This window comes from Rhinolophus ferrumequinum, chromosome 22 (assembly GCF_004115265.2).
Source record: "Rhinolophus ferrumequinum isolate MPI-CBG mRhiFer1 chromosome 22, mRhiFer1_v1.p, whole genome shotgun sequence".
In the NCBI taxonomy this organism is placed as follows: Eukaryota; Metazoa; Chordata; class Mammalia; order Chiroptera; family Rhinolophidae; genus Rhinolophus; species Rhinolophus ferrumequinum.
This window is the reverse complement of record NC_046305.1, coordinates 53,189,503-53,307,308: the sequence shown is the minus strand read 5'-3', so window position 1 is coordinate 53,307,308 and position 117,806 is coordinate 53,189,503. Positions and strand designations below refer to the sequence as shown.

General features: G+C 51.7%; 1 protein-coding gene across 2 annotated transcripts; it reads left to right on the top strand.

The window, feature by feature from the left end:
* Positions 1–11,984: 11,984 nt before the first annotated feature.
* On the top strand, positions 11,985–108,299 carry KCNN3 (potassium calcium-activated channel subfamily N member 3). Of its 2 annotated transcripts, XM_033092622.1 has the most exons (10): positions 11,985–12,021; positions 14,214–14,309; positions 51,765–52,183; positions 82,926–83,067; positions 89,773–89,883; positions 98,314–98,441; positions 99,126–99,195; positions 103,074–103,319; positions 103,565–103,668; positions 108,022–108,299. In XM_033092622.1, the coding sequence occupies exons 2-9, from the start codon at positions 14,220–14,222 to the stop codon at positions 103,595–103,597; spliced, it is 1,239 nt and encodes a 412-aa protein (XP_032948513.1). In that variant the 5' UTR covers positions 11,985–12,021; positions 14,214–14,219; the 3' UTR covers positions 103,598–103,668; positions 108,022–108,299. The 2 variants fall into 2 exon arrangements, with proteins under 2 accessions (XP_032948513.1, XP_032948512.1); XM_033092621.1 differs by having other exon boundaries at positions 11,988–12,021; positions 103,074–103,668; positions 108,095–108,299.
* Positions 108,300–117,806: the final 9,507 nt, after the last annotated feature.

Below are 117,806 nucleotides of genomic sequence, written 5' to 3'. Positions count from 1 at the left end.
CTCTTTCTTCTTTCTTTCTTTCTTTCTTTCTTTCTTTCTTTCTTCTGTCGTTCTGGCTCTTTCTCTCTTTCTCTCTTCCTCTCTTCCTCTCTTTCCTATCTTCCTCTCTTCCTCTCTTTCTTTCTCTCTTTCCCGCTCTTTCTTTCTTTCTTTCTTTCTTTCTTTCTTTCTTTCTTTCTTTCTTTCTTTCTTTCTTTCTTTCTTCCTTCCTTCCTTCCTTCCTTCCTTCCTTCCTTCCTTCCTTCCTTCCTTCCTTCTTTCATTCATCCATCAAGTGTTTATTGAGTACCTACTACTATGTGCCAGACCCTGTGTGAGGTAATGGGGACAGAGAGAAACAGGATGAGACCCAGAGTCTGGGGTGACCACCCAGGGAGCCCAGGGACTCCGGGATCTGGGGGCATCCGTACAGTGCGTTTCATTCAGACCTAGACCCTTTAGCTGACGATCTTAACCCCTGTTCCCAGAAAATGGGGAAATAGAAATAGTGCAAGAGGGAAGAAATATGGGTGAGGCGTGTGAGACGAGGGTGGAAGAAAGAAACAGTGATGGAAGACAGGCAGCAGCACACTTTCCCACGAGCGGCACTCCAGATAGCCCCCCAGCGCTGCTCTGTGGCTCAGAGCCAGTCAGAAAGACCCCATGGGGGGAGAGGACCACGTTCCCCCTCAGCTCTGTCCTGGCAAGCTGGGTCACAGGTGGGTCACTCCCTCCCCGTGCCTCAATTTCCCTATTTGTAAATGAGGCTTTGGACTGGGGGACCTCAGAGATCTACTTTCAACTAACATTCTGTGACCAGTGCAGGGCACAGCTGATACGGGGCAGGAGCCCAAATAAAAGCAGAAGACTCGGTTCCCATGGCGTCTCCCACCTCAACACCGCGTCACCCAGGTGGGGCCTGGGGGAGTCCCACCATCTCCTTGTTAGCAAGAGATGCCTTCTGCGGCTCTCCCAGCTGAAGGCGGGAGAAGGAAGGTTCTGGGTCTCCACGTTTGTACATTTTCCTGGTGTGGACACACTGTCTTTGGGGTTTCTTTCCTTCCTTTTCCTTTCTGTCAGTAAGGCCACTTGAAATGCTAAAGGTACAGGACTGCCAGCATGCAAACCTGCATCACGGATGCACTGGACTGCACTGGCAGGCCTGCCGCCAGTCCCCTCGGAGACTGTCGCTTGTGCCTGGCCTCACGGCTGTGTTAGACCATTGGAGCCTGAGGGCTGCATCCCAAAGGGCTCCCATGCAGGTCACACTCATCCCTCTGTAAAGAAGACAATGTTTTGACTGCCCAATATTAGAAGAGTTGGGGGTTGCTAGCTAGCTGTGTGACCTTGGGTAATTGCTTAACTCCTCTGATCCTCCATTTTCCCATTTGCCATGTGGGAGTGGCTCCCCCTGTCTCCCAGGGATCGAATAGGAAACTGCCCAAGAAAATGCTTCGTCAGCAGGAAAGTCCAAAACTGACATCCAGGACACAGTGATTCAGTAGCAGATATATTCTGATGTTCAGCCCTCTCTGTGGTTATGGCGTCCTCTGTGCTGAGAAATTCAAGCCACAGAGGGTTAAGGCAGGCTACGCACATGACTGAAATTGTCTGTAATTGATGGATAGACTTTAAAGGAGTGAAGTATAATTGCAGTGAATCCAGGCACTGTTACTGCCCTGCTAAAAACAGTGTCCACTCAACTGCTTTGATCTGGCAAAGTGATGCCTGCCCATGAACCTGGATCTGCTGCCCCGAGCCCCACACCTCCCGCTCTACCAGGTGGGTGTAAAAGCTGGGAGACAGGGCGCCGAAGGGCAGGGAGGGCACCCCAATTCTTCAGAGCTCATGGCAGCCAATGCCACCTACATAGGGTGATCATATGATCCGTTGTCTAAGCTGGGACGCTTTCAAGAGTATTACATGAATAATTACCATTCAAATTCGTAATTACGCCAGACAACAGGCATCCCGGGACTCCCCCAGGCAAACCAGGGTATACGGTCACCCTACGCAGAGACTGCTTTAAGCTCAATGGGAACACTTGAGTGGTAGCGTGTTTCCATGGTCATTATCTGGTCTTCCAATAATTCTGGAAGGAAGGAAGGAAGGATTTGTACTCTCATCTAATGGATGTTACAGATGGTGATGGAGCCAGACCCGTCCAGCCATGGTCTTTGGCCTGGCTTTCCTGGTGGCTGACCCCATGCAGGCAGAGGACAGCTGGCCAGGATCGGGGAGCTCTGTGTCTGGGACCACAGATGGAGCTCAGAGGGAGAGAACCAGTAGCTCCAGCTTCAGTAGAGAGGCAGCAGAAGGACCACGTCCAGAGAGCCACAGGGCGCGGGTCTCTGCAGGGCCTCTGCACGCGTGTCCTCCAGTCCTGGGCTTGGAATCAGAACACCCCTGCACGGACGAGCTATGTGATCTCAGCACATTGTGTAATCACTCCGTGCCTCAGTTTCCGCATTTGTCCAGCGGGGTCAGTAATCGCTTGTTGCAAGGACTAAGTGAGGCCCTACATGAAAATGGGTAGGCTCAGGGTTTGCCATGCCCCAGGTCCTCAGTACACCCTTGCAGAGTTTGAATCTGGAAAGAATTCCTAGAAGCAACATCCTTTTGGGGACCGTGGGGGCCCTACTGCCGTGAAACAGCTCGAACTTGAACCAGTTAGGGTGGAAGAGCTCCTGCCTTGAGACTGGGGCTGCCTCAGGTTCTTGGAGGAAGGAAGTGGATGAAATAAATAGCTGGAGAAGTTAAGAGGTTCCCGACACCCCTAGGCTATGAGAGGCAGGGCCCCACCCGAGGCACCTTCAGGCCCGGTGACCCCTGTGAAGCTCTCTGCACAGGCGGGCAACCCACGTGGGCTTGCCCTTGGCTTTCTGGGCTCTGGGATGAGCTGGCCTGGACATGGGCAGGAGACATGGCTCGCATGGGGCCCCTTTGCTGGAACCGATGTCACCTCAAAGCAAAGGATGGGCGGATTGGCAATAGTTTGGTGCCAGTGAGCGAGTGAGGGAGAGAGAGACTTACCACAGGCCCCGTGTGGCCTATTAATAGCCGTGTTTGGGCTCCAGCGCTCTGTCAACACTGTCCATCACAGCCAAACAATTGAACAGCCCTTGCCAAGTGGCCAGGAGTTAACTCAGGCTGTGCCGAGGATCTGGGGGAAAAAAAAAAATTTGGTATTTCCATTTCTCATGCAGCACCGAAATGCCATTTGTTCCATGCCAACTGGTTATTTTTTCCAGACCATTTCCCTTTGTTTATGTGTGAGCTTTTATATTTTTAAGCAAAAAGAAAATGGACAACCTGGAGTAGGTAGTTATTATTTCTGATTTGCCCTTGAACGAGCCATATAAGAAATGTTCGTTCCCCAAGGCTGAATTGAGTGCTTGCAAAGGGCGGGGGCGCCATGACACAGGGCCCTGCCCCTTTCAGGAGCGTCCGGGCTGACGGACAGGCAGATTGGGGACATGGGGAAAACACTGGCCCAGCTGTCGGACCACGTAGGGCAATGTTAGGCCCTTCTGTTCCTGGTGTGCGGCCTTGGTTAGACAGAGCCCCTCTCCGGCCCTCGGTTTCCTTGCCTGTAGAGTGGGGTGTTGGACTCGTGGCCCAGAAGCCCCTGCCAGCGAAGCCTGTGGTCGGATGGAACACGCGTGGTCTCACGTTTATTGCCCAGAGCGTGGGTGTGGAAGTGGAAGGAAGGGGATGCTGTCCCCAGACGCTGCTCCAGGAAGCCTGGAAAGGGGGTGGGGAACAGACAGGCCTGTTCCTTCCCTGGGAGGCTCCAGCACGGCCTTCACAGGTGTCTGTGGGGTCACCCAGGCAGTTCTTTTTCTCACCGTATGGGACCGAGAATTTTCACTTGACCCCATACTGCCAGGCTCGGGAGGAGATGGAGACGGGTTTGCCTCCAGGAAGATAGGCTGGGAGTGAGTGGGAAGCGAGGTGCACTCTGGAATTCTCTGGTGAGGTTGGAAGGTGCCGGTGAGGCCACAGTGCTGCTTCTGCCACAGCAGCGGCCACTGGTGCAGACGGAGGCAGGGGATAGAGGAAGAAAAGAAGGGGAGGCGAGTGGAGAGGCTGATGAGGCTGAGAGGTGAAGGTGGAGGGAAGTCTCTAGGCCTCACTTTGTCTTGAAAACCGACACATGCTTCCCTGTGGCTATCAGGTGACACAAATCAGCACTCTCATTTCAAGTTACGTCCACCCGGAGGTGAATTTACCCAGTTCACTGCAGACGGTTGACCACGGCTCCTGCAGAGAAGCGGGCTGTCTCTGCTGTGCATCATGGGGCAGGATGGGCAGAGAAAGTCCCAGGACTGGCCTGGTTCAGTTCTAGGTGGAAACCCAGTGAGCACACATGGCTTTCTGCAGAGCAAAGTGATCTCCAACCGTTTTATGGGCCTGGGGACCAGATAGGTTTGAATAAGAGACAATAAAACGACTTCAAAGCAATCCAGCCAGAAAGCACAGTTACTTGTTTCCAACATTCTAGAACATGTAAGAGAATGTGTGCAAGCTGGAGGAAATGTGAGGACCATGGTCTTGGCGAGGGGAGCAGCGGGTATTTTCAAGGAGAACCCCTGGTGGCATGGCAAGCGGAACTGCCTCCCTGCAGGGGTAAGCGGGTGTCTGTCACTCAGGACCCCTGGTTGCCGGGATGGATCCTGGGGCTAGAATAGGAGACCTTCATCTGTGCTCTCCCGAGATGCAGGAGTGGGCCGGGACCTTCGGGCGTGAGATGCATCATGACGGGTGTGCATTCATCAAAGCCGAAGGCCAGAGGGCGTTTCGACACCACAAGAGTAATGTAGTTGCAGACTGGCCAAGAACACTCATTCCACAAGCAGAGACGGATGACAGGTGATCAGGAGCAGAGTGTTTATGGGACGAGGAACTAGAGTGGCTAGGTGAGGAGCGTGGAGGTGACTTCCAGGGTAGGGAGCCAGGCTTTTGGAGGACAGATAAATTCATGGTTGCTATATTTTCATAGACAGGGAAGATGGAGTGGATGGAGCTGCCGACCCCTGAGCATAGGCTTGGGAGCCCCAATATCCCTGCTCAAAGCTTTGCTTCCACACAGGCTGCTGTATGTTAGGGGTTGAGCCGGCCTCACTGGGCCTCAGTGTCCTCATGTAGAATGAGGGGCGGGGGGCTAGCTGATCTCCACGGGTGCCTCCAGGCCTGGCATTCTGTATGTGTATGGGTGTTTGTCTCGGGGACGTTGGCATAGGCACTGCAGAGGAAAGCTTCACAGAGGCATTTGTTTGTTTAGCTTTCCTGGAGGCCACGCACCTGAGAAAGCTGAAGCCAGATCTTTGAAAAAGTCAGAGCCGTCCACAGTAGAGATGGGCTGCCTTGAGAGGAAGTGAGTTCCCTGTTCCTGGAGGTAATCAAGCAGAGACGGGATGACACCATGCCAGGAATGTTACAGAGGAGCGTCATGGGCCATTTAACTAGCTGGTTCTTAAGTTTCCTTTTAACTCCAAGATTGTGGGGCTCCACTGTTTATATGTATGACTGACTGCCTGTTCAACGGCGTCTCCTCAAGGCTCTGATCGCAGCCCCAGCCTTCTGGGCTTCTTTCTTGGGCCCCTAGAGCAGCAAGTCTCATCCCTGGCCTGCATGTAAGAATCACTGAAATATTTTTTAAAATGTCAGTGCCCAGGCCTCACCTGTGCAGATTCTGATTTAATTGTCCTGGGCTGGGGCCAAGGTCCCTGAGTTCTAGAATGCCCTGGGCCGTTGGTGCCTGGCAGGCTTCCATCCCACCTTCATACTGCCTGAGCGGGTGGAGAGATACAACCCCTTCTGGTTTCGTTCTGCCCAGGGATAGAGCTCAAAAGCTTGAGGCTGTGTTTACCTTTACACCTTCATTCACCCAACAAACACTGAGTGCTTACTTTGGGTCCAGAAGCGTCTTTCAGGTGGGCCAGCGTTTGGCTACCTTAGGAGCGGAAAGCACCAAACCGCCTTTAGAGCTACGCTGTCATGTTTACATCTGTGTCCTACGCTTAGCACAGTGCCTGGCACGTGGCAAGCAGGTAATAAAAATTTTGATTGAACCACATGGGATCTTTGCCAGCGTTGTAAGTGGGGTAGGAAAATAAATTATCAGCAAGCATGCAGCAGAGAATTCATGATATGCCAGTTCCCCTCTGCTCAGACCTTGTAAAGGAAACCAGCTCCTTAGTTGGAATTATGTTGGTGGCCTCAGGGGGGACCTGTCTGACTTGGTATTTTGGTAGCTCGGGCTCCCAGATGACCGTTTCTTCCTTGAGGCGTCACACGGCGGGAGAGCCAAGGGCTGGGGACAGTCATTTCCTCTTAATTGGCGTCCTGGTCATCCCACTGGCTTCACTGAGCACTAGCGGGCCACCCTCTGCTCGGACCGAATGCCCATGTTACTAACCGCGTGCTGCCCCCAGCCATCAGGTTCCGTCTCATCTGGGAGTGACGGAGTGGAGGGCCACAAGTGCCCCAGGCCAACTTGACTTGATGAGTTTTATCTTGAGACCGCTGGCTTCCTTCCCCCCACAAGCGTTTCCCGCCTGCTCCCCGCATCAGGCCTGGGCTGGGCTGCACTTGCAGGGACGACGCAGATCCCCAGCCCTGACCTAAGGCTGCTGCTCACGGTCTGTCATGCCGGGGACCGAGGTTTAATGGTGACACGACTGGGGCCTCATCAGGGAGCAGGCTGGGCCTGGAAGGGTGCTGTCCCCGTGACGGACACCCCAGGTGTCACGAGATCCACCGGGTGGAGAAAGCGCAGACCTTTGGGTCCCACTTGCCTAGGTTTGAGTCTGGCCTCCGCGTCTTCCTCGCTCGGGGTTGGCGGGTAAGTGCTGAAGCTTCCGGGGCTTCTGTTGGGGTTGCTCTGAGACTCGAAGACAATGACAACAACATACATGAACCGTTCGTTGTTCTTTTTGTCATGTCCCCTTTGTTTCCATGTATTTGGAACTTTAGGGTAGAGGTGCCTACCGGCTTGACACATCTCACAGTTTTGCTCCCTTCATTCAATATTCAGCTAATATTTGTTGACCTACTATGTGCCAGACAATGTCCTAGGCATAGGGATGGAGAGGTGGACCATGAAATGGAAAACTCCTGCCCATCCTGGCGGGTGTGAGACAGCGAATAACATTAGTGAATAATTGGGCTTACGTGGTGATAAGTGCTCTGGTCACCTCAGCGGAGACCAGTGGTTGACGGGGTAACACCAGGCGGGTTCTGCTCAGGAAGGTGGGGGGCCCAGGCCAGCCTAGTGGGGTTCTTGGTGTCGAGGTTACCCTGTGTAGCATCTAGGCAGGAACAGAGCTTAGAAGGTGGGTCCGGCTGACCCAGGGACGGAGGAGGGGGCTGTGAGAAGCCACGTTCCCATGGGTACCGGTCAGACCCTCCCCATTTTGGTCCTGGTCAGCTGGCTCAGAAGGTCCGTGCCCGCCTCTGGGACATAGCAGAGAGTGTGTCTGGTTTCACCTTGGCTCTCCTGGCACTGGGGATATGCCTCCCGCCTTCCCCAGCCCTGGGTGGGGGCAGGGGTGGGGTGGGGGGAGGTATGAGCCAGAGCAGAAACTCCCTGTAAGGTGACTCAGATGCAGAAAAGGCAGCAGGGATGTTCAGCCCTGTCTCCAGCCCCTGGGACCTGGTAAAGACATGCCCAGGATATAGGGTCAAGTTCAGGTTCAGCTGCCTCTCTAGGGTCACCTCCTCTGGTCGTGCCCTGGTCATTCAGGACACATTGGCATGTCTTCTCCCATTCCAGCTGTCCCAGCCTGCAGCTCCTCCAGGCCCTGTTCACCCGCCCCTTCATCTGCCTGGTGGGATTCAGGCTCAGTAGGCCAGGGGTGGGGTGGGGAAATCCCTGGCATTTTGCAAGTACCCAGCACAGGACGTGGGCACCGTAAGTGTTCAGTAAATATTTATAGTGTGAATGGCTGAGTGACTGGACGTTTGGCTCCCTGCAGACCGCCAAAAGTGTCTTCTTTCTGAAATGCTGGGGTGCAGCCCTAAAATGCTGGTATTGGAAGTCCTCCCGATTGAGTTCACCTGCACTGATCTCTGTGCAGCAAGAAAAAGGGTGTTTGGCTACAAGACATTGTGAATTTTTCTTTGTGTAAAAAAAAAAAAGACTTTTTTTATAGGCATTATTTCACTTCATCCTCCAACACCTGAGAGTAAGATGAGAGAAAGTCCTCTTAGACCTGGTTTGCAGAGAAGGCAATAGAGGCCCAGAAAGGTTAAGTGACAGGTCCAGTGTCACACAGCCAGTGAGCAGCAAAGATGTGACTTGAATTCTGGTGTTTTGATTTTAAATCCCATGTTACTGAGAAAGAGACAGTGGTAATCTTTGTCGGCCACTGTGTTGTGTTTGAGGAAAAGATGGCACGACTAAGTTTCGCTGCTGACCATTTCACACTCACAATTTCATCATGTACAGAAATGCTTGGGAAAAGAAGAAGGAAGGAAGGAAGGAGAGAAGGGAGGGAGGGAGGGAGGGAGGGAGGGAGGGAGGAAGAAAGGAAAGATTTGGAGTGTCCCTGTGATCTGTGTGTGTCATGGCCAAGGTGTGCCATCGGCCATTAGACTTAGCTGAACTTCAGAGACTTTTTGGTCCAAGAGTTGCATTTCACTGGTGGGACTGAGGCTTAGAAGAGTGAAGTGACTTATCCAAAGCCAGGTATTTTCCACGGAGGAGGTGGAGATCCCCTGGGCCCTCTGAGGCTAAGCCCAGGGCCCAGCTCCTGAGTCATTTTGGTTATAAAGTGACCCGGGTTCTTGGAACTTTCCCTGTCTCAGGCCTGTTGGAGATCCAGGTGCCCTCTGAGGTCCCCAGGGCCCACCGTCCCATTCCCTTGTGACAATTTTGCCTGTTTCTCCTGCTTTCAAGTTGAACAGTCCAAGGATACAGGGGAGTCTGAGTGATTCCCCTCTGGCTACGGGTGACCAAAATAGCGTTCTGGTGGCTGACTTCCAGGAGCAGCCAGGCTGGGCAGTCACTCTGAGGATGCCGGGAAGAGCCATGACTATACTGAAATCAGGCAGCTCAACGGGAAGATAGAGCTGAGCTCAGAGATGAGCATGAGGGCGGAGGATGCAGAGTGGAAGAGTGACTGTGAGAGAGGGGCAGCGTGAGCGCAGAGAGGGGAAGAAACAGGGGCATGGTGCTGATGTGAAAGCCCCGGGCTGGGGAGAGAAGCCGTGTCTCCTCCGAGAACAGTAACAAGGATTGTGGTCTTCCCTGCCCGTGGATGACGGACTGGTTTTAATTTGCATAGCATTAATTAGCAAAAGTATCTAATTAGGACAACCATTACAGAGTCACAGTGTTAAGCTGATGCTGAATATCAATCAATTTTGGAGCCTCTCCATGAAATTGAAAGAAAAGCTGACCTTATTAAACAGAAAAGTTTTCTAAATCAATTATTTCCCAAATTGAATACCCAAAATATAGATCTTAATTCAGTAAATACAGACTTTAGATGGTAACCCCCTCTGGGGGTTCCAGGCAGTGACAAAAATCATGAATGGACCACATACCGTGTTTCCCCGAAAATAAGACCTAGCCGGACCATCAGCTCTAATGCGTCTTCTGGAACAAAAATTAATATAAGACCCAGCCTTAATATAATATAAGACCCAGTCTAATATAATATAATATAAGACCGGGTCTTATATTAATTTTTGTTCCAAAAGACGCATTAGAGCTGGTGGTCCGGCTAGGTCTTATTTTCGGAGAGACACGGTATGTGTACACACACACTTTGGGGGTATCAGCTTGGTTGGGGAAGGCACCTGCACGTCCTCATCTTGGTTAAGCTGATGCTCGTATTTCACTTCTGTTCAGTGCCCCTCCAGGGCTCTGCCTGCAAGTATAGGTTTCTGTTCTTTTCAGATTTTTCCAAACAATAAAACATGTTTAGAACTTCAAAGTCTCTGGGAAGATCTACTCATTACAATTCTGGCCCGTGTTGGGAAGCCGCAAGGCAGGCCAGGAGAGCAATTTACACGGCTGGCTCAGAAGCCGGGGAACACGCTTCATAACAGTGTGCACAGCCTCGGGGGAGGAAAGACAGAAGCAGTGCAGAAACCAGAAGCTGGCGGGGTACGGTGGGGCAGGTGCAGCAGGCAGGGGGTGTCGGCGCAAGGGCAGCACAGAACCTGGAGGCAGACAGATACGGAGTAAATCCTGGCGTTTTCAGTCCTGCTTTGTCATTTGTTGGCACATCCTTGGACAAGTTAGGTAACTGCTGGGAGCCTGTTTCCTCTGTAAAAGTGGGTTGGTGATGCCACCTTGTATGGTAAGCCCTACAGGAGTGCTTTATTAAAGATATTTTCATCAATGAGAAATCACAGCTCTGTGAAGGGCTGGCTCATGGCCTGGAGCAGAACGGGGGCCACGTGACGGGGGCATCTTGCAGGAATGCAGTCCACGCGCTGACCCTGCGGCACCCCCGGTGGCTAGTCAGCCTCCACTGGGGAGACAGGAACCCACGGGGATGCCAAGTTTATTTGAAGGAGCACCTGGCATATACTATATAAAATATGGCTAGTTGTGTGACCTTGGAAAAGTCCCTTCATCTCTCCGACCCTCAGTTTCTTTTTCAGTAAAATGGAGACACTATAACCTCGTCTGTAGGGCGAGGATGTGAGGTAAATTGTGTAGGAGGCCTAGTCTGGGGCCTGGCACATAGTCAGTACTCAGTAATGTGAGGTGAAATGAAAGTACTGTTACTAAGTAGTTTCAGGAAGCCCTTATGAAGCATCTGTTGTTCTCAGAGCATCAGAGTGATACAGGATCGATGTAGCATTGCTGGATTCTCAGCCTCCCTGGCAGAAGCAGACAACTCGGGCTGTGAGTGGAGTACCCTGCCACTTTATAACACGGTACTATATTTTATAGTCTGTTTTTTACACCAAAAAAGTTAAAAAAAATAAATGGAAATACACATGTATAGTTTTGGGGTCTGGGTTTTGCACTCGATATGATATCATGAACCTCCCCTCACTCAGTCCTCCGTCACTGGCTGTTCTTAAATTTACTGAGCCTCCCTCGTACTTGCGGGCATGAAGGAATACATGACTTAAAAATCGCTCTCATCTGATGGGGTATCCTTCCTAAGCATTTGTGTGTATTAGGAGTATTACTCTGTTGTTGAAAAGTTCAGAGTTGCAGAGAAGGGTTGACCAGTTGGCCACAGGACTCCCTCCCAGCCCTCTGAGTCCTTCTCAGCCCTCGGATGGGAACGAGAGGGGGCAGAGCAGGTATGGCAGCTTCCCAAGACGTGGTGTATGGCACCTAATTAGCCAACCTTGAGTCGCTGTCATCACCCAAGAACCATATCGATTTCAAGCTTCATTGGAACTCAGGCAGCAAAGAAAAGACGATAATGCAACATTTTACCAAATAGAAAACATTTCTACTTGTTGACATGTTTTCCGGCTTTTGAAAACGATTGATGGTTTATTGACATGTGCTAGAGGATGCAAGGAAACGTGTAAAGTAGTGAGCTGACCCAGTGCCCAGCTCCTCTCCCCCTGGGGCTGGAGCTGGCCAAGGAGTTGGCACCAGCCAAAGCCACAGGTGGGAGTTTCCGCTTATGTAAAATGATGGAAATAGACTTGGATAATGATTTCAGCTAATTTCTGCCAAAAGGAATAAATTAGAGGTTGAAATGTGCAGCCGGTCCCAAACCCTTCCCTGGGGAGGCCTGATGCTTCCCAGATGCCTTGAGACCCCTTTGAAAAGAAAGTTCTGGTCATTTCTGGCTCGAAAACATTGTGAGCTGTCCCCAGTTGGTTCCTGTAGGGTTTGTCTTATCCTAAAACAGTCTGCGTGGCCCTGAACTCACTGCCTCTCTTCAGCCCCAACCAGGTCGATGGTTTGGGTCACGTTTTAGGCATCAAGTAGTGTTTGTGAGGACCGGAACCTTCTTACGGGCTGGAGCTCTGATCTGTTTTCCTTTGTGCCCACAGCTGGAGCAGCCAGTACCAGTCCCCGCTTAGGCACCCCCACACGTGTGTGCTGAGGTAATGATCGCAGGCTGTCCCTCGTTAAACTGTGGACCACGGCAGAGGCTAAAGGAACGTGACTCAGGGTCAGGCCATCGTCCGGGCAGCGCATAAGGGAGACCTTGGCCCACAGCTGGACGACCCCACACAGGGTTCTAGGAAGTCAGAGTCTGTGTCTAAACCGCAGAGGGAGCTTTTGGTGGGCAGGGGCCCTCTGTAAATATTCGACAGCCTCTAATACACTGTTGGACTTCTAGTAGGTGCTCAAGGAGGGAGAGACGGTTGAAATTTGTCATGAGTGCATGAATGCATGAATGAGCCACTTCCTTACTTCTCTCTTGGATCCCCAGTGCCAGCTCATGCCTGGCACAAAGTGGGCCCCAGTCACTATATCAGATAAACGAACGGTAGGTCGACAGATGCCTGGGAGAACTGTTTTCATTCCATCTCAGTCTACAGAGGCTGGATGGGAGCATCGTGGCATCTGGAAGTGCCAGGTTCAAGTCCAAGCCTTGATCTTCCTCTAGCGGTCGCCACATTGGACCGCACTGCAGACCTCAGCGCCACGTTACTCCGCCTCTGAGAGCTTTCTTGACAGGGAAGTCTCCCTCCTTGTCCACCCATTCACTCTGAGTTTCATCAGGCGATTCACCATATCCTACCTTTGAAGTACCTTCCCTTATTGTCTCAAGCTGTCATTTGGGTCTGTTTAAATGGGCACGTCTCACGTTTCTACTCTGTTTCCCATTAGAGAGTGAGCCCGAGGGCTTGTGGGCCGTGCTCTAGGCTGGGAGTCGGAGGCCTGGGCTTTGAACCCTGGCACAGGCCGTTTACCCCTCGGAGCCTCTGCCCGTGGTATCCACAAAGCTGGGACAAAGGCCAGGGGCTGTCATGGGGATGGATGAGAAGCAGTATGTGAAAGCACCTTGTAAACCGTAAGGTGCTTTCCAGAAACCCGGCACTGTTTTGATCCCAGCTCCGCGCATAGGGGCCGTTTCTCATGAGGCATCCACCTCTCAGGATGCCCAGGCCTCCTGCCGCTCACCTGCTACCTCTGCTCGGGGCTGGGTTGCTGTCTTCCTTTGGGATTGAGAACCATCTCTATTTCCTGGCTTTCAAATGCCCACAAGGGCACCGAGTCCCAACCCCAGACGCCCTGAATTTGTAGAGGCAGCGAAGTAAATGACAGTCGTAGCTAACCCTTACATGGCCAGGTGCTGGCCTAGATACTTTACATACACACACCTTTATTTCCCACAGCAGCCCCGTGAGGCAGGTACTCGTGTTATCCCCATGTGACACAGGAGGCAGCTGAGCGCCGAGAGGTGGCGTGAGCAGCCTGAGGTCACGTAGCTAGTAAGTGGCTGTGTCAGGGTTTGGACCAGGTGAGCTGGCCCCGGAGCCCGGGCTCCTAGCCACGTGGGTTCTCCAAGCTTCCTGGGGGCTGGACGACTGCAGTGAAGGCCAAGTAGCCCGTCCTCAGCAGGAGGGACCCCCGGGGGCTCCATCCCAGGACTTCCCTGGGTCAGCCTCCTTCCCTCCCTAGTAGCTCCTCTGCCACCCTTGCTCCCCTCCCTGCCCTTGGCCTAAAACAGGCGATGAGAGCAGCTGCCAGGACATTCTAATTCATTCCTGAAAGAATTCTGCTTGGTCAGAGATGGAAGGGACCTTGGGAATCCTCTGGTTCAGGTTTGTTAAGAGCAAAGAGAGGCCCAGGTTGGCACAGGATTGATGCCCAAACCATTTAATAGCGGTACACACAAGAATTATGTTCACATGACTTATGGGCAGGGAGGCAAAAATTCTAAACAACACATCAGCAAACTGAATCTAGCCGCGCAGAACAAACATAATACATCATGCCCCGACAGAGTTCATCCCAGGAATGCGAAAATGATTTAACCCTAGAAACAGAGGCTGGGGTGGAGGGCTGCAGTGGAGACCAGGGAGCCCACCCCTCATCCCTCGTGCTCAGCAGGAGGGACCCCCGGGGCCTTCTCCTGCCCGGGACCCCCTTTGCTCCAGTGCAGACTCCTTCTCGCTCCAGGAGCTCCTCTGGCCCAGAGCCCAGCCCAAAGCGCTTTCCTTTGTACCCTAGCTGCTCCCAGGAGGGGCTGGTGACAGTCCCTCCTTTGCCCCCATGCCTCCCCCTGTTCATGGCCCCAGAGGAAAACGAGATGCCTAATTGTCTCTCTCTGTTTCTCCTGCAGGAGTCCATGTTTTCGCTGGCCCTGAAATGCCTTATCAGCCTGTCCACCATCATCCTCCTGGGTCTGATCATTGCCTATCACACACGTGAAGTCCAGGTAGGTGCCCTGGCCCTGCCCCTCATGCGGGGGCTGTTCCTTTCACCCCCACCACCCACCCCCAAGCAGCTGTATGGGTGATTTCATAAGACGGTGTCCAAGATCATGGCTGTTCTCTCGGTTTGGGCCGTCACGCGAGAGGGAACTGTGGGGCTGCCCTGTGGTGTTAGAACAACTGCGACGTCACCTTCATCAGGGGTCCACATGCAAACGCGGCTCCACGATTTGGATGGCAGCCTGTGTTCCACCTGTTACTGTGAGAGCCCCTCCGAGTCGCTTTGACTTTTCTGTCTCTTGCTGGATCCTTTCTGAACTGGCGTCATGGAACCACCCCTCTCCCCCAGGGACGCAGACCTGACTCGTGTCACACACACAAGAATCTACTGGTGGCTCCTGCCGGGCTGGGCAGAGTCATCTTCTAGGTAGAGTAGAAGTTGGCTGTGGTCAGAAGCCTCTGTTTCCTGATGCCCAGGAGTGACTTGGCACCCAGAGAAATATTGGCTGGGCCCCGGGGTGCACTTCCAGTTGGCCGACGTCGGGAAGATGGTTTCACCTGGGTTGGGAAGGGCAGGCAGGAGGGAGCAGGTCTGCGGCGTCGTCTTGCGACATTGAGTCTTCCGATCACCCTCCCTTCAGGCTGGCCTGCTCCACTGGGGACCTGGGTATCCAGGTGTTTTTCCTCACACACAGAATCTGGATATAATCCCGGTACTTTGGCTGGAGGAACACAGAGAGAGCCACGTCTGGCCCGTGGCGAGAGATTGACAAAGGCCAGAACTCAGAACGGCTGGGGCCGGGCCTCCGCCGTGACCTCTTCTCATGGTGTGTCTTTGGTCAGCCCGTGACCTTTCCAGGCTGGAACGTGGAGGGTTTTGCTCCACCTCGGACGGGTTGTTGTGATGATGGAGAGTACGAGAGAGCACGCGGTAAGCTGTCCTCAGCGTTGTCGGGGTGCAGACAGATGTGGGGGTGAGTGCCCACTCCTAGAGGCAGGGTCTGCTTTCCTGTTGAATGTCGGGGCCATGGCTGGCCTGGACACAGAGGCCTTGGCTCCAGGCCACCTTTGCAGGGCTGCGCCGTCTGTCGCCGACCAGGGGACACTGATCCATGAGGCTGGGGCTCTGTAGTCTCTGGTCATCACAGGTGCACAGCGGTTCTGCTCTTCGGGCTGAGTCCCAGGTGCTACCAAGCTGCTTGTTGGAATTGGTACTGGACAAATCATGTGGCCTTTGGGCTGCACCATTGTGCAGTCAGCTCCAGAAAGGAACCAGGCGTGCAGGCCGGAGGGAACGCGGCAGGAGTCAGTCTGGGCCCCAGTCTAGGTCCCGCACCGAAAACCAGCCATGGGGCCAGGGAGTCCGTCAGCCTCTCTCAGCCCCCATGTCCTTAACTGGAGGGAGTCTTTGTTATTATATGTCACCTGACCTGTGTAGAAGGTGTCACCCAGGCCAAAGAAAAAGGCAGAATCACAGAGCTCAGCTACTATGCGGGCTTGTCTGGGGGAACACGAGCGGTTCCCAGCCATACCCCCACTACGGTCCCTCTAAGCCTGGCTGCTCCCTCATTCCACTCCAGGCATTGGGATTAGAAGAGCCAGGCGCGCCTCCCTCTGATTCTCCTGGGGTCCTCGTTCCCGGCTCAGGGCCTGCAGCCTTGGTTGTCAGACCTGATCGGGCCCCGCTGTGGTCGTGACCTTAGTTCTAGGCTGGTGGCATGGCCATGTGGCTGACAGGCCAGCACTTAGCTGGGCACCCTTTGTCCCATCTCAGCTCACAGCTCACTCTGCTTTGCCCTAATCATGGGCAGCAGAGGACGCTATTTCGTTCACTTACCTTGGCCTGGCACTCACAGTTTGGAGAAACAAAGTGACATCTGACATCAGTGGTATGGAATCCTGGCTCACACACTTCAGCCTCGATGACCTTGGGCCACTAAGAACTTCTCTGCACCTCAGTTTCCCCATCTGAAGCATGGGAGTCATATCACCCACTTTGCTGAACTCTTCGGATTGGTAACAGTAGAGAACAGTAGAGTGGGCGTTCACGAAATGGAAACTTCTGTCCCTTTTCTGCCCCAGCTGGGCCTTGTTCATGTACGACCTGGGCCCGCCATCATGACTGCGTGGTACCAGCAGGCGGCAGGGCTTCCTCCCCACACCGGCCCGGACCCGCCTGCACCCTTAGCTCCATTGCCTAGCCCCCTAGAATACTTGACTTGCTGTCTCTTGGGTTGTCACCAGGACCTGGCTCCCTCTGCCTCTTACTTTTACCGTAAAGTTCTTTCTGCACACAGATGGACCTTCTCCTGCCAGAGGGACATGGCAGTGGTTTGGGCCCAGATAGTCAGCCTGGCTCCTGCGAGGTCCGCTTGTAGCACCTCGGCTGGCCATACTGTAGTTTTCTGTTCCACGTCTTTCTCCCCTACTCCAGGGACAGTGATGTCACCAATCTTTGCATTTCCAGAGACCCACAGTGTCCAACAAAGAGCTGGTGTTTGCAGTGCATGTTTTGAATGAAAGGGTGCTGGATTCAAGATCCCTGGTTTCCAAAACGTTTTAGACCATCCCTTAGCTCTGTGGTCTTGGGCCTCAGTTTCCTCATCTGTTAACTGGGGATCCTGAGACCCCCCAGTTCTGTAATTCTCTGAGGTCTGGTGTGGGGACTGGCTTCCTGAGAGGAAGGAGTACTGCCAGGACTTATCCAGAGGGAGCAGAAGGGGATCGAGTGCCCCGGGCGGGAAGTCCCCTGGCTCAGAGCCTGGGGACAGGGGTGGGCGGTGCAGACATACCCACATCTGGGCGCCTGGTGGGGAGCCTTGGTATCCTTGGTGAAGCTGCAGCAGCAGGACGTTGTAAGACAGTGCCTGGCACGTAGCAGGTGCTCCACTAATGTTTGTTGAATTAAACCAGGGACACCGCTGTGAGCCTAGGATACGGCATAGTTCAGTGGCCGATGTCACATGTTCCGTGTGAGGATGGGAACTTTAGAGATCATTTCAGTGTGTGCTTCTCAGCCGTATTTGACGTAAAGGCATCAGTCAGATCAAAGGCACGGGTACCCACTCTTGTTTGTAAGGATGGATCCCCTCAAGATCTGGGGTTGGTCTCCAGAGATTTCTAGTCTGCTTCAACCTGGAGAGAAACACGATGGTGACGGGACATCACGAGGCCTTCAACCTCATGAACTCGAAACGCAGGGGCCGTGGGAGGAGAGACTTCTAATTTACTCAGTATGTAAAAGTGGAGGTCTCAGCTGACAGGGAAGTTACTTCAAATTATAGGGTATCAATTATACTCAAGAGACAGCTCACGTTACAAAAAGGCTCACCCGCTGTGTCATGATGTCCCCTGGTCAGAGCGCCCTTCCGGGTGACGGGGACTCAGGCGCCTGGAACGCAGGCGTGTCACCGGCCCAGAGGCTGCCGGGTCCCACTGCTAAGTGAGGTCGTGGTATCTTCCATCGGGGAACGGGCAGGACGGTTCATGCTGAGTCCCGCTGTGTCCTCACCCTCCCTTCTCCCTGTAGAAGAAAGTAGGTTCAGGTCACATCCTGAACTTACCTGTAAGTACTTTATGTCCGGCATTAGGAATCCAGAAGTGATTCCGACCCGACCCCTGCCTTTGGAAGCTGTGACCCGTGTGACGCAGGCCAGTAGGCGCCTTAATACGAGGCGGGTAGGAAACGCCACGTTGCCACAGAGGACCAGGCACATTTCACAGGCTTTAACGGACACTTGTGTTCACTGGGCACAGGAAGCTTGTGTGTTTGGGCTGAAACTGGCCTGGAGCATTTTAGAGGCGTGGAGAGAGAAGGGAAGGAAGGTGCATCTGTCCTCCGGGGAGATGGCAGCCGCCGAACCTCAGTGGGGCTGGGTCTCCATCCTTGCAGGCCCTCGAAAGACATCTCCTCAGGGTGTCCCTGGCTGGTGGGCTGATGGATTAAAATTGCCTTCACTGGGCTCAGAGAAGGACCAATGGCCGAGGCCGTCCTTCTGTGCGGAATGGATTGGGAACCCCTGAGATCCTCAGGCCTCCCGACAGACGGCCCTCTCAGCCTGCTTGGTCTGAGGATATCAGCTCCTGAACCCCGGTGTGCTGTGCAGAGAGGAGGAGGCAGCTCCAAGCACCCAGGGTGGCTCCCGTGTGGAGCGCGACGGGAAATTCCAGGTGGTGTCTCCTCTGCCAAGCTCACATGCACCTCCTGCTCCACTCTCGAGAAGTTCTCCCTGGACAGATCGCAGCACATAGGAGCCTGGGAACGGGGAGTGTGTTCCCAGGGGGCCACTGTGCATTAGCTGGGGACACCCCCTGCCCTCCTGCCAGCCCTCCCACACCTGGTGGGGCTGGAAGGAAAGGCGAGAAGGTGAGCAACAGCTCAGCCTTCGTCACCGCCTGCATAGTCCGAACTCTGTGCGTCCCTTGTCAGCTTCCCTTCCCCAGACGGAGAGGCTGCTGCCACGCTAGCCGCTACCTCAGTGATGAGGGAGGCACCGCCTCTTGTCTCGGGCTTTGTATATTTTGGAGAGTTCTCACCTGTATTATCAGACCTCTGGGCTGCCTGATGTCACCTCTTGGACTTTCAGGTTTCAGCATAGGTATTTCCTCCCCCAGGCGTCTTTCCTGCCAACCCCACACCCTGGGCAAGACACTCCTTGTAGGTGGTAGGTCAGCGTCGGCTCTGGCCCCTGACACCGCAGGTCTCCTGTGGAACTGTAAACACTATCTTTTGCCCACGCCCGCTCCCTGGCTGCGTGTCCATGGCGATGGGGACTGACTGGCAGGGTGTCGCTGTCGTGTCCCAGAGCTGAGAGCGCCCAGTGCCTAGCAGGTATTCAACACATGTCAACCAATGAATGGACGACAAAGCCGGGGGGCATTTGGGGCAGATTTATTCTCCTCTCATCTGCGGAGAGAAAACGGGGTCTCTATGAGGCTGAAAGCCCAGTCTGAGAAGCCCTGGTTTCTGGCCTGTGCTTTTCATCATAAGGGTCGAGGGTCTCAGAGGGCGACCCCTGCAAGCTGGCCACGCCCACTGTGGTCCTGCCTGCCACCCGCTCGTCCCCTCTTGTTGGTGGCCTCAGTCCCAGCACCTCTTCACTAGTGGACCTGCTACTGGCCATGGATTGCTATGGTTACCACGCCAGCCCTGGCAGTCTGTGTGTGACATTTTGGTTTTATTTGCTAAATATTTAAACACGTGGGTTTAACCCTTTCTGCCTCACCGAGGGCCATCCTTCTCCGCTGCCCCTGCATGTAGGTTTGAAGGCCTTGCTGCTGTTTCCTTGTCCTCGAGTCTCACGGCCCAGAGTGGTAGGGCCTGCGGGTCAGGTGTCACAGCAGGGCTTTCTCAGCTGCCTGTATTGACTTTCTGTTTTGTCACTTGGAAATGTCACCCTGTGTCATGCTTCTTAACAGGGCGTGTGCAGGGTCTGTTAACAGGTGTGAAAATTGCCACCCCCGGCATGTGAAGACTTGTCCCAGCCGGGAGGGGCAGCCCCAGAACTCTGAGGCAGCCCGCTGGGGCTTTCTTGACTTGCAGGCAAAAGCCTCTTGCCAAGTCCTCCAGAAGCTTCTTTAGATCCGTGCATCCAGGATGTTAGGGGAGTCCTCTGCCCTTGAGCCCTGGCAGGGGGATAGAGGGCAAACGGGGTTCAGAGGTATGGGTTTGTGAATGGAAAGGTGGTGTCACCTCACCTCCATGTTCCTCCCCTGTTGGCTCAGGAGAGGGGGCCCTGGGCAGCTGAATCCAGCCATGGGTGTGTTGCTGTGGAAAGCACACCCTGTCCTCACCCTGGATCCTGTGGAGTGAGGTGGCCGGCTCTCCTCTCAAGCTTCCGCTGTAATGCAGGGACATGAGAGATCCCCGTCCAAGGTGGGCAGCTACGTGAAGGAAAGGGTTCTGAGGAAAAGCAGCCCGGTGCCGTCCTACTGGCAGGGTTTCTGCCCAGTAGGCCTCTGCCACCTTTTCCTGGTACAAAGGGCCTGTGGCCTGTCCGTTCGGGATCCCAATCACTGGGTGAGCTTGGACCCGCTACTTCTCTCTCAACCTCGGTTTTGTCATCTGTAAAGTGGGCAGATTGGACCAGATGATCTCTGGGATTCCATGTCTGAAGGCTGCTCAGTGACAAGGAGAGAAAAACGGAGGTTGAGTAGCTGTGAATGGTTTTGCTAACAATGCCCAACAGAGTTTGTATTCAGGAAGCTCCCGCGGGGGACTGTCCACGCAACCTGTCCCTTCTCCTAAGGGAAAAGGCTGTCCCCTTAATATAGCCTTGAACTTGAAGTAGTAAACAATCATAAAGAGAGCTCTTGGGCTCCAACCTCTTCAAGTGTAAAGGTGACTCCTCTTACGTCTCTTACCAATATAAACTGGTCAGACATCGTAAAGCTTTTAGGATAAATACAGTCAGTGGCCAGTTCCCGTCCTCAGTGCTGGGTTCCCACCTTCTTCCACGAATGCAAACTCCCACTGCTCCAAAGTCACTGGGGAATGACTGTCAACTTAACAGAACGTTCTGTCTCCCTGAGGGTGACAGTATAGACCTTCCATGACTTTTTCAGCGTGAATTACTCCTATTATATTTTGTGTGGTTATTGTTTCTATTTTTAAACGGTGACCTGGTCCCCTACAGCAGTAGTTTTCAACCAGGGAAAGGCATCAGCTCTGCTGTGCCACGTCTGTGAACCCCACGTCTGTGGGGATGTGTTTTGAAAGCACTGCAGGGGGGGGTCTCCTGATGAAGAAACAGCCGCTCCCCTGTGAGCTCAGTGAGGGTGCAGGGCCACCTCTTCTCTTAGCCATCTCGGTGGTCGTTCCTGCTGTGCCAGTCGGTAAAAGGTGTTGTACATAGTAGGAGCTCAGTGGTTCTAAATCTGGGCTGAAGACAATGGACACTCGGAGGATTTGGGAAATTGGGAGGCGCCGTAGATGTGTTAGTATATGGAGTCTTTTTTACAATGACCATTACATCGTACCGCCAAGAAAATTCTGATAATTCTGGTCTCCTGTTTAAAGGAATCTGGTACAATGACATTTTCCTCTTTTTAAGAGAAAAGATAGCAAAAATCCCTGCTCAGATTCTCCAAAGCCCAATCATTGGAAAAGATGTGAACGGGGCTTCGTTTATCTTTGAATTAAGTAACTGAATACAGTTCAGACAAAGTTCAGCCATTTCCTTCATCACTAATACAGACCTGTCCGGCCGTGGGAAGGGTTGTGGTCAGTAGACCGAGGCCCGAGTTGTGACGCTGTCATTAAAAAAAATTTCTTGAATTGTGGTAAAATCTACATAACACGATGTTTGCTGTTTGAACCCCTTTTTAAGTGCACAGTTCAGTGGCCGTGAACACGCCCACGCTGTTGTTCAGCCATCACCACCGTCCAGCTCTAGAACTGGCTTTGTCATTTTGTGGCTCATGGGGGTGGGTGTCCGAGGCCCATGGTGGACTCTCCTCACCCACTCACCTCCTACCAGCACCCGCCAGGGCTCAGCCTCTGAACCTGCCCTTCACCCTGTCCTCACGCTCTCACGTCACAGGCCCGGGTTCTGATTCCAAGTTTAGATTTGGAAAAGGGCTTGTAACCCACAAATGATAATGACGGTGGCCTCCGTGTGTCGCTGTCTTTGAATCCTCACGACAGTCCTGCCAGGTGGATTCTGTGATGTGTCCAAGGTTGTGGGACCGGCGAGAGGCAGGGCGGGACTCAGGCCAGGCTTGACTGTCGTCTCCAAGCCTGTCAGGCTGCCCTGCCTCGGGGAGAGCCCCGTCCCCCAACTGTGCCCTTCCCGGAGTGTCCACAGTGCCTGAGCACACCTGGGAGCTGGGCTGACCACTGGGACTCCCCTCCAGAACAGGGTGAGGAGAGCGACCATGTCGGAGGGAGGGCTGACCACCACCCACAGGCTGTTGGGCCAACCCTGCAGCAGCACCTGCGCCCCGCCCCCAGCCACACCTCCAGAGGGGACCCCCAGCCTCTGCTCTGCCCTCTGGTGGCTCCTCTGCCTATTAGAAGCCCTTCCTTATCCTGGTTTCCCTGCTGTCCTCCCCTTGGGTCCCAGGCCCGCCCCAAGGATGGGGTCCAGCATTGCAGGGAGTTGGGGGCTGTCATCTCAGGGTGGGATTCTGGCCATCAGTGCTGGGACTCGCCCCTGCTGGGCTCCTAGAAGCCCTGGCTGCCTGGGGGGTTCCTCTGAGGGGCTGGCTCCTGCTTCCTGGGCCACACACTGCTCTCCTGGAGCTACAGGGTCCCTGCCAGTCCCCTGGCCCTCAGGACCACACCTGACTACCCGCATGCCAACGCTGTCTGAGCCCTGGGCTGCAGGTGGCCTGGGCGTGCCAGGCTTCGGCAGCCACCAGTCTCCCCACGCTTATTACCTCCTCCTTCTGCCTGTCCCTGTGGTAACAGGGACACCCAGTCCCCCCTCCCCAGGTTGGACACAGGACTTCCCAAGGTCTTCTCTTCAGATGAAGCACCCCAACTTCCCTGGCACAGTTGTTACAGGACCACTGTCTCCGTCCTGCCCCCACTGCTCTGCCCAGGGGTGCCAGCCTGTCAGTATTGGGCCGCCTACCTGCTTTTTCACTTCATTGCTGCTCCCCAAAGACAGCCATGCCTTTTGACTTGCATAGCAGCCCATTCGTTCCCACTGAATGGAATGTTTCTAAAACCCTCTATTCTTCCCAGAGCTGCTAAGCCACAGGCTCCCCGCCCCCTGCCCCCCATGCCTGCTTGTACAGTTGGCTTTTGGGGGCAAGAGCTACACCTTTCGCTGGTCTCTGTTAGTTTCTCCACATTCATTTTAGCCCTTTGTACCAGGGCTTGTAGCATCTCAGCCAACAGGCGTGTTTGGGCCTCCCGGCTTCCGGTTCTTTCATACTCCGTGAGCCTGACTGCTGGTTTCACCAAACCATTGACACATATGTGGACCCAGAAATGGAATCTGGGGAACTCAGCTTCCTTGTGTTGGATTAAAAATGGGAGGAATGGAGAAAATGAAGTTCAAGGATTTGCACATTTTTCTGTTCTAAGTGTTTTGTGGCCTCCCCGCAGGCTGTGGTTCTTGCTTCCTCCTCCCAGGCCGCCCCGCACTGAGCCCTGCTGGGCCGTCACCCAGTGTCTACTGAGCTGCCCTCGGGGGCAGGGCCGGGCAGGGTGGGCCCGTTTCTGCTGCTCACGGTCTTTGAGATGAAAGCATGAGGTGGGCACTGGCCACCTGGCAGGACTAGGTTGTCACAATGTTGCCCCAACAAGCTGTTTATAGAGTGTTGTGCATGGTCACATATCCCTGTGGCTCCAGCATGGCCAAAGCCACGCTCAGCCGCAGCTGCTGGCCTTGGCCGTGACTGCTGACCTGGGGCTCCCCTGGCCACGGCCACAAACCAGAGATCAGTGACCAGCCACGGTGGAGCCATGGGCCAGGTGCAGAGCAGCTGGAGCCTGTGAACTCAGTACCACAGGCAGGTACACCACGGACCCTGCTGCTGGTGTCGGCGACCATAGACCCTGCCTCTCGCTGACCTCACTTCCCTCATTTGTGCAAACTGGGCAGGGAGCTGAATGCTCGCCAAGGCTCCTCCTGGCACCCCCGGTGCCTCTTGCTAGAATGTACTAGAAACCTTATTGATTTGAGCGCAAAAAGAAATGACCACCCCTGGGTGTGCGTGTGTGGAATGGGAGGTGAGGGGGTGGGTAGGGCAATATTTGTCTTCCTGCTGCTGTTAGAAATAGCAACGGCTGTCCACCTCCCCTGAGGACTGGACAAAAGCTGATTAATTCACTCTGCACAGAGCTATTGAAGGTTTTTTCTGAGCCGAGCACCACGAGGACAGGACGGCAATGTCCCTGCCCTAACCGGGCTTGTGATCTAACGGGGAGATAAACACTCAGACTCCCGCTGAGGCTGCCAAGAGCCGAGAGCTGGCTGCCCAGCGAGGGTGCGCCGGGCACAGCCAGGACGCCCCCCCATGGGAATGATGCCCCTGCCTGGACTGGCTGAAGGTGCAGGTGGGGCGCAGGTGCTTTAGGGGGAGGGACCCGCTCGAAGAGGTTTGGAGAGCAGGAAAGCTCAGAGCTTCTGGGGGTGGGAGGGAATGATGGTGAGATGGAGCCAGAGCCTGGTGAGGCGGGGCAGGAGAGATCAGGGGTCCATGTGGGTCCACGGTGGGAGTAGCCCCTAACTGTCGGTTGGGAGGGGCTTAGGGAAGTCAGGGAACCGATCCCCAAGTTGTGTTAGCAAAGCATTTTTACGTAGGACTGACAAAACATCACTAGTCAGTAGTAAGACAAGGGGTGGGCCGGGTGGGGAGACTGGGGGAGGCCGCCCCCCCCCCCAGTTGGGGCACTTCTGCTGACTCTAAATAAAGCACAGGATTGGGCTGGAGGAAACGTGGGGAAAAGCTCCTTCTTTGGGGAATCTTTAGGAATAAAGATGACAGCCACCTGTACACGCTTATTCAAGAGTAGGAGGCAGGGAAACACCCCTCTGGACCCCAGAATCTGAGGTTCTGTGACCTCGCGGACGGGACTCGAGCTGCCACGATCAAGGCTTTTAAGGAGCCGAATTTGTTTTGCTCTGTTGGATCTTCTGAGATGTTTAGCAGGAGCTGCCCTGAGACTTTAAAAGAACCTCGGGATTTTATCATTTTGCCCTTATTGTTCCCAAGCACAGCCTCCAGCAAAGCAGTCCAGAGTCTGCGACCCCCCTCAGGGAGTTTGGTCTTTGCCTGCAGCCATCTGCAGGTTTGGGGAGGGGGCCTGGCCCACATGGTCACCCTCCCAGAGTGCTGGCTGGATGGGCTCCTGTCTTGAGATTTGGCTGTTGCCTGCAGGAGCATGACGTCACCCAAGACTCGGGGCTTCTCAGTTGGTAGTGGGCCGGGCAGGTGCAAACGCAGCCAGTGGAGACGCAGGAGATAAGCTTCCTGTGGCTTGTCAAGGAATAGGTGACGTGCTCAGGAACTGACGACCTTGGCTTCTAGCAGGAGAACTTTCCAGCCGCCGCTCTGAGACAGTTTTTCCCCTTCTCCGTTTCTTTTTTGGTCCTTTATCAGCATCATCTAAACCTTCCTCGTTCCACCTGGCTCTCCTTTCTCCCTCCAATCTTTCCTGTCTTTCATATCTAAACCTATGGTGTCTGTCACTGAGAGCTGGCTTCGTGTGTGTGTGTGTGTGTGTGTGTGTGTGTCTTTCAAGCTGAATTGACAGGGCTGAGTTTTACAGATGATACTGCCTGGCTCTGGACAAAAGAAGGACGAGGACAGTGAGGGACAGGATCTCTTGTAGCAGAGAACATTCTGATCTGGGTGAGCCTGCAGGATAAATTTAGTTCCCAGGGCTGGTACAATATTCTAATTTGGTGGGAATCCTTGGGAGCCCACAGTGGGGAGTGGACGCATTCTCCCTCACCTGCCTGGGCCAGTTCAGGGGCCACAGGAAACCCAAGGCTTATGACCATTAGGCAGAAGTGCAATTTCGGCCACCCTGACCCGACGCAAGATTTATTCATTTGGCTCCAACTTTCCTTCAAGTCCCTTTCTAGTTGTTTGGAGTTCTTGAAGCTGCTGTATCTTTTATGGCTGGCATGTCAAGGTGAGTGGGCTGTGCTATCTGTGTCCTCATGTTCCTAGGATTAAATCAATAATGATTGAAATATTAATGGGGCCTTTCTGAGAAGAAAATGAAATCTGGTACAGAGGGGAGCATTTTAGATTCAGAATCAAGAGTCTGAATCCAGGTCCGCTGCTAACAGGTGTCTCGGGCCAATCACTGACCGTCCTGAGTCTGTTTGCCCCTCTGTGGAATGGGATCCTAGTGGATGCTGCAAGCGTCAGTTATAAGGGCAGGGTGCCAAGGCCCACGAGAGCCGGCACAGCAGGGGTTTGATGAATATTCGATTTAGGACCCTCCTTTGCCAAGCCGACCACCACTACAAACCCCGTTCTCACCCACTGGTTTGGCAACTATTGGCATACTGGACCCCTGGCGCCCCGTTCCGTGAAGTTTCTGAGGCCCTTGCTGATGGTTCCCACGGTCCTTTCTTAGCTGGTGGTCAGGAACTCCCTGGGGGGCCTCGCTTCCCACCCTTCTCCCCTCCCCTCCCACCCGCAGCCCCATTTCCTGTTGTTTCTCACAGAGTCAGGAAGCAGAAACACTGGTGCGTGCGGTGTGAATGGGCACAGACTCTGGGAGCCTCTTGCCCTGTCCAGGAAACACTGGCTGGTTCCCACCAGCTCAGGCCCCATCATGAGCTTACAGCTGACGCACGGGGCATGGGAGCGCTCAGCCACCTCAGGGGCTGGGGACGAGCAGCCCCGTGGCAGGTGCACGGATGCGTGGACCGCAGGAGGAGGCAGCACCCTGACGGGATGCTGACGGCACAACTGATAACAGCAGTAAGGCTTCCAGAGCACTAAGAACAGTGCTACGTGTTTTACACAGTCTCCCTCATTGACGAGGCACGCTGTCCCTGATTTATTCCCATCCACTCTGTGTTACTTTCCTATTGCTGCTGTAGCAAATGACCACACACCGAGTGGCCGAAAAACAACACACGTTTGTTATCGTTCAATCCTGGAGGTCTGAAGTCCAAAATTAGTCTCACTAAGCTAAAATCGAGGTGTCCATGGCAGGGCTGTGGTCCCTTCAGGAGGCTGTAGGGCAGGGCCCCTACCTTTGCCTTTTCCAGCTTCTAGAAGCTGTTCGCCCTTCCATCTTTGAAACCGGCAGCAGCGGTCACGTCCCTCTGACACAGGCTCTTTCTGCCTCCATCTTCCACATTTAAAATCCCTTGTGATTACATTGTGCCCCCCCCATAACCTAGGTTAATCTCCCTGTGTTAAAGTCATCTGGTTAGACACCCCAAATCCATCGGCACCCTTAATTCCTCCTTGCCGTGTAGGGTAAAATGTTCGTGGGGCAATTTATTCTGTATTCCACAGTGCCCTATTTACAGATGAGGAAACTGAGGCTTGAATATTAGATAATATGCCCAGAACCGTGCAGCTGGCAATGTCAAGGATGGGATTTGAAACAGAGCCGCCTGATCTAAGAACTACCACCTCTGGAATGGGTGCCCTAGAACCCCAGAGGAAACACATTCCCCCAGAATGGCCCCAAACAGCGGACCACAGCAGGGGAAGGGGAGATGGGAGAGGCTCGCCCAGTTTGGATCCCCAGGCACCATGTGAGTCTGCAATGAAAGAACAGCCTTTTGTGGTGACGGACGCGCATGGTTCTCCAACGTGGCTGCACCTCGGGGTCGCCCAGGGAGCCCTAACAGAATACTGGTGCCCGAGTCCCACCCCCAGCGACAGGTGTAATTGCTCTCCGAAGGCACGGAGGACAGGGCTTTTTCCAAGCCCCCCAGTGATTCTAGGGCGTAATAAAGTGGAATCATTGTTCTGAGATAATCACCGAGCCCAGCCACGCCCCTAGCCACGCCCCCTCTATTATGCGCACAGTCTCACGTGACCCAGCCCAGGACCACCCCCCACCCCACTTTGCACTTGGGCCCCTTGTTTCTTCCTGGAAGCCTTGCCCGTCCTGCAGGCTTGCTGTGTGCAGAGCCGCGTCCAGTGTGCACACAGAGGACCCGCCCCTTGGGCATCAGGGCGGGTGGCCCTTCTGGGTCTGTCACGCTGCTCTTGCATGGCTGTCTGCAGAACTGAATTTTATTAATTTTCCCCTTGTACATGTTATATCTCTATAAAGGGTCTCTCCTAGAAAACGTGATGAACTGTTTTCTTCTGGAGTTCTCATCAGTTCAACTTGAGAGACAGCATGTGGAGGGGACTGGAGACCAGCCTCTCCAGCCAACCTGCCTGGGTTCAAATCCCAGCCCTGCCAGTTCCCGACTGAGCTTGGGGCAAGTTATTCTATCTGTTCCGCAGTTTCCTCATCTATAAAATAGGGATAAGACTAGTTCTCACCTAGGGTTGGTGTGGGAATTCATGGTTTCATCCACGTAAACGGGATTTGAACAGTGGCACAAAGTAAGAGTATGTCAATATTGCTAGTATTACTCCTTCTAATCCCTAACCTAGCCCTGGAGGATTCAATTAAATTTGACAAACACTCGTTGCCTACTCAGTCCGAGGACAGGAAAGAGTGAGGTGTGTTCCCTGCCCTCAACTCAAGGTCTGGGGGGAAGGGGTTAGACGGGGTCAGCTAGTGATAACAGGGTTAAGCATTTGGACCAAATTGCTCTAAATATAGGGACATCCGTGAGGTGAAATTCAGTGGGACCATGGCTGTGAAGGTGTATTGAAATCTAAGCACTAATAAAATCTTAATGGGTTTTGTCGCTACCATCCAGCCTTCCCGCGAACCGAATAGCATTTGCTAGTGGAATCCCATTCCTGCCGCAAACACCCCTGACAGGGAAAAAGCCTGCCCCTGAAGGAGGGCTGGCTCCCTGCGAGGAAGGGCTCACCGTCCCCTCCGGGCACATTCCAGAGCAGCGGGAGTCCACTGGGGATTGTAATGAAGGAGGACAAGTCATGCAGATGAAGAGACGATGGCAGCAAGGAAAAAGGAAAATGGAGTTGCTTAGACAGCCTTGAGGTGGGTGAAGGTCCAGGGAGCCATCAAACCGCCAAGGAGAGGGCTGGAAAATGTCCTGCTGGGCACGTTCCGTGTGAATTTGGCCATGGGGGTCAGTAGGAAAGGAGTGGGGTGAACGCTTGGTGTGTGCTCTGGCAGATGTCCTCCCATCACCTGCAGCCCAACGGTCAGGGTCCCCACCCCTGTCACTTGGCTCTCTGCCCCCTTGCTCAATGTTGGCCTCCGTTGGGGGCAGCTGTGGTATACCTGCCAGCTGTGGGAACAGCTGTGCACTGCCACCGGGGCATGTGACTCCTTTCCGGACCCCATGTGGTTGACCACACAGAAAAACAGGACTCCACACTCCTCGGGTTCCACCTGTGAAATATACACTCGGAGGACAAAACCCCTCACGCCTGCCTCCTGCCTGCAGACAGGGAGTGCCTCATGGGCTTGTAGGTTTCCTTGTTTTGAAGGAAGCCACGTGTCTCAGGGCAGACAGCTGGCGATGAGTGTGTTTACAAGGGCATACCGGGAGCCCGTCATGGCACCGCTGTTGTCAAAGGGACAGGCATCACTTCTGACCTGCAGCTCAGAGGGGTCCACTGTCAAGAGTCACTGCTGAGACCTCACCAGTGTCTGAGCCGCCTGCTCCAAGCTGCTGACCTTGCAGCTATGGCCCTGATGTGATTGTGGCAAAATGTTTGCCCTCCCCTGGGGCCTGCTCAGATGCCCTAGTAATCCATCTATGTGCCTTGCTGGTGATCACAAATGTTCCTTCTTGTTCCCGGGCCACCGCGTCTCTAGGAATCTGCACAGAGTAGGGGACCCTCAGGCTCGCTGCTGGGTAGGGCCCCAGGGGATTTCTGAGCCATTCCACAGGCCTGACCAGAGCCCAGTGCATACAGCTGGAGCAGAGGCCATGCGACAGAGAGAGCTCCGGCCCCAACAAAAGGCACGTCCCTGGCCTCCAGGTGAGAGAGGGCAGAGCAGTGATTGTCACGCAAAGGGCCCTCGCAGACAGGCAGGCTGGAGAATGAGGCCGAGGAGGAACCTCCAAGTGGCAGCCACGGGAAGCGTGCAGGGGGTTTGGGGTCCTTCGTCCCCCTCACATTATGGGCCCTGTGCACACCGGTGAGCAGGCAGGTCCTCAGGCACATCCATTGGGGTTTCCTGGGGGTGAGTCCAATGCTCTGCCTGGAGGGTTTCAATAGATGGGTCCCTTTTCTTTTTTTTTTTGTAATACTCTACATACTATGTGTAGCTTCATCTTCATCTGCAGCTGGTAGGCTTCCTAAAATGATTTGAGTAGGTCGCCTTCTCTTCATGCATTCTCACCCTTCGGTGACTTCCGGATAACGTGGAACCCCTGAGCCTGGACTTCCAGGCCCCACTGTGTGGCTGGGTTCCCTGCCGGCCGGCTGTCCTGTGGTCACTGAACACCGACGAGACCTTACCCGGCCCCCTCCCTGCATTCGTGTACACTCTCCTCCTTCCTCGCTGGAGAGCAAGCTCCTGGGTGCAGGGCAGTGACGTGCTTCTCTGCCATGTGGTGACCACGGCACCTGTTTGTAATGACAGGCTCAGGAAGTACACACGGAGGTTGTGTCCTTCTCTTGAGAGTCAGGTGGGTCTGGTACAGATTAGATATCGAAACGGGCTGGTTGCTTGAACCTCTCGGCCTCAGTTTCCTCATCTGCAAAGCAGAATCAGATTCGTGCCTTCCTTAAGAGTTTGCTGTGACCATGTAATGAAATAATGCCCCGGAAGCCCCTGGCAGAGTGATGGTACAGGCTGTGAGTTCAATATGGTAGCGGCTATTAGTTTGGTTGCTATTTTTATTTCATCCCACCCAGTGCCTGGCGCACAGTAGGTGCTCATAATTGCAGGACTGTCAAACAAGTGAAGAGCTTTGAGATATGTTCTTATTCTCACGGATGTGGCCCCTTCCTCTTTGGGGGCCCATGTGCCCACCCCTTCCACGCAGCCACCACGGGCATTGTCAGGGTACCGGGGCGCTGAGGTGTCACATGGTGCCCTGGAGGTCGTGTGTCTCACACTTGGATCACACATCCCCTTCAGGTGTCTTCAAGCTCTTCTCGGGAGCCTTTTCTGGGTCCTATGGCCGTAGGTTGCAGATGCCAGCTGTCACCTTGCCTGTCCCTTATTACGTTAGCAGGCAGGTGTGCTTAAAAATAAGTGGCAAAAGTTACAGTTGTTTGAAGTGTAAGACATGTAACTGCCAGAAAGAGATTTTGTTCTTACCGTATAAAAGATAAGAACCAAATATCTAGTTAAGGGACTTTTTCTGGGCAGCCCTTGTTTCAGGGGTGGGAGCAAGTAGCCTTTGTCCTTGGGTGCGTGGGCTCTGGGGAGGGAATGCCTGGGCTTCGCGGCTGGCGCTTTCTCACTGATCTATTTCAATCGAGGGAATGGGTTCTGCAGAAACTGTAGAGAGATTTTTTTTCCCCCTAATGACTGTGGATAGAAAAGAATAAAAAGTGACTCTTGGGGTATCTTGAAGCCTTAACTGTCACCACATACTGACGCTTCATTTCAGAATGTAAAGGGCCTTCTCCTGTTTTGCCGAGATAAATGGCTCACGTTCGTGAGGGAGAGTGAGCAAGAAACAGGGCTTTCTGTGTCAAATTGAAGGGCTTCCCCTGTGGGGGGTGAGGGTCTTCCCCCGTCTCTCTTCTCCTGGTCACCCCTAGAATCCCAGGGAAAGGAGGCTGGAGGCCGGGTTCCACTGGCCAGCGTGGGCCTCAGACAGAGCGGTAGATAGTCTTAACTTGTTTCCCCCTAACGGGCACCTCCTGGTAAAGGCTGGAGTCTAGGGATGGAATTCCCCGACTGGCTGGCATTGCTCTGGTGCCCAGGTAGGAGGTGCCAGTGTTGGTCTGCACAGGCTGGGAGGTGTCTGCTTTCCCTGTGGGTCCTGCCCAGTTAACACAGGCCAGACCCCCGAGCCAACCCTGGCTCCGTGTCCTGTGTTAGAGCAGCAGCTGTGTGAGGACAGAGGGAGGTACCAACATCAACACAACAAATGCCCACCATGACTGAGTGGGTGGATAAATGGAGAGACAGTTACAGCATCTTCTCCAGCAGGGGTAGGCGATTACTCATGATTCCAGGTATGGCTGTGATCTGTCATGGCTGGGTCGGGAGACGGCGGGGACGGGGCCCTCCACTTAGGCCAGAGTGAGCTGCTTCTAGGGTCCATTCTGTAAGGACACAGCCAGCAGAACCATCTGAAACAGCCCAAGGACAATGACAACTTTGGGGCCACAATAGAAAGTCAAACTCCCCGACATTTGTCCAGGACGCTGCAGTGCCACAGCTGTTTCCCATGTGGGAGTCACATGACTAGACTGCTAGGAGCCTCTGAGGCAGACAGTTCAGGGGACGTGCCCAGGATGGTCCCGACAGCCAGGCAGGGTGGCTGCCTCCGATCTGGGGTGCAGAGCCCCAGGTACCCCAGCACTCAAAGCTGTTCAGGTCCAGCTACAGAAGTAAACTCAGTGCCCTTTCCTGCGTCCTGCGTTCTGCTGCCTGATCCCTCGAGGCGGGAGGCTACAGGCTGACACGGTAGCTCCAGGCCGTGCCCGCTCACTGTCAGCCGCAAGTCTCCCCGTCCGCAGGGCACCTGTGTGTCCCCAGGAAGGCAGCAAGGGCTCTCCTTGCCTTGGGAACTACCCTTTTAGCTGCCACCCGTTAGGGCATTTACGGCTGAGCTCCGACAAAACCCTCTGCAGGGAGGGGGCACGACCCTGGGCACCTTCACTTCTGGCTCCCAAAGCAGGTCACCCTGCCCGCGTTTTGGCTGCACTGGATGGATTGCAGGGACAGTCTACGCAGGTGCCCTGACCGAGGCATGGCAAACGCCTGGCACCACTGTGCAGTCACCTAGTGAGTGACAGTGACCTTGAGCCTTGGACCTCATCCCAGGGAGTGACCTACCTGGCCCGTGTGGTGTCACTGCTGGCTGAGTTGGAGTTGAGAACACTCCTTTTCATCGTGGTTCGGACGTGGCGTCTGAACTGTGTTGGTATAAGTCGTTAGGTACGGTTCGCTTTTGTGTGCGTGTGTAGGGTAAACATGATAGTCCTGTGACACAGACACGACGATGTAGTGTCCCGTGAGTACGTGTGTCCCCAGTGGTCTCAGCAGCCCGCCCGGGGTCGGGTGAGGTGGCAGAACGGGACGCGTGGAGTTAGGAGACCCGGGTTTGAATTGTGGCTCCACCGCTTGCCAGCTGCGCGACCTCGGGGAAATCACTTTGCCGCTCGAAGCGCCAGGCTCTCCATGTGCAGGGTGGGCACGGCATCAGGGCCCCCCCACACACACATGGAGCTGGGGGGGGATAAACCCAGAGTGCTTTGAAGTGCTTGGCGCTGTGCCTACCTCACCCTTAGGAAACGCCTACACATGTTGGCGCTTTTCACCGCTCTTATCGCCTGGCTAGTGTGAACAGTGCTTCCTGTAGAGGCTGCCCCTGAGTTAGCAGTGTTTTCTTGCCATAAATTACACTCAGGGTGTATCCTGATTAAGTCAAAGATGAGAGGCCTGGGGTCTAAACGCCACCAAGTTCTTCGGTGTGGGAGACGAGTCAGAGGCTCCTCGTTATTTCCTGCTTTGTCACTTGCGGCTCCTCCCGTGGGTCTTACTCACACGGCTTCCTGCTGTGGGAATGGGCGTGAGTATCGCGCAGGCCGTGTGAGGGCCAGGCAGGCTAGTGTGTGGATGGGGATGGGACCTGTCCCCCACCCTCCCGGTGTTTTCAAACCAGGTCTGAGGCTGAGAGGTGAGTCCCGGTACATCTGCCAGGCCTCGTGCCTGGCTGCAAAGACGGGGAGCGGAGCAGGGAGGCTTGCGGGGCTGCTGGCTGTTCCTGGGGCCACCTCTTCCAGGCATTGCACGCAGGCCTCCCCGGTTCATTTTGTTGGTGGTTATGGAGCTGCGCACGGCACACATAAGGTCTGGTGGGGGGCCTGGCCTTTCCTGTGGGCCCGCCGTTCAGAGCCCCTGTGACAATCAGAGACAGTTAGAGCCAGGGGATGCTGGAGAAGCCTCAGCGATCATCTTCACACCATCGTCCTCATCGGGCTGATGGGGAAACTGAGGCCTGTGGCGGGAGAGACTCACCCAAGTCCACACAGCAAGTTACAAAGACTGGCTTCAGGCCAGAGGTGGGCTCCATGCCTCGAGCCCTTGCAGGTGTCAGGTCGTGCTGCCCACCACCCCTGAGGTATCTACCACGTGCGGGTGCTGTGTTCTTCATTTAGTACATTTGCCCCCAGTTTAAGGGGTGCGTACCCTGTTCCAGGCGCTGGGGAGACCAATGAACAAGACAGGTACGATCCCTGCCCTCATGGAGATTCCAGTCCAGTGGGCAGGACCAGGGACAATCCCAAGTAAAGAATCAGACAGGTCAGTGGAAATGCAGACGAGGACCGTGAATCAAACGGGGCCGTAATGGAGAATGGTGGCGGGGGGGCAGGGGATTAACCAGGGTTGGGATTCCAAGGAAGACCTCTTCGAGATGATGATTTTGAAGCTGTGAGATGTATGTCTATACCATGAGCTCCTTTCCGTGTGTACTACCATGTTACAATCTCAGGAAAGTGAGGCTCAGGGGGGTTCATTAACTGGCCCAAGGTCACACAGGTGGTCCGCTGAAGAGAGGGAATTGGAACCCTACTCTGCCTGACTCCAAAGTCCAAGTTCTTTCCCCCATCTTTGATTGTCTTCAGGAATCGGGATAACTCTGCCCCAGCGATTCTGGAAATACGGCGACTATGAATCTCAGCATGAAACGACCTCATGGCCAGGCTCTTCCTGCCTCCCGTTCTAGGGGAAGGAATGAGGTGGCTTATCGGGTGGCCTTTCCCCCTCCTGTCCTGGGACTGGCCTCATTAGGAGTGAGACAACACGTCCCAGGGCCAGCGTTTTTACGGAACAATTGATCCCAGGCTCCTTCTGAAGCCAGGCAGAGCACCGCCTGTTCCCACACGCACGCCTGGCTGACATGCTGGAGTCCCCGCTCCCAAATGCCTTTTCATGTCCCGGTTTAGTGATTGTTTCAATTCCACCAGCTCCATTTGAAAACCCTTTCATTTATCACAAAAGCAAACCACACAATCAGAACAGCCTGTCCTATGGGTGCTGCTTCATCTCCTGCCCCATGATTGACAAGTGCTCAGGAGCCCCTTGCACGCCTGTGTGACTGTTTGCCGTGCACAGACCCGTGGGGCCATCGTGCTGGGCTGGGGGTGGTGCTTGGTGCTCCCCCACCCGCCCACCGCTCCCTGGGCTCCTGGCCTCAGACACTTCTAAACCCACTGTTTTATGGGCACAATCAATTCCTGGATCATGGCTGTCTCCCAAACCACAAGTTTGTAGCCAGTTTACTGTTTTTGCAGCCAGATGAATTATAGCCTGGGCAGTCTGTGCACCGAAATTATTCGTGCAATTAAAAATTATACCTAAACACCCATGTATGCATGAAACCATACGTGTATATGTATGGTTGGGTGTCCGGCACTGGGCCACGCCCAATGGGGAGCGCGGAGCTGGGGGGGCTGTCGGCTCCGCCCTCAACCTGGTCTCCCACGGGTGGGAGATGACACTGTGGACTGTAATTCAAAGAAGACAGACCAATAACGAAGCGCTGTGGAGACCAGGAAGGGCTGGGAGGCTGGGCTTTCCAGGAATTTACGAGTTCTTTCTCCCTTCTTGCCGAGCGTCTATCTTCTAAGATAAGACACCATTGACTGCAGCATCGCCGTCGTCACTCATCCCCCCACTCTGGGTCTCGTGTGGACAGTTAGGGCAGCCTCTCTCTCGTACCCCTGCCTCCTCGCCCTCCCGCCACCCCCTCCCCACCTAGGTTGCTGCTGAGGAGTCTAACAGACGCACACATCTGACCTCGTCTTTGTGTGAAAACCGTCAGCAGCTCCTCACTCTCCTTAGCATACAGTCGAGAGGCCTCAGCGTGGCACCCAGGGCCTTGGGCAGCTGGTCCTGCCTGCTCTGCTCGGTGCCATGTCTGTGCCATTTCCTCCGTGGACACTGTGCTGGTCCCCCTGGAGTTCCCGTGCCCCCCTGTTCGGCATCTCTGGGCCTTTGCACCTGCTACCCCTCCTGCTGAGCACCCTTCTCTTTGCCTGTTTGGAGAACACCGACTCACCTCGCCAGCCCGAGCTGGCCCACGCTGGGAGGATGTTTGGCAAAGGAGTGAATTATATACAAGTTCTGCTGTCGTTTCAGAGGTGAACTTGGGAGGTCCCAGAAGTGAGCCTTCTCTTCATGTTGTGGCCAGTAGGCGGTCCCTACCACTGTCACTGAAGAGGTGGCTCTGTAGAGGTGGCTCTGTGGCCCTTACATGCCCTCGCATGTTTACAAAATGCTTTCTTGCAGGTGGCCAGCCGACTAAGGCAGACAGATTCTTTCCTCAGAAGCTAGTCAGAGAAGGGTCGTGGCTTCCCAGATTACAAAAGGGGACCTAATGCCAGAACTTCAGGTTTTGTTTAACCAATAGCTGCACAAGTGTCCCGAGATCACAAAGCCTGGAACGTGGGTACTGGGGGCCCCTGGTCCCCTAGCATGTTAGGATGTCATTCTCTGACAAGGTTTCATTCGCAGCACTGCAGAGAATGTTCTGTGAAAAATTGTGAATGGCCTAACGTGATGCCTGCCTCAGTAATTGAAGTAGAGGCTACTTGTGGAACCACCCAGCTGTGGGAACTCCAGCCGTGACCACAGACTGTGAAGAGTTGGCCTCCCTCATTACACAGAGCACAGGCCCTTGGAGAGTGGGCAGGAAAGAGCTCTCTAGGAGGCCATTGAACAAGCTCCCCTGGGTCTCCAGAGCAGGGCTGGCCGACACCTAGCAGGCATGCCACCGGGACCCCGCGAGGCACCCAGAGCAGACATGACCGATCGATCCCAGCATTCTTTCTGGATGAGCTCCCATGTCTTTCCAGAATCCCCACAGAACACTCTGGGCAAACACGCCCGAGCACGTAGAGCGGATACGAGAGGAGAGCCTGTTGTCCCTCCCTGCGTAGCACTGGCTCCTGCTGCGCCTGGATGCCTGGTGTCCAGTGTCCACGTACTGCTGCTCCTGCCACTGTCTGGCTCCACACGGACCACGCTCCTGTTCCTTGTGGGCCAGTGTAGTGGAAGAACTTACTGATTTAAAGGGAAACCAGAAAGGCACTAGTGAGCATGACAACCGACTACCCTCCACAGCCCAAGCTTTTCTCAGAGGGCCCCTGACCCTCCCTCTAAAAACTGGGTTTGCAGGAAACGCCTGATGGAGTCATCTCTCCTCATGGCATGAGTTCCCTTAAGGTACGCTCGTTTTTCCACTCATCAAGTGTTTATTGAGTACCTGGTGTTCGGGACAGGCTCTGGGGAGACCATGGCGATAGAAGCAGATGCCCGTGGTCTCTGCCCTAGAGTAGCCTGCAGTCTCATAACAGGTCAGACCTTAGTCAGATGAGCGCACACAGAGCTGCAAAGTTGTGACGATAATAAGGAGCCAGGGAACTCAGGATAGACCCGGTCAGTGGGAGGGTGGTAACTTGGCACAGAGTGAAGGGAAGAGGATTCTAAGCCGAAGGAACAGCGTTGTACAAAGGCCGCATGTCAGGAAGGAGAAGGTGGCCAGTGCGGCTGAAGTGGAGAGAGCGAGGGGACGTGACACGCAAAAGGAGGTCGCGGAGAAGGAGGGCGGGCTCCCTCGGGGCCCTGAGGAGATGGATGACTTGTCTTCCTTCTGCACGGCTGGTAACCACGGGTCTGTGTCTTCAGCACCTGGGACAGTTACCGCACATGTCTGAAGAATGGACATGTCACATCAGTGGGGAAAGAAGGGACCCACGGACGTTAGGATGGGGCACGATGGAATGACGGGCACCTTCTGGAGTATTTGCAAACCCTGGCAGAGACGCCACCCCCGCCCCCAGTGCTGACCCTGGGGACCTGGTGGTGGCCTGGACCTTAACCTTAGGTCTTCAGCTTTCCTTGTCTGGTTGTCAGCGCTGCTTTCAACAGGCGGGGAACAGCCCCCTGCGTCTTGAATACGGTACGAGATTTGATATTGATTTGTTGTTTTCTTTCTTTATTAAAAGTATTATTAATGGTTTATTGAGAATGTAAACTTTGCATTAATGGTGATCATTTATGTTGCTTGTATAATACCTTTTAGATGGGGTCTGTCAATTTCCAAGCCTGGCGGCTTTGTCTGCAGGCTGCATTGGGGCCTGCCACCCTCACTGGGTGCTCTCTTCTTCTCATGACCCCACTCGCTTTGCTCTAAGGTGCAGGGGTGGAAATCCAGGTGTGGACTTTTCCACGTCAGCCTCTCTGCCAAGGAGCAGACATTTCTGTGTGGCCCCTTCCCTCCTCCTTCCCCCCCCCCCCCGGAAGCAGGGAGGGTGCCTCTCCCGGCCCTGGGCCTTTCCTGGGGGTAGAAAGAGCCTGGCAGTTTCCAGCTACTCAACACACCGTTTTATTTGCAACTCTACGACTTTCATTCACTGGTTTGCATGTCTGACACCTCACTTGGCACATAATTTATTACAGCTTTTAAATAGCCCTTTCTTTCTGGATTTGACTGTCTGTACCCATTTGGAATGGGGAGAGAGGCTTCTAGGTGTTGGTGGTGAGAATGTCCTTGAGTGTAATGGTTTTGGGTTAGGGACTTCCTGTTCTTAGCTCAGGTCCAAAGCCAGTACCCAGGGACGTCCCCTGCATCTGTCTGGGGGTGAAGGAGGGGGGTGGCAACACACAAGACGTCGCTGAGACCTGGGCGAAGGAGAGAATGTGTAGAGAAACTTCCTTTTAGTTCTCCCCAAATGTCAAACTTCTACCTGGATCACAGGCACGGGGAGGTAATTCATCCAAACAGGCTGGAAAGGGGTCCGGAATCCGTAGCCTTTCTCTCCCGGATGGATAGTTCCGGATTCCATTTTGAAAACACTTCTCTGGGGGAATTTCTCCAACATCTCTCCCTCTCTCTCTGTCTCCCTCCTTCTTTCCCTCCCTCTCTTCCCCTCTCTACCTCCCTCTCTCACCCTCTCCCTCCCTCCTTCTCTCTCTTTCTGCCTGTCTCTCTGTCCCCCCACCCCACAACGTCTGACAGGCTCTGTAACCAGAATCCCCGTTAGTATAGATAACGTCTCTGAGGGACCCATTAAACTGGAATAAAGGATGGGTATAACAAAACATTCACATTCCCTTTCCTTTTCAAGAGAACGAAGGCTTGTGGATATTTCCTAAAGAAATTCATCAGTTTGTTACCACCATTCTGGGACGATAATTGGGGAACACAGTTGCAGAAATCCCCGTATGCTGCATGGGGAGGGCAAGTCCCATGTTCCCTGGGGACCACTCTGGTTCCTGTTGTTACCCTATATTTATAGATGGGACTCCACTAAGAACGCACCTCCTTCTGTTGTTGGTTGAAAGGCTGTTTCATATAATCCTGATTAAAGGAAGAGGACTGGTGTGTTGTAGGAGTGTGACAAAAACAGGGGAGGAGAGACTACCCCCCCCCCAAGGTGGTGCATGAGTCACCTGACCCTCTGCAAAGGGACATCCCTTGCTGCCTTTCAAGAGTCCTTTTAAGAATGGGTGACAGCTAGTCATTCTTTACTGCAGTGGCACCTGCATTTATTCTCATCCTGCCCGTCTCACTCCACTCTCAATTATTGTTTTGGTTTAGAATGAAGCTCGGGATAGTTGTTTCATCGCCAGCATGTAGGGCTTCCAGAAATGCCAGCCCTCGGCTGGGGGCGGCAGGAGAATGGCATTTAGCCTATTTGTGGGTCCCAGGCAGACATCTGTTGAGCCCCTACTATGTACTGTTACAGGAAGGGATGAGACGCGATCCCTGCCCTGCAAGAACTCTGAGTTTAAAGCAAGGGTTCTTTTTAAAACTTGCGGTAAAATGCACATAACATAAAATTTACCACCTTAACCGTTGTAAGGGTACAGTTAGTTCAGTGGTGATAGGTACACGCGCTCCAGAACTCTTTTCATCTTGCAAAACTGAAACTCTGTACCAATTAAACAACACCTCCCGCCCCCTCCCCCACCATTCCATTTTCTGTCTTTGAACTTGTCTACTCTAGGCCGTCGCACAAGTGGAATCACACAGTATCGGTCCTTTTGTGACTGGCTTACTTCATTAGCATAATGTCCTCAGGATTCATCCGTTTCGTAGCATGTGTCGCAATTGCCTTCTTTTTAAAGGCTGAATAATATTCCATTGTGTGTATAGACCACATTTTGTTTATCTACTCATCTAGCGGAGGACACGGGTTGCTTCCGCATTTTGGCTGTTGGGAACCACGCTGCTGTGAGTGTGGGGGTGCAAATGACCTCTTCGGAGCCCTGCTTTCAAGAGCAAGTGTTTGTAACCTGGGGACCCGTGAACGCCCAGAAACTCGCTATAAGAGCATCTCGTTCCAGGGGCACCAAAACCAGGGCTTTCATGAGGTTTCAGTGGGGTTAAGGCTCCAGGAGGGTTTGGTCCAGAGCGTAACAAAAGCAGCACCTTCTTTGGGGGCCCTGAGGCCCGGCCTGTCCTGTGTCCTCTCCAGCAGCTGACGCAGAGGTACGGGAGCAAGTCACCCACGTCTGTCCCACCTGGGCTGCTCATGTGATGTCCTGGAGCCTTAGTGTTCTAATCTGTAAGATAAGGAAAATGACAGTGTCCTCCCAGAATTGTTGGGAAAACTAAACTAACACAGCACAGTGGTTACAAGGATGGTGTGATAGGGTGACAATGGTCCCCCAAAATACCCAGGTCCTAATGCCTGGAATCGGTGACTATTACCTTAGCTGGCAAAAGGGGCTTTGCGGATGTGGTCAAATTCAGGATCTTGAGACAGGGCGATAATCCCGGGTTTCCGAGTGTCCTTATAAAGGTGAGGCAAAGGGAGGTTTGACTGCAGACGAGGAAGCAGGAGATGCAGCAAATGAAAGGCGAGCTTGGAGTGAAGGGAGGAAGGGCTCTCTGGGCAAGGTGAGCAGGTGACCTCCAGAAGCTGGAAAAGAGAGGGAAACAAATTCCGCCTTAGAACTTCCAAAAGGAGTCACCTTCGCTTTGGTCCAGCAGGACTGATTGCAGACTTCTGGCCTCCAAAACTGGAAGGGAATAAATCTGTATTGTGTTAAGTCACAACCGTTGTGCTCATTTGTTACAGCAGCAGTAGGAAACTGATACACATGGACTCTGGAGCCAGACTGCCGGGGTTTGAGCCAGGCTTTACCACTTAACCAGCTGAGTGACCTTGGGGCAAGTCAGTCAACCTCGTCGTGCCTCAGTTTCTTCATCTTTAAATGGGGAAAGTAATAGGGCCCACCACACAGGTTTGTTATGAGGAGTAAGAGAGTTAGTATTTGTGAAGCAGTGAGAACAGTGCTTGGAATCTAGTAAGTACTGTGTATACTTGTTAAATAAAACGCCCATGAAGCATGTGGGTGTGCCTGGCTGGCAGGAGGCTGCTGGATGGCCCCGGCTGCTTTGGTAGGCTCTGCAGAGCTTGGTGACAAGGCAGGGAATAGCTGGTGCCTTTCGGGAAGACTATCAGCAGCTCAGTTCAAATAAAGCACAGATGCCTGAGGACGACCTTCAGTATCTGTTGCAGTGAGTGGCCCATGCAGTGAGTGGCCCATACTCTGCTCTTCTTTGAAACGTTAATAGCTGTTATTCCAGACCAAGAGTCATGGTCAGATAAGTTTGAGGAACTACATTTCAACGCTGACTGGTTTTCTTTGCTTTAGGAAGTCCCAGCACTTTTATTTTATTTTTTATTGGGGAATATTTGGGAACAGTGTGTTTCTCCAGGGCCCATTGACTCCAAGACGTTGTCCTTCAATCTAGTTGTGGAGGGCGCAGCTCAGCTCCAAGTCCAGTCGCTGTTTTCAATCTTTAGTTGCAGGGGGCGCAGCCCACCATCCCATGTGGGAATTGAACTGGCAACCTTGTTGTTGAGAGCTCCCGCTCTAACCACCTGCGCCACCTGGCCGCCCCTAGTCCCAGCACTTTTAATATGCACATGTGCCTAATGGATCTCCCAGAGATATTTCCCAGACATTGGCCCCGGACCCCCTTTTCAGGGTGAATCCTGGAGGACTAGTATTCCCCAGAACCCACTTCAGAGCGTATCTGGGAGACCGGGGCTGCCACAGAAGGGGGTGAAGTAAGGACAGGCGGCCTGAGAGGGAGTGTCAGGGTCCTGTGTGTCTGACCCAGAACAGTCGAGAAAATATAGCTGCTGCTGCTGCGGCAGAATATACGCACCCCAGACGGAAAGGATTATAGATATCCTCACCTGTGATAGCTTCAGGCCTGAGCCAGCCGCAGATGGAGGCTCCCAAACCCCCAGCCCGCAGCTCCTGGCACACCCCCGCCCTTCTCTGCCCTGGCTCATCATGTCCCCTGAGGCCTCTAGTGGACTCTTCAGCCCTCAGGCCCAGAGTCCATCCCGCCCTCCCCCAGCTGCCCCTTGGCCCCCATCAGGCTTAAGGCTACATCTACAAGCAGCTGTGGTCTGCCTGTTACAGGACAGATGGGGGAAGAGGCACGGTGGGTCCTGGAAACAGGCTCAAATAGGGGATTTGGGGTCCTGGATATTCAAAGGATGGATTACAGGTGGGGGTGGCCAGGGCCCCATGGCACTGTGGGTTCCTGGCTCCACGGGGAGAAGTGTGGCCAGAGGAGGGACACGCGTCCGGCGCCCCAGGTGTTTGTGTACCAGGTGTGAGCACCGACGCCACAGTGTCCCAGGACCCTGAATTGCAAATACTAATTAATCACCCTCCCTCTGCCCACCCCCCCAAACCCCCCCGCACCCGGCAGTCACCTCCATAGCCTGGTCCTTATTTACTTCTGTTGACTTCTCAGCTCCTAGTCAGGCAGGAACTTGCATCCTAATCTCCGGTGTCACCCACGGAACCTGGCGCCACACCTGGCACACTGTGGCCCAGTCCCCAGGGAGCCGTCACCTTGGTGATTTTGGCCACCATGCCCCCTCCCTGCCCCCTCCCCTCCTGAATGGAGAGAACAGTGAGAGTGATTTTCATCATCGCTTGAGAGGGGGGCCACCTCCTCCCACAGAGAGCCCCAACCTCTGCCCGCAGTGGGTGAGCGGGGCAGGCTGCTGACTAATGCAGCTTTCAGTGCCTGGCTGCGACGGAAATGTACACGAGACGTGGGCCTCGAAATAGGTGCCTTTGTTCGGTTTTTGTGCATTCGCACTAGATGTCACAGGGTGGTCTAGTCAGAAGAGCTGTGGAACAGGTAATGACATTGGCCTTGGGTGGGGGGAGCCTTGTGAGAGGCACCCAGCTATTAACTCCTTCCAGCTGGGCTTTGTTCACAAAATCCTGGGGGTGGGTGGGCTTCTGAGGGATTTGAAGCTCTGCACAGGAAATTACCGCGTGGGAGAGGACGGGATGTCATTGTCCTTCCAAGAATGGCCACGCTCCAAACATCCCCATTAGGCTCAACTAGTGGCTTTCTCCAGGAACGTTCTTTTTTAAAAAGTTACTTCATTGGGTTTTCAAAATGACAAAAGCAACATGGGCTTGTGTTAACACAGAGGTGTGTTCTAATTATTCACAGGAAAAATGAGTCAATTGTTTCCCCGATTCCTCCCGCCCACCTCCCCAGAGGTCCGGGCATTACCCATTTGGGGATCAACCAGAAGGTGTTACCACCTGTGTGTGTCCATGTGAAAAGTACACCAACGTGTATATAGTACATATATGGGGATTTTCATTTTTAGGTGTCGGTGTTTGCTTTTTTAAAAAAGAGGAATCTCTCTATCCCCATTAGGCTGCAATTTTCTCTTTTTACTTAATATATCCCATGAACATTTTCTAAGTCAACACAAATAGACCCCCTCCATTAAAAAAATAACCCAAAACAGCTAATAATGTCGCACGTGAGTGCCATCATTTATTCAACTCTTTCTCTACTGCTGTGTATTCAGGTTGCTTCCAGGTTAGTGTGTTCTGTTTTGTTTTATTATTAGCAGTTCTAATAGCAGTTCTCATTAGCAGTTTGCTCCTAAATATTCTTTGGTTTCTATCTTATGCGTATGCTGCAGAAGACTATTTTGCCTTGGGGAGAATTATAGAGATGGCAAACAATTACAGTGGTTTGCTTTGCAGTCATACTGGTTTTGTCATCTGAAGCTGTCACATTTTCAGACTATTTGCTACCATTTACACATTCATCTGGGCAGTTTGTGTTTCCTGAGCAGGTGGGAGGCACGGTGGTGGCAACAGTGTAGGGAAGACAGGCTGTCCCCAAGGAGCCCTGTGGCAGCGTGGGCACTGGGCACGGGGCACCCACAAGCAGGTGGACAGGCCTGCCTCAGTGGGGAGCGCATGCATGAGGCTTCACAGAGGAGAGCGTGGGCTCTGGGTTCAGGTCCTGTCGCCACCACTCACTTGCTGTGAGGTCTTGGGGAAGGTGACTCATCCGTACACCGGGGAAATCGCAGTACTTTCTCATGGGGCTGCTGTGAGGATTAAAAGGGTTAAGGTAGAGAAAGACACTTCGGACCAAGCCAGATGGGCTGCAGTTGCTGTCTGCAGGGCCCCCTCCACCCCGATAGGAAACGCCCCCGCCCCAGGGGGTGACATTTCAGCTGGTCCTTGAGGACTCGCTGAAAGGCATTTTATTCATTTTGAGGAAAGCAATCACTCCCCACCGACCACTAACACCCGGTCCTGACCTGGTTCTTCAGCACCCCAGGTTGTTGAAAGATCCAGGAACCTCTTTAGTTTTAGTTGCCAAAACACCCTTGGAGCCAGGGTTCCAGAACCCCTCCCCAGTGGCAAACTGGCTTGAGTTACAAGGGGGTGGGGTCCGGCAGCCCCTATTAGCCAGCAAACATTCAGCAGGAGCTTTCATGTGTCAAAATGAAATGGAAATTTACCAGAAACTTCCTGTTGAGAAAAACAAGTCTTCTCCCCCCAGACTTAGCAGGTGTTCAGAAACTTTCTGACTCCCGGTCTGCCAAGGCGCATAAAGACCCAGAAACAGCTGCTGGGCTGGCCTGAGGTGGGCAAACACTGGGATGGATCGTGGCTCGCACAGCCTGGGACCAGGGCACAGTGGTCAAGATTGTGGACTTGGGAACATGTCTGCCCTGGCTTTAGAGCTTCGGTCTGCCACTTATTAACTGTGTAACCTCTAGCAAATTACTTAATCTCTCTGAGCCTCAGTTTCTCTGTCTGTATAAAGGGAATAATAACACCTTTCTCTGAGCCCTGTTTAGGATTAAATGAGACAATGCCTATAACGCACGCAGTACGGGGCCTGTGAGGCTGCAATTGCCGGGTCTGATGGAGAGGTCACCTGCTCCCTCCCCTCTTCCCCTGAAATTGGGGCCAGCAAGCCAGACCTTCTGGCCGTCCTTCCACAGCTGCTATTTGAGGATTGGCTGTGGGGTACAGGGACTGGGGACTCCCCGAGGAGGACATCTAACCCTGCCTGGGGTTGGGAAGAGGCCAGCTAAGACGTGTGGAAAGTAGAGACACTGGATCTGGAGCTTCAAGAACGAGAAGGAGCTCCCGGGTGAGAAGCTGAGAAGAGAGAGCAGCTTGTATAAACTCTGACCGACAAGTCCAGGGACCATGTGTAACCTGGTTTGGCTGGAATGGCATGCCGGGTTGGCAGGGGACTGGCTGGGGCCATACAGGGAAGGGCCCTTTTGCCAAGTACAATTAGGAGGTTGGACTTGATTCTGAACTCTCTGGGGAGCCCCCGAAAGGCTCTGAGAAGGGAAGTAACACGGTTTCTTTTGCATGTTAGAACACTCGCCTTGCCAGCTGGGTGGATGGTGCGTGGGGCGGGCCCCAGCATGAGACCTGGGGGTGGCCACCGTAACCCAAGTGTTGGATGGAGTGTGACCTTGCCCTACTGCTTCAAGTAGAATTGGGCGCGAACTCCCACCCCACACAAGGAGGGGACCCCGCGTCTCTCCCCAGGTCTCCGGGGGTTCTCGGGACCTTCTCAGGACCTTCCATTTCTCTCTCTGCAGCTGCTGTCATGCCACCTCCTGCTTCTGCTGAATTCTCCAGGCCCATCTGCACATGCTGACTCCTGGGTGCCTGGCTCACCTCCCTGTCCCTTTATCCCCATGGGACCGTGATTAAGGAGGCCTTTGGCTTAGCTGACTTTTCTGTGGGTTGGCACCAAGGGGACGGGGTGATGTCGCTGGTGGCACAGCAAACATCATGACATTGAACTTTGCATAGTCTTGTTTGTGAAAGACTGTTCTGCTGCGGCTGAGTGGGCCCTCCCCTCCCCCGTCTTGGGACCGGCCCAGGTGCCCCTCAGCCACTTCCCCTGTCCTCCTGATCCCTCAGCCTGCAGCCCCCACCTCCAATGTCCCCGTTCGTTTCTAGGGCAGATAAATGAAGCCCTGTGTTGGTGTCCCCTGAATCCACCCCAACCGTGCCCAACAGGAAGTGTCTTCATTAGCAAACACGCTGCGGTGTCTAGGTGGCTTCCAAGCAAAGATGGTCTCTTCCCCAGTGGGGCTCTACCCTGCAGGGACTGAGGAGGACGGGACAGATGAACTTGGATATTTTGTCAGTGGGAATGAAAGCAGCTGCCTTCGTTCCACAAACAGAGCCCCGTCTGGATGGCTAATCACAACGCGGGTTTCCCAGGCTGGCGCAGACCCAGCCTAGTTTCATTGTATATTGATTCTGTGGTCGGGGAAGGCTCTTCTGAGAAATGAACATCTTAAAGAGTGAGCTTCAGTTTTCTTCAGAATAAAACCAAGTAAAGCCCAAACTGGCTAGTCCCCAGCGTGGAGGGTTCTGCCTGGCAGGCTGGCAGGGAAGGGCGTGGACCTGGAAGCACACAGCAGGCTGCAGGGCCGTGGGCAATTGACTTCACCTCTCTGAGTTTCAGTTTCTTCATCTGGAAAATGGACGTCATAGTTCGTCCTGACAGGAAGGCTGTGAATTGCAATGAGACAGTATGTGCAGAGTTGCCTGGCTAGGCCTGTAGTTGGGTTGGGGGGTAACTTTGACACATGAGGACACTACTATAGGCTGCATTGTGTCCCCCTGAATTCATATGTTAAAGCGTTAACCCCCCAATGTGACATATTTGGAGAAAGGGTCTTCAAGAGGTAATTAAGATTAAATGATGTCACAAGAATGGCCTTGTGAGAAGAGAGAGAGAGGGGAGAGAGGTCCTTCTCTCCCCTCTCTCTCTGTCTCTCTCCCTCCTCTCTCTGCCATATGAGGACACAGTGAGAAGGAGTCCAGCCAGGAAGAGGGCCCTCCCCAGAACCCCACCAGACTGGCCCCCAGATCTGTCCAGCCTCCAGAACTGTGGGAAAATAAGGGTCAGTTGTTTCAGCCACTCAGCCGTGGCACGTTGTTCCGGCGGCCTGAGCTGACTCACGCAGTCATGTACGTAACCTGTGAGCGTGTGTATTCAGAAAGTGGCCTGAGCCTGTGGCCTCCCTGCTCCTCGGTGGCTCCTTCCAAAGCCTCTCAGGCCCCAGCAAACAGGACCTCATGCGGCACCACCCTCACTTATCCCCCACATGGGCCTTCCTCCTTTCATCTCGCACTCTCCATGCCACCTTGGGCCTTGGCTCGTGCTGTCCCCTCCGCCTGTAATGTGGACCTTTGCAGGGCTTACCATCTACGCAAAGGCCCGCTCCTCAGAGGGCCCTGCCTGCCGGAGACAGTGCAGCCTCTACCCAGACGGCTCTCGTTTCCTTTGCCCTTTCTTAGTCTCTTCCTAGCAGGCAGGCATCCCTCACTGAAATGAAATGGTTTGCCCATTTAGTATCTGTTTTTCTCCACTAGAATTGAAGTTCCATGAGGACAGAGGCTTTGTCTGTTTGTTCTTGCTATATTCCTAGAGCTTAGCATGGTGACTGTTACATAATAGGGACTCAACTCATACTGAATGAATGAATGAGCCAGCTGATCTGGGGAAAGCTCCATGCCTGCGCATCCAGCATCTCTTGAACTTGACCCAAGCACCTTGATTTCCAGCACTGCTCCTTGTATCCATCCATCCAGCTAGAGGCTAGCTGGTTCAGCCAGTGGTTTTCCAACTAAAGAGTTCCACGGAGGGGTACGGGGCCCCCACAGAGAGCTAGGCTGGGGAAGGTGGTAAAGGAGTCGGCCTTTGAATGCTCTCTCTCCCCTTTCAACTAGAACAGCTCTGAGTGTATCTGTTTCCATACTGGGCTTATATGAAAAAAAATCTCATGAGATGAAATGGCTCCACAGATGGGAGAGAATGGAAAACCACACATTGGATCCAACCCTTCCTGTTACAGAAGAGGAGTCTGAGGACCAGAGACGGAAAGGGACAGAGGGTCTGTGGCAGAATGCTGTACCCCAGGGGTGCCTCGGTCAGGGATCAAAGAATTTTTTGTTGTGTTAGAGAAAAAGACTTACTTCCTCAAATGCCATAGCTTGGCTTTCTTTCTCTAAGAACTGGGGACAGCAGGGGATTTTGGTCACCCCTGGTCTCTGGCTATCCCAGACAAGCTTCAGACTCAGAAGTCCCTGTGGGTTCCCAAGCACTCTGCAGCACATGACAGGTGAGCTCTGCCAGGGGCAGCGCTCAGGAGAACCCAGGCTGAAGGGCCACCGGGAGCCATGACACACGGCCAACTGCCATTTGGCTCAGTCTGGCACAGCAGCTGGAGACCGGGAGGATTTCTTCTCAGAAAGACCCCGAGCTGGCTAGCATGGACCCCAGCCTCTGAGAACCTCTGTGGTAGAATCAGACTTTTCTGACAGCCCACGTGCCTGCTGGCCTCTTTCAGAGGTACCTTTCTTCTACCTGTGCTTTCCCCCCTACTCCTTTCTCCCTTTCTTCAGCTGGTTCCATGGTGCATTTGCTGACTGGAAATTTTATGTTAACCATTACTGCAAACCCAGGAGTTCATTTTACCGCTGGCAATCAGCTCTTGTCCTCGGGGAAACCTAATTAGGTATTACAGGACTTTTGATGTCATTTCCATGGAAACCCCCATCGTAATGGTGCGCATGCAGAATATATGCTCTAGGGAGTTTGAAAAAAAAAAAGTACATATATATGTCATTACTGGATTTTAAGAAAATCTTCCATTTTTTCCCTCTTGCTTTTTTTCTGCATATATATTTTTAAATGATGGAATTTTTCCCTGGAGTTTTTCTCCCACAGAGAGAGAACAATAGAGAACAGAAAAGCCCTTTTCCATTTTCTCGACTGTAATTTAAAAAAAAAAAAATTCAGAGTTGCACACGAATGAAAGTTTTTCAGATCGGTCAGAATGTCTAAGCAGGATCTCCCCTAATAGCTGAGAACATTTTAATGAAAGACGTTGCTTAAATAAAGAAACTGAAGGGCCTCCAGGCTTTCAAAATAGAATGGGGAAAGCTGGTGAGTCCAATGAATCAACTCCAAACTTATTTACCCTGAAAGGGGAAGAAAGAGAAAAAAAAGGCAGGTTTCCTGTGTACCTCGCGTGGGTCTGGTGATCAGCACCCTGTCAGGCTGACAGTGGAGGCTCTGGGATGCTGTCTCCCTGCCAAGACAGCCCACCCTGGGCCCTGCAGCCAACACACGGGGGGCTCCAGGAATGCCACTTGAACCGACCTGTTTGGAGGTGACCAGATGGCCCTTCAGAGTCACCCCATGGGGAGCTGTGAGAAACTCTCAGAGGGAAGTGTGCAGACCTGGTCTGGCTGAGGTGGGTGTGCAGGTGGAAGGGCCTAGCAGACTTTACAGAGAGAGAGAGAGAGAGAAAGCAAGAGAGAGAGAGAGAGAGACTCGTATGCACCCATGTGCCACAGTGAAAATTCCAGGGTTTCTGGAGAATCCATAAGTAACCAGAATTATTTTCTTCGATACTTCTGATTGGGCATTCAGGATGGAGTGCCCACGCTGACCTCTTTGCCAGCTGCCAGCCAATCACTTTGCCGCAGGGGCCCTCTCAGCAGAGGCTATCAATCCGCCACCTGGAATGTCTGTCTGCCACTTATCGGCCCCCATCCCACCCGAACCCCCCTCCGCAGCTTACGAATGTCTCCCAGGCCAACGTCTTAGTAATCCCTCCCATTTGTAGAGAAGTTAGTAAAGCACATCCCCCTTATTATCTGTAATACTGGGTGCTACTGCTAATCCTGTGAGTGGGCAGGCTCAAGGCTCATAGTGCCATGAGAGAGCTGTGGGAACAGGCTCCGAGAAGCGGCGTCACCGCCTGAGATCACGCAGCCGATACCTGGATGTGTGAGACCTCAGTCTAGCTCTCCAGCCTCTAACCACATTGTGTGTTGCCATCTTCCCCCCTGCCCCCCGCCCCAACGCTCCACACCAGGAACCTGAAACAGAAGCAGGGCACCGGAGAGGTGGTGGCGACCCTGCCAGGGGACCAGCACCTGCCCTTCAGGTTGGGCAGAGCGATGACACACCCTCCTCCCCTTTAACTTGGATGGCACAAAATCTCGTCCCCCATCAGGCAAATCAAAGGGCTCTGGGTCTCGTTGCTTCAATTCCTGCCCAGAGTGACCCAATTACTGTCGTCACCTGATGCAATTCTTTGTTACAGGGGTGGATGGTTTCCATTTTGTATCTGAAGAGTTTGGCCAGTCATGTCACAGTGGCTTGGCCTGTCGGCGGCAGTCAGGAGCGGAAGGAAACCTTGGAGTAGCCATTAGGTCTTTCTGTATCCCCGGATGGCGGATACCTGTGTCTGGAAACGCCCCGGCTCAGCTGTGCTGGGGAGGGAGAGAGGGGGAGTAGGCTGGGTGCTGTGCTGGGTACCTGCCCTGTCCAGAGCTCACACCTTCTTAATTAGAGACGCCTGGGTTCAGGGCGGCTCCTCAGCCGGTTGTTCCCGTAATACCTTCTAGTTCCCCTCCATGATTTTCATCACCGGGCCGTGCTCAGAGTTGTTCTGTTCAACCCCGAGTCCTCCCGGGGAGACCGGCTTGCGAGCAAAGCCTGGGGCTTCCCCTTATGTGAACCCCAGCATGACTCTGGGCTGTGCACACAGCAGGTGCTCCGTAAGTGCTTGTTTCAGCGCCTTTGCCCATCCTCCTGGCATGGCAGCGGGAATCTCAGCTACATGGAAGGTTAGGGCTGGAAGGGGCTTAGACGTTGCTGAGTCCAGCCCTCATTTTACAGAAAGACTGACCCCATCCATTAATAATGCTAAAAATAATCGTAGTTAATACTTACAGAGCGTTTCCTGAGTCCCAGGCAGGATTCTGTGCACGCTGTATAACACATCATATGGTAGTTTCACAGCGGCCGCTAGGCAGCGGGTTTGTCCTTGTCCCAGATGAGCAAACTGAGGCACAGAGAGGTTTGGTGACTTACCCAAGGTCACAGAGCAGTCAGAGTTGGGATCAGGATGCAGACCCAGGCCGCCCCTCTCCAGGGCCCACACCACTGACACCCGGAGAGCACAGCGCAGCCAGCAAACACCTGTGGGTCCCTTCTCTGAAAGGGGGAGGAGTCTGTGCCAGCCCGAGTGCCTCCCTCACACAGGAAACAACTTTTACATCTCCACCGCCCCCCACCCGGGAGGGCTTGCTCGGCTCAGGCCCAGGCAGGAGCCCAGGGACCTGGTTTTCATAAAAATGAGCTGTCTTTCCCCTTCTTCACGAAACAGCCAGTGTGGGGACACCCTCGAGCAGGAAGGGACCTGGGGAAGCAGTTTACAGAAACGGAGGCGCGCAGAGCGAGTGTCTCAGCGGCGGGGTGTCCCCGCTCCCCAGCCGGGGCGCTCAGCGCACAGGCGAGGCCTCCCCAGAGGGCCCGGGCCCCGACCCGCCGTGGGTTCCGCCGTCCGTCCGTCCGTCCGTCCGTCCGTCCCGGCCGCTCTAACCGGCTCTCTGCTCCCGCCAGCTGTTCGTGATCGACAACGGCGCGGACGACTGGCGGATAGCCATGACCTACGAGCGCATTCTGTACATCAGCCTGGAGATGCTCGTGTGCGCCATCCACCCCATCCCCGGCGAGTACAAGTTCTTCTGGACCGCGCGCCTGGCCTTCTCCTACACGCCGTCGCGGGCGGAGGCGGACGTGGACATCATCCTGTCCATCCCCATGTTCCTGCGTCTGTACCTGATCGCCCGCGTGATGCTGCTGCACAGCAAGCTGTTCACCGACGCCTCGTCGCGCAGCATCGGCGCCCTCAACAAGATCAACTTCAACACGCGCTTCGTCATGAAGACGCTCATGACCATCTGCCCCGGCACCGTGCTGCTCGTGTTCAGCATCTCGCTGTGGATCATAGCGGCCTGGACCGTCCGCGTCTGCGAAAGGTATTTCCGCGGGTCCCTCGCCTTCCCAGCACAGAGCCCTGCGTGGTGTGGGGGCGTGGGGTGGGGGGGAGCAGGGAGCCCGCGTGTGGGTGCCGCCGGAGGAGACCACCTCACAGGAGACACCGGGAAAGGGGGAGGGCCGATGGCCGGGGGCTGGATGTGACCTGTAACGTGGGGACGTCGGAACCGAGGTGCGCTGGGAAGAACCGCATGTGTATCCTTCCTCATTTTCTGTGCCCTCTGTGTTAACCGATAGGTCAACGCACTTGCACTCTAGTTACATTGTTCACCCTGTCTGGGGTATAACCACGCTGCAGTTTCTGTGGTATCTCTTCCTCTCTAGCATTTTAAAGGCTCTGAGAAGTCCTGCAGTAATGAAACTGGTTTGCTTTTGTTTGGCCCAGATGTTCTCACCAGTATCCTCCCACAAGCCCTTTCCAGTGTATAACAGAACACTCCCGAAGCCTGGCTACTCCAAGTGTGGGCCACAGGCCCACAGCTGCAGTATCCCTGGGAACTCCTCAGCATGCAGGATCTCAGGCCCCACCCCAGAACTACTGAACAGAATTTGCATTTTAACAAGTTCACCAGATGATGTGTATGCACCTTAAAGCTTGAGAAGCATTGAGCTGATGGAACATACTTTGGGAAACGTGGTTTGAGGAGGCTGGTGGCTGGACAGTGACTCAGAGAAACAGCTGGTGGGAGAGAAAGGCAATATGGCCTCACAGAGATCTGGGGCTCTAACACATAATGCCAGCCCCTCAGACTGCCTTCGCCAAGGCTCAAGGGCAGGGTTTGTCACCACTCCTTCCACTGCACCCTCACGCGGCCCTTGGTGACTCCTCTCCCTTTCAGGCTGACCCTGGATATTCATTTTAATCTGATTTCACAGGTGGTGCCTGAACACCTAGCTTAAAAACCTGGATTCTGTGCCTAGGTAGCTGTGAGGTCTTGGGCAAGTCACTTAACCTCTCTGGGCTCAGTGTCCTCATCTTAGAATGAGGGTCTCCTGAGCTAGAGGGAAGATATGTTCACTTGAGAGGTTATTACGTTGGGAGGCCTGGTCAAACATCCCGTGTAATGTACATGGATCCTGGCAGCCACCCTTAATTCATTAGCGCTTACAACCGTATTGCCAGGTCTCCCATGCACCAGTGTCCCAGCAGAGAGAAAACGAGCAGAAGTCTGGAGGAGAGTTAGCCTAAAAACATCGCATGTGGGTAGTTGAGCCAGATTTCCCACCTATTTTGAGATGTTCTGTTTGCAGACATTCCTTTTAGATATTTGGCCGGCAGACACACAGTCATACTAAGGGGGTGCAGGACGAGGGCCCCCAAGCCTGGCACGGTCAGTCTCGGCAAGCCAGTGCTGTGTCACGAGACACTGGTGACGTGCAAAGCCCCAGGGACACATGGTATCCCCCCTATCCAGGAGCCCGCCATCGTCTGCTCTGTGGAAGACCACACTTCACGATGCTTTGTGGACCTTCTCTGGTAAGCAGACGCTCTTTCTGCAGTGGAGAAAGCATGTGCTTGGGGTCCAACCCCATAGAACTCTTGGCTAAGCCACAGTGGGCCTAAGTGCTCTCATCTAGAAGCTGTGGCTGATAATACCTGCTTGACAGAATTTGTTGTTACGGCTAAGCAAGATTGTTATGTGAACTGCACACTCAATCCACTGAGAGTGAAAATTCGTAATAATTACGGAGATCCATTGCTAACACGGGGGAATTGTGTGGCTGTCTTCTGATTATATTAGGAACAAACCCGTTCCTACCACAGGTAGACTAGGCTCTTCCTGTTTTCCTTGGTAAGTGATGGAAGCCGAGTCTTCCAACAACAGTAGTTGAATTTGCACAGCCCTGTGAGGTGTTGGAAAGCTTCCTCCTCCTCACACACACCTTGTTTGGCATGTACGGTCACCTCATTTTTCAGACAGGCAAGTGGGCTGAACAGGGGACAGCGTACCTGAAAGTGAGAGTCATTGTTTATTGAAAGTGTCACAGGTACAGGTGACTATTTTTTACAGGAAAATAAGAGTGCTTCAGAGCGCGTAGTTTGCAAATGCCCCGTTTGGCATCAAATGACCCTGCTGAGGCGGCCGAGCCGAGGCTGGGTCACCCGGGTCCCCAGCAGACCCCAGGCATCTGACATGACAGGCAAGCCCCAGCTGAAGTCCAGGGCAAAGGCCCAGAGAAACAAGCGAATGGCAAGTCCTCTAAAAGCCCCCCCCCTTCTCTCATAGAAAGGCCCTTTGGCCAAAGGCTTGTGCTTACATCTGACGTTGAAGCCACGGTGGGTGTCCTCACTGCTCCTGTTCTCGGGAGCTCACCGGTGCCAGTTTATGTGAAATGCTTCCTCTGCTTTCTGTGTTTGCCCTTGTAATCGACCTATGACAGGTACTGTGACTGTCCCCATTTTAGAGTCGAGGAAATGGATGTAAAGACACCAGCCCGAGGTCACAGAGCTAGTCAATGTGAAGCCGAAACTTGAACTTGGGTTCTGACTCTGAACGTCATGTCTGTCTTGCTGCTCCGGGCTGAGTCCTGCACTTGCAGGGAACCCGTGGCCTCGACGCTCTCGGTGACTTTTCCCATCTGAGTGTTTCAAAGCCACTGAGACTGACACTTAAATCCCAGCCTTGCTGTTTTGTCTGCCTCCCGCGTCTGTGCTCTTCATCACTTTATCACACTGTCTTCAGGGCTGACTTCACGTTAGATTTAAACAGATCCGAAGGTAGTGGCAGCTGTGGTGTGCCGCCCAGGTGCCCGCTCTAGGCCCGGGCTCTCATTCCCTCAGCCAGGCTTGTCCGCTGTGGCCGAGTGCCTCTCCCAGAGCTGCTCTGGCTGAAGGGAGCTGCCTCAGTCAAGGTCAGGCCCCGCCCAGGGCCAGCAAGCAGCCAGCGACTTGTCCGTGCAGGAGTTTGAACCCCGGTCCCTTCACCTCCAGGGCCACCAGGGCTCCCGGGCTCCCTGGGGAGTCACCAGAGGCCCCTGTCGTGTCTGCATGGCACTTTATCTTCTCCCTCTGCCCAGTCCTGCCTCCCTCCATCCCCACTGGGAGTGATCCTGACAGCAGCCCCAACAAACCTCCTGCACCCCAATCTCAGTCTCAGAGACTCTTTCCGAGGAATCTGACCTATGAACTATGACAACGTGTATGAGTAAGTATGTTTCTTCTTAGTCAGGCAACGCACTTCTCTTAAAAGATCAAGCAATTTCTTTTAGAATCAAGCTTAAATGGCCATTGTCCTGTCCCAGTGTCACATAATAAGCAAGATTGGCCGAAACCTTGAGACAAGAATTAATCAACCAGAGGCTGGACAGAAACTGGGAGGGGGGCTGCTTTGGGGGGGTCGAAGCATCGGGCTGGGCTGGCAGGATGACGTGGGCACAATGGCCTTGGTCTCTGTGATCTGATAATGGTCCTGTCACCCTAGCTAGCAGAGGGACTAAAAGACTTGCCCAAGGTCACGTCGCAGCGCTGTGATGGGTTCCAGAAAAACTCCTGCTAGCTTGTTGCCATTCTAGGTGGCTTCCATCAGCCTGGACTTATCTCTAGTTGTACGCACGCTCTTCTGAGGTTGCTATGGAAATCCCGCTTCAGCAAGACGCATTTTGAAAGACATTTCTCATATCTTGGGCTGGCTTTTATGTGACAAGAAGGGTTTTTCACATTTGCTCCTTCCAAGGAGGGAGGGGGCACTCGTAGTGACCCAGAGCGGCGTGCTGTGGGGAGGGCAGCAGCCGGCCTCCCAGAGGCAGCGCCGACAGCAGGCGTCTTTTCCTTGGACCCCCCCCCCCCCCCGAGGCACTGTATCATGGGTCCCGTGGCCTGACAGCTGTGGCATTTGGCATTCTCTGGGATTCTTGCTGGCCGCTAGCCCACCTCCCACAGACCACCCAGAACCCATCTGAGGAACCTCCTCGTTAAACACTGCCACACGCCGGGCAGACTTGCTGGTGAAGGGACCATCGCCAGCTTTGGTCCTCAGGGCAGTCGGCTGGGGAGGCGGGCTTTCCTGGCACGCCCTGCACAAAGGTCTGCCAGCTCACACGTGTGTGTTTGTCTCCCTGGGAGAAGCAGTGGGCTTCCCGTAGCATGGATGGAGTGGGCTGAGTCAGGTTTGGTAAGTGACCTTCCAGCCTCTCCGATGGACTCCCTTTGGAGTCTTCCGTCCTGAGGCTCCATGTTGTACATGGGCTGCCTCAGTATCTCAGGCCCCCAGCTTGCCAACAGGTCCCTGGGGACGATGTTAGGGACGTACATCTTTTTCTGCATATTCGTATTATAATGAGAAATCTGCTTCTGGAGACCTGGCCCCTGGGACTGGAGAAAAACCATCAGTGGTCCCTACCTTCTCTCATTCAAACAGAGCCACCCCCCATTGCAAGGGAAACAAAAAGAGGCTTCCTTCCTCCACTCTCTCCCGCCTCGGGCATAGACACCCAGCTTTGCACCAGCCAGAAGCTGGGAGCAGGAACCTCTCTCCCATCCCCATCTCCACAAACCCCTCTCACCTTTGCCAGGGCCTGCAACTCCAAGGAAGCAGGAGGGGGACCGTCTACAGGGTGCAGCCCACCGCATGGCGGGACGCGAGTCCCCAGTCAGAGTGCTCGTGTGCAGGGCTGAGCTGAGTAGGCCCTGGGAACCGTGGACCGAGGGCTGGTTTCTCACGGCCCCTGGGGTGGGGAGCATAACCTCCAATGTGGACCCCCAGGGATGATGGGAAGAAATGATCAGAAAAACTTCTAGTCATAGTTATTTTAATCTAAAAAAATTAAGCTTTGCTAATATTTAATATGCAGGTAGACAGTAAAACGTGGGTGCAATTTGTGATAAATATATATATATATATATATATATATATATATATATATATATATATATATATATTATATAGAGAGAGGGAGGGAGAGAGAGAGAGAGATTGAGAAAGGGAAGGATGTGCACTCAAAAATTTTTTACTAGTTGGAGTCCGTGATTCTAAAGATTTGTAAACCGCTGGTTTGGAGTGTCAGAGGAGTAGTTGGTGCGGAAAGTATTCTGCCACAGCAGCTGAAGCCTGGTAGAGCCGGGCGCCCTGCCCTCTAGTTGGAGAAAGGAGAAGTCGGCACCCCAGGGGGCAGAGGAGGCCTAAGGCAATCGTGCCTCCCCAGACGAGGTGTGCACTGGTCACTCCGTATTGAAAGATGAATTCACGACGGGGTAGGGAACAGTGAGGAAAGGAGAGAGGGCAGGGGATCCTGTAGGAGACCTTTGAAACAAATCTGCACAGCATCCAGAAAGAGGAAGATAATCCTGAAGATGCTGGAGAATGTTGAATTACGAGGAACAAAAAGCAACCTTAGAAGATTCTTAGGCATCCCTAACAGGGAGGGTATAAAATGTGACAGAGAAGAGTGGGCCCATGTGAAATGAAACCGTATCTGGCGTCGAGTGCCAGGATTGTTTTAGCAAAAAGAAAATCCGCACTGGGGGCTCTGAATTTTTGAAAGTCTGGAACGTGGAGGACAAACTTCCAAGTGCTCTCAAACTGCAGAAGACAAGAACAAAGAGAGGAGAGAAGATGGGGAATGGGGCAGGCTAGAGGCTCTAGAGTCAAGGCTAAATCCGAGAGCAAGGGCCGGCCCGGTGGCTCAGGAGGTTGGTGCGCCATGCTCCTAAGGCTGAGATCTCGGGTTCAAAAAAAAAAAAAAAAAAAAAAAAAAAAAAAAATCAGAGTTGTTTTGGAGGAAGAAACCAGAATAATTTAGATAAATGTATAATCAAGGACCTGCACCAAAAGAAACTTTTCCAGGATTAGCCGGCTGGAAAGGTGGTGGGAGGTTAAGATTAGGCTGATCAAAAAGGCTTTCTGTTTCCGTTAGACGGGAGGTGAGATAATTTTTTTTTTTCTGGAAAATTTACTGAATCATAAGGGTAAGGAATCCTGGAAGCATACAGGCAATGCGGGGCAGTCTTTTCCTCAGGAACTGTAAATCCCATGGCACTTAGGGCGTTACTGTTGTTCACACGAGGAAACAAGAGGAACAAAAGCCATTCCTGGAGTTTTGTGGGCTCAGAAGGTAAACGCCCTATGCTTTGGGGGCACTTGCCTACCGGTTGGCCAAGGGATGAATCATAATTAAGATCTTGGTAATGGAACATTGTGAGAGAAAGACTGGTGGACAGCACTGACACCAGGTGACATGCAATCCAGGTGACATTTAAGCATGGTTGCAAAACCAAGTTCTAATGTCAAAAAAAAAAAAAAAGAGAGAGATTTTAGAAAGAGTAGCTGTGTGAAATAAAAACAATAATTCCACAATATTTAGAGGGTTGCAAACCCTCAGATTAGAAGGGTCAGAGACGAAGGCTAGAAAGGAATAGTAAAAGCATGTTACATTCATCATCTTAGGTAGAAGAGAATTTCAAAAGCCTAATCACTTGATTTTAATAATTAGAGAAATACAGTTTAAATCATTATTTTCAACTTAAAGATAACCACAGATAGAATTTTGAAAGTATAACAATAGTACCAACCAGGTATCATTTCCCTTGATCCGTACCACAGCTCTGGGAGGTATTATCTCCGTTCCACATGTGAGAACAGAGGCACAGAGAGGTTAAGCAATGTGCCTGGGGTCACAGAGCCAGGGAGAGGCTGAGGTAAGGCCCCAACACCCTGCCTGAGAGCCTTGTTTTTTCCTACCCTGAGGATGTGTGCTTTCCACATTCCCGGATGAGACACACAAACAACATCAGAGACAGAAAAACAAAGGAAGCAAGAAGGAAGAATTTAAAAACACAAAGCATGAAACAAGATGAGCAAAAACCAGGCTTAAAATTTATAACAATCGACATAATTGAGTTTAGCTTCCCTTTGAGAAGACAACGCCTCTTATCTAGATAGGATTTAAAAAGTAAAATTTAATTTCATGCTATTTACAGAGGAGGTACCTGAAATGGAAGGACCTAGAAAAATAAATGAGTAACAAAGATTTCTTAGGTATGTGCAAACCAAAGGGTAACTGAGTAGAAGTCACCATTTTTAAACCAAGTTTCATTCAAAGCAAAAATCATTAAATGGTCCAAAGAAACCATTTAATATAGATAAAAAGACTAAACTCAGTAAAACTGAAATTTTATGCAAAAGTAAATAAATAAGGAGGTTGAGAATCTGAATAAATACTGAATTTTGTAGCCAAACAAATAATACATTTTTTTAAGCATTCATGGAACATTTACAAAAGTCCATCAACTTCTTGGCTACATGTTTCAAAACATCAGAAAGAATTTTCAGGTATATTCTCTAATTACAAGGTCATAAATCTTCAACTGAAAGGAAACTTTTGGGGGGGACTTTTAAATCAGTCTCTTCAATTACAACTTGGTCAGAAGAGAATTATTCGAGCAACTATTTGAAAGGTTATAACGCCAACTCTATCTATCAAACTCAGGGTGTGACCAAAGTTGTACTCAGATGAAAAGAATCCTTCAAGTTTTTCATTTTTTAAAAAAATGAAGCATGAAAGTAAATTGAATTCATTGAAAGAACAAAACAAACTTCAGATGAAGTTTATAACAAAGACAGACAGGAATTAATGAATTTAAGAAAAACCCAGAAGAACAGAGTTTATAAATCTAAAAGATACCAATGTCTAAGAAATCTAATCGAGAAAAAGAGTTAGGAAACACAAACAAAATTAGAAATTTTAAGGGGAGAATAACTACTGGTTCTGAGGATGTTTTAATAAATGAGCTCAATTTTTTTTTTTAAAGCGAAGACCATTGAGGGGAACTTTTTCTACTAGATATTAAAATGTATTATAAAACTAAAGTCCTTGTGACACTACTGAAAAATCAGTGATGACAGATCGATGAAACCTAATGGAAAATTCCGAAATAAACCCTAGTATGTAAGAACCCAATATATAAGAAAGAAAACCAATTAAGAAGCAATAGATTACTCAGTAAATGTTAAAGGGGAGATTGGATATTTGGATGAAAAATCAAATTAGAACTCCATCTCTAACCAGCCACTAAAAGAAATTCCAAGCGGAGTTAGATGTAAAAGAAGAACCATGAACAAACTCTAGAAAACAAAGTGAATATTTAATCATTTCTGAGAAGGGAAAGAGCATAAAAATCTCAGCAGAGAAGAAACATGAAGGAAAAGACTGGTGTATTTGATAACATCCTGCATACAATTTTAGATTTCTGTCCTTCAAAAATATAGATTTATTTAGAAAGCAAATGTTATGCTAGGAAAAATATTTGTCATAAACATGACAGGAGGCGAATATCCCTATTTACAAAGCAGTCTTAGATACCAGTCAGAAAAACTCACCTTCTCAGTAAATAATAAGCTAAACATAAAAGATAATCAGGAAGAAATACAAAAAGCCAATAAAATGAAACAGATACATTCAGCCTCACTAATCAAGGAACTACAAATAAAAACTGCAAGGAGAATTACTTTTTCCCCTCTGGAATTGACAAAATTTTAAATAGATATAATTCAGTGCTTAACAAGTTGTTTTTGGTGGTGGTGGGGTGGGTGGGTTGTTTCTCTCCCCCTGATGGCAAGAAGGAAAACTAACACTACCTTTCTGGAAAACTGGAACAGTTATGGCCCGGGCACCTGTACAAGTTTGTAACTTTAAGCCCGTCATGCTCCTCCAAGGAAGCTATTCTAATGCCATAATCAATTTATGTCAAGATGCTTCAGCGTGATGCCACCTCTGATAGGGCAGAATCAGAAACCAAGTAACTGTCCTGGATTTAAACGGTGAAATAACTTATAGCACATCCATATGATGGCTAGTTAGGCAGCAGTTTAAAAAAAAATCAGCCTTTTGAAGACTCTATGGTAGGAAGACAGCCATGGTGTGATATTTGTAAAAGAAGCACACAAAATAGTATTACATAGGATGTTATCAATTTAAAATATATAGGTATTATAATATGCATAGAAAATGATTGGGAAATACTATAAATATTAAGTCGTTTACTCTGTGGAATGTCACGTGATATTTTCCATCACATCGTATTGTATTTTCTACAATGAGAATGCATGACTTACTATATAAGTGTTTGTTTTTTGATGGAAATAGGTAGCATTTGTTTTTTCTCCCGTCCCCAAACCCCTTTTCGTCTTCCACAGGAACTCAGGTTGGACATCAACAGGGCTTGGCGACTAAGGCTCAATGGCTCCGTTCTCACATACAATCCTCTCAGAAAAGAGCAATGGAAAGTTGCTTGCTGAGGGTTTCCCTTCCGACCTAACAGCCATTGACTTCAGTGGTTAGGGCGGCATCTTTTCTCCTGGCGGGTGTGGCACTTAGAGCCCTCTGTGGCCGCAGGACGTGTATGGGAGGACCAGTGTCCAGGCAGGTGGAGTTCTGCAGGTGATGGGTGACCCGAGGCACGGCTCCATTCGCTCTTCAGCACCGGCGGCTGTGGGCTGGCCTTGGGCGCCCACTGGGGAACGCGGGAGCGCGTGATCAGTGGGGAGAAACCTCGTATGGGCAGGTAGTTCCCAAACGGCCAAGGCCAAGTGGAGGCTGATGTGGGCGGGGCCGACAGAGGGTGGGGGCGGGGGAGCTCGAACTTGGGGGCCGGGTGGGCGGGGCCTCCGCGGCAAGGGCGGGCTGCAGAGGAGGAGCCTGCAGAGTTCAGGTTCAATCAGTGCAGCGCGAGCGCCCGCGGGCAGCCAGGAATGGCCTCAGGGCTGAGTGCTCCGCTCCAGGCCGTTTCTCATTCCGGTCTCTTGTAGCACTCTCATTCTCATTTCCTGTGCAGAGTTTACGTTGTTGTTTTTTTTCTCTCCCATTCCTACTCCTTCACTTTCTCTCTCTGTTATTTCTGATTCAACACACTTCTTTCCTCTTTCTCATTTGAGCTCTCCTGAGAAAGCTCATTTGAGCTTTCTAATTTTGTGCTCTCTGACGCTTCGGCCTGAAAACCGTTCATTTGTGATAAGTTTCTTCGTACCTTTATTTACATTAAATAGTAATATATTACTTGTACATTATGTTTTAATTAATGGATGACACCTCTTAGGAGAATCAAGAACTGGGGAAATGAGGGACATTTCCGTAAAATTGGCATTCCAAAGCACTAAGGTTGGGACAGTGTGGGTGCAAAGTGAGCTCCGTATTACAGTGAGAAAGCATTCCATTGCCACTTGAGTCAATCCCCAAATGACACCAGCCTGTATTACACTAAAGCCCGGGTTTCCCTCTGTTCTTTCTGCTGGGAAGTGACTGGTGCCGTCTTGCTGCTTCCAGGATCTTTGCTTTAGGTTGACCCAGCTAAGGGCCGGGTCCTAAATGCCAGGTTCTTTGTCCAGCTGGGAAGGGTTATCCAACCTTTCTCCACCTGGGAATCCAAGAGACAATGAAGCCCTACAAAAATGGGCCAGTGTGACCATCTTCCCATTCTGCCAAGGACGGTACACACAGCCAGTACCCTCCTGGATGTACTGGAGAGACGCTGCGTTATCTCTTACCTTGGTGCCCAAAAGCATCTGGGCTAAATCCTCCCGCCCCTCCCCCCCACCAGCTGAAAGGGCTGCACCACACTGCAAGGAGGCAGTGCCCCAAATCCTACTAGGGTGGGAGTCCTCGGAGGCAGCTATGGTGAGGAAAAGGGAGGGGGTGTGGAGGCCACGGCAGCCACATCTATTTGTGAGCTGACATTAGTCAAGACGGGAAATCCGTATTATGGCAACTTTGGGGTATTTCGTTTGCCCCTGGCGATTCCCGTATGCCCTGTGTCTCCAGCGCAGGCACCCACCAGCGAGGGAGTAAAATGCCTTTTTGAAAATTTTAGACATGTTTCAGCTGAGCCAACACATGCTGGCCAGTAGCGTCAGTGGGCCAGAGGCTGAAGTCCAGGATGGGCACAGCCTGAGCTCAGGGTCAGAGGACAGTTGGTTCCTGGTTCCATCAAGTACCTTGCACACTGTATGTGTACTTCACCCGACTAGAGTCACGCTACCTCTCTTGATCACCCCTTGGGATAGGGAACTCACCACTTTAAAAGACCATTCACTCCAGGTGCAGACAGCTCCAACTTAGAACTACCTTCTAGTGTTGGTTAAATTGAACTCTTATACTTGCTGTCTTGGATCCTAGCTCTGTTTTCTGTAGCCACACATGAGAAACTCAAGCAGCATAGGCTGGTGGTTAAACCGTCGCCATCTAGGCACACATGGGTGAGGGTCTTTGCTCACGCTCTTGCTAGCAGGTGACGTTGGGCAAGCTGGCCCCATGACATCCGGGAAATGGATAATTCACAAAAAGCCCTTAACACAGAGTAAAGTACTTACCACGTGGGGAGTGCCCAGTGCAGCGGACTGGCATTCCCTCTTCCCCTGAAGGCCCCTTACATATTTGAAAAGAGGTTTCATCGTCTCCAAAGAATGGTCTCGAATCCTTCAGCAAGGAGTCCTCACAGGACTCTGTTCCAATCAGACTCCTGCTCCCCCACCACCCTGGTTCTTATGCTTTAAAGTCTCTCAAAGTCATCTCTTCCTACTCCGTCACGGGTACAGACCCCCGTCACCTTACACAAGACTACAGAAGTCACTTCTCTGGCTTCAAATTGTACACCCCTAGATCCATTGTATTACCCCTAAAAGACTTCAGTATCTCCCTCTAGAAGATTAAGTCCATATTCCTTGCTTTAGTTTCCCAGTTCTCCTGCCGTTTGACCCCAGTGAACCCGTGATGAAACCAGTTTGGTTCCATTTTAGTAACATGAGCAATGGTTGTAATGTGGGGGAAGAAGAAACTTTCCTTGACCCTTCAGAGTTGGTCTCCCTTTCAGCCGGCCTCGTAATTAAATCTACATGAGACAGATTAACAAGAGAAGACCACGTTTAATTATGTACCTATGTGTGGGATCCCCACAATCATGAGAGGTGCAGATGGGAAGTTAAAATGAGGCATATATGACATTCTGAGCTAAGGATGGGTAAGGTGCTTTGGGGCTTCAGCGGGAGGAGGGTCATTCACAGGACGATAAGAAGGGCAGATGTTCAGTAATTAGAGGTTTGCCCTGCCCTATAGATAGGTCAGAAAAGTTATTTCTGGGGGTGGCCGGTTAGCTCAGCTGGTTAGAGCCAGTGCTCTACCCAGGTTGCCGGTTCGATCCCCACATGGGCCACTGTGAGCTGCGCCCTCCACAACGAGATTGAAACAACTACTTGACTTGGAGCTGATGGGTCCTGGAAAAACACACTTAAAATAAATACAAGTTAAAAAAAAATTATCTCTAGTGATAACTCTTATATGGACAAAGCCCTCATTTAAATTCTTTAAGGGGGATGTAAAGACCCCACAGGGTCTCAGTTGCTTTCACCTCAAAATAATTCACATGCCCAAGAGGCACGTCTTAGGGAGGCCTGTTCTGAATCCCCATAGTAATGACACATCTGATTTCTAAACGTAAGGTTTTGTTGCCTACAAAATTGAAAGCAGTGGCCCCTGAAGTCAGAAAACCCCAGCTCACAGCCTAGCTTAATTATGGACCAGCCTTGTGACCTTGGGCAAGTCACTTACCTTCTATTAAATAAGACAAGTGCCTATGACTGTAGTTGGTTCTTGACAAACGCTAGGTCCTTTCCTTTCCTGGACTTCATTGTTTTGATCTGTAGGTTGGAGATCTGAGCCTGTCTCACGTACGTCCTAGGTGGGTTATGAAGTTCGGACAAGGGAAGGCATGAAAAGCTGGGGAGACATAAATTACAAAACTATGTTCTTTGGCTTCTCCCAACCGCCCCAAGAAGTGAGCGGGCAGGATGGAGTCCCGAGTCCCCATTTGGTGGATTAGGACATAACGACTCAGCAAGGCTTGGGGATTTGCTCCGTCCCCTGGCTTGCAGGGTGGCGGAGGCCTGGGACCCCTGGATCCTGACTGCCTGCTGCAGGGTTCTCGGGCTGTTTGTCAAATTGGGGAGTTGTCTTATGTGATCAAAGGACAAAGAGTATACTGTGCAAAGAAAAATAAGCTTTTCTTTTAGTTTGGACTATGATGTCATTTTATAATCGGTTTGAGGGCATGCTATCTGGACAGAAATTGTGATTGACGCTGTAGAAAACCAGCAATTTTCAGTGAGAAGTCACTTTCTGTTAGTGGGTGCAGGTAGAAACAGCTCTTCATCCTTGAATGCCATGTCAGTTTTCGGGGGGGGGGTGGCCTGGGTTGGAGACTAGACATTCCCTGAGAAAGTATGTGTCAAAATTAATGAAGTAAACAGCTATCTTTTCCAACTTACAGCGTTAACTAAATGTGACTATAGTTACCTGGGCAGTAGCTTTATAATTATTTTGTCAAGTTTAACATATGAAATTGCTCCCACTTAGTTACCGGCGTTCTTAATTTGTTTTGTTCTTGTTTATAATTTAAACTCTGCATTTCGTTGAGGGAATAAGCGTGTCTTGAGGCTTTTCATTATTTCAGAAATTAGACTAGACTCTCCTGAGGGTTTCCAGACTGTCACTGCGGCCAAATTAGGCAAAGCCTGAGGGCTGGGGAGACCCTGAGCCAGGGTCTCAGAAGCCTGGGTAAGGATGCGCTCACGCCTGAGAAAGGAGAGAGCCGTCATTTAATAAGAGCGTTTCCGTGCTTCTTGCATACATCATCCCACTGAATCTTCTGGTAAGCTTCTGCAGTATTATCTCCATTTCACTGATGGGAAAACTGGGGCCAAAGGCAGTGGGTAACTCGCCCACCAATGTGTGAGGTTGCCGTGTAATTGCCTGTCCCCCAGCAGATAGTAGGTCTGTCAGAGGATGTCTTCTGGAGTGCCCAGACTTGTGGAGGTTAGTAATAATTTCTGAACAAGTAAAGAACACTAGGCTATAGGTCAGCGCTTTCCAGTCTGGGCGGCTTCTCCTCTGTGGCCCAGCATGCTGTGAAGTGGAGAGGGCGGGAGTAATTGTCCCAGTTTGGAAATGAGGGAATGGCACCTTGGAGAGGTAAACTGAGGCAGAGTCTCAATGCTAGCCCAGGGCTCCTGCCGGGAGGGGGAGGGTCCTCCACCTGCTGTCCCCGCACCCCCATCCAAGGTCCCCTTGGCAGCCGGGGAGTCATCCATCCTGAGTATTCTCGGGGCTGGCTCTGGCTCTCCCTGATTCACTCGGTGCTTGAAAATTCTAGAGCCCCAGGTCACTTAAGCTGTCAAGCCAATGAGTGACACGTATTTGGGTGAACAGATGACAATGGTGGTAATAGCCATCGTTGTTTCAGGAAAGGATTGTGTTTCCTGGAATGTCTGGGGAGAATTGTGCCACTGCTGGAGGGCGCTTCGTAAAATCCCTCATCAGATAACCGTAGAAGCCAACAGACACGTGTTTGGCTAAGGACACGTCATCAGCATTATCACGACTGTGGTGTTTCTCGTCACCCACTCCACTCTAATCATGACAGATTTGATCAAAAAATACAAAGAGGAGGCCTTCTGAGGACTTGACACCCGAGGACTTTTCTCCACATCCCCTCTCTGTCTATCTCCCTCATTCCAGTGAGTCAGTTTTTTCTCCCATCTGTTTGCTTTTTGGCACATTATGCAACTGTCTGGGCTCTTTCATTTTGCTTTCCAACGTTTTCCCTCCCGACACTTCTCCTTTGTTCGGGCAGCCTCCGCTCATCTGCTGGTTCCAGTCCTATGAAGTGTCAGAGGTGGGTTGTACTTTTCAGGCAGCATTTTGTTGCCTGGCAACATGTAACAAGTGTCTTCTGTGATGGCTGCTTCCTGTAAAACGGAGCCAGGGCTGGAGACGCTGGGATGCAGGAGCCTCCGGGGGGCCTCTCTGGGGCTGTGGGGAGGAGGAGGGAAGAAGAGAGACAGAAGGGCAGACAACTTGGCTTATACGGTGACTCTCAGAGTAGCCATTCTGACTCTTATAATGGCCGAGGCACCAGCTCACCTTCTCCTGTTCTGTTTCAGGAAACACAGGTAGAATTCTGTGATCAAAAGTCTTGGTTCGGGGCTCTTTAGTGTATTTAGCCAAATCCTCACATTTTTTAGATGAAGGAACCAAGGCGCCCAGAGAAGGGAAGTGACTTGTCCAGAGTCACACAGCAAGTTGGAGAGCATCTGAGCTCCCAGTTGAGGATCCTTCTCTTGGCGCCGACCATCCCGGGCTGGCATGACTGGTGCCTCGTAGGGTAGAAAGAGGCAGCTCAGCGGGGAGCACAGTGGACTTGGGAGGGCCCCGCATGCGCCTCTCTGGCCTCCATTTCCTCATCTGCAAAGAGGACGGTTTGCCGGTCTAGAGGTAGCCCAAGGCTCGGTGACTCCCAGGGACAAAGCTGACTCAACCTGCCCAGGTCTTTGCTGATCTCTCCGTCCCTCAGAAAGGCCCAGAAGTTGAGGGAGTCCAGGCTTCTGGGCTAATGCTTGTAGGAGAACCCCATTCTGCGGGCAGAGACCCTCAGCACAGCCTCTGTTGTAGTCCTGGCCACACCTGTCACCATTGGGGCGGTTTCGGGCAACCCTCCTGGGAGTCTGTGTTTTTCCAAACGTGGCCCCTCAAGGATGGGAGCCGCAGGGGCCCACTCCCCCACTTAACCAGCTCTCCGTCCTCTGTGGGCAACGGGAACGTGGCAGCTGCTCAGAGCTAGAAGGAGCCGAAAGTGCCTGTGGCCCAGGCCCCTCGTTTCTCAGCTGGGCAGGTGGGGGCCCAGAGCTCTGAGGGGTCAGCTGACGTTAAGGGGGTTTTACACCATTCCCTTCAGGCCCTGCAAAGGAGAAGAAACCTCCAGATGGGTCATCTCTTTGTCTTGCTCCTTCTTTTCCTCCAGCAGGAATCTCTCAGTTCAAGAGGCAGGAAAAGGGAGTATGACGCTGAGGGCACTGTCACTCCAGCTGCATCCTTTCCTTCTGCTCGGGGGCTGTGGAGGTGAGGGACTGGGGGTGCGGGGGCCACTTGGCTGAGCCCCGTACATGAGTCTTTCCTTCCAGCTCTGGACACGTAGAAGTCCCTCGGGTGAGAAAGCCCCTTGTGGGGAGAGCTGAGTGTGTGCTGGCTGCGTCCCTTCTTTTCTCCGCCTGGTACTGAGCTTCAGAATTAGCATTATTTCAGGTATATTCCAGTCTTTCCAGTTAATCATGTACACCCAGGTCTGGGTGGTTTGGCTGTGTGACAGGCGGGCCTGGACCAGCCCCTGAGACCCTGCCTGCCCCAGACTTTGTCACCCTTCCTGTGGCCAAAGCCCACCCCACAAATCCAAGGAAGTATGTGCCCTGGATGCCCAGGCCTATGGAAAGAGGTCAGAGGTCAGAGGCAAGGGCCCTCCAGTGCCGGCTGCGTGTGGTCAGGGAGCGTTCTGCAGCGTCCCCCAGGACCAGCCGTGTCTCCCAGATTAGGGTGGTTGCCTCTGCCAAGTCAGAATTCTTCCCACTCACTCTGTGTCCGGACTCCTCCCCAGCTCCCCCTCTCCCCAGCGGCAGGGCCGGCTGTCCAGCCAGAGCTCCACGTCCTGCCCTGGAAGCCCCACTGCCCTGGGAAGCAGTAACAAGGAAACCCCTTCCCAGGATATTTCTTCCAGCCTGTTTCTCTCTGTTCTTGGTCACGGGGCGTTCCCCACCTCCCTCCCACACTGACCCTGCCCAGGTGAGACTGCAGCTCTGTGCCAGCCTCAGCATTTGCCCTCCGGGGGAGCTGCCTGCCTCTAATTCTCTTTGGAAAGCACAACTGAGAGGAGAAAGACACCCCTTCTTTCCTTTGAGGCTCCAACCAGAGCCCCCGCCTCCGTGGCACTGCCCTCTAGGGGGCGCCATTCACATTGACATCCTGGTGAATGGCGCTCCTGGATTTGCACAGTGCACAACCTACGCTGCTGAACACGCTGCTGAACGGGGCAGCCCTGCTGTGGCTGAGTCCCCTGTGAGGCTGGCTCACTGCAATACAGGCCAAGATCAGATACCGGAGAAAGGGAGAAGCCCCAGCAGTCTCCCGCTCAGGCTTTGTGGGCCGCTGCTTCCCCAGCAGCATAATGTGGTTGAAGGTGGCGCTGCGGGATCAGCCAGACCCAAGGTCACGCACAGGCTCTCACATGCAGGAGATGTTTTATTTTGTGCCGGTTTCCTAATCTCGCTGAGCCTGAGTTCCCAACTCAAGAACATGGGCAATGACCTTACTGAGTCTTGTTTTGTGAGGATTAAATTAGACAGTGCACACCAGGTTTGGCCTGTGTGGCCTGTGGCTGACGCTTAACAAATAGGGCTAATGTCCAGTCCTGCCTGCCTCACAGAAATGGTCCCAGAAATAAAATGAGATGAGAAAGAGATCACCTCTGAAGTCTTTGAGGAAATATTTTGCAAGAATCCCAATCACTGTTGTTCTTGCCTTTGTCTGTATGTGAAAACCTAAGAGCTGTGAAACGACTTTGCTTCCGAATCACGCTCTGCGACTGACGGCAGATGTCAGACAAGGCTCGACCAGGAGAGAAAAGCTCACAGGTGGCAGACTGAGGCCTCAGGTGGGTGGAGCTGAATGAAAACCAAAGACAGCAGCCAGGAGCGAAAGCAGAGGGGTGTGAGATGGGACCAGGCGTAAACGTCACTCCCCTTGGAGCCCCCATGTGTATGTGTCCTTTGGCACTTCTGTTGAGCTTCTTCCAAGGGCCTGGCCACCTGGGCTGGCCCCGGCTGTGCAAAGGGAAGTCCCAGGAGCAAGGACACACTAGATGGATAGATCGCATGGTGGGAGGTGAGAGAGAGGAGCGTGGGGGTAACGGAGCTCTACAGAGGGCACTTGATCCAGGAAGGCTTTCTGGAGGAGGTGACTCTCTGGGCCTGAGGGTTCTCCAGGCAGAGGGTCGGAGGTGGGGGAAGCACGGGGTCGGGGAGAAAATAAGCAGTTGCTTGTCAGGGGCTCAGCTGCACTCAAGGTTAGCAAAGCAGGCAGGGGCCAGGCCTCTGTGAGCAGCTTAAGGAGTTTAGACTCAATCCTCTCTCAAAGCCAACAGTTCCCATTTATTTACTTGTTTCTTTTATTCTGGCGATGCAGGAGAGTTGGTACTCAGACACCCAACTGGGGCTGTGGGAGTGCCCAGGTTATCAGTCATTTCCATCAGGCTAGCCTTCCTTGCCACTGAGAAAACATCAGCATACAAGAGAGCGGCGTGATGTTATCATAGGGACAGACTTGAACGTGCGCGGACATGAAACACTAGATCACTCACAGATGTCCGTGCTTCCACGGCTGTTAGTCCTAGACAGAGGGTGTGTATATGGCAGGGTGTCTCCACCCTGAGGCTGACAGCACCCCTGCCCTCCCCCGACCCTAGGCCAGTGGGAGCTCTGATGGGTTGTGAGCAGGGGAAGGTCTTGTGTTTTGGGAAGATTTCCCTGGCTGCAGTGTGGGGAGGGGTCGGAGGGGAACAGCAGGATGACCACAAGACAGAGACCAGCTGGGGACCCTGCTGAGTGATGTACAAGGGGCAGGAGCTGCCTCCACTGGGGAGGTGTGGCTGGGATGGGGAGTCGGGCAGGTGTGAAAGAACTAGAGGAGCCGAAATGGACAGGCCTGCCTCACTGATTGTGGGTGATGGTGGAGGAAATTCGAGGACAATGCCCAGTGTCCTGGTCGTGCCCACAGATAGGAGGGGCGGGAGGAAGAGGGGCGGGTGTGGAGGGGAACTGAGCATTGGGGGGCGGGGGTGCAGGTAATGAGCAGGGTCTGGATAAGTTGAGCCTAGTTGACCTGCTGTCCCCCCAGAGCTGTTCCACATGGTCAGACGGATGCATGACAGGTATGGAAGAGGGGAGGTTGTGGCCGTTTTGGAGGTCTGGGCGGTGGCAGTGAAACTGCAAGGTCCTGTGATCACTAGAAAAGCAGGTGCTGTGGTGTGCGTCCCACGGGACAAGGAGGTGTGTCCCTACTCTATGCAGCTCTCCCACTTCACATCCCAGGACTCTACTCTGCTGGGAGCTGCCCAGGCAGGGACCTCGTGTGGTTTCATCTTATGCCATTGGTATCTGGGCACTGGTAGGTGCGAAATAAAAGCTTGCAGGTATGCAAAACCAACCTGCAGCAAAGACTGGTGTCTCCACAGGGACTGTCGAACCCTTCATGGGTTCCCGCTCTGGGTCTCACAGGACAGGGCGAAAAGAGGGTGAGCCAGTGAAAGGGAAACAAGAGGGAGAGATAAAGAGAGGCGAAGGTAGTGTCTCAAAGGAGGGAAAGAGAAAGAAGGATGAGAGAGAAGACAGAACAGAGAACCAATGGAAAGAAAAGTAGAGGAGGGGGCAGAGGGGAACTGAGGGCCCAGGGGTGCCGGTGACAGTGTCAGGGTGTTGGTCCCTTGGCTCCACCCATCGAAGCCATGTGCTGGTGACTTTGAGAAAGCACGTTTTTATTGGCCCTGCCTCTCCCCCTATGGTCCGCCGCTCCCACTGGTCTTCTTCTCCAGAGCGAGAACGTCCACCTAGAGGACCCCCACCCCAGCCCACCCCTGCTCGTCCTGAGTGGGGTAAATGTGCTCAGAGAAGGTCCCTGCTAAGTGCACCGTGCCCTCCTGGACACTCGTCTCAACTGTAACTTGGCCTTTTCTTGGGGGTTGTGTCGCTTGGTGTCGGCCTCCTTCACTGCACTGTGAGTTCCGGGAAGCCTGGCGCATAGTAGGAGTTCATGTGTAACCGAGGACTGAATAAATTCATCTGTTAAGCCCCAAATACATGCCAGGTGTTTCGCCTGGTCTTACATTTGTTATCAGGCCATCAGCACGATCCCGTGAGAGCTGTTTTACACGCTTCATTTTAGAGAAGGAAAGTCTGAGACGGAGAGAGGTAAGCGCCTGACCAAGGTCACGCCATAACGGTGACAGGGCAGGATCTGAACCCCCAGCCCCCTCCGCCACACCACTCCAAACACCGTGGAAGACACACTTCCCATGGGAACAGTGCTTCTTCGAAACATATTGTTTTTCTCCATTTTTGTGCATTTTATTAATCATTTCCAAATCAGGAAACATGGAAATATTTTTTAATAAGAAGAAAGAAAACATTGCAAATAGAGAAACTGACTCAGAAGGATTTGCCAGAGGAGCCATCTGGTTTTTAATTTAATAACCTTTCAAAGAGGCTGACAGCGTTCCCCTTTATGAAGGAAATGGACTGTGGGAAGAAAAGGCAGCTGGCTTCCCTCTCATGGCACACCCATGTGCAAAGTGGAGATGTTGAACAAAATATCGTAGCTGAACAAGAGAAGAGAAACACGCTGAGGAGAGCGTACTGGCACTCTTGTCTAGACTTCCCACCGAGCCTGTGGAGACACTGCCCCCAGATGTGTGACGCCAGCCAGATGTCCTGACTCTTCCACATTTGTCAATGCACACACGCCACCACCTCTGTGAGAAAAAGCCACACCAACCGTGTTGCCAGACAGAGAACCAGCCGTGTCTGACGGCACGTTGCAACCTGTTTGCTGCAGCTGTCATGTTTTGGTGGTGGTTTTCTCTCCCCTTTTAAAAATAACCGAGACCTTGCACCCATGCTGTTAGTCAGTGGGGCTGGAAATAAAAGACTAGATTTAGACGTGTCTTGGAAAGATCCAGGGCTGTAGCCTTGAATTACCTGGTGGAAGGAAACGTCCTTATTTTCCTAAATTCAAAGCCAGCTCTTAAAAAATAGGACACTAGCTATAGGAATGAAGCAGGCCAGGGGTGACTTCCTGTGTGCACACGTCATCACAGGCACGTGGTCCAGGACGCTTGCGGTCAGCCCTGGGCCTTCAAAGTCATCGATTTCACATTTTAAGGTGATACTTAGAAAGGAGATTGTTTTTAAGAAAAGAAGGAACTTTGTTTTTTTCCCCTTGCCTTGACGTGAATTCACCTGTGGCTGGAATGAGCAGTCATGGCTCTGAAGTCACCAGAAGCCATTTATTCCTCGGCTGACTTTGAACTTCAGTGGTGCTCTTTCATAGACCTCAAGCATTTCTGAAATCCTCCTAAACTAAGGCTGATAATACCCTTAACAAATGGCGATTTTTCTCCCTGAAGCTAGACTCACATGCCCTCCCATGCGGTGGACACTTGATAATTAGGAGTTGGTGGTTTTGGAGCCTGGACTAAGGTAGAGGTAGGGTGGGCGTCAAACCCAGGACTCCGTGACTATGTCCCAATTCACTAATACCCTCTCAGGCTCCCTGTTCAGCCTGGCACCACACACAGGGCCCTTGTCCTACTGGCAGTGTCCTACAGGCTGGTCCCTGCCAGGCACACAGATGCTGTCGCCACACCCCGCTGCATGCCCTACTCACAGCCACGGCGGTCGTGACGGTCAGAAAAATTGCGTGTTTCAGCTTCTTCATTCTCCGTGAGAAGTTTGTTAAGTCAGTCACTCTCTCGAGCTTCTCATCACTTTGTTACAAAGTCAGGTTAACTAACAGCCCCTATCCTGCTGACCTGGTCCCGCTGGCTCGTGATAAAGACAAGACGAGATCATTCATGCATGCATTCACCGAATGTTCATTGATCACTAGAGATGCAGCAGGAAACAAAGCAGGAAAAGTCCTTTCCTTCATGAAGCTTATATTCTAATGGGGGTTGGCAGTCGGTAAGCGCACAAATAAGCCATGTAGATATTATGTCAGGTAGTGATACACACGTGGAGAAAAGTGTCACAGGAAAGGAAGATGGGGCATAGTGCAGTTGGAAACCGTGGTCAGGGAACGCCTTCCTGAGAAGCTGACGTTTGAGCAAAGGCCTGAAATTACCTGGGGTGAGAGGCTTCCAGGTAGAAGGAACAGTAGGTACCCAGACTCTGGGACGGGAGTCCAGCTGGGCTGTGGACAGAGCTGTGTGACACCAGATGGCAGGACCTGAGCTGGTCAGGAGGTGGCGGCTCGTGGGAGATGGGGGCAGAGAGGCCCGGGGGGCGGGACGGGGTGTTCTTTAGGCCCTTGTAGCCCCATGAGGACTTTGGCTTTTGTTCTGAGGGATGCAGGAAGTTTTGAACAGAGAGGGCACGTGGTCTGTCTGACTTTTTGACAGGACTACTCTGGCTGCTATTACTGGGGTGGTGGGTGGGGTTGTACAGGCAGAAGCAGGGAGATCCCTAGGTGACTCTTGGGGTGTCCAGGTGAGAGGACAGGGCTTGGACCAGGGGGTAGCCGCAAAGGTGGTGGGGAGCGGTCACATCCTGGACATGTATTGAAGGTGGAGCACACAGGATTGGATAGAGAGAAGGGGTTCAAATCGCAAATCATACACATGGAAAGCTGCTGTGGCCAACCCAGAATGTGGGACAAAGTTGAGTAAAAGGAGAGCTGGCAGGACTTAGTTTTTCCCTACGTGGCAGTGTCTGCAGCCTGTCCTCCCTCCTTGTCCCGTGAGGCTGCCTTTGTCACTGGAAGGAAGGCCCAGGTGGGAGGCTCTTGGAGAAGCAGTCTCAGGCTTTTGTCTGTATCACACGTTCAAGGCTGACACAGCCCTTCTGCATTCACCCCCCTTACAGGGGCCACAGCTCAGTGAGATAGGCCAGGCCACATTATTACACCCTGCTTCCCTGGAGAGGAAACAGTCCCTGGGACAGGGAAGTGATTTGTTCAAGGTCACTAAGCCTCAAGGGCATGAAAAGCAGTCTTTCAGCTGCAGATCCTGCGCCCTTTCTGCTATGCCAAGGCTAGACTTATACATGTGCATTTTGGTAAGAGCACAACAGTGGCCATTTTTTTTAGTGTGACGGATATTTTAGAAATACCAACTTACTGACCCCTAATGATAGGTGAGTTGTTGCACATATTATCCCCTTTTACAGGTGGGAAAACTGAGGACAAGGTCATGCAGATACTAAGAGGCAAAACCTGGATTCAAACATAGGCAGTCTGGTCCTGGAGCCCGTGCATTCAGCCACGACGACAAACAGCCTGGTGGCGTCCTGCACAGGACTGTGTGCGGCAGCCAGTGGAGAGCACTCGTGCTGAGCAGCATGAGGGTCCAAGGCAAAGAGCTCACTGTAGCTGGGAAGCTTGGGCTCAGATTTGAGCTGGGTCTTGAAGGGTCCGTGAAAAGGGATCAGCAAGGACAGTGGGAGGCGTGACAGGGAAGCTGGGAGCATAGCCACACTAAAGAGGACGGTCAGAGCAGAAGGCAGCCAGGAGGAGAGCAAGCCGCTGAAGATGCCAAAGGAAGTTCTGAGGAGGGAGGCACCAACGGGGTCAAAGGCCACCAAGGGTCAAGTCAGGGGCCTGTTGTTGCGTGTTTCCTTGGAGACCTTAGCAAGCACACGTCCACAGCTCAGTGGGAACAGGGCTCTGACTGCATGAAGCTGGGGTGTGACTGGAAGGTGAAGACAAAGCGATCTGCTTGGCTGCAGTTCTGTGGAAGGCCTGGCTTGATTCCTGCAAATTCCCAACAGACACACCAGACCCAGGACAAATGGCGAGAGCCATCAAATCCCTAAGATTCATGGGGAAAGAGTTAGGTCACAGCTACTGTCAAGAAGCTGAGTCCTTATTAATGGCGAGAACTGACTCCAAGCCCAAGATATTTGGCAGCCACTTCAACGCAGTTTAAGTGCCGAGGAGAACAGCTGAAGTCACCTTCACAGGCTTCCCTGTGTTCCCGGAGCAAGCATCACTTTCCCAGAGGGGCAGGAAAAGCAACCAGCAGGCCGTATTTCTTCCACAGATATTTACTGAGCAACTATTACATGGCAGGCTCTGAGACAATACTTGAAACGGGCTGCAAAGAGGACGAGCATATAAGTCCAACATTAGACAACCAGGCCAAAGGAGCAGAATAGAGAAGCCAGAAGTAGCATCACTTCCACGTATAATCTATATGACAGAGGCAGCTTTGAGAGTCAGTGGGGAAAAGGATGGCCTACTCCTTCAGGGGGCCTAGCATAACTGGTTATCCATACGGAAAACGTGAAGTCATATCCCTACCTCACACCATACACAAAATCAGTCCCGGGTGAATTAAAGATGTAAGTGTGAAAGGCAACATTTAGAAACCCTGAAAATAAGTCTTATAGCTGCAGGTAGGGAAGGAGTCCTTAAAAAGCATGCAAGTCACTCATTACAAGCGAAAAGGATGATACACTAAAATTCAAATCTTTGATTCGTCAAAAATGCTTAAAGGAATTCTATAAAGAAAATACTAAATCTATAAAACACTATAAAGAAAATAAAAAGACCAGGCACAAACTGGAAGAAGGTGTCGGCAACACAGAACCTGACAAAGTTCTTCTCTTCTAGGATGTATAAAGAACTCTTAGAATCAATAAGGGAAAAAAGACAAAAACAAACCAATAGAAAAATGGGCAAAAATCAGAAGGATTCTTTACGGAAGAGGAACCATGAATGACTAAGAAATAGATAAAGGAATACTCAAGCTCTTATCATAGAAATGCAAAGTAAGAGCGTGAGATACCGATTCTACCCACTGATTTGGCAAAAAAGTGAAGTCGGATGATGGCACATGTTGATGAGGATATGAAGCCACAGGAACTTTTAGCCACTGCTGATGGAAGCCCAATGGTACCGCCACTTTGGAAAACAACACAGCATTTTCTAATGAGTTAAATATGTATCTACCCTACAAACCAGCAGAGCTGCTCTTGGGTGTCTGGTCTAGAGAGTCTCTTACACAGGAGCTATGATGAAGAATGTTTGTAGCAGTCTTGTTCAGTGGAGGGAAAACGTGGAAGCCACCCAGATGTCCAGTAAGTGAATGAAGCAGTAGGTGAATGAATACATACATTATGAGATATTCAAATGATAATACACAGTAGGGGACTGAAAATACGGGATAGCCGCCTGTGGAAGTTTATTGTATGAGTTATCCACTGCTGCATAACAAGTTGCCCCATGACTTAGTCGCTTAAAACAACAAACATTTACTATCTCGCCATTCGTATGGATCAGGAACTTAGGGGCGGCTTACATAGGTACCGCTGGCTGAAGGTTTAGGGGTACACACCTGTGTGGGAACACTACGTAGAAAAACAAGGTCACGATAAGCACGAAATTCAGGATGTTGATTATCTCAGGGGCAGGAACTGGGAGGGCTTTGGAGAGAACACACAAGTAGATTCAACGGCAGGGTTGGCTAGTGGGTTCAGGAATGCTTCTTTTATTTTCACGCTTTGTAACTTAATTTTACGTGGTGTGTACGTTGGGTTTCTTACTCTCAGGTTTGGTTTTCTGTTTGTGTTATGGACGTTATACACACATACACTCTCGAGTCGATTATTCTGTGGTATGTGGCTGCCCTCCACCAGTTCTTCTCATTTACGCTTTTCCAGAGGTAGCCACGTTGAACTCCTTTTGCCAGTTGATTTTAGTATTTACCTCCCCGTCTCTAAATAGCATGCTTGTATTACTGCTTTTGACTACTTGGGTTTTGGCATTATCTATTCCCTTCTGACTCCGGAAGACGAGGGGTTAGCTCCCTTTCTGCCCCTCGAACTCTTCCTGTCCCCCAACGTCCTTTCATAATTATATTATAATTTGGGTTAGATCAGTAATCAGTGTTTACATGACTCAGTCAGCACTGGTTTGACTCTATTCATAGTAGAGCCTTGTAGTAAAGAATAACTTTTCCTTTCCTGCAGAACTTTTTGTTTATCCTGGGTAATCATCACATTCGTTCATTTGCTTAGTTTTCTATGTATTTATCGTGAATTCATTTCCAGACTCAGGCTTTCTGTCGATTTTTTTCTTCTTGGAGCTACGTCTCCCCGAGCCTTCTGACTTGCTCTCGTCTGGACTGGAGCCCTCTGTGCCGCCTTCACCCTGGGCCTCTCTCCTCCAAGGGTCTCGTTTCCTCCAGCCCCAGGCTCCCTACTTTTGGGTTCACTCCTTTGTTTTCAGGACACCCACCCTCCTGTGGCTTCCTGGGGAAGGGTGCAGAGGAGGCAAATCTTCGAGAGCCTTGCACATCTGAAAATGTCTTCATTCCACTCTCGGACTGAACTCATGCTTTGGGTGGTTGAGAATTCTGGTTTGGAGATCATTTTTCTTCAGAATTTTGAAGCCTTTATTCCATGGCCCTCTAGCTTCCATAGCTTCCCGTGTTCCTGTGAAAAAGTCCAAAGTCACTCAGATTTCTGGTTCTTCATATTCGACACCTCTCTTTTTCTCTCTCTGGAAGATTCTAGAATCACTTCCTTCCCCTCGGCATTCTGAAAGTTCACAATAATTTGCCTTCCTGTGAATCTGTTTTCATCCATGGTGCTGGTGACAGTGGTCCTTGGTCTAGAAACTTGCATTCTTCCGTTCTGGGAAATATTTTTTAATGATTTTTTAAATAATTACTTATTTTTTTCTTCTTTATTCTCTGTCTCCTTCCCCCCCCAGTTCTCTCTTTCCAAAACTATTATTATTTGAATTGGCAGACCGATTTCCTGTTTCCGCTCCTATTTTCATTTCTCTCTCTGTCTTTTCCTGTCCCCTGGGAGCCTCTCTCAGTTTATCTCCCAGCTTCCAGGAAAGGTGTTTGGTCTAGCATGGCCATTCTTGCCTCCATGGGTCCAATATCTTGTTTTATCTCTCTTACGACGTTAATTGTAGGATTTTTTCCAAGAGTTCTTCTCTGTGCGTGGTCTGTATTTGTTTCAGAGACTGTTTCTTTGTGTAATTGACTGATTTGGTTTGTGTCTTTACTGTTAGAGACTGTCAACCGCCTGGGGATTCCTGGCCGTCTGCTTATTTTTAAAAGCAGTGGACAAAGCTGTGAGTCGTGAGGGATTTGAGAAGGGGGACCCCAAAGCAGCACGTGTGTTTAATCCACCACCTTTACCCAATCGTACAATCTTTCATATCGATCATTTATTTCATCATATTAAAAAGTGAAAATAAACGTAGTCCACACCTTAATAATAAATGAATAACTATAATAACCCCCCCAAAAAAACTATACCTTTTCCTCCTTAGCCCTTTAAGAAAAGAATGAAACTCTTTCCCCCTGAAAAAAATTCTCAATTGTAAAAAATAGCATGAAATTCGTATGTGAACTTGTGACAAGTGTAAACCACTCTAAAATTGCGAATAGGTTTGGAAAGCATTTCTCCCTCCTCCCCACTCCCACTGTCTGAGTCACCAGCCCACTCTCTCACTCATCACTTCCTGCTTGGCGAGTTGCAGGCATGTCTTATCTCCATGACGATGCTGCCAGTCCCGGGAGAGTGGGGCGTGTGTCCGATTCTTCGCGGCATCTTCCGTAGCCCCCGCCGGAGGAGAGATGGTTGAAGGTTGACAGACGACGGATGGACGGCCCCCTCCAGATGTGCTTCTCCTCTCCTCAGCACACATAGTTAGCACGAATAAGATTGTATATGGTGAAAGAAAAAGAAACCCAAGAGACCATAAAGGGAATTTAGAGAAAAGTAAAGCCGTCAATCAAACATCAGTTTCCAAAGAGGTTGCTGGCTGCTGTCAACCTAATTCCACTCTGAGCTCCAATCTCACGGCCTTGGCGCCCACGTAGGAATAGGACAGTCCGTGGTCCTGAGGACAGTTGAACAGCCAGGGATCACCGGCTTCAGCCTCAGGCTTTGCAAGAAAAGGAGGACTGTGGAGACCCACGTGCACGGCAAAACCAGTAATGTTCACGGAAGAGAGACTGCCAACTAAACACAGACACCCTGGTTCGGCATTCAAGGCTCTCCACGGCTCCTCCTTGGACATCTGCAAACTTTCCAGAAGTTCTCTGTGTCTAGGGCCTGCCCTCTTCAATCAGTTTTGCATGTAGCTGCTAGGGGGATCACTTCAGATACCAAGTGTCTCGTGTCCTTTCTTTGTCCAATCGCTCCCCATCGGTTCCTTTGATCCCTGTTATCAAATAGTTCTCCAGCCTGCGCTTCCGGGCGGCTGCATCGACCCCCTGCCCGCAGCCCGGTGTGTTTCTGCAGACTGTTTCTGGGACTGATAACCCTTCTCAACGACAGCGGTCACTGAGACATTCATTCTGGGCCGAGCACGGTGCTGATGTTGCTGGTGGATTATTTCCCTGAATCCTCCCATCAGCAGATAAGGGAACGGGGTCACAGAGAGGTGACGTCCCTTGGCTGCAGCCAAGGAGCCACGTAAGGAGGAGCTGGGGCTTGAAGCCAGGCGCGCCCAGCCCAAGGCGGCGGGCTCACCTCCTCCCTCCCCACCACCCCACCCTCACTGTCCTCAGACCCCACGCAAGACTTCTTCCGCGACGTGCACTCTGATACACTGATGCCCGCTCGGACGCCAGCTGGTGCTTACGTGTTGCTGGCTTGTGGCGTGGAGCCGTCTCGCTGTTTCACACGCTCCCAAGTCCATCCCTTCAGGGAGAGAGTTCTACCACACCTCGCACAGCCCTGAACGCCAGCCTCGGCCGAGAGTATGCTGGGAGCGGAGGGGACTGTGGTGGCCTGAGCGCCTGGCAGAGGCCTGGGCCACCCATCCAAGACCAACTCAGAGCTGGGGTGGGGCGGGTGCACTCCATCTTGGTGATCCGTGGTGGGCACCACCTGCCTACGTGGCCCCCATGTGGCTGTGACTGGATGAGCAGACATGGGCCCAACCCCAGGGGAACGAGGCAACTGGCGGGGTCAGCCAGCCAGGGTGCCCTTAGGGTGCCCACGGAGCATCGCTGGGGAGGGGCAAGCAGGTGGGAGGGCAGGGAGGCGTCCACCAGCGAGCTTCGGGGGGGCCATGTCTGCTCTTTAGAGGGCCCTGGAGTCCAAGCACGCATGCCCGGTGTGGACAACCATGGAAGGCTAATGCCACCCCCTCTGCTTGCTGGCGGTGCACTCAGGGTGGCGCTGGACAGCCCACCTGTGCTGCGCTTACTGGGATCGGCCGAGCCAGCCTCACATGGGGGATGACGGCCGCACACCTGCTTGTCACCTGGCTACCCCACCTCTGCGTTCCATCTTTTCAAACATCCTGCTCACCACCTGTCATCGTGCCCAGGAACCTGGAATCACTTCCGAGCCCTCTAGGGCCAAGTCCAAACCTCTCACTTGGGAATTCAAGACCTTCCAAAGCCGGGCCCCTGGTTTCCGGAGCCACCTCACTGCCAGTTGCTGGAGCCCAGGTGCTCTCCTTTCACTGAAACTTCGTCCTCCTCATCACCGGGGCACACGGCAGGCTGCCCCCCTCTCTGAGGCTGCGTGGAACAGCGAAAAGAGCACGGGCTTTGCTTTGGCTACTTCGTGTGTGTCCTCGGGCACGTCACTCGGTCTCTGTGCTTCCAGTTGCGTGCCTTGAAAATACTTGACAGGATGTTGTGAGAATTAGAGTGTTTGCACACAAAGGGCCAGCCACACGTAGGGTGTGCTGTGTGACTCCCCGTAGGACAGTAGGCATCAATAAATGGTGTCCATTATGTCGTGCCCTTGGGGTTTCCCCCCTCTCGGGCCGCCACCGCCTTTCTGACTAACAGTTTCTGCCTCCTTGCAGGCCCACCTCCAGATGCCCTTGCACCTGCAGCCTTCCCTGCACACCCGATGAGGGGAGGGGGAGGAAAAGCAACATTTTCTGATTACCCACTGGGCACCGACCCTGTGCGGTGGGGACAGCATGGGGGACCGTAGCTAACACTTTCTGGGGACCCCAGCGTGTCATGTGTGTTACATCATAAGCTCCTTGGTAACTCAGTGCTGTGCGCTGGGGTTCCTGCCTGGCTTTCTGTTCAATCCCCAGGATGGTGTGGTCTCCCTGGCCCCCCCCCCAAACGTGCCCATCCGGGGGCCTCCAAGAGGCCGACAGGGAGATTTGATCAAGGAGTGACGTCCCAGCAGGATAAAATGCAGAGTCCCTTGGGCGCCATTCAGGCTGACCCGGCGGAGAACATTCTGAGAGAGGGCACACCGTCACCTGCCCTGCCCCCGCCCCCCCGGGCAGCCACTCGGTCGGGCCCTGGGCTTTCCTAGGGAGTTCCCACGGCCTGCAGCACCCTTCCCCTCGGCTGCCTGGAAAACTTAAGCCTCTGACTAACCCTTCTATGTTCGGGACAAAGGTCACGTCCTTTCCCTCCTGTCCCCAAGGTGTCCCGTCCACCCACTTACTGACCTTTCTGCTAATGTCTGCATCCTGTGTCCTTTTCATCTTTGTAGTTCAGTACCAGGCACAGAGCCCGGCACACAGCAGGCCTTGGTGTTTGGGGGTGCAGGGACAGTGGAGAAGAATCGGGGGGAAAGGGGGCATCAGGCAGAGGGAGTGGTGGGCACACGTTTCCAGCTGGTTCCTCCCAGGGCGGGGCAGCCGCGAGACCTCACAGGTACCGACGTCCCCTCTGTGAAGAGCCGGCGCCCCTGGAAACAGCTCCGCGAGTTGGGCCACCACAGGTCCCCTCCAGATGCCAGGAGGTGCCAGTCTTGGGGTTCCATCAACCTTCAGGAAATTGCTAAATGTATTTGGTGATTTTATTTAATTTTGTTAACATTTTCCCTGTATAGGAGCTTCTGATTTCAGATTAATCACATCCACATGCATTTAGACTGTCTGCTTGAAAGGGAGAATCTAACTTTTACTACCACCTGATTTCACCCAAAGCTATTTTCCCCGCACGCAAAGGACGTCTGTAGTGTGGTACAAATCATGACACCGTGTTTTAGCTCTGGGACCAAACGTGTGGCCGGCCAGGCGGGCAGCGTGGTGGCACCTTCCGTCCCCTAAAGAGATCTGTGTCGCCGCCGCCGCTGGCTCCACCTCAGCAAACGGTCTCGTTTCTTTCCCCACCCAGGTTTGCCCACAGCCCTTGCCCTCGGAAATGACGGTTGCACCGACTAACTCGTGTCTTCCCCTTGGCAGGTACCATGACCAGCAGGACGTAACTAGTAACTTTCTGGGTGCCATGTGGCTGATCTCCATCACGTTCCTTTCCATTGGCTACGGGGACATGGTGCCCCACACATACTGCGGGAAAGGTGTCTGCCTCCTCACCGGCATCATGGTGAGTACCCGCCTCGGCCCGCTCCCCTCCCCCACCCCCCGGTTGCTGCAAGGAGCAGAGCCCTTTCTTGTGGACACAGAGGGGCCTTCCTGGCCAGGGCGTGGGGCCAGCTGCTAGGTCACAGGCCAGCGCACGTGTCTCTGCACCTAGAAAGGCAGGGGTGAGATCTGCCACGGCCTCTCACTGTTTAGTTCCCTTTGCCAGGAGAGCGTAGGTCCTGGTTCCTGGCAGTTGCTGATCTCTTCACAGCCCTCAGAAATGCGCTGGGCAAAGCTGGCCACCGTTCTGACCCGCCTCCCACCCACCACCACCCAACCTCTCAGTTTGCTCGTCCCCAGGGAGCGTCAGGGCTTGTAGTTAATTGTCCTTCCTGTCCCCTGGTCCCCACAGACCTTGGCAGCACGTCTGCTAAAGCTTAGCTGGAGCTCACAGAGGCAGGGACTAGGGAAAGAGCAGTGAACCGGCCCGGGAGACCTGTGCCCTGTCCTGGCTGGGACACTGGTTTGGCTCCATGGCCCTGGGCCAGCCCTGGACCTCCCTAGACTCTGGCGCCCACATCTGTGTGTTGGGGTGCTGGACCCCGAGTGCCAGGTCCTTCCCAGCTCTGGCATTAGCTGGACAGGGACTCCATCCCCGACTCTCCCCAGGTGCCCAGCAGCTGGGCTGCATGCTTTCAAGATGTCTTTCTCCCGCCCGTCACCCTGCCAGCCCACCCGCACACACTTGCCCATCACATGGCCATCGTGTATGAAAGGGACGGAGACCGGGAGCCAGAACCGGCATCTGAGTTCCCACCTCCGTCCTCACTGGGGGCCCTGGGCAGGGCACTTGGCCTGCTGGACCTCAGCATTGTCCACAATAAAGCAGGGACGGGAGGCCTGCCCTGCCCTCCTCCTGGTGGCGATGACAATGGATGGCAATACTTGATGTCACCATGCTTTGTCGGCATGAGGAGCTGTACACACCAGCAGGGCTGACCTCCCCCATTCCATCCCTGGCCAGGTGACGAGGCCTCTTGGCCTTGGGCTTTAGACCCAGGACAGGAAGCCTTTGCCCCCCCTTTCCTATAGCCCCAGAACACGGTTCGAAGGAGAAAGCACCCACCTCAGCCTGGGCATTGTTGGGTTGTGGTGAGGGTGTGAGGCTAGGCAGGGTGTTGGGGGCTTGTTCTGGGTCTCCATGGGTGATCACCACAGCCCTTCCCAGGGGAGCCCTCTCTGCACCCCGTCGTGCTTCCATGAAGTTCCTTCCTTTCATTTCTCCTCTCGGATTTCATTCATTCTCCCAGAGGAGAAAAGGCCCTCCTTCAGAAATAGGAAGGACTTTTTTCTGCAGTGGAAAGGGGGTTGACTCCTCACCAGGGGTGGGGGCTGCCCCACTCCCACCCCACTGCGGCCTGGTAGCCACCTGGGACTGATCTCGGTGACATGGCAGCCGGACTTGGGCCACTCAGAGCCGAGGAGGCCCTGGGGTCAGAGGCCTGGGCAGTGGCCCTGTGAACGGGAGGGGTCCAGGGCTGCCATGTCAGGACTGGGCACAGTTGTCTCCCCTACCCCACTAAAGTCCAGGGCAGGTGCACAGCAGCAGGCAGGTCCCAAACTGCAGTCAGTGACAAAAGGCTTAGCACCGGGGCTGGGATAAATCAGGGTGAGTGGAAGGTCTTGGCACAAACACCGCCCGTCGGTTAGTAGGAGTCCGTGTGGCACAGCTCCAGCTGTCACCAGGAAACCAGGGAACGAGTCTTTCTTCCAGAAGGGAATGAAATGCCACCCAGAGGCCAGAGCTTTACCGTCTTACAGCTGCTCCTGGCGCCCGGCTCCGTGCCTCAGCACCAGCGCTCACCAGGCCGGTACAGAGCAGGCGGCCAGTCGGTGATGGGCCTTGTGAGGACCCTCTGTTGTTTTTGTTTGAAATGCCAGCCAGTCTCCCTCTGGCGGGGAGCTGTTCCCCCTGCTAGAAGCGGCCCCATAGCCGCTTCATTTCCCTGGTCCCTTCTCTCTGGCATCCCCTGGCTTCTACTCTGACCAAGCTGAGGGGGGCAGGCAGGACCCCATGGTCCCCTCCCTGCCTTCTCCTTGGGGTGGGGACTTCAGCACCCTATTTTGCTCCTGGTCTATAGCAACCCCTTGGAAGGGAGTGTTTGTTCCTGGTGGAGAGAGGTGTGGTCCAAGTGGGAAGGACAAACGGGTGACGAGGACCGATACTGCCTCCCGTGTTAAAAATACAACACAGGCCCTCCGTCCACCTTCTCCTTTTGCAGGGTCCCGGTGGCACAAATTTGTCTCTCTCTCTAGGGACGGGAACAGGGAGGTTTCCTCCATTCATGTCAGTGTTTTTACCCAAATTAGAGTGAGTAGTGTCCCTCTGGGGTCAGCCACCGTGAGGGAACCCCCCGTGACATTTTTCTAACAAGTGTGACTTTTCCAGCTGAGTCACTCCTTTCATGGGTTTCCAGTCGCTGAGAATCCTTCCCTCCCCTCCCCCAGCCTCCCAGCTCTGTGTAGATCTCCGATTATTATTGCAAGCGCCTTAACTAAAGGTATGGCTTCCTGTTTGGTTACCATGGACACCATGTGGGCCAAGACAAGGCCTGCTTGGGAAGGGAAAGGAAAGATTTGTGTGTGCAGGCTGTAAATAGTCTTAATCATTGTTTTCTCTTGGCAATCCCAGTAACGGTGTAATTATCAACCATTAAGCAGGGTGTATAATTGTCTGAATAACTTGACATTGTTGGCACAGACCTGGTGTGTTGGAGAGATTTCACCCACGAAAGTAGATAAATCAAAGTCCAGCGTCTTTCCACAAAGAATTTCATGGTGACAGTTAACAATGCAGAGAGAAAGCTGTCAATATTTAGTATCCAGAATTGGAAATGACAACGAAACTCCCAGAGATGGAGGCTCTTTGGTTCTGCAGGGATCTGATCAATCTCTGGGGCCCCCAAGACATCTTGGTGGGAGCCCTGTTTCAATAGAGCCCTTTTTTCTAAAGCTGGACTGCCTCTGTGGACCCTTTGCGCGTTAGGGACAGAGAGACAAAAGCTTCCAGGATGTCTGCTGGGCACACTGAGCTTTCCCCCAAGGCTTCATGAGAGATGCTTCTTTGAACGCGAAAGGAAAGTGATGAGGAAGGAAAACCTACACAAACTGAGTCATTATGGGAGGAGGGGAAAAGTGGGCTCAGGAAGACATCTGCTTAATGTCACTTTCAGAAGATGAGCTTCTCCCTGAAACACCTTGGTTTCAAAGCAAAGGGATGTTATTGTCGTTGTGACATGGACGCCGCTGCTGCACATCTTCCAGGCGTCCGTCCTCCATTTGTCACTTTCATTTATGTTTTGTTTTATTTTATGCTCCTTGAGTTAAGAACACCTCATACTTTTCCCCTTGCGGTGCTTGTTTTTCCAGCCCCGAGGCTTTTCCAGCTGGAAAATGTTTCTTGGGAACAAGAAGTGGGAGGACTGGTGTGGAGAAGCCTGGGTCTCTGATTTGGGTCCAAATCTATAGAGGAGTTAGGCTTGTCCCCCCCCAGCCCCCCCCATGCCGGCCACTCCTGCTCTGCTCGCTGCTCGGCTCCTGCTCACCGTCTACCTTGGACAATATGACCTCATTAGAGGTGGAGCCCCACCCACCCCCGTGGAAATAGGGCTTGGACAGAGAAGGCCCAGCTATCCAGCTGGTGTCAACTGGGATTCCGGGCTTGGCACATCTGCAGGCAAACGCCTGAGTCATGGGTTATCTCCACGGTCTGAGCACGTGGAAGTCATCCAAGCAGCTGCTACCCTTTCCCGTCCCACTCTGTCCTCTCCTCACATGCCCCTCTGCCCACCAGGCATTTCTGGGATTCCACGCCAGGACACCATGCACTCTCACACCCCCAGTCGGCCACGTCCTTGGCAATTTGTGTCTTAAAACCAGCTCTCATCACTGCCACGTCCCACAAGTCTTCCCAGGCTGCCGACATGGGAACCCCAGCCTGATAGTCTGTAAGTAAAAAGGCTCATCATCCCAACAGGCACCTAGGTGATCATTATACGTGCAGGTGAACCCAACAGAAGGAGGGCGTTCCCTTAACACGTCCTTTATTTCCTCTAAAGAACCAGAGTTGACCATTAACTTTTGACTCAAGTCTTAGGCTCCTTGTCCTTCCCGTCTTTCTCTCTCACTCCCGTCAGCCCATCCTTTTTCCTTATGCCTCCGCTTCTTCCTTTTGTCTTTCCCTGTTCTGTCCCATGTCGTTTAGGACGGAGCACGACTTGTTCCCTTTCTCAGTCTCTACTCTAGCTCTGTCTCTCTCTGCATCCTTTCCCCTGCCCTTCCCTCCCCTGCTCTCCCCTTCCCTCCCCTCCCCTTGCCTTTCCTCCCCCCCTTCCCTCCCCCACTCCTCTCTTACACACATTCTGGAGAGGACCACAGTCTGATCTCAGCACCCTGCCCACTACTTTCTGAAGAGCGCTCATGTCTGACCCCATCTTTACAAGGTTGTTTCTTAATGGAAATGACCAAGTTAAGCTTTTTTACTGGCTACTTCCCTAATTACATCCAGAGGATGGATTCTTAGAGAAAAGAAGACTGAAGTTGAGAGTATCCACTGCACAGTATTCAAGTTAGAACTAGGGGTTAAGAACCCAGCACCTTCCAGAGAGATATCCACAAGGTGGGGTCTTGACATCTTGAAGTAGAAAGAAAGAAATGTATCTTAATCGTATAAGCTAGATGGCCCCTTGGTTAAGACATTCTAGCTTCGAATCAGAAGCCCCGTGTATTCAAGCGGCTAGAGTAGTGGCAAGACCATGGAGCACTCACTCCATCCTGACCCTGGAAATGCAGGATGGTGGATGAGAGATTGTTTCGAGGAAATGCCAAAAATGGCGTGGTGAGCCAGGCGACTTCCTCTTCAGACTCATTCTGTCCCCAGGCGTGAGTTAAGCCGAGTTTTGCCTGGACCCAGGAAGAGGAGGGAGAATGGAGCCTAGGGCAGCTTCTTTTAAGCTATTCTTTGCTTTTGGAGACCAGGCTAAATTGATTACAGCTACGGCCCATACAACGGCCCATACGTGTCCTTTGAAAATCGGGCACAGAGTCTCCCACAATGCACGGGTGCCAAGAAAACATCGCCGTCCCTGGAACAGGAGAGGAAAACGAGGTCAGAAAGGAAAGTTCACACAGACTCCGTTGTTTTTGAGTGTGTGTTTGTTGTGCTAGCCACGGGTGGCCAAAGGGTGGCTGACCAAATGACCACCTGTACCAAGAGACACGAGATTGTTCTAATGGGAACACTTGTGAAAAGCTAGGGGAAGCCGTTGCCAGCGTCAGCCATGCCAAAACCTTTGCCCACCTGTGGAAAAGGAAAGGAAGATTATAAAGGAGATAGCAGGGGCCTGGGCTATCCGTACCCACCCCTCCCACTCTGGTGCACATTATATGCCTTTGCAAACATTCCTCACCGTTTCTAACATATTTGGTTGGATCTGGTGAGCACAGAATGTCATTGACTGGTTCCTTCAGTCCTGAGACCTCAACTGCTAAACTAGGCTCGGTGGCAGCTCTACTTACTGTTTGGCACCTAAGGATTGGACTTGACTTTGCTGAGCTTATCATCCCTTTCCATGACCGGAGGTCAGGAGAGTCAGTGCCCAGGATGCAGGCAGCGGGCGATGGCAGTGGAGGGGGGAGCATTTTCACCTAAGAACCAGGTAAAGGCAGGACTGAGTAGTCCCCCCCCCCCGACCCCCACCCCAGTGCTCATAGGCCAATCAAGAAGCGAAGTCGAGGGGGCTTGAAAATCCACTGGGACCATGTTCTAAGGAGCCACTTTTCTGCCCTGCTCACTTCCCCAGATAGGCAAGTATGTGCCCAGAGGATTAGGAGAGAGAAAGTGAGTCCTGGGGACCCTGCCTCTTTTACTCCCCCTCCACTGTGCTCCCCTGGATTGGACCTACCCGGGCAGAGTAAGCCCGCTGCTCTGGAAAACACTGAGGGCCTCCTGCGGGTTCCCTTATAGTCCTCGTGTGAGGCAAGAGTGTTGTCTTCAAAAATCTCTGCGTGATGGTGAATTCATGAGCCTCCTGGTGAAAGCAACAAAGAATGGCTTCCTTTGCTGAGTCACAGCCTAGACCGTCAGGGAGAAAGACCTGACTGAGGCACATGCACATCGCGGGGACAGACTCGTGCTGCCGGTGCTCCCCTGGGGAGGGATCTTGGGGGGGGAGTGTTGCCCCTTTATTAGATTATTTTTATGAAAACTCCCCGCCACCAGCAGCTGTTCCAGCCACACTCCAGTTTACGCGCGGCCTTCTTTCCAGGGCTCCCTGGTCTGGAACAGGCAGTGGGCTGAGGACACGCATGAGGGTGAGAGGGCCTTCTGTCTTCCCTGCACAGCCTGGCAGATGCCCAGGTGATTGTCCATGTTTGAAACCCCGCAAAGCCTCAGCCCCATTCAGTGTCCTGCTCCACTAAGAACTGGCAAGTTCTATGGAGTCTCCCAGAGGCCAGCTCTGCAGCTAAGCCGGGAGCTCCGCAGACCCGTTCGTGGGTGTGGGAATCAGGGCCCCTGCAGGTTTCGTGGCTCTGAGCAGCCAGAGAGCTGGAGTCCCCACGCCTCTCCCAGAACCCCACGGTGGGCACGGAGCACGTCGGGTCTTCTGCCGCGACCTTCCTCTTGATTAATATGCTCTCTCCTGGTCCCCTTGCTGTCCCCTCACAGGGTGCGGGCTGCACTGCCCTCGTGGTGGCCGTCGTGGCCCGAAAGCTGGAACTCACCAAAGCGGAGAAGCACGTTCACAATTTCATGATGGACACTCAGCTCACCAAACGGGTAAAACACCACTGTCCACGCCTTCACAGGGGACTTCAGAGAGAAAGTCATCACGTGCTGTAGGTCAGGGCTGCACCTCTCCGTGAAGGGTTCAGGGAACCCGCACACCTGCAGACAGCACACAAGCCTCAGCATGGCAGCCTCCTGTCTTCTGCCAAGTCCCTGTGTACCATCCAGGCAAGCACATCACTGCCCTGGTAGGAGTAAGATCCATAGCAGACAGTGGGGTGACCCGCCCCCTTGCCGGACGGTAACTGACTACCTCACCCAGCACGCGGCGATGCTTTTGTTTATGCTCAAATATTTTCATGATGCTCATTGGGAAGGGCAGTGGAAAGTCTTAAAAACGATGTCGGGAAGATACCTAAATCCAGTCCTTTACAACAAAAATCATCAAAGGCGATCCTGACCCCCCTAAATAATGTCATTGTCCCACGTTCCCCGTTTGGGTTTCCCGGATAACGTGTCTCACTTGGACTCTTGCGGAAGTGGCTCGGCGGGACGAAAGCTGCAGATGGGCAGGGTTGGGCAGGGTGCTGAGCGGCAGAGAGGCTGACACCCCACGGAATTGTCAGGGAAGAAAAGGCCCGTTTAGAAGACACAGAGAGCAACCTGCCAGGATAACAGTGGGCAGGCAGAAGCTGTTTATTTCCTGACAGCTCTTACGGAACATCCATTAGAGCTGCAGACTGAACGAAGGTCAGTGAGAGGATTTCGTGCAAAATCCTCCTCTTTCCCAGAGGAGAGAGGATCCAAACCCTGTGTGGGGGTCCTGGCCGCCGTAGCCGGTCCTCGTTTAGGACAAGCGTGGATTAGGGGGCCCGTGAGCCACCCGATTTTGATGTGGGGTTTTGCAAGCTAACGAAGAGACTCAGTGATGAATGTTGCAGTGCGGTAAAAATGTGTTAGAAATAGAGACAAAGGCAGGAGGGGAGAACAAAGAGGGAGAACGACAGTGGGAGCGAGCTCTCGGGAAGACGGTGGGGAGTATGCAGTGCCAAGGCCTCTCCACTCCTCAGCAGAATTATTTATGGTGCTTGATTGTTTGGTCTTTGATTACATGGGCTGGATCCTCTAAAGAGCCTCCACAGATGTGAAAAGGAGCGGGGACAGGCAAATATTCTCACGCTGTGGACGTACAGATGGTCGTTTCATTCTGACGTGCAAGTGAGGCCGTAGGAACTTGATTCGCGTTCGTATCTGTTGTGTTGGCCTGTGGTCAGGTTGGTTCCACGATAGTCGTGTCACCGCAGGTCCAAGAACCTATCGACAATGTTGCGGACTTCCGGTATGTGGTACATGGTAGCCCCGAGCCCTGCGTTGTACAAGAGAAAACATAATTTGTAGCATCCAGATGTCAGGATCAAGGGTGTACCCTTGGGGAGGACAGCCAGGTTTCACTCACCACTCCGTCACCCGGCCGCCCTCCTTCCAGCCCATAGAACAGATGCAGAAGTCACACCCGGTATTGAGCAAATGACAGTGATTGGAACACGTTCACGCAAATATACTCACGCATCTATTCTCCTGCAACAAGCTAGTGCAACAGTGAGGGGCTCCAGAACCTTCTCAGAATCTGTTTCCTTTCAGCACAGCCATCAACGGTCTCTGTGCTCTGGTTGGTTGTTTGAAACCAAGGGTATATTTGTATTTCGTGTTATTCCTTTGTCCTCTCCATTTTTCACTCTCTAAATCAGACTCTCGAGGAAAATAAAGCCAGGGAAAGCCACCTCCCTCATATATCAGGAAAATAATTTTTCTGCAGTATAATTGTAGAAGGAGATGTGATTGCGGTTGCTAGTTTCAATCTTTCAAAAATAATTCTCTGCAATCCTGCTCAAGTCCACTTATTTTTTGAGAAGTAGGACTGAAAATGAAATCCACAAGTATTTATTGCTCATTCATCAATGCAAGCCGTCTTTTTAATCGAATAACATCTCACTTTTCTGAGAACACTTACATCTGTTGAAATGTCCCTTGAATGCCTAGTATCTTTTCCCAGAAAAACAAAACAACAGAAAGCGATGGTTCTCACAGAGGAAGGATTTTTCAAAGCTGGCGAGACTGGGACTCCCAAAGGTTCTGTGACGTACCCTTAACTGACAGGAGACTAACTGGCTGTGACCTTGGCCCACTCTGGTTTGCACTCACCTTGACCTGCTCAGAGAAGCCCACCTTTCTTCTCCTGGGGAGGCCTCATCTACCCTCTGCCCTCTCCAAATGGCCCAGCGTGTCTTGCTGGAGTGGCTCAAGGGTCAAAGGGATGCTATGCTCCGTCTATTCATAATATCTCAGAGAAAGATCCAGTTGTGGGAGGAGCCAGTTGTGGCGTGACTCTAGACCTCTCAGGAGGGGACACTTCGATTTCACAGATGAAAGCAGTCTCACAAATACACGCCTTCTTCAAACACCTAAGCGAAAAACAAAAAGGAGGAATGGTACCCTATTTGTCATAAAAACACTCAGATTGTTCTAGGGTTTATTTACACCCTCGTCTTGCTGTCAAGGCTTCAGCCCAGCATTTACCATTGAGTCACATTATTTTTATTTATTTATTGGTGTGGTGGTGGCGGGGGATCTGACTGCACAAAGGAGGACTCAGTTTCTCGTTTTCCTGAACCCCAAGGCTTTTCTGCTTTCACTGGTATTACATAACTTGTCAACCTTGATGGCAACTTCACTTCTGTACTCAGTGCCATCAGATCTCCTCGCACTGACTTTGCAGTGAGACTGCTCTTGTTATCCCATAATTATGACGGATTGCTAACCCCCAGCCCACTAGGGGATATGTATGTAAATGGCACTCTGAGAGACGGAAAATGATGCTAGGTCCCCATTTTTCTCCCGCTCGATGCTCCATGTCCCCAGCTCTCTGTTTCATGTCAGTCACCCACAGGTCACCACACTGTGTGCTTTGGGGACACCAAGATGGGGAAGAGGGGATCCCTGCCCCTTTCTTCCTAAAAGGCAAGATGGGCTCGCTGGGCCTCAGAGGCACCACGGACTGGACGTCCTGTCCGTCCTGCCGCTCTCCCCATCTGACCCCGCGCAGCCCCGCAGTGTGTGACACTGGCTGAGGACTGTGTCTCTTTGTCCTTGCCACCGGGTATTCTTGTTCCAAATACTTCATCCAAGTACGTTTCCCCATGAGTAAGATCGCAGACCAGATCCTTACCTTCCCTAAACTGACTCCTCTTGACTTTCCCGGTCAGCGAGTGCCACCGGCCCCACTGTACACAAAGCCACCATCGTGTGCATCGTGAGCCATCGCAGCTGCTCGCTACCTTACCTCCTCCTAGGCCTCCCTTACCCCAGCTGTCCTCCACTTTGCTTCCCTAGGGATCTCTGAGACTCCAAGACTTAGCTCTGAACGTGTCAGCACCCGCTCAAAAACCTACATAACACCCCAGTACCGAGTGAACGGTGCTGAAGAAAACTTTTCTTTCATTATGAGCATATGTCAAAGTTTTATCACAATCCTGCTGGAAAAAGCAGGAATTTTTTTCCCCAGCAGGCTAATTCAAAGATTAACTGTTTTGGAGGGCTGTGTTAGAGGGCAGGACAAGTAGTCACTGTTGTATCAGGTACAGAAAGTCTGGCTCACGGACACCAGACTCCTGACCAATAGCTGGTTGGTCCCGAGAATGGATTCCCAGAACAGGTCTTCCTCTCTTTAAAATGTATCACATAATCGATTGAGCAGTTATCGGGAATGCTAATCCTCCCCAAAAGGGGATTGTAAATTCTATTCCTTAGATGTGTCCTGGCCCAGACAGGTTGGGAAAACAGTCATAGAGACATTGAGCTTCCGAGCTGGGAGGATCCTTTGGGATGTGCCTCCCAGGCCCAGAGGTGGGCGGGCGAGGGTGGCCCAGCCGTGCGCAGCGAGCTGGGTCCCAGCCAGGGCTGCAGTTTTGTTCTCAGGCATCTCTCCAGCCATCGCCAGATGGGTTTTCCAGAGCAGCCACTTGCTTGAAATGCAGCATGGTGGTTAGGGTCCCAGGCCTGCTGGAGAGAAAAGCCACTTGACCTCTAGAGTCACTGAGCGTCACGTGAAGAGCATTATAGAACTAACCACCGTTGGTCGGCGTGCTGCTGTGGGGAAAGAGCTGGAAGGTCCTGCCCCAAGTTCCTGCTAGCCGTGGGGGTGGAGCCCCCAGTCCAGGGAGAGCAGCCTGGGAAGGGAGCTTGAATAGGATGGAGGAAGGAAGGAGAGATGACATAAGAGGGACATGAGAGATGCCAGCTGCAGGAAGTCAGGAGCTCAGGGGAGAGGAGAGAGGGCTTGGCAGAGAGGGAAGAGGGGACGGCCCTCTTCCCCAGCCATGTGTAAAGACACCTGCAGTCAAATGTCTGAAGACAGAGCCGGCTTGAGGTTCTCAGATCGTGATGTTCACGAGGCCTTGTTTTGACCTAAATCCAACCTGTGGGACTCCTCGAGGTGAAGTCACACGTCCTTGCAGGCCTGATCATCCCTTCTCCCCTGCAGGATTCCTGGCGGCAGAGTGGGCAGGCTAATGACTTCTTCCCTGGAGGGCCCAGCGGTGGGACTCCTGGAATCATTCTCCCAGGTCTCCCTGAGGCTGCTGGAGGCATGGGGAGTCCAGGAAAGGTGCCTGTCATCCTGTCCCAGGGCTCCTCCCGCAGCCGACAGCCCCTCTGTGACACCAAGTGGCACGGTACCCGGGCAGAGAGGTGGCCAGAGCAAGCCATTGACCTGGGTGATACAGCCAAGAGCTCAAGGAACAGACATAGGGGTTCTCTTTGTTCTCTTTTGTTAGGGAGGGCGGAAGACAAAGAAGCTGACATTGATGGGGTGTGGGGGGCATAGTAATCAAGCTACCATGTGCTGATGAGTGCTGCAGCCCAGCTCTGGGCTCAGTGTTTCCAGTGTATTCTCAGTCCATCAACACCACAGACCCATTTCACAGATGAGTACCACTGCATCTCTCTTCAGACACCCCCTGCTGCCTTTCCCTCTGCAGCGCTTATTTCCTGGTGCTCTGCTGCAAACGGCATCCTGTCTCCACACAATTATGGACTGTGTGTGGGCAGGGATGGTATTGGTTTGCACGTCGTGGTATTCTCACTTCCTACCACAGCGTCTGCCCCACCGTAGGGCTCATTGAATGTTTTTCTGCAGGAAGGAAAAAATTGAGTCCCAGAGAGTTTCACTCATAGGTCCAAGGGAGAAATAATAATTGCAGCCACTTGTGAGGTTTCCGGGAAGGTTAATGAAACGCTGTAAACACAAAGCAGTTAGCACAGAGCCTGGCACACAGTAAGCGCTCAGTAAATGTTCCCTGTCACTGTGATTTGTAAGATCTTAGTTGGAGGACTTCCTTGCCCAGGCCTATTAATCTTGGATTCCTTCCTTAAGTACGTAGGTCACCGAGCCCATTCTTTGGCCCCATGAGAATGAAAGCGTCCGATTTTATTTTTTGAAAGCGTATAATTTTTTGTAGAGAACATATATATAGCAGACGATCAGCTCTTAGGCTTATGGGTTTGGGGGACGGACCCCCCAGCCTTCCACGCACAAAAAGCCCTCTTCTCACCATCCCTGAACTCAGCTGACTGTGGTTAGCTTTGCTCCATTTTTCCCAGCACCCTGACCCATCCCACCCCAGGGCACTCCGCCCACCAGGAGAGCTCAGAGGGTACCCAAGCCCCCATTGGGTTCAGAGACTCCCACAAGGGCACACGACCTCAACTGCTCCACCCCCACGGCATTTAGAATAATCAGCCACGTGAACTGGAGGGAGACCCTGGTGACAGTGGCAGTTACTGTCGACCTGGGAAAGCACAGCGCAGTTAAAAGCCCGTTTCTCCTTCTCTTGCAGATAGCGATCTCCTTAGGTTTGTGGCAGGCTGTTTGCTGGCAGTTAATTTCAGATCAGCACCAAGGCTTTCATTTCACATCACGGTCTCCAATACACGGGGGCCTCCTGTTCAAACCCATAAAGAGGAGAAGACTGCCCCTCTCAGCTGCCCGTACTGTGATGTGTATCTCAGTACCTGACATCCGGGCTGAAGGGAAGGGTGGGGCCTGGCCTCTCTGTTCTGTCATAATGCTAAGCGAGGGCCAAGATGCTTTTCAAAAAAAGAATCGAATGTCCTCTCCAGTTCCTTGATCCTGGGAAACAGGAAATAATTTTGTTTGTGGAGGGAGAGATGAAATCTCAGGTCTTTCTTCAGACCACATGAAAACCTCATGCTCTCCTTGGACCTGGCTCTTGTGTTGACGTTACCATGAGCGAACTGTGTGGTTCCATTCCTCACATCCTGTCTCCGAAGCCGTTTCCTCATCTCTTAGATAGGAGGAGTTCAGGCTAGACGCTAATTCAGATCGGTATGTTTACAGTTTCCATAACACTTAGATCCACGTTGACTCCGTTTGCCCTTTAGAACTTGATGGTCTTGGTCTGTGACTCTGTTTCTTCATCTGTAAAATGGGGGCGATATCAGCACAGGCCCGATGGGTGGTTGTGGGGATTAACCGTTTACACACAGGAAGTCCTCAGACCTGAGCCTGGTCATGCTGGCTGTGACCCTGTCTTACAGATAATTAAGCATTTACTCCTTAATAACTGGTGGAAACAGGATTCCCCTGCAGGCTTCTCCATGTTGTACAAACGTTTGTTTCACACCAATGCAGAGACAGTTGTCAAAGGCCCATCAGTGTTGACATTCCGTGACTCTCCACAGAGGAGACTCTTGGAGCTGGGGCTCTACTGGTCACCCTAAGTGCCCTGACAGGGTTTTTCCCTCCTGTTCTGTGAGGCTTTCCTTGGAGGCTAACTGACTAAGCACCAAGGGAAACTGAATGTCCAATTGCCCTCTTCCTGCAAAAGACAACAGGAATGTGTATCACGCAGAGAGAAAGGGGTCCCTTCTGTGTGGCCTCCTTTGCCAGGAGGCCACTGTCCACTCCAGCCCCGGACGGAACCCCAGAGACCACACCTCCTCTACTTCTCCCTCCTTACCTGGACACTCACTAGTTCCAGCTTCTGCTCATCACCACCTGCTTCCTTTCAAGCAAGAATTACCAGAGGTGGGCAATTAAATCATTAAAGCCATTGTCACAGTGGATTTTTACTGAACCCAAAAAAAGAACGAAAAAAGGCAATATTTATGTCACACAGACATTTCTGAGAAGACTTAGCTGTTCTTTTAAAAACATCACTTCAGCGCCAATGAAAAATGTAATCCAGCCTTAGTAATAAATTTTTAAAACATACACACACAAAAGTTATCAGCCTGCAAAACAATGTTTCCTGGGCCTTCCCACACGTCTCAGCATTTTAACAATGTCCCATCTGTTGGTGTGAGTCTGAAGAAGGAGGCCTGGACTCTCCGGTTTTACTAAAATCCTTTCTGGCTAGTAACCTGATTTCCACTGGGCTGGCCGACTTCTCCCAGGCCCCATGCCGGTGGGCCTGTGCCAATTTGCATGGCTGACAGAAACGGCAACAGTGAACCAAACGTCTGTTGCGCTTGTGCCTAATAAGAAATGTTTCCTCTTGCTCTTGTTACTAATTGCCGAAGATGTCTGTGTTTGGACTAAAACTTTGTCCCCGGCCATCTGGATGCCATTGATATGTCTCAGAGCCGTCGCCAGCCGGGTGATATCAGTGGTTTCCATGTCAACAGATGACAGCGTCATCTGTTGAGACGTGTGACTGCACAGTGAAGGAACCAGCCTGGGAAAGAGGCAGCTCCGGTCTCACGCCGAAATATCTTCCCTGATTTTCAGATGCTATGTTGACATTGTTTCAGTTTCCTGCCGATTACAATTACGTGTAAATGTTTTGGGCCATTTGGGAAAGGTACCCATGGACCTGTTGATACCTCGAGTTCCATTTGGTGGAAAAGATGTTTCCCCAAAGAGGACTTTTGAAATTTCCAGCCGGTAGGGAATCTGTTTACTCTGCAAATGCAAGGAATGTACCTCAGGCAGGGGTAGAGCTCTGCGTGCAAGGGTAGCCATGGTGTGTATTTCTCTCTTCGATGGGTGCCCAGGGTCTCCAGGTCTTGTTCATGCGGCCTGTCTAAATATAGCTTCAGCAACAGCCATTAAGAGACAGTCCTGAAATAATTAAGAAAGAACAAGAAGCACCCCTGAACTTCAGGCTCCCGTGTGCTGGGTCCAACATGGGATTCGTGAGAGATGAATTTTCATCATCCTTTCGAAGGGTTCATGATTTGATTAAGGAAACAGATCACTGCAGAATCATTTCCTGACACGGGAGACTATATCAGCACACAGAAAAAAAAACATCCCTTAGGTGAAACTAGGAAAAGTCACCCAGTGGGCCACCTGCTTTGTTCCCCTTGCCTTAGATCAAGAATGCTAGAAAAAAAACATCCCTTAGGTGAAACTAGGAAAAGTCACCCAATGGGCCACCTGCGTTGTTCCCCTTGCCTTAGATCAAGAATGCTGCCGCCAACGTCCTTCGGGAAACATGGCTAATCTACAAACACACGAAGCTGCTAAAGAAGACGGACCACGCCAAAGTCAGGAAACACCAGAGGAAGTTCCTCCAGGCCATTCACCAGTGAGTACGTGGGGCGGCCCGGCCCCCAGACCACCACGTCGGGCGGCGGGCGGGGGGTCTCCTGGGCTTCACGGCTCTCTCAGCATCTCCTTGCACAGGACCAATCCAGTCTCTCGCGCTCCGCAAGCACTGGGGGCGGTGAACAGGACCCACATCAGTCTGTTTGTCCGTTGATGGCACTTGCCAGGCATTGGGAGGCTGCTGTGAAAAGTATAACTTAGAGGAGGAGCCTCTGAGAGCGCTCAGATTTCACACACACACACACACACACCCCATTACAACTCGAAGCAGAACAAACTGGTCAGCGCTTTCTATAAGAGAAATGTATGTAAACGTACAGTGATAAAGGAGAGGACGAACACGTGTGTTCTGACCTGCAGGTTTAGGAGCGCCCAGAAAGGCGGAGGGTGGGGTGTTCACGGTGTCAGGCGCCCCCCAGACAAAGGCCAATGATTGGGGAGGAGTGAGGAAACCAAAGGGACCGCAGGCAAGCGTGCGTGGAAACCAGAGTTTGCTTCCTTGGGGACCCTGACAAGCCCTTGATTCTGGCCAGTTGTCCCCCGTGTTCAAGGTCCCCGTGCTGGGTTCCCAACCCAGGTGAGCTGATGGGAGTATGGCATCTGCTTGTGGGCTAAACCTTGGCACGCACTCGGACAGCCTGGCTGTGACAACTCTCTCCCACAGACTGAGGAGTGTCAAGATGGAGCAGAGGAAGCTGAGCGACCAAGCTAACACCCTGGTGGACCTTTCCAAGGTGAGCGCCAAACCCTGAGGACTCCCTGAAGGGTTCTGAGACGCTGGCATTTAGACTGCTCAGGTGTGGCTGGGACGACGGGCCATGGCAGGATGGGGGAAGCAAAGAACAATGGCTCCTTGGTTAGAGAATGATCTAGGTTCAAGTTCTGGACCTTTGCGGTCTCCTAGTGTGTCTTGTTGTCTTTGAAAACCTGGCCTTTCTTTCTTAAATTCAATCGCTTGGGTTTGTCTTTGCTTAGAATTAATTTGCCACCCTAGGAAATCTTTTCAGTGTGTTGCTTTACTAGCTGTGTGTTGAGAGCTCCTAAGACAGCTTGAATTTGCGGGGGGTGGGGGGGGAGGCTGCCTGAGGACTGACTGGTGATGGGGGCCGTGATGCTGCAATGTCACCCTGGGAAGATCCTTCCAGTTTGCTGTAAAAACTAGAAGGAAACTCGCTCTTGTAAATCACAGAAGGGAGGGAATCGGAGGCTGTGCAATCTCTGCAATTGCAGAGCTGAGTGCAGGCGCCATTGAAGATGGGGCCGCCCCCCTCCTCTGCCCCCTTCAGCTCACCGCTTCTCCACAGAAATTGTGTGTCAAGCGTACAGCCCAGGGCCAGGCTGACAGAACACCCCAGCCGATGTCAATTATCACAACGGCCCATTCCCTGAGTAAGCAAGAGAAACTCCCTCAGGCAAATTAAACACCCTTTGAAAACAGGGTGTAATCAGAGAAATCGCGGGGTGTTGGGCCACACACGTGCAGGCGACTTGTTCAGGGAAGGGATCAAGCCAAAGAAAGGGCCTCCCAAGCCAGGGGTGGGGGGCCTCCAATCAGGGACTACGTGGCTTGCTGGGGAGAAGCCACAGGCCTGTGTGCCTTTGGAGGGGGTGCAGGAAGTCTTCATCTTTTCCTCCCAGGAGACTCACCCATCGGTCCCCACGTTCCCTGACCTCCTGTCACCAAGCAACGGAAGAGGGGAGATCTTAATGCTGTGTCTCCCCCTCGTCCTGCCAGCTCCCCACCAACCCAGCCCTGCCCTTTGGTCCTTCTTCGATGAAGGAAGTGGCACGTGGCCTCCACATATTGCGTGCAGGCCGCACTGAGGACAGGCAGGGTGGCAGCGTTCTTTATTTGCTAACAATCTCTTCAACTGAAATGTCAAAATAATTCCTGGCGGCTGAGGCTGACGCGATCCAATACGAGGGAGTCTGTTGAAAATGCTTTGTACACCAGAACGGGTTTGCAAATGGTAGTTCTGATTATAAATATAGATGAGGAAACCCAAGATGCAAAGGAACAAAGTGAGTATCCCCAGGTTGGGCCATTGGTGACAGGCAGTGCTGGGGCCGAGACCTGGGGGCCGATGTCGGGGTGCCCCCACGGTCGGAGAGATCAGTGGTTTTGTACATTCTCGGAAGAAGGGGCGCCTTGAGGAGGTTCCGGATGTTAATTAGTGATGGAAGCACCTTCATGTCCAATATCACCTGGTCTTCCAGGGGCGTCCACGATCCAATGTCCTGCTCCTGCAAGGGCAGCCCTTACTCCGCCTCTGTGGGGGCTCTGACGGCTCTTTGGGGGCCGTCAGGTCCTTGTGGGGCACAGGGTGAGCTGGGAAGGTGCAGCTGATTTTCAAGCCCCCTTCCCTCCATCTCCTCTCTGGCTTGTCGTATTTTGCCACCTTCCTTTACTCCTCTTTTCTCTCTCACCTTATTTCCTACTCCTTTGGCCCCTGGGGCACCAAGGGGTCTGCATCTTCTTAGAGTAACTTGAAACTTCAGGTGAAATAGAATCAGGGTGTCACTGGCAGACGACCAGAAGCCCCACGAGCCACAGTACCTGTGCGGGTGGGGGAGGGGGCAACCTGGCTGTTCGCCGCCACAGGAACACCCGGGAGTGTGAAGACGGCCATGAACTTCACTCCCAAGTCTGATATCCTTTGCTAATTTGCAGGAGAGATGTGGCTGTCACATAGGCGAGGGCTCTCCACACCAAGCTGGGAAGCCAGATTATAAACAGAAAGTTGTCGGATGAGTGTGGAGTCAGAACCACAGGGTATAGGTGGATTGAGTACATCATAGGCTGCTGGATGGTTCTGGTTGGAACTGAAGGGGTTTAGTGGCAACGAAATGGATTTGAGGGGTATTTATAGGCGGGGCAGGCAGGACTTTGGACTGGCGAGATGTGAGGGTGACGCCCCGGTTTCGGTGGGGACCACTGCAATGCAAGGCGCGCCTTCCGTGGGGACAAGGAGCCCTGGCAAAGAGCAGCTGTGGGAAGGAAAATGGTGGCCTTGGCAAGAGCTCGCTTTGTTTCAGCTCCTCTCTGACCTGGTGGTGTGACTTAACCCTTGAAGGCAAGTTTATTTCATTAGTTTTAATTTTATTTTGTGCACCATTCCCTGGAGGTGCCCCAGTTTTGCTCTCCTGCTTTCACCGCCTCTTTTCTGTTCATTCACAAGGTTAATTACTGAACACCCGGTCTTGAGCCAGGCCCTGGCTGGGCCCCTGGGAGTCCACGTGCCTTCACTACTCGGGCCTTGGGGGTAAACCCTGAGAGACCTTCTGGGTTTATGGAAATGACTGGTGGTGCGAGAGGCCTGCCCCGTCAGTAAGACTCCTACCTTGGCCCGCGCATGGTGGGGCGGTGGTGTTTACCTGTGCCAGCAGTCTGTAGCTTTACCAGCATCTCTTCGTGGGAATCGTGTGCACCAGACCCCCTTGCTTTATGTATATTTGTCCATCAAAAAATGTTCGTTGAGTATCTCCTACGTGCCAGATGCTGCTTTAGGCCCCCGGGACACATCAGTGGGCCTCACAGGCAGACGTCCCTCCATGGAGGAGCTTTCCTTCTGGTTGGCGACGACAGACAGCAATGATAAGCCAAACAAACAGCATTTCAGCTCGTGGGTGTGTTAAAAGGCGGTAGGAGAGACAGAAGAGAGTTGAGCAGGGTGGGCGGGGTCAGCATAGAGGTGGGACAAGGTGCCACACTGAGCTATGTATCGGGGAGGTGCCATTGAGAAGGTGAAGCTGTCAGGAACGGATGTGCAGGGAGCAGTGGTGATTGGGTGGGTCCCGGGACCACCAGGGGACACCACTGAGCACAGGAGGTTTACTGGGGACACCTGTCAGGAAGTAGGGAGAGTTTGAACTGTGAGCCGATCGATGGACAAAGGCCTCGGCCGACCCACGGGAGGGGGACTGGCCCATCGGGACATCTCAGACTGAGGCCATGTACTTTCTCGTCGACCGGGCTGGGGCCGGCCCCTCAGGGAGGCAGCTCCTTTCATTGAGGCCCCGGCCCAAGGCGTGAGTCAGGTTGGACACTGTACATTGAAAATGGGCAGGGGGACAGTAGCCTCCTAAGTATGTGTAGTTGTCACTAACTCCTAGTTTATAAGGAAAGCAAGGCTCAGAGAGGTTAAGAGGCCCGCGGGAAGGCACGCTGGTGAGTGAGCGGCACACGTGCCCTTGAACCAGGGTCAGAGCCGAGCAGTTAGAAGCCTGTTGCGTTGTCCACGCCCCGCCACGGTGCCTTCTCTGTAACCATAGGGGCCAGCGCCGTAGAAGCTGAGAGGCTGGGTGTAGCAAGAACATGGGACTCGCTCTGCTTAAGAAAAAGGGCCGCTGCTTTTCCATTACACGTATTTTCAGATATCTTTTTATAATTAATTTGCATGACTGCTGTAATGATAGGGGGAAAACCCGCGGTGCCCCTGAGGCTCCACGTCTCCAGAAAAGTGAGTTGCCTCCCTTTCCTCGGCCGCCTGAGTTACGGCCGGTGTGGAAGTTGCTCCCGTTGTCCCCTGGAGGGGTCTCCATCTTTCCCACGGCAGCTTCCTCTGTGGTGACCTGTCCTCTCCGTCTCTCGTCCCTCTGCCTCTCCACACAGATGCAGAACGTCATGTACGACCTGATCACAGAACTCAACGATCGGAGCGAAGACCTGGAGAAGCAGATCGGAGGCCTGGAGTCTAAGCTGGAGCATCTCAGTACCAGCCTGAACTCCCTGCCCCTGCTGCTGGTGGACACCCTGTGCCAGCAGCAGCAGCAGCTCCTGTCTGCCATCGCCGAGGCCCGTGGCGTCAGCGTGGCAGTGGGCACCACCCGCACCCCGCTCTCCGACAGCCCGATCGGGGTCAGCTCCACCTCCTTCCCCACCCCGTACACAAGTTCAAGCAGTTGCTAAATAAACCCCCCAACTCCAGACGCATCGCCCATAGGTCTTAAGATGCAAATCAACTCTCTCCTGGTCGCTTTCCATTGAGGAACACGGAGACCAGGGCACGTGAGGAAGAGAGACCGAGCTAACTCACCAACTCGTGTTCATTCGGCGTGCTGGGTTCGATCTGCCTTGAAACCAGAAATCTAATCTCTGTTCAGGTGCCTCTACGGGGGAGCAGGAAGCGGAGATGACAGGAAGCGACGCGTGTGGCGGGGCCTGGCTGCAGAGTTGGTGGAGAACAGGAGTCCACACTCAACCTCAGGTGTTCACATGGGGGGGTGGGGAGGGGTCAGATGCATTGACGGAGCCAACAGTGAACGGCCCAGAAGAGGGTCCCGCTGGGGGAGGGGCGTGCCCGGCTTGGGGTGGGGGCTTCTTACCACCGAGGGCCTGGAGCCCACCTCTCTCTTTTCCTTTTGTCTAAGGAAGCCTCTGAATGACAAAAGGAAAAGAAAGTTGCCCACAGCTTGCCAGAACAGACATTCTTTCCTGCTATTCCTTATATAATCAGCAAACCCAATTTAGATGGGGGGTGGGGGGGGACAGAAAAATAAAAAGCCAGATTTTCCATCCAATATTAATACCCATATAAACCTGTGTGTTTGCACGCGCACGCGCACACACACATCCCACATCCCACATTCAGCCCAGGTCTTTTCTTGTTTGAACATGACCCAACTGAGAAGGGACCTGGTACCTTACCTAGCACACAGTAGGCTCCCTCTAGATGTGTGTGGAGGCCGTTTGAATCCGAATGTGGGTGCTCTCGGTTCAGGGAGTTAGCTGGCTTTGGCCGCATTCGGAGCTTCACGGAAGGTGCAGGGCCCTCACCTGCAGTGCAGGTTGCTTTATCCTGGATGTGCCCCGTGCTCCCTTGGTTTGAGACGAATGCCAACCTAAAAGTGTTGGCATTCTGGAGGGATAGGCAGCTTTCTAAGAAAAACAGCTTTGCAGGGTTTTCTGCTTATACCCTATGGAGCACGTGACCAGGTGTGTGTAGTGAGGGAAGGTGGACAGGACCTGTGTGCACACGTGCACAGATAGGCAACCTCATGACACCTGAGTGAACAGAAGTATTGTCTGGGGACGGGCTCCACTAGATTTATCCAGCAACAGGTTTCCAGGCCCAGGTGTTAGGAGTGTAAAAGGGTCAAGCGCCTGACCTGAGAGCTGCTGAGCTGGAAAGAGAAGTGATGGTGGGTGGCCCCGGGGGTCCCTTCTACCTGACCGGAAAGCTTGTGAGAATCAAGGCAGCCCTTAGGGAGCCCGGTGGGTCAGGTAAGAGGACATGGATTTGTCAGTCTCCTGTCCCTACCGTGCCATGTTAAAACTTGGTGCAAAAACTATTCTAATATATCTCAAAAACTCCAAGAGACTTCAGAACCATCAAGGTTCAGAGTAGTGACAGGCGTTGTGGAGAGAGGCCTGTGGATACAAACTTCTCATTGCTCCGTCATCTAACCACACACGACATTTGTGATGTGAAAGCCACTGTGTTATCCGTCCCTTTCTCAGTCTGAGTTCTTTGGCTTCTGCTTGTGGGAGTTACATGACCCTGCATGGAGTATTTCATCTGTTCAGGGTGAAGCACCAGGGTGCTATGTGTGTATGGGTGCCCTGGTGGTTTCCCTGCACGCAGGACAGCGTCGCCATTCCGAAGGTAGTGCCTAGCTGTGGAGAGTTTCCTTCTGCAGCCCTGGGCCTCGTCCTCTAAGGACAAAGGAGTCAGTAAAATGTAGACGACCTTAGAACTAAGGCCACTTTTTCAAGACCGGGTCTCTTGCTCAACTTCTTCTTTTGTCTCTTTTGGTTGCTGTTGCAGTTCTTTGAAAGGCCTCACCTTTATTTTGACGACTCCTTTGAAGATTTTCATTGGTTGTTTTGCATACCACAGACGCTGCACTTGCTGTTGGCTTTTTTTTTTCCTTTTTTTTTTTTTTTTTTTTTGCTGGCTCTTTTAACTGTTCTTTATCTAAAAGATCCCTCTCCTTCTCTATGTCCCAAGAATGGTGCTTCTGTTTTCAGTGACAGTTCCGCTGAATATAAAAACAGATGAAATAACCATGCAGTTTCTTTGTGGCCTCGGTTCCATTTCACACAGTGAAGACCACTGACAAGTCAAGCTGAGTGTGCCAAACCTGCAGCCCTTAACTATTAATTCCTACTCGCCCTTTCCATTCTGCTGTAACCCTGTGACGCGTGTGCGCACGCGTGTGCACGTGCACACATACCGTGATTTCGTTTTCATTTCAAGTAAACGACATGAAAGATTCCACTGCCACCCCCCTGCCCCAAAAGTGTGCACAGCCTATCATGCATCCATCCGGTCTGCGGATAATTCTTTAACCCGTCGTTCATGCTTTGCGAATGCCCCAAAGACCAAGCCAGCTCCACGAGCAAAGGGAGTAGCTGGAGTTGTGTCCAGCAGCCACTGGCGTCCTAGAAACACATGGGCATTTGCAGCTGGACCGGACCTATTGGTAGTGCAATAGCTATGTGTGGTTTTGTCCTTGGCAAAAGAATAATCTTTCCCCTCGACAGGATTGAATCTGCATGTTGATCCTGCAATGGTAAATGGGAGGCTGCTTCTCTGTGCTTTGTGTGGGAAGCTACCCATTCTCCTGCAAGTACAATCAACCCTGGGTGACCTAGGCGTCGGCTGCCCAGGGTGTAGCTCACCCAGCTGTCTCTCTATAGCCCACTTTTGGCTAATTCTGTGCCTCAGCATCACAGCCAGATGGGAGAGGGGGCAGGTAGATTTGCATGCCATGCCTTCTTGTTCCTTATTTTCAAGTTGGATGGTGGAGGAGGTTTCATTCTCTACCCAAGAATTGGCCGTGTGTAAAAACTATGAACTACAATAACCTCACTCCAATACGGAACTGATGGAGTTCTGCCCACTCCTGGAAGGCTGACCCAGTGACAGAGCCCCTACTATAACCTTTCCAATAACATAGGGAGAGGTCGAGTACCCTCATGTTCCCTAAAATGTCTAGACACTTGAATTAACAATGCAGGGCCACCCCTTATCGCTTAAGCCATAAAGCCTCATGTACTGTAAAGTCAGGGGTGTACTGTGATACTTTAGGACCACTGATCTCACTGGGATTTCAGGACATAGCATCAGCTGGCAAATTATACCAGACTAGGGGCTCTCTCCTCCTTAGATTGAAGTCCAAATAAAAATCCCCCTTGGCCCGAAGGCCACCGATGTGTGATCATCATGAATAAATTGTCATAAAGTATCCATGGACTGCTCTCGCCATCCTCATAACATGTAACTTCATGAATTCATGTCTCTAGAAATGCTTACTATAACCCAAAAGAAGAGGAGAGGTAAGGGCCCAACTCATCACTACCATCTGACCTCAGCAGGGACCGGTGGTGAAGCAATAGTCTCATGATGCAGGAGCTGTAGAAAACGTACGTGCAAGTAAATCCTAAAGTGATGAGCAAGTGCAAGCCATTGTCACTTATTTAAGGACACGAAGGAACAGCATGGAGGAAATAATGATTTGAATGTAGTTGAGGATTCCCCCCTTAGATTTTCAGTAATTTCCTTGTGAATAAGGAATTGTGGCAAAGAAGAAAACTAGAGATTCAGAATCAGCAGAAATAAGACACTAACACTGGACCCACCTCTTTGGCCAATTAATATAACCACCTCATACCTCAGTTTACCTGTACTTAAGATGAAGAGACCAGTTCAGATTCTTGAGTACAAAGTATTCGATAGATTTAGAAAAATGGACTCACTGTTGTTACCAACAGCACCCCAGACCAGCTCTGTCTAGCCCACACTTTTGTGTTGCAGTTGGATGCAATCTATAGTTACCAAAAAGTAATTGTTATATGTCAACCAGGTAATGAGGTGAGCAGGGAGAAATGCAGAGGTGAGCACACCATTCCAGGACCTCTCTCCTCTGCAGAGTGTACCTTGGCAAACAGAGCACCCCAAACTGAGAATCAGTGTTCCATCCCAAGACAAACGCTGCTGCTACCATCACAGCACCACAACTGACAGTATGAGTCATTGCACTACCAGTAGGTTACTCCTCTAAGGTACTGCTTTGAAATCCTAAAACATGTCCCCAGTTCTCTACTGTCATTCTACTTCCCTGCAAGTTGCTTAGAAGCACGTAAAGGATCCGTTAGTGGTCATTTTGGGGTCCCTGGTGACTCTGCTGCCCTCGGTTTCAGTACCTTAGACAGCTACCTGGAGGTGTCCTGATAGACCCGACCTGCCTCTCTCTCCCCTCTGTAGTTAGACAGCTGGACACCCTGGGTAGTCCCCCTTCCTTCTCTACTTCCGCCGAAGTAATCATATGGGAATGGGACCACCGATACCACTGAGGAAGGAGTGCTGCAGGGATAGATGGCAGTATTGACTGTCTGCCTCTGGTGTAGCGCATAGGTGAGTGGTCATCCTGAGAGCTTGTGCCCGGCTGCATGAATCGAAATTAACATTAAATGCCTGCCAGATGAGTCATATGTAGATTTTTTTACTGAACTAGACCGAAACTTAGTAAAAAGTACCCAGTGCCATGGCATATAAATATATACAGATAGAGAAAAATATAACTGTGATCTTTTTTTCTTACACCATTACTGGAAGCACCCCAACATGAACTGGAGTTCCCTCTGAACAAAACCATTGTCAAATCTTCAACGTATGACCTCCAATCTAGGTGCCAAGTGCCCTGCGACACTTGTTTACACACCTGAGAAATGCATTCTGGAAGCTGTAATCTTATGCCTGGACCATGTGTTGAAATAAACAAGAGACGTTGCGACCAACCAAGCTGGTGGAGGAAAAGCACAAAATTCAACACCAACCTGAAGTTAGGATCCCAAAGAAATGCTGAATTTATAGCCAAAAAAAAAAAAAAAAAAATTCAGTGACAAATCAAATATGAATCTGATTGGAACAGCCAACATCCAGATTCTCAGAAGAAGGACAGGAAATAAAGGACATTGTCTAACTGTCATATTGTTGCAGTTTTTGAATCTCAACCAGGACCGATCCACCTTCATCAGACACACTTTTTAAGGGCGCAGCAACTCAGTTTTGGTCCCAGACTCTCATTCTGCGCTGACCAGAAGCGAACACCAAAAGAGAGTGACAGGATGTTGATGGAGGAAACGCTTTCATGGCAAACTCAGAAACTGAAGTGTTTATATTCAGAATCAGATGAGCTTCGATACGAATTTGCATCTTGCCTCTGTACCGCTTGCTACTTTTTAATGATAGGAGAAAGCATAACAGTTTATTTTAAATATGAAATATATTGCTATATTACAAAATATATTGTAACTTTCAATTAACATTTTGTATCCAACTAGTCTTTAGCAGGTCCAGTGTCAGCCCGCTCTCTCCATGACTGTTTCTGAGTACACATCAGTGCTAGTAACTGCCTGACCCCACGACCCAGGGTCCTCAGCCGACAGAACTGCTATATTCTGCTTCTCCAAGACCTGCCTCTTAGAGACAGAAGAACATTATTCCGAGCTTAGAAGAACAATTCTGCCCTAAATTCTATCAAGCCATTCCAGAAGAGATTTTTAAAAGCCATCACTCCTTTAGGAGCTGTGCAAAGCCAGTTCAATAAAAGTACAGGCTCTTTCTAAATAAATTCAAAGGCCCCATTACATAAGTTATATGTCTCAAACTCAGCCAACCAGCTTTTGCTTTGGCAGTGTCAGAATTGGGCACCAGGAAGAGTCTCGTTGTCCTGTGACACGAAAGACTCAAAATTCTAGGCCTATGTGTTTCTATGTCAGAGTACAACCTGGATTGGAATTCCACTTTCCCCGGCCCTGTGAGAGCCCAGGGTTTGGATGTCCCTGTCTGAGTTGGCAGGACCTTGGAGGCAGTGAGGTCTCCACATGTTTGTCCCCGAGAAGGTGACAAGGCGAGCACAGCTCCTAAGGGAATGGGGAGAGGGCAGGACTCACACAGCAAGACCCTGCAGGGCGCCAGGCTTCCTTTGCTGCTAGTTTATTCGAGCTGGGAGGCAAGAGAGAGTTCAATCAGGTGTTGTCCTTTATTGGCAAAATTGGGGACAATTCTCTACCTAAGCAACTATGACATTGCCCTCCTCTTCTGATGTAGCAGTTGAGACATACAGGTCGAATTTCTCACTTCCCTCCTCTGAGTGACCTGAGGAACTAGATAAAAACAGGATGTGTTGGTTACAGAACAGGTTTTCTAGAAGCAATGGGCCCGCCCCCAAGGAGGACCCCCACTCGTATATGGGGCAGTGTCGTACAGGTGCCCCCAAGTAGCGTCAGGGTAGGCTTCCCTGAGCGTGCTCGTCTCCCCTTCCCAGACTCTGAAAACCCACACAGATAACTGAGAATGCCGAACAAAAGCTTTTCTCCTGGGAACAAGGCTGGAATCCTGTCAAACTCCCCTGTAGTTGAGGTTAAATGTAGACGAGGCTTGGGCCTTCCTGAGATTCGTCATCCATGCCGTCTGAAAGACAGATACCTCACTGCCCAGCTCCCTTCGGCCTGCGTGGCAGCTGACACCTAACTCGTACACCCGTCTGTCCTTACTGAGCTGAATTCTCTCCGTGTCTGCACCGCTCCTCGGTTACAAGACAGTAGGCGTTAGGATGAGCTCCACCAAAGCCATCAGAACCCCAGGGCACCTGTTTTTGTGCAGGCTGCTCACTCACTGGGTGATGGAAATCAGTTTATTCTCAATTTTATAATTGACTGATGAATGTGCTGGTGGTAATTGATTTGTCTCGCCATATTTTCCTGCGACTACATAGAAAGCTGTCTTCTTTGCTTTCCCTGCTAGCGCTTCTCAGACTAAGACTTGGATAGAGAGTGAATATATTCTGATTTCCCCCCACGCCCCCACACACACCCCCAAAGTTTTTATTTAATCTAGATCAAGGAAACCAATACAAATTCCAGATTTGGGGAAAGCAGACCTGTCGACAATCATTCAGGTGTATGGCCGGCTACATGCTAACCTTTGCTACGCAGAGTGGGGGCCACAGACCAGGGGCATTCGCGTCACCTGGAAACTTGTTAGAAACGCAGAGTCTCAGGCCCCACACTGGACTTACGTAATCAAATTTGGCATTTTAACAAGATCCCCGGGTGACCCATATGCACGTTAAATATTGAGAAGCACTGGCCTCAGCACACAGCAGGGGTAACCAACATTCTTAATAATCAGAAAGTTAACCCATTTCTTCCTTGACCCTCACTTGCGGAATTATTTGATGAGGTAAAGGTGCCATGGGAACGTGAGGAAAACCAAATGCACCTGAACATTTCCCCTCGAGTCCTGCTCCAGTCTGATTTCTTAAGACGCTCACTTCGTAGCCTCGAGCCACTTCAAAACCCCTTCTTAGGTTTTCCATTTCAGTCAGTGTTGGCAGGGCCATCAGTCTATCAGGTGGCGCCTCAGGGCAGGTCCCCCAGAAAGCCACCTGGGCGTCTGCTCCGCATAGGTAGAAATAAGTGTTCCTTCCATGGGAAACTCAGCATCCCACTGGCTGGGACACTCCTCCCTAGAGGAAACTAGCAGGAGAGTTAGTCTAACCATCTAGAAACATTCCTGACCTCTTCTTCCCGGTTCTCTTACTCATTACACCAACCAGAGACACTCCAAGGTGGGCAAGGGAAGATGTGAGCTGTGATATTGACGCCATAAATCGATATGTACCCAGAAACAGTTATGTCCTAAATTAATGGCTTTAACCTGTTCATTGTAAAAAGTGCCTTGGACTTCAATCTAAAGAGGTCAGTATAAATATATGTGTGTGTGTGTGACGTATGTAGGCAAATATTTACATATTTACACATAGGTGCACACACATACCCGCACATTCATATATAATATAGACATACACATATAAACGCTTCATAGTATATTATATTGCTATTTGCAGCTCCATTTCTCTTGTCTGGTCCTATGTTTATTTGTTTAGTTAGACCTTTACATAGAGAGGTTCTATTCAGGACATCGATGTTATTTTTTTGTTTGTTTTTTACTTTTTATTAAAAAGGTAAAGGATATTAAAAAAAAAAAAAAAGTCAAGTGCCTGAAGGTTTTGAATGGAGTTGTGGTACACTTTCTGAGGTCACCAAAGAGGAAACTGATTTTTCCTTTGGCAAACATTTTTCTGTTTCAGCAACTTTGTTTTCCCTCGGCGGGAGTGGTTAAGGTGATTTGCTAATTCCAAAATTATAATCCATTTTTGGGGCCCCCATAAGGCAACAGCAGAAATCTTCACACATCAGGTAGGGCCAGTCTTCACACATCAGGTAGGGCCTGGCCTTTACACGCGATGCGTGGTTTTGGTGGCAAGAGGCAGATTAAATTCAAGGGGACGGGGTTTAGATCCACCCTAACTATTGCTCCTTTTCAGTAGCGGACACAGAAGGACAAATGGGACGTCCTCTTCCCTGTCTCAGCAGGCCGGCTGGGGGGCCTCAGTGAACGTTCTAGAATAATCCAATCACCTGTCTCAATCACCCTCTCCACCTTAGCCAAAGGTCTTCTTTTTCTTCCCTACAGCTTGTAAGGGACCCACCTCTCTGGTTAGCAGCCCCCACGGCTCCAAGGATAGTCGCCAGGTTTGCATCACTTTACTTGTGAGCTCAAGGAGGCATGTTGCTTCTTGAAACAAACTCTCTCTCCTCCCCGGCTCCCTGCCCAAGTGGCAACACCCACACGACAGCCAGGGCTGAGCCAGAGGTAATGCCCTGTTCACAGTGTCAATCAGAAGAGACACTGCAAATGGTCTGAGGGGAGCAGGACACCAGGTCTCTCCAGCTGCTGCCCCGCCGGCCACAGCCACATTCATGACCAAGAAAGGCTGGCGTCCAGGAGAAGGGAAATCCAGTTCCCCAAACGGAAACCCTCAGACCCTCACCTTTCCCCCAAAATCTGCCTGTAGCTGTAGACACAAAAAAACGTGAAGAAGAATGTAATTTAGGTGCTTTCAGAAACAGTATCTAGTATTTTGGGACTTTTTCTAAGTTAGCAAGACCTAAGAAATATGTTCAAAAATATATCTAGTTACATTTCTGCTGCTGTCCGTTCCTTAAAGCTCTCTTCCAAAAGTTCCTTACGAATGGGTATACTCCCCAACTCGGTGATTATAACTAAATAATAACTTTTTCGGTGATTACCAAACAATCACTTTGTACTGACAAACAATACCTTTCATCCAGGGACCTCAGCTAGCAGTACGTTAGTTGTCACCCTGTGAAGGGGGAGGAGAAGGGTGACAGTACAAGTCCCATTATTCAAATGGGAAAATTGAGCTGGAGAAAACCGAGCAGTGAGTGACTCGCCTCAGTCAGGAGTTAAACTGAAAAACCAGCCGAGGATTTCCGGGTGCATTTTGAAAATCAGCGGAAACCTGATGGCTCAAATTTTGTTGCTGGCCACCTTTGAATGAGTAAGACCAAGAATGTGTGTTGACCGCGTGTGGTCGACACCCAGGCGTGGGGTGTTCGGGATGTGGGTGGTGGGCGGGCCTGTGGGTCTGGAGGTCTGGGTGGGAGACGGCACCTTCTCGCGTGTGCCCCGGAGGGTGGGCCGAATCTGCGGCCTTTACCACTTCCCCTGAAACTGCAGCTGGAGAGAGAGGGCATTTTAAACATGTTCTAGCAAATGCTGATATGATATGATGGCATTAAATAAAAACAAGAAGGGAACTGACTCAAACCAAAAGCCAAAAATGCAAGCGGCTGGTTTCCTTTAATTTGATCTTCTTCCTTCCCTATGTTGCAGTTGTGAAAACAGGAATTTTTTAAGGAGGGAATCTTCATTTACCTTGGAAACAGAAGCCCCTGGGAAAAATCACCTCTTTGAGCCAGGCTAGGTTTGCCCCGGTGTCGATGGCAGTTCACTAAAGAGACTGGCCCTGCCAACACGCAGACACATGAGTGTATTTAACACCTACCCCCGTTTTAACAACTTGGAAAGAAAGTGAGAACCTTTCGTAAGGTGAGCGGCTGTTTATCAACAAGGATATGTGATAAGACACACTTCCAGCTATGCTCAAATAAAGGGCCAGGCAGTTAAATACTGATCGTTCCATTTGTTGGAGCAAAGGTGCCCCACCTTTCCTTCACGCTAGAATCATCTCAGAAGCTTTTGAAAACACCCAAGCCAGTGCCCCCAACCCCTGGAGGTTAGAAGGTAGAGTGTGAGTGGCCCCTGGGCACTTCCCCAAAGCCTCCCCCCCAGTTGTTCTAAGGGGCACCCAAAGTTGAGCACTGATCCAGAACTTGCTAAGGTGAGACCCTCCCCAGTGCCCAGCCTGGTCAGTGCTCCCCAAAATCTCTACCCCCCTCCCCCGGGCCAATCTCCTAAGTCAACTCAGGGCCCTTCCCCTGAGTGGGTAAGGAGCCGTGGGGGAGGAAGTTTGGGGGGACAGCTATTTAGAAAGATGGTGGTTTGGTTGAAGCTCCATGCCTTTTCACCTCGCCCTTGTTTCTTTTCGGTCCTGGACCCATGAGCCTGTGCTAATTTGCATTCAGGCATCACACATCTTGGCAAAGGATGCTGTCAGGTTATTATTCATTCAGTATTTCTCTGCCTCACCGCTGCAGCCTCCTGCTTTCCCCGGGCACAGGGTCTGTCTGGGCTTAACGTCTTTCTTTGGTCTCTGCTCTGGCCAAGGATGGGGGAGGGCTCTCCAGACATTTTTCATTAGGCAAAAAAAGGTTAAAATTAAAAATACCTCAGGTGTCTCCCTGAACCTAACACAAAAACAGGGTAGCCTGCCAGGCTACACGCATCAACCTTTTCCTATCTATATTTAACCATTAAATACCACGTCTTCTACATTAAAGAGAACTTGACTCATTACTACATTCCGCATAGCTGTGAAAGCTGGAAAAACAGGACAGTAGAACTCAAAGATGAGCTCTGCTTTCTGAATTGGACAATTCCCCTAAGTTCCGGGCCCTGTGAGTAAGACCGCCCCCTGCAGGTCAGACAGAATTACAGACACCCAAGGGACTCAGATTCCTCAGGCATCGGGAAAAGGCCTGTCGGTGTGTCATGTCTCTTACCTTCCACACAGGAAAGGCGAGGCCAACAGGAGTGATTTTCCCAAAACCAAGCAGAGAATTAGGGCAGAAGCTGGACGGGCGCCTTGCCACGCCGCGCTGAGAATCCTTGTGTGCTGGTGTGGAAAGCCACGGCCCACTCAGAAGCTGGTGTTCCTCCGAGATTCAGCTCCACAATTCGTTATCGATTTTGCAAATATTAGAGAAGAATAAAAAGCCCTGCTTCCCACATGCCCACACGTTCTCACACACGCACACACACCTCACTCACATTATCAGTCTCTCACTGAAAACAAAGATGCATATTGCGGCCGGTGAAATTAATTCACTGTGTATTTTATATTCCAGAGGCGTTGATCATTTTCAAATGTATCTGCCTTTAAAGACTTTAGAGCTAATACTTGCAAATCTACCAAAACCCCCACTGGTTCGGGAACATTAAATTAGATTATTAAAATGATGCAATTTTATACCCAGTATTAGAGTGGATTATGCTAATAGCGGTCAAGGTTATCAATCTTTATTTCAGTCACTACTGCAAATAACACATGAAGATTAGCCAAATTCGCTTAATCTTTTTTTTTTTTTTTTTTTTGTAGCATGAGTTTGAAATTTTCACTGTATTTTTTGGGGGGACAAGTCACCCTTAATCGCATCTCTTACGATGCAATCCTGTCCCCTGGAGAAGCAAAAAGGTAGGAAACAAATGCAGTGTGATGGCGCTGCCTACGGGCAATTTCCTCTTTACTTAAGTAAAGCTTCTTTCCAAATCTGTTCTGCCTCCTACTTCCAGCAGTGGGGTATCACTTAAAGCAATCAAGTATTTCTCAAGAGAGAAAACGTACAGCAGTGAGGCACCCACACCCCAGTCACTCACCAGGGGAAATGTCAGGTGTTCTGTGAGCTCCTGTGCACCGTGATTCAATTGCCCTTTCTTCCAACACCCTCCTCACCTCCCACCACTGGGAACGAGAAGGTAGCTACACAGCACAGCCTGAACTTCAGACTTTAGGAATCCTGATGGATTTATACTTCGGATTTCCTAGAGAATTTTTTTCTAAGAATGACAATGCAATGTTTACTTGACTCACAAGGGTGGCAACCTAGGACCCTGTTTAGTTTTGGTTCAAATGAGAAAATCATCATCTAGCTTCGCCTGAACATCTGCAAGAGGAGCTGACATCCTCGGTTCTCATCCTGGGGAATATGGTGAGAGAAAGCTACAGAGGACATTGCCTCATTCCATCTGCAGCACCCATTTCCCCAGTTCCCCAGCCAGTGGCACATGGATTTCAATTTGGTGAATTCACCCTTCCCCCATCTCCACTACACATTTGGGTGGGATTAATGCTACTTGCAGACCCATGGTGGGCTGTGGCAGCTCTAAGCCAATTAGAGCACCTCACCACCCTGGCCAAATCGTAAGCACCTGGCCCAAGTCAGGCCATAGGAGCAGATGCATCCCAGAGCCCAGGGCTTGTGCAGCAGCTACCAGAAAAGACGGTCTTCCCCAGGAAGTTATGGTGTAAGGTAAGGATTTTGTCGGGAACCGAGGTCACCATTTTGTTCCATGATGGGAGGGGGTGGGGTTGACAGGGGTACATTATGCAGAATATGAGGATGAAGCCACTACACAGAAAACAGAGGGGAGATGGGAGAAATGAGGACCTTGGTGACGTTCTCGGGGCCCCTGAATCTTTTAAGTACCTGAGCCACTAACTTCGCTTTATAAGGAAGCCATTTGGAGGTGGATTTTTCTGCCATACCCAACATAAGCAGTCCTGATGGAGAAGAACCAAACTTCTGTACACATATCTGATTTCCCAGAGGAGTAGCCAGAATGAAAACTAAAGGGAAATGCCTATCAAGTAGTTCTGACACTGAAAAATTTAAAACACAAAAATCAAATAGGATAACAAGAAAACTGGGAGTGTCAAAATTGACTCTTGCGTGCATCTTGACCTCCAATGTAGAAGGGTGATGGTGGAAGGAAGGAACCACAGAAAGAGATTCTGTTAAGTGAGCCAACTGGTTTTTACAAGAGACTGAAGAGGCAATGATGTATCAGTCAGGTGGGGATGGTGGGTGGAGTAAGAATGATCTGGGAAGGTTTGGAAGGAAGGTGTGTATGGAGAACTTCAGAGTTTGATAATTACAATTATGAAGTTGTCGATAACATAATTGAAATAGAGTCTATAACTTCCAGACTATTAATAGTAGAAGCTGAAAAACTGAGGAAAAAAATCATTTCAAAAGGAGAAAGAAAAGGTGGAACTAATTAAAAGGACAAAACAAAATGGAATCAATATATCAAAATATTTTTGTGGGGCCGGCCTGGTGGCTCAGGTGGTTAGAGCTCCATGCTCCTAACTTCGAAGGCTGCTGGTTCGATTCCCACATGGGCCAGTGGGCTCTCAACCACAAGGTTGCCAGTTCAATTCGAGTCCCACAAGGGATGGTGGGCTGCGCCCCCTGCAACTAGCAACGGCAACTGGACCTGGAGCTGAGCTGCGCCCTCCACAACTAAGACTGAAAGGACAACAACTTGACTTGGAAAAAAAGTCCTGGAAGTACACACTGTTTCCCCAATAAAGTCCTGTTCTCCTTCCCCAATAAAATCTTAAAAAAAAAAATTATAATTACAATGAAAATAATGAACTAAATGTTCCAGGCAAAAGAAAAGGATCGTTGGACCAAATGTTTTAAATTAGCCAAACAAATGCCGATTAGAAGAGACACATCTAAAACAAAGATAAAGAAAAATGAAAAATCCAAATTTAAAAAAATATACACCAAGTATATTCTAACCAAAAGAAAGTGGGTGTAGCCACATAAATATCAAGGAAAATAGACTTTAATGTAAAAAGCACTAAGTTCACCAAGAAAATATAACAATTCTAAATTTACATGATACATTTAATCACTTGGCCTCAAAATACATAAAACATTTATGGAACTACGACAAAACAAAGACAAACCCACAATCATTGTAGGAAATTATAACACATCCCTCTGATTAAGATAAGGCAGAAAAAATATGAAAGGACATAGAACATTTGAATGGCATAATTAATACTCATAAATCTATAGTACAGACTTTTTCCAAGTACACAGAATGTTAATGAAAAGTGATCACGTAATGAACCGTAAAGCCAGTTCAACAAATTTGAAAGGACTCTTACCATACAAACAACATTCTCTGACTACAATGCAATATATACTAAACAATCAGCAATAAATAAATAAACACATAATAAAACATTTAACCAAAACTTAGAAATTTTAAAAACTAAGAAACATACTTATAAATAATTCATAAATCATAATGGAAATTTTTAAAAATATAAA

Bases quoted from the DNA above. Each gene is read 5' to 3' on its own strand.
- KCNN3 (XM_033092621.1), top strand. From the start codon at position 14,220: ATGTTTTCGCTGGCCCTGAAATGCCTTATCAGCCTGTCCACCATCATC. The intron at 89,884-98,313 runs GTAAAACACCAC...CCCTTGCCTTAG, and splicing joins ACACTCAGCTCACCAAACGG to ATCAAGAATGCTGCCGCCAA. The intron at 99,196-103,073 runs GTGAGCGCCAAA...CTCTCCACACAG, and splicing joins CCCTGGTGGACCTTTCCAAG to ATGCAGAACGTCATGTACGA.